Consider the following 117,015-nt stretch of genomic DNA (forward strand, 5'->3'; position numbering starts at 1 on the left):
ATTTCTTTCTTCGTTTATCTAGTGGTGGGTGTATCGGGATTGGTGAGAGATTCTGGGTTTGGTTAGATTATGGACATAGTCTGTTACTAAGGGAAATATTCTTTCCACTAGCTTAATTTTAGTTTAATCTGTATTCATATATGCATATTCTTCCAATTGTTTAGGTTATTTGCATGCTAATTATAAACTGCGTAACCTAGAACAGAAGAAAATTATCTGTTTGGAGATCAAGTGTCTGTCTTTAGCATGACTTTTTCTTATCCTTTGTAGTTAGAGGTTTGGGCCAAGGAACGAGAGGCTGCTGGATTACGGGCTAGCTTGAATACATTGATGTCGGAAGTACATCGCTTGGATAAAGAATGTGCTGAGAGGAAGGAAGCAGAAAATTCTTTAAGAAAGAAGTGGAAGAAGATTGAAGTGTTTGATGCTCGCCGATCTGAGTTGGAATCTGTCTACAATGCACTACTCAAGGCAAACATGGTAGGATCTCTATCTCTTTACCCCACACATAGCATGTGCACAGCAAGCACAAGAGTTCAGTCCCTACCCCTAGCTAAGCATAATAGGAGTGAATATACTATACCTTACTATGGCTACCTGAATTCAACCATTAAATTTTAAGGGGGTATTGGGACCTGAATATTACCATATATAATACAATTAGATGCAGAAATGCTCCTGAAAGTATAATATGCAAAACCAGGAACCTGTTTATATGCGGAAAAATGCATTTTTTATAAAATGTAATAAGAATTTGTCCTGAAAGAACAAGAGAGAAACATTTGAAGGGATGAGAAAAAAACTTATATCCAATAATTTCTTTTTTTAGAAATGATGGATCCAAGGTTTACAGCATGTTTTAATTAGTTTACATATGAAGTTAGAAGAAAAACAAACTCATATTCTTCTCCACACTGTATAACAATTTATTATTTGTTGGATGCTGCTTCTTTCTGGAGTCAGCTGCCATTAGCTGCGAGGGAGTATGCATCAAGCACTATAATTCCGGCATGTAATGTGGTGCTGGACTTATCGAATAATGCAAAAGATCTCATTGACAATGAAGTTTCAACCTTTTATAGCACTCCTGATAATAGCCTTTACATGCTTCCATCAACTCCTCAGGTTTGTGCCTGTACAACAGAAACATAATTCCTTCAGTATTGGTTTCCACTTATCCTAGGTGGTCTCTTGTAAACTTGAGATTCACCAGTTTACTGTTAGGGTGGAACTTGCTGATACCACACATTATTCTACTCAGACACCTCTTCCATTCTTCACAGACTTTAGTTTTTCTTTTCTATTGGTTTGAACTTTTAGTGCTTGCAATGTCTATTTTAACTGCAAACAGTGGCTTTGGTTTTTAGATCTTGTTGTTTCCCCTTTCTACTAGTTTAATCAGACGTGCAGGCCTGATAGCAAAATTTTCTTTTAAGTCAATTTTCAGCAAACAAAATGCAGAAATTGCAGAGCAAACTTTTTTCTGGTTATTATGATTTTTGTTCCTGTTTGAAGAATGGAATTAGGATGGATAAATTCAAGATATCATGCCTGGCGAACAAAGTTTGGTCCTATTTAAATTTCCATCAAAGGAGTGTGGACCTTCCAGCCAAAATTTCATACTATTTATGAATTCTTTTCTTCTATGTGTAACTTGTACTGTATATCAGGACATGCAATTGGGATTGGAATGCACGTCATGCCTGGGATTGGACATTTAGATATGTTACAGCTTGTCTTGTGTTAATTTTGTGAAATTAAATGTTTACCATACTGAGATCAAAGTTGTTGAGTTACGCTGTGTGGCATCTTTGTCATACCTGCGGTAAATACATGGTCAACATACTTTATCAATAACCCTAGACTTAGGTCTTGATTCCAAAATGGTTGGGACCTATACAAACAATCTTCCAAGGTTACGTTGTTTCCATTATATTCCGCCACGTGATCTGGGAAAATTATTCAAATTTATGCTTCTTTTATTCCTATGTTATTAAATTTATTTGTTAAGCTGATACTTATTGGTCCCATGATCCTTTTCACAACCGATATTCTTTGGCATAATAATACTCTTGGTCTTGGGAGCAGCATTCACTTTGACTCGGTTTACATACCTGTCTGAAGCCGAGAAGCTATTTCAAGTTAACCTCTTCTGGTTAAAAATATATTTATTGAAACCTAAAAGGACAACAAGAAACTACTGGGAATAGAGCTGGAATTTGATCATATACTGCTGGCTGTTTGCACTTTCCAGTTTCCTTATGTTCTCTCTGCGCTCTGTTCAGGGGCTCTTGGAGTCTATGGGCGCGAATGGTTCTACGGGACCTGAGGCAGTTGCTGCTGCTGAGAGGAATGCAGCAGTGCTAACAGCTAGAGCTGGTGCCAGGGATCCCTCTGCAGTTCCTTCTGTATGTCGCATTTCGACTGCCCTACAGTATCCTGCTGGTAAGCATTTATCAACCTTTCGAGATGTTTGCTTAGGATGGAATCCTTTCTTGAATACAAGACTAACTTTCACCAATATATGGACCTGACTTCATCATGACCCATTTAGGTTTGGATGGTTCTGATGCTGGTTTATCATCAGTGCTGGAGTCCATGGACTTCTGTTTAGAGCTCCGTGGTTCTGAGGCTTGTGTATTGGAAGACTTGGCAAAGGCAATTAACTTGGTTCATGTACGAAATGATCTTGTTGAGAGTGGTCATGCTTTGTTAAAGCACGCTCATCGTGCATTGCAAGAATATGATAGGTACAGCTAATTCTTCTTGTTGTCTTCTTTCTTAAACTTCCTGAGAACTTTGAGGTTTGGGATATCCTTTGCAAATCCTTTATATCAACTATTGATAAATACTCATGTTATGAACATCTATCTGAGATACAAATTAGGGTCTTATAAAGTTAAGCCTAATGGTTGGAGCCAAATTCTGTCCTTATTTGCTTCTAACATAAGTTTTCCCTTTCCATGCTAATTGCTTTTTCTCATTTACCAAGAAACACGTTGATTTATGTTTTCTTGTAAGATGCTCAAGAATGAAAAACAACAATCCTCTCATTTTGTCTTTCATTTTTGGAGAAAGGCGGGGTTATTGATTTCATACAATTTCTCTTGCAGGACGACAAATTATTGCTTAAATGTGGCAGCTGAACAAGAGAAAACTGTTGCCGAGAAGTGGTTACCTGAGTTGAGCAGTGCAGTTTTAAATGCCCATAAATGTCTAGAAGACTGCAAATATGTTAGAGGCTTGGTGAGTACTCTGCACTACTCCAAATATATTAATTGCTCCAGGTACCAGTATTTTATCACTTAAAGGTTTTACACTAGTGCTTTAAACTTCTGAATTTACTGCATTGCTGAAAGTATCATCCAGCACACCATTTTCAGATTTTGGGGTAAATTCAAGTGTGTGGAATCATGAGTAGATGCGTTATTACAATCCTGTACTCAATACTGAAGCAGGATTTTATGATATAATTCTTATTGTAACATATAAAATGATATCAAGGAAGTACTTACTAAGGATGTTCTGGAAATTGAGGATTGACATTAAGGGTAATAATCGAGCCAGGATGGTGTCATACCTTGAACATCTGACACTGTTTTGCTTGCCATTTTTCTGTAGCTTGATGAATGGTGGGAACAACCAGCATCAAATGTGGTTGATTGGGTTGCTGTGGATGGAGAAAATGTTGCTACGTGGCAAAATCACGTGAAACAGCTCCTGGCATTTTATGATAAGTAACTACCACTGAGATTGTCCCATTGGATATAAAAATAAGTTTCTGGAAGCCTTTTCTTTTGCCCTGATTGTTCTCCACTCTCATTTAGACCCAGCCAAACGGCTATCTTATTCTTGGGTGCAGCACTTCGTATTATTAGGCATTTCGATCTGAAATCTCAGTTTTGAGACTTTCTAATACTGAACACGGTCAATTGGATTGTGCTTGCAGCAGTGTTGATGGAAGTCTCGGCTGTGAAAGTCATTCAATACCTATTTTCTGTATTAGGCCTTCTTCCCTCTATATCGGGAAGGGCTCTCTCTGTATTTTACTTTTCAACTTCTTTATGGCTTGATTGCACAAACTACAAGTCAGTGTGTTCTGATTTTAGACTTATATTTAACTATCCTATTCTTTTGTGTAAATAGTTTGCTATTGTGATGCAACAGTGACAATTTTCTAACAACATTAACAAGAATTGATTGTGTTCTGTTTACATTATGTTCAGTTTGTAAGTTGATTTGATGACCGTCTCTCTTTACTTAAACCCTGCTTGTTTATGTAAGTAATCATGATTTTCATTACTAGTTCAGAATTATCAGAGTAATATATAAAGAAATGGAGATAATACTATTAACACTGCTCTAATTTTATCAAATGCGTACTCCAACTGAACAGTATAACATTATGGGTATTTCCCTTTTTTTTTTCCTTTTATTTATTTAAGAAAAAAACACAATCCCACGAAGATGCCAGATGAAATTAATTCTTTTTTCAAACCCGTGAAGCAAGAGAGACAAAACTATCAGTATCAACCATCTTCAACTCATGAAACTGACAAATTATTATAGGAGTAACACAATGACTATGTTGTAGCTAGACTTCACCGCATAAACCATGTGGTTGCTCAGAGTCCACAGGCGAGAATTTGATGGCAAAGGCATGCAAACAGCGCTTGCTCTAATTTGGTTACGGCAATGCGGTTTGGGACTCGGTCACAAACTCATGAATTATGTGGCAGCTATAAGAGTCTCGTGAACCAACTGGGACCCCAACTATCCCTCCAGCCAGCAAGAAAACTAACCAAGAAAATCAGATCAACTAAAACCAGCCAACCAAACGAGGATAAGTTTTCGTTTTCATTTTTTCCTTTTTGCCTGTAGGAAATAACTGTTGCTAGTTTGCAGCTTACTTGTTTCTGCATGAATGACATTAAGGGCCTTGTCTTCTTTTACAGTATAAAAAGTGTAGGCAGTCCAGAATACTCTACTAACATTCAATGACATAAATACAAGACTGTTAGAAAAATACAAACTGCATGCATGTGAATTACTTCTGTACAGTTCTATAAAAGGGCCAGTCCTTCTGCTTCATCTTCAACAGTTTTCAGTCATTAATTGCAGTTCCTTAGAATGTCTTGGTTTTTGACACTAATCTTCATCTGTTTCACATTTAGTAGTAACTACTTGTCAGAAGCCAAGCATCAGAAGAAACTTCCATCTGCAGTTGTTGTTGGCACTGTGTACTGTGACACATGCTTCCACCAGGATTTCCCCAAGGCCAGTCATTTCATTTCAGGTTCTTAACATTCATCTGAATTAATTTAACATTTCAACTTCATTAGTATGAATCAAATGTCATCCCAGATTTCTTGTCCCTCAGGTGCATCTGTTGCATTGGAATGCAATGACACAAGTTCAAGGCCGAGTTTTCGGCAGGAAGTGAAAACGAACAAGAATGGAGAATTCAGAATCCATCTCCCTTTCTCTGTGAGCAAACACGCCAGGAAGATTAGGGGCTGTTCTGTCAGGTTACTCAGCAGCAACGAGCCGTTTTGTGCTGTTGCTGCAACGGCAACTTCATCTTCGTTAAACCTCAAATCAAGAAAGAGAGGGACACACATTTTCTCAGCTGGTTTTTTCACATTTAAGCCCTTGAAGCAGCCTCTAATTTGTGATCAGAAACCAAGTACAGAAAATTTCAAGAAACTGAGTTCTCCTCAGAAACTATCTCCTATCGATAATCCTGATGATCCCGCATTTCCCCCACCGCTTCGAGATCCACCATCTGCTCCTCCAGCATTAGGCCTCCCCCTCCCACCACTGCCACAGCTTCCACTGCTGCCACCACTCCCTGGAATTCCATTGTTACCGCCAGTGCCTAAGAAGGAAAATGCTGCAAAAGCATCACAACTATTGGACAAGAAGGTAAATCAGCCAACGACATTCCTGTTGCCACCAAATCCATTCAATCCACCCAGTATATTTCCTCCCAACCCTTTACAGCCACCATCATCTTTACTTCCTCCACTCCCTTTTCTGCCACCGCCTTTCACTATTCCTCCTGTACTCCCTTCCCCACCTTCAGTTTTCCCTCCAGTTCTCCCTTCACCGCCGGCCTTCAACTTGCCGCCAGTTCCTGGTTTGGATCCATCTCCACCATCACCAGCTCCGCCGACTTCTCCTGTGCCTCTCCCTCCGTTTCCCATCGAGCCAACACCTGGCTTTCCAGGAGAGCCGCCTGCTGATGTTTCTGCTCAACCAAAAACAAGCTCCCCCTGATCTTTAGCTGCTTTCCATGTAAAATTACGCTAGTTTGCAATGAACTTATTTACTTTTACCTTTGGCTTTCACATCCTCTAATCAGTTTGCACAGTGTAATATTTGGTTCTGCTGAGTATCTCTTCTCTACCACGAATGAATCAGATCTTTTGCTTTTCCGATTAAATACACCTTGTACAAACTCAAAAAATACTGCCATATAACATAATACACTCTCTTGTTTGCATACAATTTCTCAACTACTTTTCACTGTATATATATATATAGATAAATAGAGAGAGAGAGAGAGAGAGATTTACTGCTTTTCGACCAACTTCTCTTGTGATTGATACAGAGATGATGTCTTCATGTTTCTTTTCTTCTTTCAAATATTTGACATGAAATGAAGGAATGAAGAGAGAGTATATGACTCATAGTTATAGGAACAAAGACTCTCTCCCAGTCATGAAAGTTGTCTTACATATTTGCCACTTACCATATACAAAAGAATGCATCAAATATCTAATTCAATTTTCTGTACCTCCCATTTTAAGTATTCATTTATCACTAAAAAATTTATCCAAATTAAGTAGGGTGGAATTAAATCAATCACATAACAAATGTTATCATGCCATTCGTCATTTTCTCTAAATTAGATACAAATCACATGACAAAGATATTAATACAGAATTTTCCCATTCTCAATGGGGAAAGAGCGCTGAATATCGTGATATTTTCCGAGAGAGTAAGAACTTTAACTTGATGATATCATGTCAAACATAATACAGTAAAACCTTTATAAATTAATACTTTATAAATTAATAAACTCTCTAAAATAATAAAATCTTCTGGTCCCAACTTGGGCCTTTGTAAAAAAATCATCAAATTCGATAAGATAATAAGATAATAATTTTTCAAAAAATTCCTTTATAAATATTAGGTCCCATTAAAACTCTAAATTAATAATTCATAAATATTATAATTATAAGTATTATGGTAATTTGCTCAATTATGAAGTCTGTAATGCTTTACGCATTGGATCATTCATGGATGATTTTGCGATGCCTTTTAGATGAGAAGACATGGTTGGGTGTTATAAATTATTTTATTTTCATATTGAGATTTATATAGTATATATTTTATTCATCATAACATGAATATATTTAATTGGCTATAATAGTTATTTAAGTGCAACGAATTAATGTAAACATGTATGTTTAATAATTCCAATAAATTGATACATGCGTCTATGAATATAATAGTTAATTGTATAAAATGAATTGATATTATATAAGAATATATTTAATTAGTTACAAAAAATTGATTAATGCATGAATATAATTAATGAAACATATATGAATTCATTTATTTTCAGTACATATGTACTAAATTTGCTGAATTTAAAAAGTCTCTCTTTTAATTAATAAAATATTTATTTATCGATAAATTAATATCTCTCTAAATTAATAAAATTTCATAGTCCCAAAATTATTAATTTATAGAGATTTTACTATACTGGTTCTTCGCTCTATCAAAACTCACTGGACCCTAACGTAGGATAGTTTTGCTGCATTCTGGTCCAACAAAGCTTGGGCCGGCAAGAGAAGCCCATTTGTCTTATTAATTACTAATTTGAACTCGGTAACTTGATGAAATTCAATAATTACCAATCATGATATTCACAAAAAAGAAACTATAACCAATCATGGAATTAATTAATGCCAAAAGTATAAAAGAATCCCCTTAATTTAGGGTTACCATCTATCAATATTAAATTCATGAGAAATCTGAATAAATATTTCAAATGACTTGATTTTTTAAAAAATAATTTATTAATATTCAATTAAATATAATTTAAAACTAAAATTAAAAATTTTAAAATTTTGTAAATTTAAAATTATTCAAATAAATTCAATATAATTATTGTTGAGAATTTAAAATCTATAACTTCAAATCATTCGATCAAAATACAATTAATGCTAAAATCCAAAAATTTTTACATATGTGTTTGGTAGAATTTCTCCAAGTCAAGTTATTTAATTATTTTCTAGGGATAATTGTACTCATTTCTTTTAAAATTTGGTGTAATTACATGTAAATTTCTTAAATTATTTATTAATCGGAGACAAACATCAGGAATGCTAAATGTAAATTCTCAAACCATAACAGGTTTATACGTGGTCACAAAAAACCTCAGAGAAGAAAGTATAATTATCTGTATATTCTAATCATAGAGTTAGTTTTAGATTATTTAAGTATTTTGGACAAATAAGAAACCAACTAGTTTGTGGCGTCTAAGGAAACAAGACAGAAGAAAAATGAAAAATATATAGATTTAAAAAAAAAAAGACAAAAGAAAAAAAAAATGGGAAGTCGGTTCCAATAATAAATAGGAACATTTCGAACAACTTGGAAATTCAAATTGGGTGGATCGGTGGTGGCCATTACTGTTACTACCAAAAGAGAGGAAAGAAGTAAAAACATAAATAGCTTGGAGATTAAGCTAATGGTAAATCTAAATCAATCACCTCCAACGTAAATTCCCCATCGTAGTATTGTTTGTATATTAATTATTTTGCCCACCCCACACTAAAACCCTTTCGACGGAAATTCCTCTTCTTTCTTTCACTCGTTACTTGTCCTTTCCGGAATTCTCAATCTCAATCGCGAGAGCTCTTTCTGCTCTCCGATCAATTATCTAATGAACTTTTGCTGATCCCGCATTTTTTTACGCTCACCGGAGTGTAATGGCGGAGGAGATCGCCGCTCTCGTATCGGCTCTGACGTCTGATGATTTCTCTCAAAAGCTCCGCTCCGATGCGTCGGCGGCTGTGCTCAGGCTAGGGTTTCAGAAGCTCTACTCAATCCTCAGACAATCCGTCAAACCGGTGGATTGTGATAATGGCGGTGATGATGGCAAAGCTGGGAGTAAGTTAGGGTTGGAGGTCTGGGACCAAGCTCGGGTTCATGCCTTGGCTTGTGTGTCGATTGCTGTTGTTAAAGCCATCCGATCCTTACCGAGTATGCTATTTGCTTCGGTTGTTTGTGGTAATGATTGTTTATTCTCTGAGTTCATGTCGATCCAATGACTTATATTGAGTGTACTGTGATGTGACAGTTGAGCAAGTTCAGCCTGTGGCTGTAGCAGTTGTCCAGCAGTCAGTTGAGTTTGCACTGTGTTATATGGAGAAATTTGTTGGGAAAAGTGACGATTCAAGTCTTCAGGTTTGTGATTACTTGCATGAGGAGACAGATTTCCTTTTAGCTTTTGCATGTTGTTTAACTCTTAGTTGAATGCATATTTCCGATTGTATTCTTCTTAGTTTAACACATATATGACTTATAATTATGTGAATCTTATATCTTGTTTACGCACTTTATTATGAGTGCTGTTTCCAGACAAAATTTGTTTTCTATTTCTTACTTAATTTAGTTTTGTTTATTTTTTAATCTTATTTTTGATTGCTTGGATTTGGTTATTTGATATACGTATTCAGCGTGTTTCACCAGCGTTGCTTGCTTTTTCAAAATTGACAGCTCAATTGCCAATTATAGGAGATGTTTTGTGTCTCAGTATTGAGCAACTAGTACTGGTAACAATAAATATATGCCATGCGTAAGTGTGCAGTGCTTGAAAATTGTATCTTAATCACAGATTAGATAAAATACTTGGGATTGAATGTGGGTTCATTTTAAGGTAATGTAGTGCAGCGTAAGAGTCTCAAGTTGAAGTTGCTGGTTTTGGAGTGGTACGATGCTCACATAATGAGATGCCAATTTCCAAGCATACAAGATGCAACTCCAAATAGACCCTCTAGGCGTTATGTGTGGTAGAATTCATGTATGCATATCCAAGTCATCATGTCCTCGGCTTGCCAAAAATTTGGGTCAGTGCTCTCCTTAACCAAATTGATTGGAGCAATCATCAACTCAACGGAGCAAGTCCCCTTACTTTACAAGCTATACTGTTTTTGTTTTGCAATTGATGGCTTGAATATTGATCCCAGGCTTGAATAGTTATTAGTATTTTAACATATGCAAATCCAAGTGTAGAGTTGTGGAAGAACTTGAGCTTGAGGACTTTCTTTATAATGATATTGACATTGCGGTGGATTGAAGGCGTTAGGGGTGGAAAACCTCATTTGGTGCATTGTTTTGTTTTTGTGGACAATTAAATCATTGGACCTTCACTGGTGAAGTATGCATTCTACTACTTTGAAGAGAGTAAACCTATGGTATCTCACTGAATGCACTTTGCCATCGCAGTATTCCTTCATTTATTTTGCCGGGTTGTTTTGCACAGATATTGAAATAACAACCTTATGTATCATTAGTATGTTTCCCAGTATGTGTGTGGAGTGTGGTGATACTTCTGTCCCTCTTACCTAATGCCTGTCGCCTTTCAGAACATGATGCTACAACTATTAGAGCTCTTGCTACTTGATGGTTTGGATAAGGAGTTAGATCTTTCGCAGTTCTGTCCTTCAAATGTTCCTGTGGATATGTTGCCTGGTGTTGCTGATAAAGATGATGCTGTTCAGTGGCAGGAGCATGTTAAGTGCATGCTTCAAGGTATTGCTCAACAGTTTTCTGCTAAATCCTCTTTTACCTGTCGTAATCGTGCAGCTTCCCTAGTTTACTGTTTTTTGGTTTCTCTTGGAAGGATCCATGTGCTCTCAGGAAAAGGAAGCAGATGATCACCTTTCGATGGCTTTAATTCGCGAATGTGTACAAGTTGATGTTGTGAATCCAGTTACTGTTGGAAAGTCACTTGCCTGCTATGTCAATAAGTTGAGTACTCTCTGTCGGCATTGGGCTATTGTTCACTTGAGATGCATCCCCCGTCATGTCTTACTCTGCAAAGAACTACTGGAACTCCCGGTGTCATTCGACGAGAAGCAAGGCTGTCTGAATCTGCGAAGAAGATTGTCAACTTGTCTGAGAATATTCAAATTGCTGGGGAGTATCACAAAAGATAATTCATATGTTGATTCTGACAATCTATTGTTGCAAGCTGCAGCTTCCTTCATTGATGTATTGCATAGCTTGTTTAGAACTGGGGTTGAGTTTGCAGTTAGCAATGCTGTTGTTGAGACTACTTACGAAAGTCTTGCTGTGCACTTGGTGGAAGAATTTCTTCAAGTAATGCAAGCAACTTTCTGTAATAATTATGTGTTTCAAAATATTCAAGCATGTGCAGCGGCTTCTGTCTTGCATAATTTGGATTCTGATGTCTGGAGATTTAATAAATCTGTTTTAAGCCATAAACCGCCTTTGGCTTACTTTCCTCGGGTGGTTATTTTTGTTCTGAAACTCATTTCAGATATCAAGAATCAGGCGCATCATGTTTTTGAGTTGAATGACCTGAATATGGGGAGTACCAACAGTCGTGTAGAGCTTGATTCTCCTTCATGTCATGTCTTTAATGAGAGAGTAATTCTCTTGAAAAAGCACAAGGTGGAGGAGCTATTTGGAATAATGTTCCCTTCAGGAGTTCAATGGCTAGACAATCTGATGCATCTTGTTTTCTTCCTTCATTTGGAGGGTATTAAATTGAGGCCAATACTGGAACGATCATGCTCCAGTGGGACGAAATCAACTGGTACCTCTGAAGTCGAAACAGTTGTTTGTCACGAGGATGAAGCTCTTTTTGGTGATCTTTTTTCTGAGGGTGGCCGCTCTGGTGTTTCTGTTGACGGATGTGAACAATCCAATGCTCCTGGTAGTTTTATTTCTGGCTTCAGCAATATGCCATTTCAGGCAGCCAGCGAATTACTCAGTTTTCTGAAAACATGCATCTTTTCTCCTCATTGGCACCCACAGATGTATCAAGATGCATGCAAAAAGATCAGTGGCAACCATATTGATATTTTGCTTTCTATACTTAGTTGTCAGGGTTGTTATCTCGAAGACAGAACTTCTGATAACAGCCTCCCACTGAATGAAGAGAGGAGGTTTGGACATGTACATCAATTTTGCTTTGAACTATTGCAGAAATTCGTGATGCTCCAGATTCTCTCTGATTCTCTTGAAGAGTCTGTTGTGGATAGAATACTGCTTGTTGAAAATGGTGCTTACACGTACAATGATCAGATGCTTGCTTTGCTTGGAAATATAATCGTCTGTCGAGTGGGTTCGGCCGGTTCCAGCTTGAGAACGAAAATTTACCAGATGTTTGTAAGATTTATCCATCAGAAGGCAAAAACAGTTTGCTCAAGGAGTCCTAGTCTTAAGGAGATCGTTGAGACTCTTCCTTCTTTGTTCCACATTGAGATTGTTTTAATAGCGTTTCATTCTTCATCTGATGAGGAGAAGGGTGTACTGGCAAATCAATTACTTTCATCAATTAAAACTATTGATATTCCCTCTGACAGCGAGCAGTTGTCATGCTGGGCTTTGCTGATCTCCAGATTGGTTTTAGTACTTCGTCACATGATATATCACCCACGTGCTTGTCCTCCACTGCTGCTTCTGGACTTCAGAACCAAATTGAGGGGGGCTGCTGAGCTACGCATTCGTAATTCTACCAATTATCTGTCATCGTGGCCAGTGATTATGCTAGAAGACATGATGAGATCAGATGACACACCAGCAAACATGATTTTGCTTAATCAGTTGATCGATATTACTCCAGTTCCTGCTTCCATGTGTAGAGAATATCCTGGAGGTGATTGCTTAGGTTTGAATTGGGAGGAGGTATGTGCCTCTTTTTCACAGGTTCTGGGACTCTGGAATGGGAGAAAAGCTGCCAACATGGATGACCTGATTCTTGAACGATACGTGTTTGTGCTTTGCTGGGATATTCCAATTGAGGGATTCTCTTCAGAACATTGGCAACTTCTCTTGAATGGCCTCAGAGTTCCTGATATCATGAATATGCAGAACTTTCTTTATGTTACTCATGCTATTTTAGGTCAACATGCCACAAGGGACAAGTATACTGGCATTCCGGATCTTGTGTTAAGCTTGCTTCAAGAATTGCATGGTTCCCTTATTCCCAAGGAAAAAGTTGGGGAACTCGGTTGGGATTTCCTTAGATGTGGTTCCTGGCTTTCTTTTGTACTCTCCTTACTGTGCACTGGCATTCAAGGTTGCAATGATAAAAATTCTCCCCCAATAGTGAGTTCCAACAAGCCAGATTGCACTGCTGGAGATGCTGAGTTCTTAGCATTGACTAAAAGTCTTGTTCACTCTCTCAGTTCTGATCAAGTTGCAATGCTAATGGAAGTATTGTCATCTTTGCTAAAGAGATACTTAAGCATCTATCAAAGAACTTTAGCTTCAATTTTTGAAGATGGGCATCACTCTGCTGACAAATTATCCCCTCTGTTGCTTCTTGAATATGCTGATTTGGACAACAGCACACGGGATGACTTCTACGCGAAGATGGGGGTCAAACCGTGCTTGCTGGGTTCTCTTTATGAGCTTCCATCGAAATTGGGTAAAATTCTTGAAAAATTTGCCCTGGGGGTACGATCTGAAATTTTTTGGGAAGTTGTATTGCATGGACTTCCCCTTCATCTTCAACTTACCGGTGAAATTTTATCTTCCTGCATCCTCAACATGAGAGGAATTGTTATTAGCATAGCTGGACTGCTTGAGATAAAATCCTCTAGGGGGATTAATTGGGAGGAAAAAACGGTGATCTCTGAGATTCTTGAATCGATCTTGATGATAAAGTGCGACAAGGTCTTTGATAGCCTTGAGGGTAAATGTGAAGTTATATGCCAAAAGCTGAAAATGGGCCCTGAAGGACTTGATTATAGCAGTTTATTCATTATGAAGCGCATGGAAGAATTTCTGAGGAGTATCGGTCAAGGAGAAAATGTTGGTAAAAGTATGCACGAATTTGTTGTGGTGAAAATGGTTGATATAGCAAAGAGCCTGAAGGATGATCCGTTGAAAACTGCTGTTTTCAAATTTTTTCTCTCTATGGAGGATGTTTCTGAAAAAATGAAAAGCTTTTACAGTTCTAAACGGGGTGATATAGTGGTTCTGATTGATGCTCTGGATTACTGCCATTCTGAATCTGCTAATGTGAGGGTTCTCAACTTCTTTACAGATCTTTTATCTGGTGACTACGCGGAAGTTAAACTGAAGTTGCAGATGAAATTTGTTTCTATGGATTTGGTTTCCCTATCAAGGTGGCTGGAGATCAGGTTATTGGGATCTGTAACAGAAACATCGAATGGTGACGGTGCTAAAGGGACTTCAGCCTCTTTGAGAGACTCGACCATGAACTTCATTACATGTCTTTTGACACCCACATCTGGATTCCAGTCTGAAGAACTACAATTCCATTTACATCAAGCTATGCTTCTTTCCCTAGAGAATGCATTTTCCCTATTTGATTTCAGTGCAGCTAAGTGTTACTTCAATTTCGTTGTCCAACTGTCAAAAGGGGAAATGTTTATTAAGCCTCTTGTACAGAGGATTGTCATTTTGATAGAGAAGCTGGCTGGTAATGAGCGCCTGCTTCAGGGATTGAAGTTCCTTTTTGGGTTCCTTACAGCAACGTTAAGTGAATGTGGGTCTTCTGCTTGCTCTATGGAAAAGTCTTCTGGGAAGCCTGTTCCTAGCTGTAGTTCTGGTTTAGGGCCGTTGTCTTCTAGAACTCTTGGTTCAAGGAAAAATGCTGATGATTTGGTTCCATCTGCTAATCGAGGTTCAGCATCTGTTGACTGTGATGCAACTTCTGTTGATGATGATGAAGATGATGGAACATCTGATGGTGAGTTAGGTAGCATAGATAAGGATGATGAGGAGGATAGCAACAGTGAGAGGGCCCTGGCATCTAAAGTTTGTACCTTTACGTCTAGTGGCAGCAATTTTATGGAACAGCACTGGTACTTCTGTTATACATGTGACTTGACGGTCTCCAAAGGCTGTTGCTCTGTTTGTGCAAAAGTTTGCCATCGTGGTCATCGTGTTGTGTACTCTCGCTCTAGTCGCTTCTTCTGTGACTGTGGTGCAGGAGGTGTTCGCGGCAGCAGTTGTCAGTGTCTGAAGCCTCGAAAATTCACTGGAAGTAATAGTGCGGCCACACGCAGTGCTGGTAACTTCCATTCTTTTCTGTCTCTTACGGAGAATGGCGATCAGCTGCCTGACAGTGATTCAGATGTTGATGAAGATGCATCTGCAGACTTGGATAATTCAGCCCGGTTATCTCTTCCAAAAGAGGTCCAAGATAGAATGCCAGTTCTGCTTGATGAGCTAGAGGTTGAAAGTCGTATACTAGGAGTATGCTCATCATTGTTGCCTTCTATTACTGGAAGAAGAGATTCCAACATGTTGAGAGATAGAAAAGTTACTTTGGTTGAAGGCAAAGTGCTCCACTATAGTAATGATCTTTTACAACTGAAGAAGGCATATAAAAGTGGATCACTAGATTTGAAGATAAAAGCGGATTATTCAAATGCAAAGGAACTCAAATCCCATTTAACAAGTGGATCTCTTGTCAAATCATTACTCAGTGTCAGTGCCCGAGGTCGACTGGCGGTTGGGGAAGGTGATAGAGTAGCCATATTTGATGTTGGGCAGCTGATTGGACAAGCCACTATTGCTCCTGTGACAGCAGATAAGGCTAATGTGAAGCCTCTGTCTAAGAATGTTGTTCGCTTTGAGATCGTGCATCTCCTTTTCAATTCACTTGTAGAGAATTATCTGGTTGTAGCAGGCTATGAAGATTGCCAGGTCCTTACTATTAACCATAGAGGTGAGGTGATTGACCGATTGGCTATTGAGCTTGCTCTGCAAGGTGCATATATCAGACGTGTAGAATGGGTTCCAGGTTCTCAGGTTCAGTTAATGGTGGTCACAAACAGATTTGTCAAAATATATGATCTGTCTCAAGACAATATTAGTCCTGTTCACTATATCACATTGCCTGATGATATGATTGTGGATGCAATTCTTTTGGTGGCTTCCCATGGTAGAATGTTTCTCATTGTCCTGTCAGACTCAGGTAGCTTGTACAGGTTGGAGTTGTCAATGAAAGCAAATGTTGGGAGCAGGCCCTTGAAGGAAGTCATTCAAGTAGAAGGCAAAACCAAGCCTGCAAAGGGCTCCTCGCTCTATTTCTCATCTACTCACAAATTGCTTTGTCTGTCCTATCAGGATGGAAGTACCTTGATTGGCCGGCTGAATGCAGATGTGACATCTATCGAGGAGATGTCTGCTGTGTATGAGAATGATCTGGATGGTAAGCTCCGGCCAGCTGGTTTGCATCGTTGGAAAGAATTACTTGGTGGCAGTGGGTTATTTGTTTGTTATTCTAGTCTAAAATCAAACGGGATACTTGCCATCTCCTTGGGAGAACATGAAATGCTTGCACAGAGTTTGCGGCACACTGGCGGTTCTACTTCTCCTCTTGTTGGGGTCACTGCTTATAGGCCTTTGTCAAAAGACAAAATCCACTGTCTTGTTTTGCATGAAGATGGAAGCCTCCAGATTTACTCGCACATCCCAGCTGGGGTTGACACCGGTGTAAATCTAATGGCAGATAAGGTTAAGAAATTGGGTCCTGGTATTTTGAAAAATAAAGCTTATGGAGGTGTAAAACCAGAATTTCCTCTTGACTTTTTTGAGAAAACTGTCTGTATTACACAAGATGTGAAATTTAGTGGTGATGCCATTAGGAACAATGATTCTGAGGGGGCTAAGCAGGCTCTGGCATCTGAAGATGGGTTTCTGGAGGGACCTAACCCTGCTGGATTCAAGGTATTTATAGTATACAGTTTACATGGGATTCTGTGTGTTATATATTCTTATCTTATTATATTTTGAAGTTTATAGGTATTGTCTGATTAGTGTGAAACTTTCCGGCCAAACCAAAATTGATAATGGTGTTGTTAATCAGACATAGATGATTACGAGTTCCTTGATTTCTTGATGAACTGCATACTTATAAATACCTAGAAAGCATTTTATCCGTGCTCAAACATTGTCATAATCCTACTTTAGCATGCTTTAATGAGGACAACTAGCTATAGTTAAATGACACGCTTAGGTTGCAGCTTTTGTATTTTCTAAAGTATAAAAGTTCTGATGATAATACATCTATGGATGAAGAGCTTTGCTAAACAGATGTGCATGTTCATATTACTGTTGTTTAGTTGTTATTTCCCTCCACAATATTGACATCTAATTTTATCTGTAATATGGGAATTTGTTGTATCATGTTGATTCTCAGTTCTTTATGTTACTACCACAAGGATCTCCAAGATCAATAATATATTTCTTGGTCTTTTTCCAGATAACGGTTTCCAATTCAAATCCTGATATTGTGATGGTTGGTTTCCGGTTGCATGTTGGTAACACATCAGCAAGTCATATTCCATCTGAAATAACTATTTTTCAAAGAGTGATAAAATTAGATGAAGGAATGCGATCTTGGTATGATATACCTTTCACTATCGCTGAATCACTCCTAGCTGATGAAGAATTCACAATTTCTATTGGCCGGACCTTCAGTGGATCTGCGTTGCCTAGAATAGACTCTTTAGAAGTATATGGCCGAGCCAAGGATGAATTTGGTTGGAAAGAGAAAATGGACGCAATTCTAGATATGGAGGCTAGAGTGCTTGGTTGTAATTCATGGTCAACAGGTTCAGGAAGAAAGTCTCGGGCAGCACAATCTGCTTCAGTGGAGGAGCAGGTGGTGGCTGATGGCCTCAAGCTCCTCTCCAGGATCTATCTGTTGTGTAGACCTCAGGGATCCTCAAAAATTGAAGTGGAGCCTAAAAACCTTAAGTGTGCACAAGTGCTGGAAACAATTTTTGAAAGTGATAGGGAGCCTTTGCTACAGGCTGCTGCCAGCCGTGTTCTGCAGGCTTTGTGCCCTAGAAAAGAGATCTATTACCAAGTAATTCACGTGGCCCTACCATAACTTTTTATTCACTCTCTCCAGTTGCTACTTTCTTAATTTCATGTTTGCCATACTTGCTCTTCAGTTGCACTTGTTGATTTAATATGATTTTTCTTGTATGATACACAATTCCGTATTCACTCTTGAAAATTTTGCTCAGGTGAAGGATGCCATGCGACTCAGTGGAGTGGTGAAATCCACAATTATACTCTCATCGAAACTGGGAATGGGGGAGCTCACTGCAGGGTGGATTATTGAGGAGTTCACAGCGCAGATGCGTGCTGTTTCTAAGATTGCACTTCATCGTCGCTCAAACTTGGCTAATTTCCTTGAGACCAATGGTAGTGTTTCCTTATCAATTGCTTGTTCTACTCTAATTAGTATATGCCTTGTGAGAATGAAGTTTAGATTCTTTGTGCTGTTGTTCGATTATCCATTCCCTGTGCTTTTTGGAAGTTACTCTAAAAACGACTTCAAGAGACCCGTATTCATTGTTGATTATACGTGGTTTGCTGTTTGGACATTCTATAGGTTATCCTCCTTTGCCTGCATTCTTGGAGATGATTGTAGTTGCTCCAAGTAGCATGATATATAGAGGGTATTTCTTTTTATGGATCCTCTAAGCGAGGCTACATTAGTCCTTATGTTCTTGCTGATTGTGAATGAAGAATGAACAGTCCTTGCTTAGTTAAATCATGTTCTGATGGATGGCTTGTCTACTTGTGGAATTTATTTTGGTTCTTATATTTTTTTATGCATTGCATGTATGTAACCTGATGCAGGTTCTGACGTAGTTGATGGACTTATGCAAGTGCTTTGGGGAATTTTGGATGTAGAGCAGCCAGACACACAAACTATGAACAATATTGTCATATCATCAGTGGAACTTATCTATTGTTATGCCGAGTGTCTGGCGTTGCATGGAAAAGATGCAGGCAGGCAATCTGTGGCGCCAGCTGTTACTTTATTGAAAAAGCTCCTTTTCTCCACCAATGAGGCTGTTCAAACTTCCAGCAGGTAAATACAATAAAGATTGCAAACTTGAACTTAAGCTTGGCTTAATGCTTCACGCACTTATGTTTGCTCTTCCCTTTCCAGCTTGGCTGTATCTTCTAGATTGCTCCAGGTTCCCTTTCCAAAGCAGACAATGTTAGGTACAGATGATGTTGTGGAGAGTGCAACATCTGTTCCCCTCCGTGCCGATTCTACAATTGCAGCTAGTGGAAACAATCCTATTATGGTAGAAGATGATTCCATTACTTCATCTGTACAATACTGTTGTGATGGTTGCTCAACCGTTCCAATACTGAGGCGGAGATGGCATTGTACTGTTTGCCCTGATTTTGATTTATGTGAAGCATGTTACGAAGTCTTAGATGCAGACAGACTTCCTCCACCACATTCTAGAGATCATCCAATGACCGCAATTCCCATTGAAGTAGAGACGTTCAGTGGAGATGGCCATGAAATTCACCTTTCCACTGATGATTTAAGTGAGTCAAGCTTGTTGCCAGTTGCAGCTGATATCAATATGCCAAATTCAGCTCCGTCAATCCATGAGTTGGAGCCCAATGAATCTGGGGAGTTTTCGAGTTCAGTGAATGACCCTGTTACTATTTCTGCATCTAAAAGGGCTGTAAATTCGTTGCTTCTTTCTGAGCTCCTTGAACAACTAAAAGGATGGATGGAGATTACGTCTGGGGTTCAGGCTATTCCAGTGATGCAGCTCTTCTATAGGTTGTCATCAGCTATTGGAGGTCCTTTTGTCGATAGCACAGAGGTTGGGAGCTTAAACTTGGAGAAGCTGATCAAATGGTTTATAGATGAGATGAAAGTTAATAAACCTTTTGTAGCCCGAACACGTTCAACATTTGGGGAAGTTATGATCCTTATCTTCATGTTTTTCACTCTTATGCTGCGTAACTGGAACCAACCAGGTACTGATGTTACTGTATCCAAATCTGGTGGGACAACGGATACACATGACAAGACAACCATCCAGATCTCATCTTCATTGTCGTTATCTGATTCATCTGCATTTGATGGCCGAGAGAAAAGTGACTTTGTGTCTTGTCTGTATCGAGCTTGTGGCTTTCTTAGGCAGCAGGTTTTCATTAATTATCTCATGGACATACTGCAGCAGCTTGTCCATGTCTTTAAGTCGCCTTCTGTCACTGCTGAAACTCAAGGATTGAACCCTGGTTCTGGCTGTGGTGCACTATTAACAGTCCGAAGAGAGCTTCCAGCTGGTAATTTTTCACCATTTTTCTCAGATTCATATGCCAAATCACACCGTTCGGATATATTTGCAGACTACCACAGACTATTACTGGAAAACACTTTCCGGTTAGTTTACTGTCTAATTCGGCCTGAAAAGCATGACAAGGGTGGGGAGAAAGAGAAGGTGTACAAGATTACTTCTGGTAAGGAATTGAAACTTGATGGGTATCAGGATGTCCTCTGCAGTTATATCAACAATCCACATACAACATTCGTGAGGAGGTACGCTAGGCGTCTATTTCTGCATGTTTGTGGCAGTAAGACACATTATTACAGTGTACGTGACAGTTGGCAGTTCTCTAGTGAAATTAAGAAGCTCTACAAAAACATTAACAAATCTGGTGGATTTCAAAGCTCCATCTTGTATGAAAGAAGTGTGAAGATAGTGAAGTGCCTCTCCACCATTGCTGAAGTATCGGCAGCAAGACCTAGAAACTGGCAGAAATATTGCTTGAAACATGGTGATGTCTTACCCTTTCTCATGAATGGGGTCTTTTCTTTTGGGGAAGAATGTGTTATTCAAGCTCTCAAACTTTTAAATTTAGCCTTTTATACTGGAAAGGATGCTAATCACTCTTCCCAGAAGGCTGAAGGTGCAGATGGAAGTATGAGTTCAAATAAGTTTGGTGCTCAAAATCTTGACTCTAAGAAAAAGAAGAAAGGTGAAGAAGGAAGTGAATCTCCTACAGAAAAATCTTACATGGATATGGAACAAGTGTTAAGTGTTTTTACTGACCGTGGTGATGATTGCCTGAGGCAATTTATTGATACATTTTTGTTGGAGTGGAATTCAAGCACCGTGCGTGGGGAAGCCAAATCTGTTCTTCTTGGTGCCTGGCACCATGGCAAGCAGTTATTCAAGGAGACCATGTTAAGTGTTCTCCTACAGAAGGTGAAACACTTACCGTTGTATGGTCAGAATGTTGTCGAGTATACGGAACTTATCACCTGCTTGCTTGGGAAATCACCAGACAGTGGCCTGAAACAACAAAATAATGAAATTGTAGACAAATGCTTGACTTCTGATGTGATTAAATGCATCTTTGAGACACTTCACTCACAAAATGAGCTTTTAGCAAACCATCCCAATTCACGCATTTATAACACTTTGAGTGGTTTGGTGGAATTTGATGGTTATTATCTTGAGAGTGAACCTTGTGTTGCCTGCAGCTCACCTGAGGTCCCTTATAGCCGGATGAAGCTAGAAAGCCTGAAGTCAGAAACAAAGTTCACTGACAATCGGATCATTGTGAAATGCACTGGTAGCTACACCATTCAGAGTGTCACTATGAATGTTCATGATGCTAGGAAGTCCAAATCAGTGAAAGTGCTGAATCTTTATTATAACAACAGGCCTGTGTCTGATCTGTCGGAGTTGAAAAACAATTGGTCCTTGTGGAAGCGGGCAAAAATATGCCATCTTGCTTTCAATCAGACAGAGCTTAAAGTGGATTTCCCCATTCCTATAACAGCATGTAACTTTATGATTGAGTTGGATTCTTTCTATGAAAACCTTCAAGCATTATCCCTTGAACCATTACAATGTCCACGTTGCAGTCGGCCTGTCACTGACAAACATGGAATTTGTAGCAACTGTCATGAGAATGCTTATCAATGCAGGCAATGTCGTAATATTAATTATGAAAATCTTGATTCTTTTCTATGCAATGAGTGTGGATATAGCAAATATGGTCGTTTTGAGTTCAATTTCATGGCCAAGCCAAGTTTTACTTTTGACAGCATGGAAAATGATGAAGATATGAAAAGGGGCCTAGCTGCAATAGAATCTGAATCTGAAAATGCTCACCGGCGGTACCAACAGCTTTTGGGTTTCAAGAAACCTTTACTGAAGATTGTATCAAGCATTGGTGAGAATGAAATGGACTCTCAGCAGAAGGACTCTCAGAAGGATTCTCAGCAGAAGGATTCTCTGCAGCAAATGATCGTATCTTTACCTGGACCTTCCTGCAAGATCAACCGTAAAATTGCTCTTCTTGGTGTACTTTATGGTGAGAAATGCAAAGCAGCTTTTGATTCAGTGAGTAAAAGTGTTCAGACTCTTCAAGGTCTCAGACGGGTATTGATGAATTACTTGCATCAGAAGCATTCTGATAACCTTGCTGCAGCCTCTAGATTTGTTGTGTTGAGGTCTCCCAATAGTTGTTACGGCTGTGCTAGTACATTTGTGACCCAGTGTCTAGAGATATTACAAGTGCTATCAAAACATCTGAGTTCTAAGAAGCAACTTGTTGCTTCTGGCATTCTGCGTGAGTTGTTTGAGAACAATATACATCAGGGCCCAAAAACAGCACGTGTCCAAGCTAGGGCGGCACTTTGTGCTTTCTCAGAGGGTGATGCGAACGCAGTGGCCGAATTGAATAGCTTACTGCAGAAGAAGGTGGTGTACTGTCTTGAACATCATCGCTCCATGGACATTGCTCTCGCAACACGTGAAGAATTAATGTTGCTTTCAGATGTCTGCTCGTTGGCAGATGAATTCTGGGAGTCAAGATTACGGATTGTCTTCCAGTTGCTATTTAAATCTATTAAATTGGGTGCTAAACATCCTGCTATATCTGAGCATGTCATTCTACCTTGTCTCAAGATCATTTCTCATGCATGTACTCCTCCCAAACCTGATGCAGTTGACAAAGAGCCAGCGGCTGGAAAGCCAACTCCAGTTTCACATCTAAAAGATGAAAACAGCTCATATGAATCTGGATCTAGTGGGCTTGTGAGTGCAAACAGGTCTATGCCAGAGTCATTAGAGAAGAACTGGGATGGCGCTTCAAAAACTCAAGATATCCAGTTACTCAGCTATTCTGAGTGGGAAAAGGGAGCATCATACCTTGATTTTGTGAGGCGGCAATATAAAGTTTCCCAGGCAGGTAGAGTTAGCCAGAAATCTCGGCCTCAGAGATATGACTATTTGGCCATGAAATATGCACTTAGATGGAAGCGTCGTTGTAAAGCCGCTCAGAGTGAGATAAAATTATTTGAACTTGGCTCATGGGTGACTGAACTTATATTGAGTGCTTGTTCACAATCTATAAGATCTGAGATGTGCATGCTAATTAATCTGCTTTGTGGCCAAAGTTCATCTAGACGGTTTCGGTTGCTAAATTTGCTAATGTCTCTGTTACCTGCTACTCTTTCTGCTGGTGAAAATGCAGCAGAATATTTTGAGTTGCTCTTTAGAATGATAGATGCAGAGGATGCTCGTATATTTTTGACTGTTCGAGGAAGCTTGACTACCATCTGTAAGCTAATCATGCAGGAAGTGAATAACATAGAATCTTTAGAGAGAAGCCTCCATATTGATATATCACAAGGTTTTATACTTCATAAGCTCATAGAACTACTTGGCAAATTTTTGGAGCTCCCCAATATCAGATCAAGGTTAGTGGTTGACTTGTTCTTTTGATGCAAACTTTTCTATGTATATTGAGTACCATTTCCTTTTCTGGTGGCAGATTCATGCGGGACCAGTTGTTATCTGATGTTCTTGAGGCCCTAATTGTGATCAGGGGTTTAATTGTACAGAAGACAAAATTGATAAGTGATTGTAATCGTCTTCTAAAAGATCTTCTCGACAGTCTTCTGCTAGAAAGTAATGAGAACAAATGCCAGTTCATTCAGTCATGCATTGGTGGCTTACAGATTCATGGAGAGGATAAAAAAGGGCGTACGTGTATGGTATGTCGTGGATTTATTTCTTCAACCTGTATTTTTGGTGTTTTAGTAAAACTTAAGGTGATTGTCACAACAGGGTTATTTCTTTGATCTTGTCCTCATTCTTAGCTAGGTTGATATTTTATCTTATTTTCCACTCTCTGTTTCTGGAAAAATTATCTCAATGAAAATGCACTCATTATGTCTTCAAGTGAGAACCCTTCTAATTTTATCTATGCTAACAATGAATTCGGACCTCGTGCAACTATTCGCTAAATCTAGTTTGAACGTTTATGTTGCGCAGTTTATCTTGGAGCAGCTGTGCAATTTGATCTGTCCATCGAAACCGGAGCCTGTATATCTGTTAATACTGAACAAGGCACATACCCAGGAGGAATTTATTAGGGGATCAATGACCAAAAATCCCTACTCCAGTGCTGAGATTGGTCCTCTGATGCGTGATGTGAAAAATAAAATCTGCCACCAGTTGGACCTCTTGGGTCTGCTTGAAGATGATTATGGAATGGAGTTGCTGGTTGCAGGGAATATTATCTCTCTTGATTTGAGTATTGCTCAAGTTTATGAGCAAGTTTGGAAGAAATCAAATAGTCAACCTTCAAACCCTGCCTCTGGAACAGCATTTTTGTCAGCTAATGCTGCCACATTTACCAGGGATTGTCCTCCGATGACAGTGACTTATCGACTTCAGGTTTCATTAACATTCCTTATTAATTTGCAGTTTAGCAGTTCGAATCTTAGTTTTATTGCCTGGTTATTCTTTTATGGATATCATAATGCTGCAGTTCAACTTACCGATGATCTTTCCTGTCACTTGAAAAGCATGCCCCCCTCCCCCTGCTATTTTGATGGGATGTGTCCTTAAATTGCAGGGTTTGGATGGTGAAGCTACAGAGCCCATGATCAAAGAGCTAGATGAGGATAGAGAGGAATCTCAAGATCCTGAGGTTGAGTTTGCAATAACTGGTGCTGTACGAGAATGTGGGGGTCTTGAAATTCTCTTAAGCATGGTTCAGGTGTGCAAGTTTTTACCTACCAGCTCTCTTCTTTCTTTGTTGTTTCTTTTTTTCTTTCTTCTCGTTCCTTCCCATCGTCCTCCTGTGAAGAGAGTGATTAATTGAATGAGGCTGAAGTTCTTTTTCCATCTCTTTCTGGTTCTATATTCCTATTCACATAAAGTTCCTGTCTCTGAAATGGATCTAACCATGAATTACTGAACAGCGTCTACGGGATGATCTAAAGTCGAACCAAGAACAGTTGGTTGCTGTGCTAAATCTGTTAATGCTTTGTTGCAAAACAAGGGAAAACAGAAGAGCATTATTAAGACTGGGAGCTTTAGGATTACTCCTTGAAACTGCAAGGCGTGCCTTTTCTGTGGATGCTATGGAGCCTGCTGAGGGCATTCTGTTAATTGTAGAGAGCCTTACATTGGAGGCAAATGAAAGTGACAACATAAGTGTAACACCAGGAGTTTTTACAGTTTCTAGTGAAGATGCTGGTAGCAGTGAACAGGCTAAGAAAATAGTGCTCATGTTCCTAGAACGATTATCTCATCCATCAGGACTTAAGAAGTCAAGTAAACAGCAGAGGAATACGGAAATGGTTGCGAGGATTTTGCCATACTTAACTTATGGAGAACCCGCAGCCATGGAAGTTCTCATCCAGCACTTTGACCCTTACTTGCAGGATTGGGGTGCATTTGACCGGTTACAAAAGCAATTTGAAGACAATCCTAAGGATGAAAAGATTGCTCAACAAGCAGCCAAACAGAAATTTGCTTTGGAGAATTTTGTGAGGGTCTCCGAATCACTAAAGACAAGCTCTTGTGGAGAGAGACTGAAAGATATAATATTGGAGAAAGGGATTACTGGAGTTGCTGTGAGGCACTTGAAGGTATGTTTTGCATGCACAGGGCAGCCTGGCTTTAAATCAACTGCTGACTGGGCATCTGGATTGAAATTGCCTTCTATTCCTCTTATACTCTCTATGCTGAAAGGGTTGTCAATGGGTCACTTGGCCACTCAAAGGTGTATCGATGAGGAAGGGATATTACCTTTGCTCCATGCTTTAGAGAGTGTTCCAGGTGAAAATGAGATTGGGGCGAAGGCTGAAAACTTGCTGGACACCCTTATTGATAAGGATGGTACAGATAATGGATTTTTAGCAGAAAAAGTTCAACAACTACGGCATGCAACGCGCGATGAAATGAGGCGTCTAGCTCTGAGGAAAAGAGAACAGTTGCTTCAGGTACATATTTTCATTTCTTCTTGGATTGATATACAATAATCAGTAATTGCAAGAATTTTATCTCATTTGCTGATTGATGTGTCTTGGGTTGTGATGTAAGTAATGTTGTAGCAGGAACCATTTGAGAACAAGATTGTTTAATGGCTTTTAAATTGTCGCTTGAGGTTTTCAACATGAACTGAGAAAATGTAGCTTTAAGTTTATCAATATTGTTCTCCTAAATAAGCCTTTCGTAATTATACAGCTAATATGATGGTATGTGGATTTTAGGAACTTTTCATGTAAGAGAGATGTTTTGAAGCAATTAAACAAGCATGACCTAAGTGAATTTTGATTCTCTAAATTGAAATTGGTAGGTTTTATTTTTGAAAGTGTCTGATCTATTACATTATGATTGAAGGGACTTGGTATGCGGCAAGAGCTAACTTCAGATGGTGGTGAGCGAATTATTGTTGCCAAGCCTGTCCTGGAAGGTTTTGAAGATGTTGAAGAGGAGGAGGATGGGCTAGCTTGCATGGTTTGCCGAGAGGGGTACCGCTTGAGACCTACTGATTTGTTGGGTGTTTACACTTACAGTAAGCGTGTGAACCTGGGTGTTGGAAGTTCAGGAAATGCCCGGGGAGACTGCGTTTATACAACTGTCAGCCATTTCAATATCATACATTTCCAGTGCCATCACGAGGCTAAAAGAGCTGATGCTGCCCTGAAAAATCCAAAGAAGGAATGGGATGGGGCTGCCCTTAGAAACAATGAGACCCTCTGCAATAATTTATTTCCCCTGAGAGGGCCCTCTGTTCCAATGGGACAATACATGCGTTATGTTGATCAGTACTGGGACTATCTTAATGCTCTGGGACGTGCTGATGGAAGCCGGCTGCGGCTATTGACATATGACATTGTTTTGGTATGTTTACTTGTATTTGTTTATGAAGTTAATTAATCTACATTTGTGTTAAATTTAGTCTGATATGCTTTGCTCACCATCATATATTGGTTGTCATGAGTGAATTTTTAAGTGTCTTGTCATCAACTTTTACATCTTTGTTCCTTAACTTTCCTGTTCGTCCAAGTTTTGAACATTAAATGAAACTTGTAGGAACAAATTTTCATTCCCATGCAAAAGATGCATTATACATGTAGGATTGGATCTTAAGAATGTTCCATTTTATTTTGCAGATGCTAGCTAGGTTTGCCACTGGTGCGTCATTCAGTGCAGATAGCAGAGGCGGTGGAAAAGAAAGCAACGCAAAATTTTTACCTTTCATGATACAGATGGCGCGGCACCTGTTGGATCATGACTCTTCTCAACAGAATAATCTAGCGAAGTCTATTGCATCTTATTTGTCTTCTCCTGCTTCTGATTCCAAATTTTCAACTTCTCCTGGGACACAGCATTCCGCTGGAACAGAAGAAACTGTGCAGTTCATGATGGTAAGCTCACTCCTCTCAGAATCGTACGAGTCTTGGTTGCAGCATCGCCGGGGCTTCTTGCAGCGTGGAATATATCATGCATACATGCAGCGACACGGCCGCTCAGTGCTGCGTGGCTCTCCAAGCCTTCCTTCAAGACAGGACTCTGGAAGCACTTCTGCGGGCCCTTCTGGAGAAACTGGTGGATCTGATGAATTGTTTTCAACCATACAACCTATGCTTGTCTACACCGGGTTGATTGAGCAGCTTCAATGTTACTTTAAGGTCAGAAAATCCTCTAGGGCTGACTCTGTTCAAACACGAAGTACCTCCAAGGAGATGGAACGGGAAGATGAAAGCAAGAAGTTGGAAGTTTGGGAGGTTGTGATGAAAGAAAGGTTGCTGAATGTGAAAGAAATGGTGGCTTTTTCCAAGGAATTGCTGTCATGGCTCGAGGACATGATTTCAGCCACTGATTTTCAGGAGTCTTTTGACATTCTCGGTGCTTTAACTGATGTTTTAGGTTCTGGATATACCAGATGTGAGGACTTTGTATATGCTTCTATCAATCTGGGGAAAAGCTAATCTTTAGCTGATTTGTTTTATCTCCTGTATATGGCCACGATGATTGAAGTATAATATATTTTAGTCCTATTCAAGGAGGTCTAATCCGCAGTTGCTAGCAGCAGGAAATGTAATGATGTTTCATGATAAAACAATAATTTTTGTCGACATTAAATTTTTCTCAGAGTTGAACTTCTCTGCTTCAAAGGTTTGAGAGTTTAGTTCTTTTCCAGAGCAAGATAAGATACTCAAAATGATGGTCCGGCGTATGATTGTTTTCTAGGCTTCCAACAGAGCAGAAATTTGACAAATGTCTTTTATTGACTTCGGAGGAATATTTTTTTACTCTGGAACTCGTGACAAGTTAAAATGGTTACCTTTCTAACACAAGATTATTACAAGAGTTGCTCAAAATCTGATATTGACTCTGGGATAGCGTGTACAAACGTAATCATGATTGTTTGATCCTCATAAATTCATGATCATGTATAAAAATGATAAGTGCCATCAAAAGCTTGCAGGAAACAGGGCCATAAAGCATAATCTTGCTGGTGGAACAAGGAGTAACATTAGTTCATTGCATCGTAGTCATCCAACTTCTCATTGTATTCCAAGACCTTTCTCCTTATTTTTGATGTATCTACCCATGTAATAAAGTCTTCCATATTCCTCGTCACAAGGAATGCTGGATCAGTAACAGTATCTGGCCCTACACGAATATGTCCCTGTTCAATGTACGTAACTGCCTCTTTCAAGTGTTCAGCAAACTTCAGCCGCACCAGGACAGTGGCAAGCCTACGTCTGAAACAAACAGCAATACGCCGGCAAAAAAACAGTCAGATGTATTACTTTTCTCAAGTTTTCTTCTTTGGGGAGAATCGGTTATCTTCTAGTAGATTAATTGTAATTTTAGAACTCACAACTCTTAGCTCTATTTAATCCTACATTCATATAATAATTTCTTTCTTGTGTAGCAGTTATAATGATTGAGTAATGTGCATCATTATAGCAGCAAGTTGCATTGCACCCTAGTATACCTGCAAAAGGATGATACTGACAATCGCTCACACAAAGCCAAACTCTTACGAGATGGTATCACACCCATGTTGTACCTAAAATGATGGATAATCATGATTAGCTAATTCACAAAAAAAAGGAAAGAAAGAAAGAAAGAGCGAACCAAATAACCAAATCGAACTTTTTTCACATACTAACTTATCTGAATAAACAAAACATGTTCCACAGGAAAACATGAATAACGTAGATCCTTCTAAATTCTAATGCTCAAAATGCCCTAAACCTGCTTGATGTTTGCAGAGATACCCCTACAATTTAATGCGGCTTTGCTTTCACTAAAAAAGCAGACTTCAATATGGACAAAACGACAGTTGGTATTCAAAAGCCCCAGGAGGTAGCTATATTATTGAACTGAGCAAATCAGCATGAAGTTAAGACTCCACAGTTAACCTTTATGCAGTCAAGCATCGAAAGAACTGGTATAAGCTAATGGCTTCTTATTGTTGGACACTGTCAACCAAGGAAGAGAAGAGACAACAGAAAGAAAATGTTGCTCATCTATCACAGCAGACAAATTTATCAGTAAGCAATAGGCTTCCAAACATGCCAAGTTTTTCGTTGTCTTTTTATAGAAAAGGAACGTCAAGCATTTTGTTGTATCTCTTACAACTCTGCAGAATTGCTACTAACTTGTTTATTAATTTCAGTTCTGGGAAACCACAAAATATACTCCCTCAACAACTTATTTCAAGCATCTCAAGTTTGAGGTGAAAAGGATGATAATGCATACAATATCACATGAAGTAGTTTGACAGCATTTATAGTCAACCGTTACCTAAATCAAGAGTAAAACTAGATGGGATTTCATCCAATTTTCTCCAAGCAAACAATAAATGGCAGAAAACACAAAGCGGATTCACACATTAGAACAGCAGAAAGAACATAGTAAACCGCTCGTTCTTCTGACTCCTATATCAGACTCGAATGGGAATCGTGAAACTCACAGCTTTTCAATAAGTGCATCAGTCATCTCAATACGGAAAGGGTCTCTTGAATCCATCTGTTTCAATATGTTCACTAGCTTCTGCACCATTCTACACAAACCCGAGTACCTGAAAACATAACAGCCATTCATGTGAAAAAACGGCACAAACAACCAATCATACCAAGCAAAATACAAAGCCAATGATATCCAAACACATACAAATGAAAATAATTATGAGAATTACTTTTTGTAGTCGTCTCTGCCAGTGACGTGATAGCGATGTATGACAAGGTTCTCTCTCTGGCCGCCTTCTCTCTTCCATTCTAAGAAATTAACCTTCTTCAATAGCTTCTTCTCATGGAATTTCAGCTTCCTCATCTTTCTATGAATAGATGCAAGAGGAGAGGAGTAGGAGGAAAACCCTGGGCTTAAACCCTAGTAATTAGGAAATTCGAAAGAGGAAAGACGAAAGTGTATGCTATGGGCTTAAAGAACGGGCCTATTATTGGGCTCATATCTTATTGGGCCAATCTAACCTAGTAAACAAGCCCTAAAGTAGTCATTTGATGGAAACAATCAGAAGTTGAAATTTGAATGATGGTCCCAACACTAAACAACATTCAAGTGCTAGTGACTGTAGTATGTAGTAAGGCAGGGCAAAAGAGGAAAGAGTTGGGAAAATATTTTCCTCCCACTTGGACCAGAAAGAGTGTAGTGGACAACATTAAAATTTTGATGGCATTGTTATGGTGAGGGTGCAGTGCAGTCTTCACCCACTTTCCACCTTATCATCTTTACACCAAATAACTTCATTCAACTCTGTTTATGCCAAAATTTCACTTTTCGTCCTGTAATTGTAGGTGTGTGTTGTATTTTTCGTCTTTTATTTTTTGAATAAATATATTTAATTCTGTAATTTCATGCTTTTGACATATTTAGTCCTGTAATTATTGATATAACAATTTTAGTCCTTTTTGTATTTTGCTAAAACACATTTAGTCATGTAATTTATAAAAATTGATACTTTTAGCCCTGTTTTGCCCGTGAGTAAGCTATGGTAAAAGAGAAAAAATGTGTGTTTTCATGCGTTAATTCCTAAACATTATGAGACCTTTTAATTCATGAGCAGATTCCTCGTTTCAACCCTAATTTTCCCAAACTCCAAATGATTACACAAACACCAACGTTAATTATAGAAATAAAATCATTGGCCAACCCTGTAATTTTCACATGAATGAAATCTTCTTCCTGAATTATTATTTGTCTAAGATGTCTTCAACCGAACAAGTCATCTCCAGTTGCAATCAGAAAATTCTCAAACATTTTGGTTACCGATTGCTCATTCGCCTCCTTTAATAGTGTCTGTTTTAATAAATTACAAGACTACAAATGTTTTAATAAAATACATATAGAATTGAAATTGTTCTATTAATAGTTACGGGACTAAATGTATCAAAAAAATCAAAATAATAAGACTAAATGTGTTTATTCAAAAGATAAAAGACGAAAAATACAACACTCCTATAATTACAGGATGAAAAGTGAGTTTTTGCCTTTGTTAACCTTCCAAAAGTTTCATTGTTTATAGAATTTATTGGGTGGGGGGAGTGGTATTTTAGCAATTGACAGCGGTTGATTTATAATACTTAATCTGATTAAATTAAACTTAATTCCTAATACATTGGTGGGATTGTTTCGATCAAATTACATCCAATTTATAATGTATGATCCAATCAGTAGAACTTGAATTTAGTTGTTAGTGTGTTAGAAAGTTATGGTGATCAAGTTAAGTAATACTTTGATGAGTTCTAGCAGAAGGAACATTTTTGTCGACAAGCTTTCGAGCTCGATTCAATTAATACAAAAATGATAAAATATACTAAAAAGAATCAGATTACTCAAATTCCAATCATGTTTGATCAGATTAAAATTCGTTTGAACTCTAAATTAATAATTAAATCGAATTCAAATTTAAACAATTGTATGTTCGGCCCAACTCAAATCATTTACTACTTTGAAAACTGAATTGGGAGAAGAAAACAAGTAATAGGGAGAAAAGGTGAATTTACATGTTTTTAGTGCCCACTTCTTTCAATAAATCAAAATCATTTTCCATTGAATAATTCAACCAATGGAAGACCAAATTAAGTGGTTTTGGGTCATAAACACTATTAAGTTGAAGGTTGAATAATTATGGTGGAAATAAATTGTATTTGTCACTCACTCACACTTACCATTTTGGAGGCTATTATTACCATTTCCTTTTTCGTGGCCATTAAATTCACTATATGACTCACTAAATGGCGCATTTATGTCCTGACCTGTCCCAATCTCATTTTCTCCATTTTGGACTATTTGTATCCCCCAAATGGATTCTTGCCAAGAAAATAATCCAAATACATTTTTACATATAAATTTTTATAAAAATAAATCATTTTATTCATGTAGGAGCAAGGTTCTATTGTCCGTGGCTTTTGATGTTAGCGATAAGCCTGAAATCAACACAAACTTTAGAGATGATAGTGGCACCCTTAGACCTAGCAAAAACATTCCAATCTTTAAATTAAAGATAAGGTCTAGATATCGTACAATCAGTCAAATACAGTAAAAATCCTATAATATACCTCAAAATTATTTACCGTACAATAGTGTTGGTCAATTTTACAGTATCCATTGAACTTTTTTTATCTTACCACGTCTGCAACCATCTAGAGCTATTACGTTGTGTCAATGGATAGGATGGGTCAAATCGACCCAATTCGATATAGAATGCAACCACTTAGAGCTATTAGGTCAGGTAAATGGACAGAACGGGGTCAAGTCCACCCAATTCAATACAGAAAGACACCACATATCATCTACCCTATTTCGATATTTGTAGGGGGATTGTAGTAAAATGATTTTTTTTTACGAACATCCAATTAAGATTTAAAATTTACAATTCAATCTTGATTCAAAAATTAATAGAATATATATACAAATATTTAGCTGCATTTTCCAAGGTACAAAAATATGATTATCCCACAAAAGGTACAAATATTGCATCAAAATACAGAATTTTTTGGAAGCTTGAAAAAATAATAATAATAATAAATAAAATGGTAGTCCTATGTGTCAACATAGATAAATATATTATAGTCTCAAACGGGTCAACTTGGATCCAGATCATGTTCCCTTTTTAATATTTCTATAATTAGAATATACATTTTAATAAGGCATATCTCCTTCCTCCAATATAATGTTAATTAATTGTCTTACATAAATAAATACTTTACCTAATTATAATTACATAATTCCATAGGAAAACCAATCACTTTGCAGTAAAAAAAAAAATGAATTGAATGCGTAATTAAGCGTATGTCAGAATTCCACGTGCACCTTTTTTTGGGGGGTTGGTCGTATATATCTAAACGTACAACATATTAATGCACACACAGTATTACATGTCTATGAATTTACAGCTGAAAACATTACCCTATCAACTGAAACAACGAATTCAATTGCAAGAACCGCAGCATCTCATTGTACCACTCTATGATCCAACTACTTATTTAAAAAACACGACTTTTGAAATATATTTCATCAAATATATGATAAACAACAAAATTCTCATGTATAATCTACCATGGATCGATCGATGTATTATAAAGTCTTATCAATTGAGTTGACGGGTTGATTTGATATTTGGTTTTAATTACATATATTTAATTATTTATTTATTTTAAGGCCTATCAAGATTTTTTTTTGTTTTTTTGAAATTGTGATGTATTTGTAAGAAAGCCAATAATGGTACGTAGTGGGAATTTAGAGGAAAAATATGAAGAGGGGGCATGTAAAATAGTACAATGTTGTCCCAAAAGTGACAACCACGTTCAAGCTATCACGGGCTTCTGTCACCATCCATACCTCCAAATTTGTACTCAATTCCCATCACAAGTCCAAAAAGAAAAAAAGAATTCTATGTATGAATTTGATCTCCAACTATTAATGAACATGTAAAAATAACATATATTTATGTTGTAAATTAAATCATATTTTTTATGGGAAGTATTTGTTTGTCTTGTTAGTGAAATGGGATGTTTGTTTTTTCATGATATTTGTTCACATCGGCAAGTTTTTGGTTTCTGGGATAATTACGTTGCCTTCTCTTAAAATTTGGTGTAATTTATATTATTTTTAATGTTTGTTCTCATTTAAAGAATAGATCTCTCCATCAGTAAAGATGAATTTATTTAGCCTGTAACAAATTAGTAATAAGTCGAAGTAAATATGAATTTTTTATTCAATTTTTTTTTTGCTAATATTGACAAACTTGTTGAACTCTGACTAACGAGTGAATCTATTTATTAAATGAAAATAAACTTCAAGATAGTATATAAAATTTATCAAATTATAGAGAAAATACGTGTAATTATACTAAATCTCGAAGGACAATGATAGAGTGTACTTATCCCTTTTGTTTTTGGTCTCAAAATTGGATTTTTGAACGATGATTAATTAATTTGAGCTGCAATATATATAAAAAAAGAAAGAAATAAATAAATTAGAAACAAGAGTTGTATGACATAACTACTTCTCGAGCTGAAGCAGACGCACAAGTCACATGTCACATTTTCGGTGTTTTTTCTTTTTTTAGAAATTCTTGACGTGTGGAATGGGTAGATGGTAAGTACCTTTGTCAAGGAATTCCCAAACCCAAAATTATTTGTTTTTAGTTATTGGATCCAATTTCGAACAATTTTATCTCTATATAATTTTTCAAAAGCAATTTTAGTTCATATATCAATTTATTTTGCATCCCGTCGCTGATATTTGCATAGAATGGTATAAGAGCTTAGATTTATTGAAAAAATATTTATTTATATTACATTTAGAGCATTAGGATAGTTATTAGTCTTTATCTCAAAAGGTAAAGTACAAAATCTACGTAAACTTAATAGATTAAGGATTAAATCTAATATTGTTAAAGATAAAAGACCAAAATGAATTCAGACCAAAGTAATAGGATGAAAATTTTCTTTCTCCCAATTCTGAAATCAACCGAGTGTCGTCTACGGGTGTGTGCAATGGTTTAAAATACGTGTTTTTTAACTTATAATAAAAATTATTTTGAAAATACTGAATTTGATTTAGGTATTGCTTAAAGTAAATTGATTTATATTAAAAGTTAAAAGTAAATTTTTAGTAATTTCGGCAACTTATTGATAAAATTATAAATATTAAATTATTTTTTTCAAATACTCTTTTTTTATTTTTTTCACTTTTTACTTATATTTTCAAAACGTCAATAACTTTTGCCACTGTTTATCTTACAAATTAAAATTCCAACCACAAAAGAAAAAAATCTCAATAATTACATATATACAATGGCAACCAATTTAATATTCATGAATTTTAATTTAATACCAAAATTCTAAAAAAAAAAATATTGAAATTGAGAGGAAGTGGAGTAGGGAGCATCACACTAACACACCAATCAAAACTAAGTGAGGATCAAAAGAGTTGGTAAAAACCCTTCTTTTTACTAAACCCATAATTAAAAATTTTAAATTATGATCAATTCTATGCAATTTTAGGAGGTGGGGACTCATTAACTCTAATTTCCTATCATCAATAATGGATTATATTTTCTCGAAAAAAAATTTAATTAATAATTCTAAATCAATCAATATATTATTATTAAAAAAAAATATCATACTACTATTAAAAGTAGACTAAATACCTATATTTGTGTGGCAGTATTATTGTGTGGCAGAGGAGAAAAAAGGTAAAATGAAGATTAATAGGATAAATGAGGAAAATTGCATTACATGATGAGATTGAAGTCATTCTTTCAACCTTAATTAGTTTTGAAATGTTTGGAGGGATAGTAGACTTTAAGATTTCTTGCAAATATATCGCAAACTCCAAATCATTTTAAAATCTTTTTTCCGAGATTTTATGGCAGATATATCTCAACTACCTACATTTATAGGACTCCAATTGGAAAGGTGGATGACGATGTAGGAATCTGTGTCAAATTTAAAGTTGATATTTATTTATCAAGTAATTCTAAATTTAAAATATTCTACCTCCCACATAAAAATTTCAACTACTCTACCCTATATGACTCTTGCCTATTTCTCCTTATTCTACGCCCGTGAACCAAAAAGAAAATTTATATATATATATATATATTCAAATATTCATTTTGAAGAAAATTTGGGAGAATTATTAAATTCTGTGTTATTTAAGCATTTAAGTATTGAGATTTAAACCAAAACATGTGTGATATCTTTGTTTGCTTTGGCAAATGATATATTCTCCTAATTTTGCTTCTTTTTCTTTATATATATTTCGTTTTGGATGGAAAAAAAAGACATCTTTTTATTTAGTTGAATCTGATCTTGAGAAAGAAAAACGCCATGAATTGATCTTCATGGAAAAAGGGGTTAAACCGAATCATAATCCCATAATGTACGGCTGATCTCTTCCGATGTAGAGAAGTGATTAGAACGAACCAAAATACTCAACTATACACCGACCGTAACTACTGCCACTTTCTGTTTCTTTTTTCTCTCTTTAAACCTCTCCATTCATTCACTCATCAACTGCTTCACCACCAATTCATTCATTGTTTCGCCGGAATCTTGAGGGACTCGCACTATAATCCGAGCTCTTGAAAAGGGTCTTTGGAATTTTTGAGCGTCATGGTTCATCCTCGTTTCCAAGAATTCTTGCTTCTGCTTCATATGCAGATATAAGTGTGCGTATCTGTTTAATCATTAGGTGCAAGTTTCGCATTGTTGGTGGATTTTAATCGGATGAAAATTTTGAGGGCTCTTGATTTCAAGATTAATAAGTTGTTGTTCTGATTGGCATTTTAATTTTTCGAGGTGGTGCATTTAATGGTGGTTAACAACTTAGATTCGCCTTGTTTTGCGCAGAAATAGCATCAAATTATTCAAAACCAGTCTCATCTCAAGGTTTTGTGTATAAAAAACTATATATATTCTGCTACCATTCTTGAGTTTTCAGCATCCTCAATAAACAAACTCTTCTTCCTAACCATTCATTTCTCCCTTGAATCCCACCTGAAAAATCGGCATTGGGCTGAAGGGTCTTGAAATGTCTTTGCTTTAGAAAGAAGTTTTCATGTTACCAAAATGTGAAAAGTGGCCTATGGCAATCAAGAGAGAGAAGAGAGAGCAGCATTGGGATGTGGGCATGAATCTTTTGGGTGAAGAGAAAGTGCAAGAGACCAAGCTTCTGAGGGTGTCTCATGCAAGAATCAAGCTCTGGGCTTTGAGGGCAATTACTACATTATTGTTGTGGACATGTATTGTTCAATTGGTGGCAATGGGAGAAGTTTGGGGGCCAAGTCTGTTGAAGAGTTGGCCTTCTTGTTCCAGCCCCCCAAGTATGCATACAGCAACTAACGTGTCTTCTATTCAGCCAAAAAGGCATTACCCACCAAAGAGTGAGTCAATGGCTTCTTGATCTTTTTTTCTTTCTTGTTCATATTGGAGAGTTGAGTTGCTGATTTTTGATTCTTATGCTTTTTCTTGTTTTGGGATTTGTTATGTCTCAGTTTTGCTTCTTTAGGTGAAGTTTCTTTGTTTTATCTGTCAACTGATTCCAATAATACCTACCTGAACACTTTGGACAAATTTTTGGCCTACTAACTACTCTCGTGATTAATTTTGTTACTCATTCTTGGGAATGCCGTTGGCGCCTTATTTGATGTGCTTGTTAGAATCTGTCAATATGTTTCTTGGCTTATTGTTTATAATGAGGGATTCCAATTATGACTATTCTCATTTCTTTGATGCTCAAGCTTCTATTTACATTGTTGGTCCTAATCACTCTTGAAGCCCGTCCCTTTCTCTTTCAGGGGTATACAAGAACAATGGTTATCTAATTGTTTCTTGCAACGGAGGACTCAACCAGATGCGAGCAGCAGTGAGTTGTTTCCTGAACTTTCTTGAATATCAGTATTGTCCGAATCACTTTTCTTGACATAAACTGTAGATTCCTTAGTTGCTTTACTTTCTGCTATGCAGATATGTGATATGGTCTCTATTGCCAGATATCTTAATATCACACTCATTGTCCCTGAATTGGATAAAGCGTCATTTTGGGCGGATCCCAGGTCAGTAGAAAGAACTGTTACACTGTAAAATTCACAACTCATTATATCTCTGTCACTAATTTCCTTCTATGTTGCAGTGATTTCCAGGACATATTCGATGTTGATCATTTTATTTTATCTTTGAGGGATGAGGTCCGGATATTAAAAGAGCTTCCAGCTAAGCTTCAACGGAGAATTGAAGTTGGAATGTTCTATGAGTTACCCCCAGTTAGTTGGTCAAATATTACTTACTACCGCCGGCAGGTTGGTAATTTAGTGCCTAACAGAGTGATCATTTCTGCTTTTTCTCTATTTCTTTTCTGCTTTTCACTTTTCTATGTAATGGGAACTTCTGTTGCAAAAAATGCAGATTCTTCCTCTTCTTAAAAAGCATAAAATTGTACATTTGAATAAAACCGACGCCCGGCTTGCTAATAATGGGCTACCACTGGAGATTCAGAAGCTGCGTTGTCGAGTAAATTTTAGTTCCCTGAGATTTACTGCCCAAATTGAGGAGTTGGGTAGAAAAGTGATCAGAATGCTGAGACAAAATGGTCCGTTCCTTGTACTCCATCTTAGATATGAAATGGATATGTTGTCCTTCTCTGGTTGTACTCAGGGCTGCAACACTGAGGAGGTGAATGCACTCACTGCAATGAGGTAACTTTATCTTCATGTTAAGACATAAAAGTCCTGAAAATCATGTTGTTTTACTGAGTGAAAATATAATATACTAGATATGCCAACCCTTGGTGGAAGGAGAAAGTCATTGATCCTGACCTCAAAAGGAAGGAAGGTCTGTGTCCTTTGACACCTGAAGAAACTGCTCTGGTACTCTCAGCTCTTGGTATTGACAGTCACATTCAAATATACATTGCTGCTGGAGAAATATACGGTGGTAAAAGGAGATTGAGAAGTTTGGCTAAGGCATTTCCAAATCTGGTCAGTAATATCCGTATTCAAGCATTTTAGTTAAAATATTTGGAGTATCCCTGTTGATCATTGCTCGAGTTTTTTGAAACAGGTCAAAAAGGAGACGTTGCTGGAACCCTCAGATTTGTTGTTCTTCCGAAACCACTCGTCCCAGATGGCAGCTTTAGATTATCTCGTCTCCTTGGAGAGCGATATATTTGTTCCCACATATGATGGAAATATGGCAAAAGTTGTTGAAGGACACCGCAGGTATGCAGCCATTATATTCCGGGGACGTAATTTTCTTCAATAACAAACTTTGACTGAGGAACTCTTTTCCTGTGTACTCGTAATTTCCCAGGTACTTAGGTTTCAAGAAGACAATTCTACTAGACAGACGAGTTTTGATTGATCTGATAGACCAGTACAACAGTGGATCATTGAGCTGGGACGAGTTCTCATACTCTGTGAAGGATGCCCATGCAGACCGAATGGGGAGCCCAAGGAAGCGCGTTATGATTCCAGACAGACCGAAGGAAGAAGACTACTTCTATTCCAATCCTCAAGAATGTCTTTGAGGCAGCTGATGATAGGGAGAGCCCATCAATCACACACAGAGTGTGTGTGTGAGAATTTTCAGACCATTAATTGGAAAGGGAAGAAGGATGGCTAGTTGGTTGGATGGATCAATTAGACATAGAATGATTCTTTTACAATTTTGGTTTATGAGCATGTATAGATTTTGAAGCCCTGTGGGTTGTACAAAACTTTTATGAGACAAATGAAAAGATGCCCCTCACAACATTAGATTACAACTTTTTCCACACATTTCATATTTTAATTACTGTCCTAATATTAATTATGTAATATTTATGTCAGTTTGTGTGTGATAAAGGCAGCTTGGTTTCATTAAATGGTAGCCTCTATCACTAAAGGACATACATTTGATATTTTCGATTTTGCACTCTTATCAAAAACAGAAAGGGGGTGCAGGAGATTACCCCAAAAATTTATTTTAATAGTATTGCATCTCATACAAAATTTAAAAAGTTTTTTAATATACACATAATATGGGTACATGAAATTAAAAGTGGTCAAAATTTGGTTTAATTATAATTAGATTTTAAAATGAAATTATATTTTTTCTTAAAAAAATTCAAATTATATTTGCACCCTTAGAAGAATTTTCCGTCTACAACTATATCCTTTTTGTTAAGATTTAGACGAAAAATACTGACGTCAATAAAAAATTACATAAACTTCCATCTCTATCCCTTATTTAGCATTTCATATAATATATTGATAAAGATACTCTAATAGTATTCTTTTACTTGGAATGAGGTATTATGTACATAAAATACAGATGGTCTAATTGTATCATTGCCGAATTATTGCCACTAGACAAAAAGTAGCTGTTGATAAATGAGAAAACTTGTCGTATTGTCGATAATTTATACAGAATATTAAATGAGATGTAAAATTAAAACTTGTGTATTTTTTCACAGAGGTAAGAATTTTCCATCCAAAACTTAACGGAAGAGCACAATTGTAAATAGAGGATTCTTGGACAAGTGCTATTTCAAAGTTTTTTGAGAGTACAGTTTTATATTTTTAAAGTGTAATTAACACTTTCCTTTTTTTTTTTTTTGTAATAAGAGTATTTAAAATAATTACTCGTTAGAAATCTCATCTTTTGGCACACATAAACACACAGAGTAGGTGCACTTTTTAGCTGAATTTATTGCTGTAGCAGCTAAGGACAGAAGGAATATAGGGGAAAGATGAAGATGATCAGGTGAAATATCCCCGACTGTACATTATCATCTGCATTCCGGTTCTCATCTGTATCAATCGAACAACGTCTCATAACTCTAACGATTCTGATGCTTCTGGAAAACGGTGGCTCCAAGAGCAAGAGAAATGGAAGAGCATTTATACTTCAAAATCTCAGTATTGATCCAAGCAAACTGCATTTTGATCTCCACCGGTACCACCATCCTGGTCGTAACCGGATTGCCTAAAACGATATCAAAACCGTGTATACAGACATTTTTGGTATAAGTGGAAAAGAATTAAGTTGGAGTCCAGTACAACAAATGTTACTCGTTTTGCCTTTCATCGATGCTGACCATTCTTCTGAGTTCGAGTTGCTGGCATTCTATCTGGCTCACGGCTCTTGACAAATCTTCTCTGACAAACGAGAAAGTATCTTCTTTAACTAGTCGTCTCTGTTTTATCTTTATAATAGCCTGGGAGACTTCTCCAATTGAAGGGCGCCTTCTAGGGGTTTTATGCAAGCATCTGTGAGCGATTTTGGCTAGGCTCCTCACTTCTTCCAAGTTGCATTTCCCCACTATTTTTGTGTCGATTATTTCATCCACACCATCTGAGCTCATAGCCGCCTTCGAAGAGATGGGAAATGCAATGTCAGAAAATGGAAAATAAGGGAAGCAGATTAGCAAAATTTGGGAAGAAGAAGCTGTAAGTCTTACCAGATTAACGTATTCCATTAAGTTCTGGTGCGGGTGGATGGCGGTGATGAGCTCAAAGAGAATAATGCCGAAGCTGTACACGTCGCTTTTTGTTGTGAAATTGTTTGTGGATATATACACAGGGTCTATATAACCATATGTACCTTTGAGGCCAGAGTTATGACCATCGAAGACCTCTTCCTTCGACAGCCCAAAATCAGCAACCTAGTTAATCAGGACACAATAATTGGCCAAGAGACGGAAAATAAATAGATTCTTTTAGGAAACCCTGTTGTTTAGTCCAAGTAACAGTTTCAATTGCCACTTGCGGAAAATGTTAAAATTGGCTTGAGAAACAAAAGTCGATATTTTATGCTTACCTTTGCTCTCATAGAATGATCCAGCAATATGTTAGCTGACTTCAAATCTCGATGTATCACAGGAGGCACTGCCTGTTCCAAGGAATGCAACAAGGTTTTAATGATAAGTTTCCTCAATAGTAACGTAGTTATATGTCATCATATTATTCAGCCTACCCCGTCGTGAAGATATTCAATGCCATGTGAAATGTCCAGTGCTATTTGAAGTCGATCTTCCCAACTCAAGACTTGTTCCTCATCATCTAAGCATATGTTAAAAATAAGTTGTTGCATACAGAACAATATAAGAAAAAAACGGTAATGAAATGAGGGCTTGCAGACCTTTGTTTAGAAGGGGTTTTAGAAACACACTTATGGACCAAGCAATAATTGGACAGTAATAGAAGACAAGACATTTAAACTTATAAACTTACTATATATAAGGTTTTCCAAGCTTCCATTTCTCATGTACTCATAAACTAACATGCGTTGCCCTTTATCAATACAGTATCCAACTAAATTCACCAAATTTCGATGATGCAGTCTAGCCAGCAAAGAAACCTGAAAAGAAGAAGGGAAAAATGTGGTAATGATTAAGAGCTGAAGTGCCATATCACTTTGAGAAAGAAAACAAAAGAGAACATTTGATGCGGTTCAACATAGACCTGCACCATGAAAAATTGGTTGAAAAATGAAGAAAAGCATACACTGTTGATTTAGTTTCACTCATTGTCCTGGATATCATAAGCTATTATCAATATTCAAAACGATTTCAACCACAGGAACAAGTTGAAAGTGTAAAATCCTAAGCTCAACTTTTGGTCCTTTCATATTGAATGACCAGCCCAAATTTTAGATTAAAACAGATGTTTTTTGTTGGATAAATAATTCAAGGGAACAAGTATTGATATACTAAAAGTCAACTGCAAAGATGCAGTTAGTCAATGGACAATGTTACATTCTTTATTTGCTTTACCTCTGTCTGAAACTCCTTTTCGCCTTGTTTTGAATTTGAAGCAAGAACTTTCACAGCAACCACTTCACCAGCAGGCATTTTAGCTTTATAAACCGGGCCAAATGAACCCTGCCCAAGGATAGTTGTGAAGTTCTCTGTCCCCTTCTGAATGTCTCTGTATACACGTGCAAATAAATCATGTTTCATATAGTGCTTCATGTATGAAGCAGACCAAAGACAATGAGTGTGTTAAAGATTTTTGATCCCAGAGAGAGTACAGAGCATAGTAATCAAAACTCAACCTCGCATTTCTGCACAAATCTTCCCGTCCCCTCAACCTTCTGCAAGTTGTCCCTCCCCCACCCCACCCAAAAAGAAAAAAAAAAGAATGCAGAAGAATAAAATTAAATAAAAAAGTTCAATAGCTGTGTTATTGTGATGCTACTATCAGTTAAGGCGTCCTTTGATATATCAACATGATACTCTCTAGTCACCATTCTCTCCAACCCTTGTTTAAAGCAGTAAGTTCAAATTCTGTTTGAGAAAATTCATACTAGTTTTCTTCAGAAATAGCTTGGGGATAATCATGCAGCATCCACCAACTACAAATTGTCATAACTTGCCATAAAACTTCATTGAAGAAGCTTCAACAAGAACAACACTTGAAAAAAGCAAAATCTGAAGAAAATTAATCCAATGGGATGACATACTTGTAAGAGTATCTCAAAATACCAGATACAGAAGCTAATCGATCTTTGCTATGATTGTTCCACCAAAAACGCTGAGGTTTTTGGGTGAGATTTCCCTTGATAGTCACAAAACTGGAAAGAGGTGCACTTGAGTCGATGCTTGTATTTAAGCCGTTAGTACGTATAGGAAGGGTAGCAGCAGAACGATCATTTGCACAGCGCCGAAGATGAGCACGTTTCTTGTACCAACAAATGCCAAAAAAAACAAGCGAGGCTATGAGTATGCCCACGGCCAAGCCAACAGAGATGCCAATAATAACCAAATCGGCTTTATGAACCATCCTTTGGTCCTTTGTCAGTATCAGGAAACAGGAACATCTTGCAGGCAATGTATTATGATCACTGAAATTGTCATGAAAGAACGTAAGACAACAACATACAGGATTAAGAGGATAACAATTACATGTGGATATCAATCTGAGTCCTGAGACACATGAAAACGATTTCTATTATTATAAGATTTACTCCATTTGCACTTAAGATGCTTCTGCATGTAAAATATATATAAGATCTGCATCTAATTAGCAGAATGACTAAAAAATCCCAAAGAGACTGAGAGAGAAAGAAAATCAGATTCCCTGTTCATAACCTTTAAATAAAACATACTCAGTCTCATGTGGTCTTGCTGTCTTCTCTCATTTTTTTCCTCCTCTTCCCTTTTTCTTTTTCCTTTCTTTTCTTTTGCCTTTTTCTTGGGGGGGTGTGTGTGTGTCCGAAGAGAGAACATCAGAAATAGATCTGAACTCTCTTTTTTCACATCAAGAAGATGAACTAATATGCAAAACCAATAAGAACAAAGAACGAAAACGTTCCATCATCCTTTGGCGGAACCACCCTGAACTCACTGGATTGGAATGAGGACAGGCAATTATACACAAATCACTAGAATTCCAGCTGCTAGACAGTTACAATACTAAAAGTGTGTAGTACTCAAATATTGCAATTAACAGCATAACATTGATAAAAGAAGGAAAACAACAGCAACAGAGAACAAGTTGATAAAAGCTAGACAACAGCAGAACCATCGGAAAACAACACACCACCAACAAAAACCACCCAAATGAAACACGGCTGAAAGAGAACCGAAACTCGCAAGGGTTTTCTATACCTCTACAAAGTCACAAAAAAAGCAAACAAGGAAAGAAATTAAAACAAAACAGAGAACAAAAAACATCATACAGCCATTCATGTTTTCATCAAATGGGCCTCCAAGAAACTTCTTGAAGAGTTTAAAACTTTAAAAATCAAGAAAAACCCATCGAAGTACTACGAACAAGAACCCAAAATCACTAAAAAAAACAGAAGAAAAAGCAAAAGCATCACTAAGTATCTGAATTACTGGCTGCACTTGAAATGGAGAAACTTTACCCATTTCAAAGAAAAACTCATCATGATTCTTGATCAGCAGCGCATGACCTGATCAGCTGAGAGACAACAAATTAGTACATCATGGGGGTGGTTTTAATTTGGTGAAACGCTTTTGGTTGGAATGGAAACATAAATTATTTAAATACCATTCGGGGTTTTGGTAAACAGACTTTTTCTTTTTATTTCTATTTCTCTTGATTACATATATTTAAAGTGAGATGATTACCATCAAGAGCCAAATTTGCCATATGTTTGGTTTATAAGATGGCTTAGACATGTCCGCCTTTATCTTCTTCGATAGTTTTCATATTTCTTGATTTTACTTTTGTTCGATTAGTCTTCTTTTCTGCCTTTCCTTTTCTTAACGAAAGAATATTACATTATGCTATTGCATTGTATTACAATAGTATCCAATCAAGGATTTATCAGATTTCTTTTGTAAACATGGTGTATTTTTAATTCTTAATCTATGTTTTAAAACTGTTTAATTAAATCAATTTTAATTGAAACTTATAAATTTTATCTTTTTTAATAAAAATTGTATAAATCAATATCTTTTTTTCCGACCCTTTATTATTATTATTTTTTTAAAGTAGAAGCGATAATTATATTATTAATTGGTTAATGATGAATGCCGTGGATTGGTGGGCTATGTAAAATTTTCCGCAATAGAATTATAGAAAGTATTTTTAATTGAGATAATACAATTTACATCATTTTAATTTATAATGCATATATATATAAATTTTTTAGTGGATCAGATCATATATGTATTAAATTATGCATCATTACCAAAACTACCATTAATAATTTGAACAGTGGAGTATGAATTTCAATTGAATAAAATTATGTGTTGCAATCACTCTAATTATTTCTTGCTAAATTAAATATCATATTATCTTTTATTTTTATTTTTAATTTCTTAGGTCATGAACATTGTGACAATTATGGAATTTTTGATTTGTACGTACTTTTAGTTTGTGAGAATTAAGAAAAAAAAGAAGGGTTTACATAAATTTGGATGGGTGGATTAGGAGGTCAACTGTTAAACTTGGAGTCAACGGTGTCGTTTTTAGGTTGTCTTGCATATGTACAGTACAGATACTCTTTGACGTATTCATGTGAGTTGGAGAAAAATAGGAGCAGACAAAAATTGATTCGTTTCTGGCCCCACTCACTTACCAAGTACCATTACCCCACACAACACTCCCCAAATACTGAGAGATGCATATCCATTTCTGTGATGGCGTGTGAGGTACTTCGATTTTTTTTTTTTAAATAGAGTGTGAAATACGTCGATTATTCTTGTTCTTATTTGATCAATATTTTTATTAATAATATCTTTAAATTTTTTATATATTAATATAATATTAATTTATTTATTTTTAAATATAAAATAAAGAGAATGATTGTTTAGTAAAATTACAAAAATTAATCTTTTCTTATTCATTTGTTTTCCTCCTACCAAATAAACAAAATTATTTGAGATTTACCTCCCTTTCAAATTTTAATTATATCAAACAACTTGAAAGGAAACTACTATTCTTTTATTCCCTTTCTCTTTTCTCTTTTTTTTTTTCTTTCACTTAAACCGAACGAACCCTAACAGGAAAATTAATTAAATTTCCATATGGCTAGCTTTGTATGACATGAAAGGTGACTCTAGCATCCACACATTACCTCACATGAATAAAGAGTCGAATTGGTGCACCCTCTATATTGGGCCAAGTGTATAATAGCTTTTTGAGTGAGATATTGTCACTACTTTAATTAGAAATGCAATTTCAAAAGATAGTCGTTTGATGGGAAGGATTAATCCGAGGTGTACGATTAAGGGCAAAATCAAAATTGAGGGCGAATTCAAAGTGAAAGAGGGGAACGATGACATTTTGGCTGAATTAGGGCAACCAGGACAGATTAGGGATTTGGGCGAAAGCGGTTGAAAATAGTTGAAGATCTGACAAGAGGACACGTCGAGGTTGCTGAACAAAGCGTAGTTGGTCTCAGCTCTAACCTCTGAAGTCCGAGCTTGCAAATATGAGGGAAGAAGCAGTGAAGGCTGAAGGAGCTTGTTTCTCTAATTTTAGTTGTTTTTTTGGGGAGATGTAATTTCTTTTTGAAAAAGTTATCAAAACATGGTTTAAAAGTGTAGAAGGGATGTTCAGTTGCTTTTTTTTAATCAATGAAAATTTCATAAAATTCCTGCATTTTTCTCTCCTTTTTCTTTCTCTGTTATTTCCCACCCCATTTCTCCCCTTTGGGCTATGCAATGCCCCAACCACATTCTAAGTCTTGATGAATGAAGTGTTTGAGCCCTTCCTTAGAAAGTTTGTGGTCGTATTTTGTTTTACAATATTCTGGTCTACAGTAAGGGATAGAGTGATCACTTGCTGCATTTGAGGAGGGTGTTGGAGCTCTTGATGACACATAAACTCTATGCAAAGAAAAACAAATGTTTCTTTGCACAACAACAAATTGAATACTTGGGCCATATCATTTCGGTAAAAGGGGTGGACACTCAAAAGGTGCAATGCATGAGAAATTGGCCAGTTCCTACTACAATTAAAGTATTGAAGGGATTTCTGGGGCTAACAGGTTACTACAGAAAGTATATAAAATATTATGGCCTTGTCAGCAAGTTTTTAACTAAATTGCTAAAGAAGGATGTATTCCTATGGAACAAAGAATCTGAGGATGAATTCAACCACTTGAAGGAGGTAATGTCTACTGCTCATGTGCTAGGATTACCTGATTTCACTAAACCCTTTGTAGTGGAAACAGATGCATGTGGAAAAGAGATTGGAGTTGTGCTAATGTAGGAGAGAAGGCCCATTGCATATCTGAGCAAGGCCTTGGCAACAAAGAATCTAGGGTTGTCCACCTATGAGAAGGAATTTTTAGCCCTACTACTTGTTGTCACTAAATGAAAACATTACCTACAAGGCCACCATTTCATCATTAGAACCAATTAGAACAGTCTAAAGTACATACTAGACCAAACGGTGGATTCAATTTTGCAACATAAATGGGTGACTAAGTTGTTGGGGACTGAGTTATGAGGTTCATTATAAAAAGGGTAATGAAAATAGGGCAGCTGATGCGTTTTCTAGAGTTGAACAACCCAGAAGATGGTCACAATGGATTACTTTTGCAGAATTTTAGTTCAATACCAATTTTCATTTGGGATTGAAGGTTGCTCCTTTCCAAGCCTTATACGGATATCCTCCTAACCAGTTATCAATTGGTCCATACCTGCAGAGTCATCATTCTGATGTTGAGGAGTTGATGCAGAATATTGTCAAAATGATTCAATTACTGAAGGAAAATCTTCAGCAAACACAACACCAAATGAACATGTATGCTGAAAAAGAAGAGAAATGAGAGGAAATTTGAGGTTGGAGATGAAGTATTCCTCAAATTACAACCACACAGAAAGATTACGGTGGCTCTTAGAAGGCAGCTAAAGTTATCTATAAGGTATTTTGGACCTTACCAAATAGTTGAGAAGATTGGTAAGGTGGCTTATAAGCTTGCCCTGCCACCAGGTTCAAAGATCCACCCAATTTTTTATGTTTATCTTTTAAGAAAGAAGATAGGATTTAAGTATTTCCCCTCATTTTGGCAAGAAGCTTCATACCCAAGAACAATGTAGGAGTGCCTCAGGTTCTCGTTCACTAGTCACATTCTTCTCTTGAATGAGCTATATGGGAAGATTATCACTATGTGGCACCAAGGTTCCAGACTTTGATCCTTGGGGACAAGGAGATAAAAAAAGGACGTAATGTCACGACTTTAACTGAAAATGCGACTTACAGAAACAGTCGTCCAATGGGAAGGATTCATTTGAGCCACATGATTAAAGGCAAAATCAATGGGGGCGAATTCAAAGAGAAAGAATGACATCTTGGCTGAATTAGGTCAACCAGAATGGATTAGGGATTTGGGCGAAAGCAACGTCGTTTCAAAGTGGCTGAAGATCTGACAAGAGAACTCGTCGAGGTTGCTATTATGAGATAGTCGTTGTATCAATTTTAAAAATATAGAATCTAATTCTTTCATCAATTTTTATTAATACAACTACTGTACACAACATTCGTTATTTATTAAAATTCCTCATACAAAGAAGGTCTATATTACTATATAAAAATATAAAAAAAAACAATTATAGACATAAAATAAGTAATCTTGACATATTAAAAGTTGGGAAAGGTATACTCTCAAGCTGTGCAACTTTATGTTCATCATCAAATAAAAAAGTAGTGCGACTTTAGAACAGAGTGTGTCCCTACTCAGTACTCACTGCACGACTTCTCTGCAACTTAATCAATACCAAAAATTGAACCCAAACCGAATGCTGTTTTACGGGCCGTGGGCCCATGGCCCAAAATTGCGAAAGCGTGCTAACAATAATAGCAACTTTAAAAGAGCAGCCTTTTTTGTACCCCTTTAATTTATCCATCTCCCACTTCAAATTACAATTTTAATTTTCCACCAATGGGTTATAAATTGTATTTGTTGAGGATTATTCAGAAAGGGACACATGGGGCCCGCCACTATTACCCCCATGCCTGGCTGCGGGCCTTTTTCAATTTCAAGTCACGTGATATATACCCAGAGTCACGTGACTTCTTGCCTTTAGAAATCACCTCACTTGAAACTGTTCCGATCCACGCGCCACTACTCCCCCTATCCATCCAACTTCCATTTGAGTATTCATATTTAATTTAAGGCGATATGAATTGTGTAATTGGGAATATGAAAGTTTTGTGTATTTTTCTATTTGAAATGTCGTAGAAAATGATGGTGGTAGGAAGTTAATAAGATCTCTACCTCTCGATTTTATTGAAGAAATAAATTCGATAGTCAAATAGTATTTCTTAAACATATTTAAAAATATTATGTACTTGATTTGGAAAAATAAAATAACATCAAGAAGAAAAATACAATTTGCTCAAACTATTTTATTAAAAATGGGATTAAGGAGTATTGACACAATTTTTCAATAACGTTGATCAGTATGTTTTAAAAAGTGTTATGAAATTCAATTTAACTCTCTTGGTTGTTTATATCAAAGTTGAATATTACAATAGTCATATCATTTCTTCATGAATCTGTATACTCGTATGTTTCAACTCATTGTGCTATTAATCTCAATAGTCTGTTACAATCATTAATGATATCATTCAAAGGGTGTTTCTCAAACTTTTTATTTTTTATTATCTTAATATAAATCTTATAATCGAATTCAATTTTAATTTTTTGACACCCTTCTTTTCCCATACATTTTTTAGCCCCTTCTTTGGACTTAATAATTGTGATTCAGTAATTAATTATGTAATTCAATTTATATTAATATTTGAGATACTCAATTTTTATGAATATATGATTCTTGACTTTTTTCACATTTAATATTCAAATGAAGTAAAGTGCCATCATTGCATCAAAGACTCGGAAAAAGAATTCCAAATAATTACAAATGATGAATTTTGGAACTTAATTAAAAAGTGGCCGTATTACCAATTCCATGGTCGAATTCAATCATCTTGCCTATCACTTCAGGTCCAACTGTGTGTAATCTAACGCGCCACCAGTGAGAGTGGGGTTTAAGCCTAGGAAACTGTGTACTCTTATAAAACGACAAACAAACCTGTGTCTGAAGGATTTTTCTTTTTCTGAGAGAAGTCTGAAGGATTTCTCTGTTCCTCTCACCCAACACAACACATTAGTACACCCCGTCTTCACATTGTCACCATCTCTTCCTGTACGCTTTTCTTTTAATTTTTATTTATTTTTTCTGTTGACTTCGATTCTCACCTTCTCCGCTCCGCATTTCACGCTCACTTGCGCCTAATAATTCCGGTATGAAGTGGGTTTTTCCCGGCAAAGTTGGTGGCGCTGGCGGTGGCGGGGAAGGGAAGGCGGTGGTTTTCAAGTCGAAGCTGAAGTGGGTCGGGTTGTTTGGCCTTGTGCTCTCTGCATTCTCACTCTTCACTCACTTTCTTCTTGCGAGATACACTGATGGGTTTGCTGTTTCGGAGTACAAATCTTCTGTCACCATCTTTTCTTGGAGGCCCATTTTCGAGAATGCGGATCTTTCCACTGCTGTAATGTGATAAAGATCCCATCTTTCTATATTTTCCTGTGTTTTCTGCTTCAGTATGATCTCTTTCCATGTGATGTGTTGGTATAGTTTGAATCTTGAGATGTTTGAGAATTTTGGTGCGGATAATTAGGAAAATTCAAGGTACTTTTGGGGAGGAGGACTGTGTTAGATGTAGCTGTATAATTGTATATTTGTAATGTGGTGTTTAGTGGGGTCAATCTGTTGGGTTATGGCTAATTATTGTTCTTTTTGGTTACTGTAATTGTAATTTTAGAGTCCCAATGCCAGCTTTTCTCTTTCTTTTGTGTTTCTGAATCATAGTGTTTGTTGAGGTGGATGTGATAGCCGTCTTTCTCGTTTCGGATGTTTTGATTTTCTTTGTTGAAATCCATGGCCGTCATTATTGGATTTTGCTTTTACTTGAAATATTCTAATCCTTCCACATTTTCATTTGAGGAGTGTTTTGAATTTCATAATTTCTCCATTGTGCAGACTGCATTGTATAGAAGACTCTGGGGCCCCGTGAGGCGTCTTGAATCTATACATCCCTATGCAAATCCCAGAGGAAACTATGCAGGTTAGATCTGCTTCTGTATGCTTATGTATCATTGTGAAGTGGGCTGTATTATATTATGCAAAAAGCTTAAGATCAAATTTGTTCCTCGGATCAAGTAATTTAACACGAACACAAGTTCTACGGATGAGTCATTTGCTGCTTGCCATTGTCTCGGTTTATGTCCTGAACCTCTGTTTGTCACACTTGAAGTTTGCAGCTTACTTGAGGGATTGGTAGTTGATGTTTGAGAACAGAAACCAGAAATATTCATTATAGTATTGTCTTCTTGATAGCTGTTTAAATGCGGTATCATTACCTTGCAGCTCCTGCTTCGCAGACTAACGGATTTGTTTTTGTAAGGATACGAGGAGGTTTCCACGAAATTAGGAACTCGGTGAGTAAGATAACTTCGAACATGGCCTAATGTGATTTCATTCATCAAGTCATTCATTCTTTCTCATTTACCTGAGGAAACTTGTAAAATATCTGCAGATTTGCGATGTTGTTGTGGTTGCTCGACTTCTAAATGCTACGTTAGTCATTCCCGAGATCCAATCCACAACAAGTAGTAAGGGGATCAGGTTGGTTCCCTTACTTACGTAATTACATATTTCTTTGGTGATGTGTGCATATGAAGTTTCATGTTGTTTAAACTGATTTTTTTACCTTTATAATTTCTAATAATGTGATGCAGCACGCAGTTCAAGAGTTTTGCCTACCTCTATAGCGAGGATCATTTCATGGCAGCTTTAGCAGAAGATATCAGAATTATTAAAACACTTCCAAAGGATCTCAAAGGAGCAAGGAGAAAGAAAGAAATTCCTTCCTTTAAAGTGCCGAACTCTGCCTCGCCGTATTTCTATCTTCATCATGTTCTGCCAGTGTTAAGTAGGCACTCAGTTGTTGAGCTTGTTGTGCCTGATGGAGGATGTTTGCAGGTATCCTAATATAACTTAGGTGTATAAGTAACAATTCTTTGTCGTTACTGATGTCATTTGGTTCATAGCCAGAGCCAGTCCATAACTGGGTCATTTTTAGATATACTCTGAATGTCAAGTTATGAGTTTGCTATCAATCAAATAAATTTTCAAATTGAAGAAAGTGAACTAAAACAGACAATTTATTTTGATGGGATAATGGTTCTCAATATGTTTTAACAATATTTCCTTGTCATACATTCAGGACCGTGTACTTCAGTTAATTAAAAGGACACTTCATTTAACTGGTGAAAACAGATATCTCTCAATTTAAACAAGTAACTGATAAGGAGGCCATCAGTTAAAACACTTAATCAAATGTAATGGTTTTTAGTTGTTTTAAACAATTTTAGGCGCTGTTAATATGCAGAATTTAATTAATTGGACTCATAATAAGGGCTGCATGCTATATGAAGACTTTTTTTGTGATTGATGATAAGAAGATATTAATTTTTAATAACACCATAACATAGTTTTTCAATTGTGGCATTTTCTTCTCACTGTATTTTAATTAACTTCAAATGTCTTTTGTCAATCTGATTGGTAATATTATGATTCAGGCCCTACTTCCTCCACATCTTGAAGAATATCAGAGGCTCAGATGCCGCGTTGCTTTCCATGCTCTAAAGTTCAGAGATGAGGTCCAAGAACTTTCCACGAAGATCCTATACAGATTAAGAGCTTCTGGGCGACCATTTATAGCCTATGATCCTGGGATGACAAGGGATGCTTTAGCATATTATGGTTGCGCTGAACTATTTCAGGTGTCATTCTAGCAGAACATTGTGGAGCGTTTGATCGACTAGTTAATGTTAGTAACTGTTACTTTAATTCCAAAGGTTTACCAATGTCTAATCAGTGTTGTTTGGACCAATTTCTTTCTAGGATGTGCATACTGAACTCATCCAACATAAGCGAGCGTGGATGATAAAACGTGGAATTGTGAAAGGGAACCTTTCTGTGGATTCGGCCGAGCAACGTCTTAAAGGTTTATGTCCGCTTATGCCAGAGGAAGTAAGCTGCATTTTTCTTATTAGATCTAATTTTTCGTGGAATATGCTCTCATCATGTTATGACCTCTTAAAATTATCTGTAGCATCTAACTTTCAAACTAATAATGATTGCATAAATCTTTTCTACAGATTGGTATTCTTCTTTGCGCATATGGATATTCATGGGATACAATTATCTATGTTTCGGGAGGAGAGGTCTTTGGCGGGCAGAAGAAACTGATTCCACTTCATGCTATGTTCGAGAATGTTGTGGACAGGACTTCCTTAAGCATGCCGTGGGAGTTGAACGTAATGTATGGCCGTGAAGCTAATCTTGTGGACAAATATCCAAAGACTTCACCTCCACCTAAAGAGGAGAAAAAACCTGATGCCTGGAAAATGTCCGGACCTCGTCCCCGTCCGCTCCCACCACCCCCCGCACGAGCGAAATATCCTTACAACATTGAAGGCTGGTGGGGTTGGGTAGCTGAGAGCGATAATGAACCAGAGAGCACTGTTATGGAGTTGAGAACCAATGCGCATAAATTACTTTGGGAAGCAATAGACTATATAATATGTGTTGAAGCAGATGTATTTATACCAGGATTCGATCGCGACGGTAAAGGATTCCCAAATTTCGCTAGCTTGGTTATGGGACACAGGCTCCATCAGCTTGCCAACTCCAAAACATTCCGAATAAACAGGTACTTTTCCTTTATTGCTGCACCAGAGATTTTTTGCTTCAATGTTCTTACTTTGCCTTTTGTGGATACAGGAAGGAGATAGCAAAACTCTTAGAAGAGGTCGGCGATAACTTTTATCAAGCCAACCATACTTGGATCACATCGGTACGTAGGCATCTGAGAAGAGACTTAGTCGATGGACTAGCAGACGAACTCAGCAGGTCAAAACCATTATCGTTTCTCTCCTTCCCCGTGCCCGAGTGCTCTTGCTTGAGGGGCGAGCCAAGTGAAGTATCAGTATCACTTAATGATTCAAGCTCTTCAGCTCATTCATTGTTACACAATGTTCTAGGAGCTATGCAGCATTGTCCATCCTGGATGGATGCTGATGTGGCTTCTTCGCCCAAGGACAAGGAAAGCGAACAGGATGATGTAGAAGAAGATGAACCTGATTTGCCAGGGTCTGCACTTCTTTTCCGGCAGAGTGCGGTGAACAACGAGAGCGGGGTAGAATTGAGCGGCAAAGAGGAAACCCAAATGGAGGATCAAGAAGAGCTTGAAGGAGGGGAAAGGTGACAAGATGCCCTCTGATCTGAATGTTCAAGCGCACTCATTTTTGGTGGTCATCATGCAGACGTCTTATGACTGGATGGATACACCTAAAAGACTACAGCTTGGAATTGTTCCCAGGACAACATGCGAAGCAAGATTGCCTGCTGCCGACGGAGTCTTTATGGTGTGAGGATCTTTGGTGGCATTCTCTCTTTGGATTCCAGGAGTTCTTGAGACATGCCTTTTCTTGACCTTATATTACAAACATCAGTTTTGAGTAACCAAGGTTGTTTGTTAGGACACAGGGAAAAGAGTCTAGCATATGTAGGATATTGGCCTTAGGACTGAAAAAAACAGTGGAGAGACTATGTGTCAACTAGTCAGAGAAATTTGCCCGGAAAGAATTAAGCTTATTACGGAGAAAAATCTGAGAAATGTTAATACTTTTCGCAATCCTTCCTAGAAGATTTTGAACCTGGAATATTCAAATTTACAGCTACTGTGTCTGTTCAGTGGATTGGGCATGAGCTAGAGAAAAGAAAGAACACAATACTTGGGAAATTAGAGAGACAGAAAGGAACTGCCAGCCCAATTTAAAATAACAAGTCATCATTTTCAATTATGTAATGGTATACATATCAACTTGTGAAAAAATAAAAATAAAAGTTGGGTTCAGTTCTTGGCCGGATCAGATCAGATAATATATCAATTCATTCAAGATCACAAAATCAAATGAGATTGATTGTGAAGAGGATTCACCCTTCCACCATCTACTCGATTTCTTTCAAATATTGCATTTTTTTTTGAAAAAGAACTAAAGATTATCCTGTCACTTAAAATATTGTTGACATGACTATGCTAAGTTCTCCATCAACTCAATATTATAATCTATACATAAATTTGCTTCTTAAAAGTCAAACAAAAGATATGATACAACGTATCGAATTTTCTATTATAAAGTCTATTTCATTTTTTATTCTATTCAACATATATATGTCATGTGTATATAATATTTTTTAAAATAAATACATAATGTCATTCTTATACATATTGCTTGTGCATGTTGAATAAAGTAAAAGACGGAATATGATTCACAACAAAAAATCCAATTCGACGATAGCACCCACAAGCCTGCTAGGAAAGTTTGAGCTTGTGCATTAAGAATTAAAGCGTGATTACGTGACGACAAGCACATAGCTTAAAACATACATTTAGTTCTACTATCTTGACAAGAATTGAATATGGTCACTAATTCAGAATGATTGATAGTTCATCAACAGAATTCACATTGTGCAGGATCTCATTGTTAGAACACTTTGATGCAGGCAAGTAAAATTTCACATGGCATGCATGTGGGAACAGTATTCCATCATCCAATAATAAGGACCCACGTACTCCACACTATCCATCTTCATTAATTTCCTGCAATCCTAAATCACTCCTAAGTTCAATTAAATGCCTTTCATCACTCACCACTATTATTAGCTCTTTATATTACCTCATTAATCGACGACCATAAATAGATCTGTACAAATCGAGCTGTCATTATTTAATCCCACTAGCTCTCACGATTCATTCCAATTTACCGACTTTGGAATAATTTTTAATTATTAATAATAACAAGCGTGATAGAGGACATGGATTGGGCAAGCCACAAGCCCTTGAAATAACAAGAAAATGTCGAGAGGTTGTGTGTTTGAACTTTAAATGTGTATGCGTATTGAGTGTATGTTTAAGAGTTTACATGTTTTTTAGAACTCCCCTGTTTGACTTAGTGACCTGTTTCAACAATCATTGATATGGTACTCATTCGACGACTATTCTACTAATACTTGGCACGTATGAATTTCAACACATACATCCCAATAAATACATAGAGGGCCCGTTCCATTGGTATACATTTATTGCTATGAGATCGCACTTTGTAGTGAGGTCGCATTATACGGCCCTTATTATCTCAAACTCTAAACTGACTTGAATTTCAGAAAACTTTAGTAGAGGGCCACATTAACTAGCCTAATTCCCTTGTGTATGCAGGCGAACTTTACTATTTCAACTCGAGATACTCGTTCAGACCTGAACTACAAGTCAACACTACGTCATGATCAGGTCATTGTAGATCAGCTTTAGATCACCGAGGACCTTAACCCAGATTACGTTTTCCATTCCAAATCGCTAGTTTAGCTTCAGGATGAGTGCAATTGCCGAGTGAAGAAGCATTGAACTTGAAAAAACGTGTGAACAGATAGAAATAAAAACGCAAAATACGTTCTCAAGATCTGAACTTTACATGGGTACGTGCCAGCAAATATTAAAGAGGAGCGTGAAAGACAAGAAAAGCGGTTACAACCTGGGATGGAAATATATATCCGATGGAGAATCTTAGTTATTACGAAAGGTGCACACAATCATGATCCTCATGTCCTCATTACAAATTTTGTTCACACCCCAAAACTAAGAAAAAAACAAACTAGCTTAATCTTCAACTCTATGTTGTCCCCATTGTGTATTTGGAATTTGGCTCATAAATCCACATCCAAATCAATAAATCATCCGACCATTCAACTTTATATGTCCATTGATATCAGCATTTCACTTTATACCATTCCATGTTCGTCCTTCAACTTATGTTCACCAACTTACCATCATATTCTTATGACATTTTATTTATAAATCTTAGATATCTACGTCGAAATATTTCATTTTCAACTATCATATTCTCGTCCTTAGAATTATATATGTTATATGTTGATGGTGGCATTTTCCACTTTATGAAATCATATTGTCGTCCCTGGAATTTATTTATATCCTGAATTAGAGGTGAACAGGGACGAAACGTTTTCTTTCATGCAAAAACTCTTTCTCCTAACAGCTTCTCTGCATGCTTTTTCCGTTTCTCTTCCACAAGAAACTCATCATCATGCCACTCAAAACATTCTTGATTATGATTTCTACCCTACATATGATTTCGGTCGGGAACTCCGAGAATTCTCCTGCTGCTCCAGCGTTGTATGTTTTTGGCGATTCTTTGTTCGATAGTGGTAATAATAATCTCTTACCAACTCTGGCAAAGGCGAATTTTCCACCCTACGGCATGAATTTCGAGAGGGGAGCCACTGGAAGATTCACGAATGGAAGAACTGTCGTGGATTTCATAGGTTGTCTTTTTAGTTCTTGTTTCTTGACCTTCATTCTGTCTGGTTGTGTTTGAATCTTTCTTCTTTGTTTTGGCAGCTGAGTTTCTTGGATTGCCACATTCTCCACCGTACTTGAGTTTGATACGAACTTTACTACGATCGGAGCCACTGACGGGCCTGAATTTTGCATCCTCGTCTTGTGGGATTCTTCCTCAGACTGGAAGCGCCTTGGTATGTGGCTAGCTATATTTGCCTTGAAAAAGCAGTATATGTATTCACATGTGTGACTGAATTGATGGTGACTTGACAGGGGAAATGTCTGAATTTAGCAGAGCAGATCGGCCTGTTTGAGAGAGCAGTGAAACAGGATATCAGCAGGCACTTCAAAACCGCCGGTGAGCTATCGAACTACCTGTCGAAATCCGTGTTTGTGATTTCCATCGGCAGCAATGACTACATCAACAACTATCTTGATACACAGCGATTCGACACGAGCAAACGTTACAGCCCTCTATCGTTCGCCAGACTTCTCATGAATAACTTCTCCCAACAACTTGAGGTGATCAGTGTTTTTAAGAACCTGGTTCAGAGAAATGGTGAATATTATGTGTGTTTGTGTCTAATGTGTATGCGTGCAGAGGTTGTACTATTTGGGAGCAAGAAAGGTGATCATATTTGAGATTGGGCCCATTGGGTGCATTCCGTCCAGCACAAGGCAAGTCAAACACAAAGGACAATGCGTTGACGAGATCAACCAGCTTGCAAGCATGTTCAACAACCATCTTGCTCCAATGCTTCAGAACTTGACTTTTAGTCTTCGTGGCTCAGCCTTCATTCTTGGTCATGCTCACTGGCTTGGCTATGATGCAGTAATCAATCCATCTAAATACGGTAACTAATTCTAGTCCATCTTCTGATCCTACATGTAATGATATGCATTGCACTGATCATTATATGCAGTAGAGCCTAACGTATTGAATTTTATACCCTTCTTGGTTAATCTGAACGTGTGTATTAGGTTTGACTGATTCGAGCAATGCTTGCTGCGTGACATGGATGAATGGGACCTCAGCCTGCATCCCTGAGCTAGGGGCACTGGCATGCCAGGAACCAAACAAACACTACTTCTGGGACGGCTATCATCTTACTGAAGCTGTGTATAAGACCATAGCCACGCATTGTTTCAACGGATCCTCTGTTTGCATACCCAAAAATATTAAAGAGCTGGTTTCAGAAGTTTGAAGACTGTAGAAAAGTTCTAGCTATGTTTATTTCTAGCATCTATATTCAAATGGAATGGATGACACTTTAGCCAGTTGCCGATTTTTCATTCTTTCTTCCGTTTCATGTGAAGTTATCTTAGCTAATAAAGGACCCCATACGCCTGAAAGTGTCGATGAATGATGAAAATGATCGAATAAAGCTCCAGCATGCAACATCTATATATATAGAAGTTTGTACTCAAAGAATATAGAATATAACAGTCTACAATTAACTAGTACGATACCATAAACTTAAGAAAGCAAGTGTATTGTATAATGTACAATACTAACAAGTTTCTACATACTTGACAGTGTTAAGATGGAGGAGACAAAGAAAGAAAAAGCTCCTATACTTCTAAGCACTATATTGCTCCTATATGCTAATTACCAAAGAAAAAACACAACATTGACTATTTTCTGACTGGTAGTATATATTAGGGGATGACTTCACTCGTGAGGACAAAATTGTGAAGCCTATTTGTTACTAGACTACATTATCAGTTCAATTGTACTCCTTAATTTTGTGGCTCGTGATTGTTGATTGGTGGCTTACGTCGAGGCCGGTCCGCCCCCTTGTAGTCCTTGCGCATCAGGGTTGCAACCTCGTCAGCTGCGTCAAGAAACGCCTCCGGTTCATCGTTTTTCTTGAACGTGCTGCGCCGATCGTGTTTAGCAGCCGTTTTTTCATTGCCAGAGCTCTTAGGTACCGCCTGGTGATTGAGGGAATTGATAGGCGTCGAATTTTGCAAATGTTGCTGGTGCTTATCGACCCCACTTGGAAATGTGGATCCTTCAGATTTCTGAGTTCCCTTTTGCTTCAACATTTCATCCTTGTCCTAAGAGTTGAAAAAACAAAGAGAAAAAATCTTGATTCTTAGTTTTTTCATCTGTTTCTAGGTTATGGAGACAACTATTCATGGGCCCTGTTATTCAGTACATAACAGAAAATTTACCTGAGCATCGATGCGATCACGTCCTGTTTCTGGTTCTGGTAAAGATTTCTCAAGACCAGCTGGCTTATTTTTAACTATACCAAAGTAAGAAAATTGTGTAAGTGGATAAGTTAACAATGTAGTGCTGAAGTTCTTCTCTTCCTTGACTGCTAAATAAATCAAGTAGTGCTTTAGGCCACACAGCTTGTACCTGAAGTATATATCAGTTTCTCATCCAGCAACAGCAACCTTTTTCTTCCCCCAAGAAATTTCCTTACATTAGCAGCAGCAACAGTACCATCAAAAGCATCCTGTATTCATTTTTACTTAGTAATTATTACCATAATTAAGATAAGACAATAGAAAATCAATAATGCAAAAGTATAACAGAGGACATACACTGTCAAGAGAGATATCTTTTCCTGCTTTACTGCTCCTCAGCCACTTTCTCTTGATTCCTATTGTTCCTGTTGAAAAAAACATTTACGGATAATGTATCTTGAATTCGTCGAAATCTGGTTGTTCTTACATGACTTGGACGAAAAAGCTCTATGTAAGAAGACTATACCTTCATAAACACTTGCACTAGAGTAATCTAGGACAAGCAAAATGATTACAAGACTCAGTAGTAATCCTGAACATGTAGTACTTCCAGATGCCATTTGTGAGATCGTCCTGAAAATGCTTTTAACTTTCCTTTCAGCTGAAGTAGCTCAGCAAAATTAATCAATGTGGGGTTTTATAGAGTTCAAACATGAGTCAAAGCTAGGGTTCCGACAACCGGTTTGTTCTTTTGAAATTTTTAAATACGGTTCTGGCTGCAAACACAGGACTTGGGAGAACTCAAAAATTAAAATAATCAAATAAGTAGAGAAAATAATTAGATATGTACTGTAGAAATCATGTTATAGCAAGATGCATGTTTCAAAATTTAATGTAATTTCATTGGCTAAATATACTGCAGATGTTGATCACGAGGCAGTCGCCTGTCGTTCTGATGATCAAGGGCTGGCCCTTGATGACTGTTACTAAATATCATATTGAGACGTGTACACATTCAAAGAGAAATACTGATAAAAGGAATTATACAATATAGTGTATACATGACTATAAAGATCGACGGATTTTCTGCTGAATTTTGTAATGAACTTAACCTTTCTTGGAGGTCAATATTTGTCATATTTTATCTACGGATAGCAGTAATTATTCCTCAAGTATGAGCTGTAACCTTTTTATATACCCAAATCTATGAACAAAAAGGAGAAAAACATGCTGGTAGATAGCATTTCCTAAGCAGACAAAACAGTCAAAATTAGAGAAAAACTCTGTCAGAGATTCGTTCATCAGGGTAATAATCTTTCATGGCTGGACTGTACTGGACTATCAGGTAAACACCCCCTTTGGATACCTACACTTGATCATTAAAGTTACCATAGTTTCTACATATAGACTGGAATCTTGTCATTTTTTACTATATATTTAGTGTAATTATGCAAGATTAATTGGTTCTTAATTCTTACACATAGCTTTTTCCTGAGACTTGACTTTTAGGCCAACTCAGCTTCTGCCCTGCAGCTGGAGGGAATGCAGCTTTACTTCTTACATTTGAATGCAGCCAAAACCACGTTAATTAAGGATGTTTGACCAAGAAGATATATAAACTTTAAACACTTAAAATTGTATATTTGCATGTGTTGAGGAGCTCAAACTTGTGAGATCAAATTGGAATCTTGTCCTCTCTCTCACCTTAGTTTGGAAAATAAGCAATAGCCCTCATGAATACTCACAAGTTTCATTAAATAGAATTATAGGTGTCCTATACACCGATTCGTTGTAACCAGATGGAGAAATTCTCTGTTGGTCTAAAAGTACATAAATATGGAAGTATCTTGGAAAAAATTGAAAATTAGACGTGGAGTTCATGCATGCAACATATATAGTACAGATTTCTTGACTAAAACCTATTTTTTTCTCTTAATATATGATTTTAGTTCTCTTGTTTTTTGCAAGGTGAAGAACACAGATGAAATGAAGTCCCAACGCAAACATGAGCATCAAGAACGTGGGCAACTGGGCTTCTGTTTTGCATAGAATTACTCACTTTTTTCGTTTTCAACAGTTAAATAAAAAATTACTGCTGGTTTTGGTGTAAGCAGGTAATTAGGACACGGGGAGCTGCGTTTTCCCACTCCCACTAGTTCCCTCTTGAGATCAGTGTGGGCTGTGAGTCTTAGTCGGTTCTATGTGCACCAGTTTTGTATTATACATTTCTTCTTTCTTTCACCGTCAGTGAAATCTGCAGAACAAAAAATTTTATAATTTCAAGAACCGGCCGTAAAATTTGTTCTTTGTTTGTTTTTTGATCTTCTCTTGTTCAAGGCTTGAAGAAATAATGATATGAAATAGTGTGAAGAGCTCATGACATGTGAAGCTCTCCAAAAGAGGGAGAGACACGTGGATAGAAAGTAATGCTCCGAGTACCAATGCTGTGTCCCCCTCGAACTTTTTTCTTTATTACCACAAAAGATTCAAGATTAAATAAGGTGGTCCTGTTGGAATAATTTCTCAATGCAATCAAAGGAGCACGACTATTTTTAGGATACCCGTATGGGGTTCACACATTTGTCCTCCAAATCTGTACGGAAAGCAGAGCTTTTGAGGAATGCAGATTCTACTTTCATCAAGCTTAGTGTGCTTAAAAGGGGTGGATTTGAAAGTGATAGTGAGAACCCAGCAGGAAATTTCCTATCTTGTTGATGATGATGTATCTCGCTTTTGTCCTTTTTGGATGTGTGTGTATTACTCTAAGGGCTGCTATATTAGGTGAGAATTTGCAAAATCAAGAATGTGATACTACTTCAAGGCCATTCATGTTGCTTGTATTCTTTTGTTGGACCGGACTAGAATTTTTGGTTGGATAATTATTATTCAAATTATGTTCGGTTGAACCAAATCAATCACAAAATATATATAATTCACTTGTCATGTTATTGATCTCTCCCTAAACTATATATCGATTACACAACAAGTGTATTACACTTGCCATATAATTAATTGAAGTCCAAATTTGACCTAGTCTGAACTTTCCAACTGGGGTTTTAGTATTGTAATAATCATGCGGATTCATGTCAGACTCTTGTTCTTGAATAAAAGGGAGTTTGAACTTGATAACATAAGTAAAAGGATTTGAAACGTTGGGCTTGATTCAGATCAACATATCAATTCATGGGTTTAGATGTTTAAATGTAACATATAAGTTGAAGGTTGTTCAAGAAGCGTAACAATATAACAGTTCAGAAGATCTGAAAAGATGTGGCTCTAGGAAAACAGTTGTTATGTCGAAGAGAACCATTAAGCTTTACTTTAACATCCAAAGAAAACCCAAAGAGACGGGGCTTGGCAAAATCCAAAGTACCTATTTTACGTGAAATGATCCAACCGACAAGTAAAATTCAAAACCCATAAAAGTTGGAAACTTATTAGAGCAACATTCAGCTCTAACTTGAGTATCATAAAGTAAGGCAACTTCACTATACTAAACATATGGCCGTTGAATTGATATTAGCAACAGCAGCATGTGGTCGTTGAATTAACATTAGCAACTAGCATGTAGTGACAGATGACTGTAAAGATGCCTCAACCGTGAGCAGTACAAAAACAGCATATCATTAAGAGTATTGCATGGTCATAAGAATGGTTTTTCATGGCAGTGTAAAGAGGATCATTTGTTTACAGTGGTGAAATGTCATGTTGACATGTACTTTTAGGATCTGTGGTTGGGTATATCCACTTTAATGTAAGGTTACTTTCTTTATGGCCATGATCAAAGGTAGCCTTAACCTTCCTACACCCACCGCGTCATAAGGTAATAGAACATACAGCATCAACCATCAGCATTCTCAAAACCTTAAAACCGCCAAGAATCACCAACTCCACAGAGGAGGTACTTTTACCTCTGGCTTAAATACCTTCAAGATTCTGATTCTGGATTAATGATGATAAAGAAGGTTAGACTGTTGGCAATTTGACAAAGGTAACAGATATCTGAGAAAGTGCAGTTGGATCAGTAGATCATAGCATCAAATCTTGGTTCATAGAAACAGAGCTGGCTGTTGTATGATTGTAGAGCGCATCCAGCAATCCAAGACCAAGCCTTCTTATCCACGTCATACAGAAGACCTTTTCCTTTGTTCCAAGATGTGAAACATATCAAATTATCCTGTCCAAAGCATTCAAATCTTTCAGCTGATAGCCTCAAAAGAGCTCGAAAATACCGTGGTGGCATCCTACTTACCTCAACCCAAATAAATTTAGTATGATCAAGCTCCCATATTCTCATACTTTGAAGAGTACTATAAAGCCCAATTCTTCCAACTAGAAACAGACGCTTTTGGGTTCCAGCTACAAGATATCCATCCAACAACGATCGGGGGAACTTTGCAGGTATATGTTCCCACTGCCCCGTATCCAATCGATACATCATTAAACCAAGTGGCGAAAGGGTTTCCAAGTATAATCTTGAGTCACAAAATGCCATCTTCGAGGAGCAAAGGTTGACGGCAGGCATAGATTGGTGAAGCAACCATTTGTTGAGCTTCGAGTCATATACTTCAGTAGGTGAAGACCTGTCACCATATATATCACTAGCAGCGATAATTTTAAAAGACCGATCCTTCCGATCAACTACCATAATCAACTGTCTTTGCTGATTATAATGCATACTTGGCAAAGTTCTCCAAGCTTGTGTTAGTGGATTGCAAATTAACGTCTTGAACGTCAAGCCATCCAGTCCTGAGAAGCATACAAGACCCCCTGAAGAACCTACCAACCAGAAAGCCCACTGTGGTAGAAACGTAAATGGGATCCTAAACCACTGCTTCAATGGCAAGCTAAATACTGAACATTGAGGAGTCTGGGAATTTTTCCAGTATGTCAGGAGACAAGGCCCGTGGGAGGGCACTTGTGAATGAAACTTCAGAAAACTATAGTCTTGCAAAATTGAATTCCATCTCTTACAAACAGAGCGGAGCCTAAATATCATGAATGGTGGAACCCTAGCTAAGATTTCATTTAACAGATCCTCTGGCAACATTGCCCATATATTATCTTCCATCTGGATATCCAGTTGTACAGTTTTACTAAACGTGGCCACTGTTTCCTCATCCAACCCCCTTGGTTTGGTTTTAATCACCTTCTGCCGAGAAGGACTTGTATTCCTTGAGCCCATCCGGCCAAGCGGGCTGGTATTCCTAGACCCAGAGCTTCCAAAACTTGCTTGCCGATGAAAAATTTCCTCCTCTCGGGAAGAACTAGTTCTCACCAATCCGGAACATGATGTTCTCAACCCAGATTCAGAAGCTTCCCCCATTTCAACGGTGATGTAAATACGCAAAACCCTCACCAACCGAATGCTAAATCTTGCTCCAGAATCTCTTAAGCTTTAGTTATGTTCCATGGCCTTTAAGATGAAAGCAATTTCAGGAACTTATTCCAGGCGGTAAAACAAAGGCACCATGTTTACTGTAAGAATCTGATAATCCAAACATAATTTTGCTGATCAGGCACCAAATTGCGAACCCCTATTCGCGCCCAACAAGCCAATTCATGAACAAGTAAGCAATTAGATGAAAACAAAACCCGAACACCTAACCCTGCAAAATCTAGCAACCAAGAGCAGACATAATTCACACGCACAAATTAAAAGATTCGAATTTCTAGTACTTGTACGCAAATAATCATTAAGAAGCGCAAAGTCATAGCATCTTTGATGCAAAATTAACAGGCAAAAACCCAATCAAGAAGAAAAACAGTTCAGCGAATCTGCGATGCGTTACCTCATGTAGGAACCGAGTAATCTGAATGCCAGAGCTGAGAACAGCAAAATTCTTGAGGTAAGAATGCAGCACAATCAAAAGTCCCCCTTTTTGTGGCGACAATCAAACCCTAAACAGTGTTTATCTCTTGTTCGACGTATAGTTTTTCACGCTTCCTGGAAATGGGCATCTGTTTTTCCCGCTTATCATTTTGCATTTGGAAATTTCCCCTTTTTTCCAGAAGTGTGTTGAAATAAAGAAGAGAAGGAAATGGTGTTGATAGAGGAAAACAAACCAAGATCCGGTAAGAGTTATGGGCCTGCCGCCTGCAACGTTTCCCATATCTTGCTGTGTGTTCTTGTCAATGGGTCGGTCAGATCTCCATTTGAGTAGATCCGACCCAATCAGAATCACTCATTTCCGGTTTCAACGAGTCAAATTTCTCAAACACATTTTCATTATGTTTGTTTTCGAGTGTTTTATTTTGTGTTTTAGAGATAGAGAGAAAAAAATAGAAAAAAAATAAGTGTGTGTTGAAGATAGAGTATATGTCTGGATTTATTTTTAGATATAATTTAAAATATTTTAAAATAAATTGTGTATATTTGTTGTTGGGATTTGAGAGACAAAAGTCACTTTTCATCGTCAAATCATATATTTTTTATATATAAATGTGTATATATATAGATATTGTATGTTTAATGTTGTATTTTTTGGAGACAAAAATTATTGTTAATTGTCAAATCATATTTCTTTTATATTATATTTATATATATAAAAGTGTATATATATATATATTATATATAGAAAGTTCAAAAATAATAAAACACACAAACAAGGTGTAAAAACAAAGAGGCAAATATTAGGTGTGTTTTGTCTTGTCTCGAAAATTGTTTGAAATGAAACCAAACATAGTGTTTAATTTTGATCACAGTAATATTTTTTTCTATTGAGTTGAACTAATTTGTGTGAAATGTGATCATACTCTCTATGGATCTTTTTCATTGAATTTAATGCAATTTATCTTGATATCGTAAATAAATAAACTATCCCATATAAAAAATAATAACTATTTATCTTCTATTTGAAAGATGATCATACAAGAAAATCATAAATTTTTGAAATATTTTTTTGGGTAAATTATAATAAGTTCTTTAAGGTTTGGTAGAATTACGATATTTCATCATTGTTTGAAAAATTAATACTCTTCTAATATTTGGTAAACTTATATATCTTTTGATTGATGCCTGAAATTATCAATTTTGTCATTCCTTTATTTTTTCTTTGTTTTAAAAAAATAAAATTATGGAAACAGATTGAATGAAGTGGAAGTGTTGGGTGGTGAGGTCCTATTTACTATTACAAGCCAGTGCGTATTGAACCCTCAAATTACAGATTAATTACAAATTTATAGATCAATACGTACACAAAGTATCAAAGCAATAAAATATCGAATAACCAAGGCTCACAGAGCCAAATCTGTCATTTAGGCTTTTGCTCACAATTACATAGATCAGCAGTCTTAAATACTCACGGTTCCTCAAAGTTTTGGCACTTAGCCCTTCGTCACAAAGACCTTAACAGAGATCACACAGATCCTCAGATTTTGGTTCACACTTTATTGTTACCCACAACCAATAACTGACCACACTATATAAAGTGGCCCTAGATTGCAAGTTAATGGAGGAAGGAGGCGGTGATAAAGTCCTAAAGCCATGAGAACCGAAGCATTCAAGGAGAAGGGGGAGAATTAGTTGAGACGAGCAAGACAGGGGAAGAGAGAGAGAGCAAATGAAGAGAGTGAGAGATTAGGGTTAGGCAAATAAGTAATGGGCATACAGGGTCATGGGCGGGTCGGATCTCAGGTTGTGGGTAATGGGTCGTGGGTTTGGGTTGGGAGAGTGGGCCATAAAACATTGAGCCATCCTAGTGAGAATTTGGCCTACCTAATTTTGGTCATGGGCCATTATTTACTAACAGGATGAAAAATTTAAAAATTTGTAAAAAGCATTGAGCCATATGTTTTTTAAAAATAAGTAAAATTATACTCGTTTTCTATAAGAACATTTTGGTCAATTGATCAAAAATTGGATGAAAACTTAATGAAAATCAATGGATTAAACTAGTTATTGAACGATCTTCAAAATCAGGAGATATTAGTAATCTTTAAAATAATAAAAAAAATATTTATAATTATGTTAAATATTATAGAATTGATTGTAATTTATTTTTTTTATTTTTTATTTCATGATTTGAAGTGAAAATAAAATGATATGTGCTTTCACATCAAGGAGCTTCGGACATTATAAGATGGAGTTGGAAAAGTTGATTGAGAAAAGCAGAAATTGTCCATTCATAAACTACAAATTCATGAGGAGCTGTTTGGGGACTTTCCAACTCTCCCTCAAACTTATATATGTGGGGACCACTACCCCCTATGAAGAAGCTCCAAAGAAAGTCCAACTTCCACCCCTCACCTCCCGCAACACCAAAACCCTGTGCACTCAGATCACCCCTCCCTCTCCCGCTGCCACGCGTCAGCAGTCCCTTAGAGTAATCTTAAAGTCGTGTTCTTGCTGCTTAAACCGCTAACATGAGAAACAGCGATTTTGGGTCGGAGAGGAGGATGCAGGGAGTTACCGTACACCCTCCGACCAATTTCGTGTCACACGTGCCAGCATCCATTTTAACGCCGGAAATCCCTCCTCTTTACACTCCTTTCTTTTAGTCTCGCGCACACACATATACAGACAGCTTTCCCTGTATCTATAGGTTTATGTTTTTCTACGATCAGCAGTAACTGAACCCAGATTCTTTAGATACGGTTTTGATAATCTATCCGTTTCTGACGCAAAAAAATCTAATCTTCCAAGTACGTAACAGTAGATATTATAAATAGAATTGAGGGAGGGAGGTTTCGTTTGATTTGAATTGGTATCTGTATTTGGGTTTTTAGTATTTATTGGCGTGAGATGGGGGCGGTAACGTCGTCGATGGCGGCGAAGTTTGCGTTTTTTCCCCCGAATCCGCCGTCGTATGGAGTGACGGTGGACGGAGCGACGGGCAAGCTGAGGATGACTGAAGTGGCGGAGAAGGAAAACGTCGACGTTTTGAAAGTGAAGACGAAGAGAGGGACGGAGATCGTGGCAGTGTATGTGAAGAATCCGGCGGCGAAGCTGACGCTTTTGTACTCGCACGGCAACGCCGCTGATCTAGGGCAGATGTATGATCTGTTCAGTGAACTCAGCAATCACCTCCAAGTGAACTTGATGGGGTACTTTTGAAATTACCAAAAATTTTAGTTTGTTTTATCTTTTTTAAGATTTTAGGTTGCTGTAGCTTTTGTAGTCTGGATAAAGGTGTTAAATTCATGTTTGAATTAGTTCCTATATGGTGGAGTGTTTATGCTTGGAAAGGGGAACTGAAATGTAGATCGTGAGGTGAGATGATTCGATGGACCAGTTCAAAAGGTCCGTTCATGCTTCAGTTTCTATTTGAGGAACGTGATGTGGATATCCTTACTCCCAGATAAGGACAGAAAGATGAAGTGGATACAATCTTTTAATTGAGTGATAGGTGTTTGCTCAAGGACTTAAGTGATGAATTTGACAATGGCAGATTGCTTATATGTGCCACTGTTGTGTCTGAGTAATGGATAAAATTTGTACCAGAATAGTTAATGTACTATTCAAACATATATATACATACATACAGAAAATTTGTTTGAAGATGCTGTTTTTGCCTCTTCTAATTGGAGGGTCCCAGAAGTTCTGTAGTTACCAAGGCATATGTCTGGTGCTCTCAAAAAAAGTTGCATTGTTTCTTTCAGAGTTCTCGTTTTCACGGGAAGGTTTCTACTCTAGAATTTGGATTATAAATTAATTGCAGTCTAGCCAAATGATGCAAATGAAGTCTGAATATTTTCAAACTTTGTATTCCACAGGTATGACTATTCGGGGTATGGACAATCCACTGGCAAGGTAAGTAACATGTAAGGAGTTCATTAAGTTTGTGGAAATTTGTAACAGAAAAATGCTTACTTGCGTCTGTTATTCTTTCTTTAGCCAAGTGAGCAGAACACTTATGCCGACATAGAAGCTGCTTATGAATGCCTTAAAGAGACTTATGGAGTGAAAGAAGAAGAAGTGATATTGTACGGACAGTCTGTTGGGAGTGGGCCCACTTTGGATTTGGGTTCCCGTTTGTCTAGATTAAGGGCTGTGGTTCTTCACAGCCCAATCCTGTCTGGACTTAGAGTTATGTATCCTGTTAAGCGCACATATTGGTTTGATATTTATAAGGTAACTATAATTCATGCAACTATTGCATGAGGCTCTTTTTTCTCAGTTTTCTTTTCACATTTTCATGGTATTACCTGGACTTTCAGCCATTTAATGACAATGACTGCTTTTGTTCGATACAGAATATTGACAAAATCCCATTGGTCCAATGCCCGGTCTTGGTTATTCATGTGAGTTTTTATTTCTTCAAGTAGGTCCTGGAAATACATCAGTGTTACATATCTTCTTGATCATGCTGGCATGCTTGCAGTCTAACAATGCATTTTGCATATGCTAGCAGATAATAGCTAGAGTACTTCCATGCTCATACATCACATCAATGTATATAATCACATTCTAAGCCTAGTTATATTTCAGCGAAAATGTATGTCCCTGAAAATCAACTAAACTTATTATGTATTCTTGTATTTGCACTCACTTAAATGACTTGAAGCTTCAGAGGGTACTATTTGCATTAGACTGCACATCAATTGCAAAGCACATTTGCTGGAGCAAACAGATTAGTCGACACCTGTCCCTATGACAATCCTTGAACTCATTGTCATTACTTCTTGCTGGGAGAGAGGTGCACCTCACCCCCCTACCCACTGATCAATCACGGTTACTTGAACTGATAAACCCCTATTTATTGGAATTAGGTGCCCGTTATTTTACTGTTGTCAATTTAGCTCTTCAATGTGCTACTCTATGTTAGAACAATGGTACTTTGATCTAAGTAGTCTTATTCTTTTTCCAATGCTAGAAGCATTCCTCCCCTTTTACATCCAAAAGTTTGGTGGTAGTGAAGTCATGTTTCTAGCTGTCTTCCTAGATTATTTCTTCTATTTTCTTATTAGAGCCATCAAAAATGTGTTAAGAAAAGAAGAAATATGATATCCTCATGTTTCAGGTGTTGCTAAACAAAATACCGTCAGTAAGTAGTTTGATCAATACGTTCTCATTTTTTTCTCTTTCTTTCTTTCTTTCTGTTCAAATCCTGACTAAATGGAATAATAACAGCTGTGCGATTTTTCATTTGTACTACTATATATCATGCCTTTGCTCGCTTATTAGTATCTTAATTTTATATTTCTAAACAACCTGTCGCTGAACCTTTGATCCGTTGAATATGTTTGGCCCCTGGTCAGTACCAACCTAGACAAGGGTTTAACAGGAGTAATTTAAAAGCTACATACACAGTTAACAATTAGAAGTATAGTTAGTGTTAGTTAGCAGTTCTAGTTACCATATTCATGACTCTTATTTTTGCCAAGGCCAGTGGTAATCTGCCTGGAAGTCCTTCATAGACTGTATAATACCCCAGGATGCATTTGGCTACCCTCATCCTCCCCCAAACCAGAAACCCTCACTATGAAATCCACTCTTTTCTTAATAAGAATGTTTACTAATACCTGGAATGCTACAGCAAGACTGAAGCATATCAGAGGAGCAGTAGCTCAAGGGGACCTTTTTCTGCTGCTTTATCCTCGGGGACTCTTCTAATCTCCCTACATCTATATCTTTTCGAAAAGGGTTAGGAGTTAAATTACTAGAAGCATAGTACTGGAACTATATTCACTGCTAATGCCTAAACTCCATGCTGCTAAATATCATCTTTTGACCTTTATATAAGTAGGAGATCTATCGAGCATTGCTTCATGCAGTTTCTTAATTTGACATTGACAGGGTACTGAAGATGATGTAGTAGATTGCTCCCATGGTAAGCAGCTCTGGGAGCTTTGTAAAGAGAAGTATGAGCCATTATGGGTTAAAGGTGGCAATCATTGTGACCTGGAGCTTTACCCAGAATACATTAAGCATTTAAAGAAGTTCATATTAGCTATTGGAAAATCAGGACATCTGAGAAATGGATCTGTACCATCTATGGATCAGAGGGACAATGCTCAAAACAGCACAGATTGCCGACCTAGACAAAGCACGGATCAGAGAGAAAAGTCAAGATCAAGTACGGATCAGAGAGAAAAGCCTAGAGTAAGCACAGAAAGAAGAGAGAAATCCAGGGTCAGCACCGACAAGAGAGAAAGATCACGAAGAAGTGTAGATTATGCTGAGAAGACAAATAATATTGTAGAACAGCCAGAGAGAGCAAGGAACAGCATAGATCGGTAGGCCTCAACTTACATTTCTTGAAAGTTTCTTCGTTCAGGCACAAACGCATTTACACCTCTTGTGTTTGTATATTTTGATGTTGTACCTTTATTTCACTTGTCAGTGTGTCTTATTTTCTGAACATTTAACAAGTTCCATTGACTGTTCGATCTGAATTGTGGCAGCTTTGGAGATATGATGAGATCAGCTGTTTTGTGCAATATTGACTGTTTCAAGCCTGTGGGAACTAAGGTCTGAGGATGGAGTGGAGGTCAGTAGAAATAGTTTAGATATTTTCAGTCACTTTTCTATTTTAGATTGTCATTGGCCTCCTGGGTAGTGGGTAATTTGTTTATTTTGTTATTCCTTGGGTTGATCATGCAGAGGTACATTAGAAAAAATTTCAATTAGGCGGCTGATGTATTTTAACTTTTTCAGAGTCCTCATAAAAAGGCATTATGTTTCTCATGAAATTATTGCATTTTGAAAAATCTCTGCCTCTTGACAAAGAAGCTGATGATCTTGGAAGACTTCCATTGTTATGGAATGGTGCTGGTGTAGTTTGCAGTTGATACTAATTGGAATAGGTGAAGTACTTGTTCAAGGACATAGAAAGCAATAGTTGATATCTTGAGCTTCTTTTTCCTTCTTTTTCTTTTGTGCTGCAGGGAAAGCATTTTATTTATATGTTTCATACAACACGATTATATACTTCGTCCTCCCCTTATCCATTTGGAGGATAGGAGGCCTGCGGGAACTTTGAGCCAGCATTGGTACTATCAGCAGTTCGCCCTCATGAGCAGAATTTATCAAGTTTCTTGTTCTGCTTGTTCAGAAGTATTCAAAATTATTGTTGACATGTTCAATAATGTGTTGATGCTGACATTAAGTTTGCTGTGATATGAACATCAGAACATGGTGAAAATCGGTTAACTTTGTAGAGGGATACCAATGGTCTTGGTTGTGACTGGTGAATGAGAACTTTTGTGATTTTTCCTTCCTGTGATTCCATTTTCAGATTGGCACCGACTCTTCATTAAAGTTTCTGACCGCAGGGTCTGGTGCTGGTTTCTTATGGCTTTTCAGGGATAATGTAACCAAGAAGAAAGTTGCTACTGTGCAGAAAATAAGTTTCTATTATTGGTTCAGTAATTTGTTACATAAACTTACTGTTTCTTGATTGATTTAGCTGAGAGCAAATAGCTTGTACGTTGTCAAACTCACAACTGTCGTCCCTCTTGGGTTCGAATATGGGTGATGAAATAGGAAAACGCGTGCTATCATTCTGTGGTATAAGCCTTCTGTGTTTAAAGATGAGGAATCTCCTCATTAATCTTCAATTTGACTGACAGCTAAGTTTGTCCTCGAGCAAAACTTAATGTCGAGTACGACTTTGCAATATGATGAGCAATATGACAACTTAAAATCCATTGGCATTGGCCGTTACTCATGATTGATAACTTAGTCAATTTCAACCATGCCTAACGGATCTGTACATCAGTTTCACCTGGCGAAGGCGAACCTATGACCTAAATCGGGATTTCACAGTTAGAGTTACAGGAAATGAGCTTATTGCTCAATCTTCACGGAAAATCTCCCACAAAGCATCCTAATCATTTAATGCAGGGCTGGGCTAGTGACAGCTAAAACATCATAAGAATAAACATATAGTCAGCCTTAGCCAAATGCTGCTCCTGTATAGGCATTTCAAGTGCCACTTAAGATGATTAAACCCCGCATTTACATCAGTAACCAAAACGATCATTCAGTGTGGTGCGTCCATCACCTGATTGACCTGGGAGAAGGACCACATCACAAAAAATTAAAAATGAGGTCTCAATTTAGTAATTCCTGTTGATGAAGTTGACTAGCGAATAATTTACCTTCAGGGGGCACCCAAGAACTGTAATCTGGTTCACTGAGAAATGATGATCTCTCAGGACCCAACACCCTTTTAGGCCTTTTTCCATCCTTCCTTCCTTCATTCTCGAGTAGCACTTCTTCACTGACAGGTCTATCTTCCTCGTCTGAAGCATGGTATCCTCTTGAATGTTTCAACAACAAGGCTATAGCATCTTCTGCCTTAAACTCAGATCCAACTGTCTGTTTAGATTCTTTGACTTCGCTGACCTCGGACTTCTCAACTTCCTTCCGCTTCCTTATTATTAGACCAGGGGCTGCAGCTTCTATTCCCTGATCACCAAGTGAAGAATCTGTTTTGTTCAGAATTTTTCCCCTATCTTTGTAGTCAACGAACTGCTCCTGTTCCTGCTCTGCTGGCAGTTCTTGTGTGATTTCTTGCTTCTTCGTGTCACCCACAGCACCGAGCCATTGAGGCTTGGGAACAGTGAACACAGTAGCTGTACTCTCATCAGCTACTGACTCTGGTTCTTCTCTGTTCACATCAGATTCTGATTTTGCCTCAACTGACGCTTTTTCTTCACTGGATTTAACTTCTCGTCCAAAAATTTCACCATTCTCTGACGATGGGCCAACTGTGTGCTTTTCTCGTTTCCGGGGACCACCTGCATCTGAAACAGGATTTTCCTTGCCAATTGCTTTAGGCTTTTGTTCTTTGGATACTCTTTTTTTAGCTGCTTCTCCTGTTGGATCGGCTATTCTCAGCAAGTAAAGAATCCTATCCAACTCCGATTGAAGTGTAGACAGCTCTTTACGAAGCTTTTCCTTATTATCCAAAACTGCCGCCAAATAAGAAAATGAAAAAATGGTTAAGATAATGAACTTCTGCAGATCATCCACCAAAACAAATTCTACCATTTCATGGAACAGAGTCTCATTGGACAAAAAGAAGAATAGAACAATCACACAATGAGCTCTACACAAAAACTTCGAAGGAAAACCATTGTTTGCTTTTTAGTAGATTCAACTGGGTGCAGATAAGGAAAGACCAGCCACTTGAAATGCTCAAATTCCAGACTGGTAAGAGAAATACTGGTACACAAGTGTGACAATTCAAATTGAGAACTCAAGGATAAATTACTTTCAGGTTCATAATGCACACAAATTTTCACTATGATTTTTCGGAATGCATCAGAGGTCGAAACTATTGATTTACTTTCAGCTGATACAATCAAGCACAACACTCAAAGGACTTTTATTCATGAGATGGGCATAACGACAGGAGAGGATTAGCTTACCTAGCTGAGATGAAACTGTGGACATGTATGCATCAAGTGCATCTCCAGTTTCAGTAACCGCATTTGTCTCAGTTGGTCTATCCTCATTCAGAAGTAATTTTTCCTTGTCCTCTATCTGTTTAACAAGGGTGTCCTTCTTATCAAGAAGTGAATCTGCTGTTTCTATTGATTGGTTCTCACCACTCTTGTGTTTTGATGGCTTCTGTGTACGATCATAGAACTCATCCTCATCACTGCTGATTAAAAACATAGTAAGTGCACCATTTCCACAGAACAATATCGTGGCATCAATATTTGCAGTTATCAGCATAAGATGCATACGCACATATCAGTGGATGAAGAACAAAATGGTGCTCAAAGAATATATTTTACAAATATCTAACAGAAAGCTGAAATCGAAGCAAAAATAATATTGAATTGAATCCAAGTTAAATATTCCACTTAATCTGAAAGAATATTTCTCCATGATACCTCAAATAATCTTCTTCTTCGTCTTCCACATTGCCTTTCTTCTTACCACGAGACGACTTTCCAGCTCGTGCACCTATACTTTCCCGAATACTTTCATTCAGAGTCTCTTCCAAATTCTCAAGCTCTTCCATTATCTAAAAAGATTCGGAGTATTAGACTTGCCAGAAAGTGATCAGTTCCAGAAGATTCTATTCACAATCATTCCAGCCTCAGAAGTGAATTTCACTTCAAGATGCTGTCCATTATCGCATGGAATCAGTAGAAACAGCCAAAACGAGGGAAAAGGAAAAGAAGCATGCTTCATCATTTACAAGGACGGACTGATTTATTTTTCACGTCTAATATGTCTCCAGCACTAATAAGTATGCTGAACATGCAACATTTTATGGCCTGGGTGGTGTTCGCTGAAAGACCATACGGTTCAAAAACCTTAGTCGTGACAATTGTCCCTAGCCCTACTATACATCAAATTTCGGAAGAGTTGAATCATAAATAAGGAAGCACACTTACTCTTTTTTTTCCTTCTCCCCCAGGTATGAACTTATATCATGCTAAGATCACCACCACCCAGACGAAAAAGGTGCGAACAAATGCCCTTCTCAAACAAATACCTGCTCCCCTGATCCAATTCAGTTCTGTATGGTTTTGTTGGGGACATCTTTTTCAGGAAGATGCATATCTTTTCAAAAATTGGTTAACTAAATAAAAATCCCAATTCTCAAATTTGTTGACTGAATAACTGTGAACTCTTAAATCTACTGGACAGAATAACACTGCATTCTCAACTCTCCCTCACGAAAAAAAGCCTCTGCATATACACAGAGCATGTGGAAGGGAAGCAAGGGGCAACCATCATCTCTACCCAATACACCAATTATCAAGTACCTGTGATATCCTTTGCTCATTTCGAGCAATCTGAGTTTGTTGTCCTTGTGTCAATCCACCTTGAGCAATATCCTTCGCCCGAATTGCATCAATCTCTTTCTTCATGTGAGCAATCTACAGAAGAAAAAACCATTAACAACATGGATTTACTATTTGTAGATCCTTTTTAGCTCATCCCCTGATAAGTTAAGCAAAGCAACTTTAAATGCATCAGGGAAGCAACAAAATTAACCAACCTTTTCGAGTCTCTTGATAACTTTATCTCGAGTTTTTTCCTGCTTCTCTGTAAGCTGCCCCTTGTAAGTTTGCCAAGTTATTTCATCAACTTCATCCTACATTTAAGAATATCTTTGTCAGGGGAAAAGCAGGGAACAGATAGAAGCTAGATAACCTCAAAATTGATGAAGCAAGTGATAGTTAACGAATGCATAAACTATTGCCTAACCAAGAAAACTGTAGTATTCATAAACAAGGACTAGCTGCAATGAAAGCCAAGGAAGTGTATTGCGAGGCAAGGAAAGTTTTCCATAACTTAAAAAGTGAACAACAGAAGACTAGAGCTCCTCACAAATAAATATCAGGAAACTAGAATGAGGGGACCTGTTATTTCATCAAACTAAAGTATTAAGTGTACACTGTTCAAGTTTACATCCTAATCCACTAGAAACTACTCGTAAGACATAATCCCATATTCTCACACCCAAATGCACCAAAACACTGAACTCCCACTCTGAATATGGGATCTCTAATTTCAAGCCCTAACTATAGGCCCAAACTGATAATTTCAGTACTTTCATAAGTTCTTACTTATTTCTCTACATCCAAAATACATTGATGCGGACAGGGAGTTCAAGCCCTAACATCTATGTGGAGAAACAATGATTCAGGGTCTTTCTTATCTGCTTTCTTAAATCTTCTCAATCTACATCGACTATGAGGTCAAACTAGAAACAAAGCTCACGAATGGTTGCAACTAAGAGTATACAGAGTGTAAACCCTTTTGCATGCAATAAAATCCAGAAAAGGACTTGGTACCAAGTCCTGGAGTGATTTTTTCCTATATAAAGAAAAACATGTGCTACAAACCTCAGTGTCCTCAACAGCATCTTCGCGCATGCCCCAGGAAATCCCATCCGCACGTGATGCTTCTAGTTTTGCTCGCAGAAGTGACGCTTCCATGTCTTGCATCTCTTGTCTGATTTTTGCTTTTCTTAAACTCTTCAAATCAGCTTCCTTCACAACGAAACCACACAAAAAGTCCTCATAATAAAATCGAACATTGTAAGACAAATACCATCTAGACATAGAGAAGACTAGAGATTTCTAAAACAAAAATAACTTACTGGTGGCATCAAGTCAGATGGTCCCTGAAATATGTACAACCTGGTCGAGCTGTGGAAAGACCAAGAGAAAAACAAAAAGACACAAAAGCATGAGCAGAGGGGCATGAGTATCAGAATTTCCATTTGCTAAAGAAAATTTACTCTATTACATTATTAATTGTCAGTATGACCGCAAGAGGCCAATGATATTCAAGAAAAATCAGTAGACGCTACAGACTTAATTGAATTCAGCCTTGATATGGAAACATACTGAGTGAGAACTTTCAAATTCAGAGAAATCCGGATTTAATAAAAATGGGCAATCCTGTTTATCAAAACAAAGGGTTCAGAAAATTTTTAAAAAAAAAAAGATAGGTGTCTAACAAATGGAGTTAACTGCGCAGGTAGAGGAATCTTTCCAGTTTTCATTGGATCTTCAGAAAGGATGGCGGATAAACATATCTATTGAATACTATATCAAATGATTAATGATGGCTTGAATCTGTATCTATATTCATGAGAAGAAAAGTAGCCTCAATACCAAGAATTCCTGTATGAGAAATACATTTAACAGCAATAACATACCAGAAACCAATATCAAGTAAAAACAAAAAAACTAATGAAACTACTTACTGGCCAAACCGGATGACATCGCCCACATGCAAATCCACATAAACCCTCTTATTTACCTGATGCAATAGGCATTTATGTATCAGGAAAGAGAACTTCTGACAAGTTTATGATTTAGTACAGACAGAAAGATAGACCACCAAAAACTTCTGTTCGGTCCATCAAGTAATATTTGGCAGGAAGAAGTGCCACACTAGTAAGAAGCCTAGATACATCTATAAAACTGTCATTCATGCTTCATGCAAATCATTTACTGGCGTCTTGGACAACTGGCAAAATCTCAATATTTTTAGTGTAATTGCCAGCTACAAACATGAAATGCAACTTTATCCTGATCTAGGATCACTATATCCACAATATCCAGCGAGACAGATCTGTTGCCTACAAGTTTCTAGAACATACTCCTGACCAGAAAATCTTATTAGACGTTTGAGGAGTGCATGGGAGATTCGGAATGAAAATTTTGTACCTGATTCTTGTTTATAAATGTCCCATGTGTACTGCCAAGATCATAGAGATATGCACCTCCATTGCTCTTAAACTGAAGAACTGGCACCATGAAAGACAATTCTTCAACAGAAAATAAAGTAACTCCAAGGTAACAACTAATAGTCTAATATAAAGAAGCTCATCACCAAAGAAAGGAGATTTCTACCAAAAAAGCATAAATTCAAAATGCTTCAAATTGTGGATTTGGAGGCATATACAAAAGCGATAAAAAAGAAACAGAAGGTGATAACAATTTAGAAAAGCTAAGAAACAGCACCAGCATGAAACCGGGAAATGGTAGGATGCTCGAGCACAAAATCACAAAGATCCACGCGGCCAAACATGTAAGCTCCCTTCTTATTCCTGGAATAGGTTACCAACAGAAATGTATTACATTCAGAAGAAATCCTCATGACAATCTAATATGCATTTACCTAATGCAAGCAATTAAAGAAACAAATAAACAAAAACTAATTTGAATACGTTTTCCTCTATATCAAGTATCAACCTTTTCTCTAGAGTAGCTAACGTCTTACGAAACATAAAAGAAACAAAATACAGATGCGAAACTACAACCATAATTATGTTCACCAACGCCGAACAAGGGAAAATGTGTCCTTAATTCATTTCCTCGTCTCTAAAACGGAATACATTAGCGCGAATGAATATTTTGAAAAACCAATAAAACAATAGCATCGTAGAATAAAAATAACTCAATTGCAATTTGCTACTGAAAGGGAAGAACAACTAACACATCAAATTGATCAATGATGGCCCCATCTTTGAGGACTTCGAGGACGAACTGATGGCCAGGGGGAGCGCTCCACGCAGGAATCGTGTAAGGCACCGCCGCATTATTATTCCGCTGCTCCTGTTTCTTTTCAGCATCAGCTGAGGTACCGTTGGTGGAGTTGTTGGTGGAATCGGGAAGCCGGTTCAAATTCTCAGAAGTATGAGTACGGGGAGGGTTTAAATCGGGTTCGTTCGGCAGGTTCTCGGATGACTCAGGTTCGTGTCCGGACTCTGAAGATTTGAGGTTTCTAGGAGGAGGGGGGGCCATCGCGGTAGATTTTGTTGCTTCGCACGTCGATGGCTCAGCGGTGGAATCTTTCGGAGGCGGCGGCGGACCCATGGTTGTAGTCATAGCGTGTGGGTTTTGATGTATGTGCGCGTCTGAAAGAGGCGTGAAGTTGGGGGAGGAGGTATGGCGGTGAATTGGTGGCGAAGAGCTGCGACTGCGAGGGGCAACCGCGTTATTGCAAAGGGAATCGCAATTATAATAAAAGCGGAATGACCTGTTTAACCCTCAATCTCTTTTGGTCCTTCTACTCTTGAACTCCAACATCCAGTTGATATGAACTTAAAAAAAAATATGGATAAATTATATTTATATCTGTTGATTTATACAAATCAAACTGAAAAAGTTGGCAAGCTGTAATACTTGATCAGCCTCATTGCACGAGGTGGGAAATCTGATGCCGATGCCTTTGATGTGGACAAGACCATTGTTTTTTTGCGTACGAAAATCATCAGTTGAGCTGTTTGTTCGGACCCTGGCTCCTCACAGCACAAGTCTTCAAGAATTTCACATTACCAGCTTCAATCCTGATGATTTTCCTGTACTTTATCCGGCCGGGCTGGAGGGAGGAAAACCCGGAGTTCCATCTCCACGTTCGACTTGTTCACAAAAACACAACACTTGGCTCCCATGATTTTTGTCATGAGTAAAGTTGGAGTGAATAATGAATCCTGGAGAGGAGAGACCACATCAAAATGCAAGTTGCACTACATAAGAAAAAGGTTAGTTTTGAGTCTCCAATAAAGGAACACACATGAAAATGACATTGATTCAAGATTATATTACTTTCAAGATTGAGTTTTTCTCCTCTGCATCATCTGAGGAAACTGAGAACAAAGTCACAAACACAATGAAAGCCCCTTTGTCTTTGTATTATTCTTCGCCGTTCTTAGAACTGGTAGATTCTTTTAGACTCATTTCCTAGGCATTGTCCCGTTGCAAGTAGCAAGTAAAGAGTAAAGTTGACATTTTTGGACTAACTATAAGCTTTATTACATTGGGTTTCCCTTATAGTTGATGTACTTATAAAAAATTCCAAAACAACTTATAAACAGGCAAGGCCGAGTGGATCAAAAAGTCTTTTCGGACACAATCTTTGTATATTGTTCGGAAGAGAACAAGTAGTAGGTTAAGTGAGCGAAGGAGAAGTATATCTAAGGCAGAAGAGATGTTTTGGCAAGCAATTTCACCTAATTTGGTTGGAAAAGCTAAAATCAGTTGTGCCAATTGCTCTTATCAAAAGCTTTATACTCAAACTGATAAATAAGTCATGAGAAATCCATTTCCCGGGAATTGTCGGGTGGTTTTTTTCCCCTTCCGACAAAATGCTGCATAGACTGTAGAAGCTCAATATCACATTAGATACCACTACAAAGTTCTGTTCAATGGCTGAAGTTGCGTTTATCTGTAAACGAATGGTGAGCAGCACTAAACCAGTGCAACCAAGACAATACATCGATTCTTGATCAAGAAATGGAACGTAATCATCTTCGTGTAGTGTTCTATTACGGTCTTCAAACAAGGAGAAAGGCTGGAGAACTGACTAAGAAGCTTAGAGAATCAATTCTGATATGCTATCTGCTTTTCCAGTAGTTACAGGACGGCTGTTGAGGACGTCAGAAGGAGACCATTGACGAGTGGCTGAAGAACGTGGATAGAGAAAAGGAGCTCAAACTAGTTAATTGGGAAGGAAATGTTTCACAGACCATACTTCTGGTCTACCTTTTATGTTCAGGTATAGAATACTAGCCTTAATGAAATGTCTTTTCATGATGATCAAAGCATGGGCGACATAACGCTGCATGGTGAGATAATAGCTCCACCTTTGTTCCACCCCTTGCCACCTCCAAGAACAGGAAAAAAGAAAAGCAACTTTCGCTCGATCAACCACTATAAATCAGCTAAAGAAAATCCAGATCCATTGTCCAACACAAAACAAACTAATATTATGCTAAAATTCAACCAAGAAATAGTAAAAGGTTGCATTGCCATGGCTAGAGCTACAAATGCACACAACTGTCAACCGAGCCTAACACCTTTTGAAGCCCTGGCTGCACTATTCTGGACACATATCAGCAAGGTAAAGGGAATGAAGAGTGCCTTAGTCGACATGTTTTTATGTTTGGACGTGTATAAAGTGCTAAGAGAGGGGCTTCTTTGGAAACTGCATGGTTTATAACAGGGTGCAGGGAGATGGAATACAAGAAAATGAACTATCTATAGCTGCCGGTGTTATCAAAGAAGGGTTTCAAAGGTGGATAGAGATGAGGTTATGGACTTGATTGAACGGTTAGAACAAGAAAACTGGGAAAAGAATCCTTCATGCATGAATGGTTCTTCTTTGATTTGTGCCAATGTAGAAAATGTGGACTCATATTCTGCCATCTTTGAGGAGAATTTGAAGCCCACGTGGCATGTGTACTACGTTGAGCAGCGGTTGGAGCTGGGTGGATAATTATCCTTCCATCACCAGGAGCAACGGGCCGTGCGGTAGAGTGGTCTCAGTCACACTTTTAGAAGTTGAAGCTGAAAAGCTTCTTGACGATGGATTGATTAAGCAATTTGGTCCAACCATTTGGATGGGGTTGAACAGAAACCTCACTTAGATGGAATGCTCATAAGGACCGAAGAGGTTGAAATTCAGTATGAAGTAAATTTGCAATGAAATGAACTTTATTTTGATGTGTATCAAATTGGTATAATTAATGTCCATAAACTGTGAAGACAGACAAGAACTAGTAGTAGAGACTGAGATGCTTGATTGAGTTCCTGTTGTAGCTTCATGAGCAGAGAGATAAACAAATAAGCTCCCATACAGTAATAGTCTTAAAATCATTGGTTATGTCATTCTTTTCTCATGTGGTGTATATAAAAAAATCTGGGAAAAATGTTCAAAACTTCAGATTCAGAAAACAACAAATGAAATGCGTTTGCCGGGAGTCGAACCCGGGTCTATTGCTTGGAAGGCAATTATCCTAACCGTTGGACTACAAACGCTTGCTTGCCTAAATCCAAAATTTAATGGATATTATTGTTTGTTTATACTTCTAGAGGGGATTGGTTGGAGACGACATTTATAAACTTATGTAATTTGAATTTCATCGTATAATTCGTCTCAAGGTAGTATGATACAATTTCATACCAAATTATATATATTACCAGATGTGGTAGAAAGTGAATTCTTGGGAAAAACCCAATGTTAAAATTTCTCGACATATTATTTTTCACCAGATATTATTTACAGGAACATGGAAGTTTCCATTCCTTTGCATATAGAAATTTGAGAAGAGGCATGTGAGGAGAGCAACGTGTCTGTGTATTGGAGGATATATCAATAGGTTTTCTCCATAAACAAATTATAGGGTACAAATTCCAGGTATAAAACTGTGTATTTCTCATAAGTAAAATTTAGGGAAATTTTATTGAAAAGAGAATAAGAGAGGAAGATATTTTCTTCACAAGGTGGAAAGTAATACTTAGGTAATGACACATTCATCAGAAATACCAGCTCAATATGGATCAAATCATCCACAATTACACAGAGTAAATCTATAGCATCCCTTTGGTAAAACCAATAGAAAGGGAACTAGAATACAATTCATATCCATACACATTTATGAATTTTTACATTATTAGTCCTTTTGCAGCAACAAATAGAACACTTAGCGTAATGCAACGCAACAACATACAACAACACGATGGGAATCAGGTTGCAGAAACAGCTTTGTACATTTCTAGGAAGTCTACTCAACATCTAAGTTGAGTGGCTTGACAGAGCAATTGAAACCAGCCCACGGACGAATAGATACAATATCGCTTGGGTACCTTCACGGTTCACAAGGCTGACAACCCAAGTCTCAAGCTGGCAACGAACAACTAAGGGGATTATGCACTACGAGATGGACCGTTTTTGAACAATGCATAGGCATCGCTGTATATTGCTATCACATTTGAGAAGACAGCAAGGACGATCATGAAAATAGATACGATCCTGTCAAGCTTTGTGGCTATGCCGTATCGGTCCCTGCACCAACAAGAACATTCAACCAATGATTATAATTAGGTTGATGGACCAACAAAGTCAAGAATTAATTCAGCAGAAATTGCCCAATTTTTTCTTGGTGAGCAAAAACGATATTTTTTTCAATTTTTGCCAAGTCATGAATGCAATGGTTGCAAAGTCTACAAGGATTCTCCAAGTTAGTATTAGTGAACATCTTCACATGCTTTTAGGCCCCCTATACTCCAATATAATTCCCCTTCCAATGTTTTCTTTCATCAAGTTGCAATATGCTTCACAAGTGTTATAAATTATATTAAACCCATCAAAGGGAGAGGCAAGCGGCTTTTGATGGAAGTAATTAATTTTCTTTTGAACTTGTTCAGCAGTAACAGAGTTCGAAAATGATACGAGATTAGGGGAATTAATTATTTAGTTTACAATGTATCACTGTGTTTTGTATCATCTTTCTTAGCAGCAAAAGAAAGAACCATCCAGGAGCTATATGAATATTCTGGTGTCCAGGATCCCAATTTTCTTAACCTACTTTAGGTTTGAACAAAATGTAATTGCTGAGGGTTCACCAAGCACTGACTGAATTTGACAATATACTGTGGTCAGTCTACTCTTAAGTTTGTCTTCAGACCTAGATTTACTACCCACCACTGGCCCAACTTTGCCAAAATTAGTATATTTTGATATATTCAAATGGTCTAAATCATAGACTTACCGGAGAGTAATGGCGGCAGGAAAGATGAAACCGATGAGAACAGCTGCCGTTGCTCCAGTGAACTGGAAAGCATCCCAAATGCTGGGTATGAAATTTGCACCGAGAAAGACGATGCCGAGAAGCCCAATGCTGATTGATGCAAACCTCAAGTTGTCTAACGCCAAAGGCCTTGCGGATGGAAATAGAAGGCCATCTAAGTTTAATCGCAGTGGATAAAATACAACAGGGAACACAAGCATCAAATGAGCTGCATAGCTAACGCGAACCACGTCATTAAGCAAGGATCCAAATGGAATTCCAAGGTCCGTAGAGAAGTTGGCAAGTACATCATCAAGAGTTGCATCACCAAATAAGAGGAACCCAAAGAGGCTCGTCATTATATACACACTCGAGCAAAGGACCATGGAAGTTCTCACGACAGCCTTCATCTGTGTGTCATCCTCAAGCTCATTGTCTATTGAGTGAACTGCAAAACAAGCATGTTGTTAGAATTGCCACCACCATCTAAGAAATAACAGTTTGTATAGCAGGAACATTATAGTGAAAGAATCCAAATAGCTTTCTTCATTAGGGCCTCAACCCAAGTCCCTCAAATTCATGCAACAAATCACATTATGGGCCAATGCTGATGCTACACATTTTTTGCAGGTCCAAAATGAAGAAAACAAGCTCTCCAGTATATGAAAGCACAATGATGAAGCCAATGGGCATTGCTATAATTACAAGAAACTCTTATTGAAAATTTAATGCAAAAATAAGAGGGCATAGTAAAGGGGTCTGTGAAAGCATATTTGAATGAAACAATAAGGCCACGACTCGTATCTCATTATACAATGGCCTAATACCTTCCCAATGAAAGCGGTACTGGAACGCAGGCTAGTCAGCCACATTCATTACTTACCATTGTAGTGGCAGATGTACGCAGTGACGAGAACAGGAACCACAGTAAAGAGGTTGAGGAGCGACGGTAGGTCAGTGACAACTGGTAACAATCTAGGCATCACAACAGTTCCGTTGATCAACTTGAAGAGTGTAATCCCCACAGTAACAACAAGGAATACAACAGCCAGAGCAACTGACAAGGCAGATGTGTATCTTAATGAATCTGCAAACACAAATCAAAGAAAGATTTAGCTAGAAAGTACTTAAAAGCCTGCAAATAAATGGTGGTGAATTAAAGTTTACAAGAATTTTTAGAACATTGTCCAAAGTCACGAGGTTACCCTTGTTGATGCAGTTCTAAGTTGCATATTGATGGGAAAATAAGTTTGAGATACTCTACTGAGTATATTGGAAAAAATTGAGCAAAAAATTCTTAAATAAAAGCTGAAAGACAAAACCACAAGTGTCCTTAAAAGCATATTTTCAAAAGCAATCAATAGATGTATGGAACACTGAAACTAGCTTCTCAAGCATTCATTAAACACCAAAATCATTTTATAGTTTCATCAACTAACCAAAACTGCAGTAAGTACCGACTAATTGATAGCTGAAGTAAAAGGAAAAGGACTCACCAATTCGCTTTAAGCTGGCCAATGGTGCAAATATGGCAAGGGTGGTAACAAGGAGAACAAAAAATCGTCCATTCCACCATTGTTCTCCAAACCAACTTTCGAGGACACCAGCATGATGAATTCCACCAGAGGATGTTCCAGAAAGCACATCACCTTTAACCAAAAACCTCCATACGCTCAATATGAATCAATTTGAACAAAATAACAATTACTTTACAGATGTATATCACACACATACACACAGAACTCGGTTCAATCAAGAGATTACCTATGATAATCATGTACACTATAAGCACACCGACGTTGTTGACTATCACACATAGTTGAATCAACATCCTGCCATATTTCCCAAATGCATCCCCCATAAGACTTCCATAAGAACCCGATTTCGATGCCCTACTAAACCTGAGCAAAAAATCGATTGAGGCCTCTGTTAAGAATGCCATAAAGATGATTACAGCAAACCCCAGTATAAGTCCCAACACTTTCATAGTTGCAGGCAAAGCCATGATTCCAGCACCAACAATTGTTGTTGACAGATTAAACACTGCCCCACTGAAAGAAGCTCCATTGAACTCATCAAACCCACCCTCATCCTCATGCTTGGTGGGCAACAATGGGGATTTCTCATCAACAATTGGTTGCTTGCTCTTTCTTGACTTCCTTTCTTTGGTAGACTTAAGACTCCCAATAGTCATTTTTCAAATTGTTTCTGAAAATATCTGTGCAAATCGAACTTTGGAATGTAACAACGACAGATCAAACTCCTGGATTCCTCAAGCCAAAGGATCTGCAAAAAAAGCATACAAGTCAAGCTCTAAACCTTTTATCTAATTGGGTCTGAACTATTTAAATGAATCGTGTTCAGACTAAAAGATCCGAGTCTTTACCGGTTTATGAGTTTCTTTAAAGCTACAGAGGCACTTAATTATTAGGTTTATATAAGAACAACTCGGCTACCTTAGCTTGATTTTTGAGAGAACCCTTCAAAGAAGCCGATTTCTATCAACGATTTCAATGACAATCAGTCTCTTCACACTCAACCAAGCAAAATTGAGGCGAGTCCAATCCCAAAAAAATTGAAGGAAAACCAAAAAACAAAATGAAAACCAAACAAGAAATAATAAGCAAGTGATAAGAAATTGAAAAATAGAACTCAGAAAATAAAAGCCAAAATATCAACAACCAAAACTTTAAAGCTCGCAAGGCAACTGGGAGACAGGGGGCATACAATGTTGAATATATAAAGAAAGGAGGAATAATTCTTCACGCAACGAGTTTCATGGATAAGTATAAAATACATAAAAATACTATAGCACGGATACATAATTCGTCTGCCTTGACAAAGACATGCTCGTCCAAACCCTATAAATAATTAAAATAAAAAATAAAAAATCCAACCTTGGGGTATTCTGCGAACCGTAAAGTAGAGTAAATTGAAGAATTCTTCTTTTTGTTTGTGGAGTGGAGGGCAGATATTTGTGGCGATGAAACGATGACCACTGCAGTCCCTATCAACAGCTGCTTTTGGAGGGCCTTTCAAAGCAGTGTGAGAGAAAGGAAACCCTCCAAAAGGCTAGAGATGGTGAATCAATGCTCTATTTTCGGTGTATCGTTGTTTTTAAACAGACGAAAGGGGGAACAAAACCACGCACAAGAATTCATTAGAACGACCAGAAAAGTACACATAAACAGATTAATTGACATTTTACATGAATTTTTTTGACCATCCAACAAAATCTTGGAATTTTGGTTCTCTCGTATGAAATTGTTAAAATATTTGGAAAAAAAATTGAAATTACCGCTTTTATTATTTACAGAATTTAAATTATAATTTTTTCGTTATTTTTTTATCCCGTCTCATCAAGGTACAACAATAATATATTTAAATATTTCAAATACACTTCACTCTTTCAAGAAAAAATATATCTCAACAATTATAATATATTATTTGTTTTTCTTATTTAACACATTTCATATCAATTGTTATGATTATATTTTTATTTCATTTTGACTTTTTTTTTAGTGAAGGTAAATTTTGTAGATGAGAAGAATAGTACATAAATTTCATAATTTTGTTCTTATTAGTTGTTGATAAGTATTAGTATTTGTAAATTGAAGAAATTAGAGGAATTCATTATGCGTTCCTCCAACCTCATACATCAAATTATCAAGCGGGTCCCTTATTTTTTTTTTAAATATTTTTATAGATATAATCGACGTAAAAATTATTATATTAAATATTAATTATTACATTTACTAATTTATAACTAAATAAGATATAAAAATTAAAACAAAATATTACTATTAAACTAGTAATACGTTTATATTTAAATTTTACACTTTTAATGTTATCAATTGATTTTATATATGCTATACACGATACAAAAATGATTGATACATCGATTTTTATTTTATTTTTGAATTGAAAGTGATTGACTATTTTTAAATGAATTATAATAATTTATGTTGAATATAACAAAAATAATTATAATTAATAATATTAAATAAATTAAATTTAAATAATACCTATTATACAATACAATATTTCTCACTCTCACGCATATAGTGAAAATGAAATTATTCTCTAAAATTATGGGATATCGTGTGGGTATCATTTTTTCGTACATTTTGTACACAACTTTCATTGACAGCTAACATCCCACTTGGACTGTTTGCATTTTTAATCAACGCCCACTTGATCGTTAAAATATTAGGAATCTTCCCTTATTTTAGCGTACGAGGTAATTAGGTTTACCAATATTAAAATTATAATTATTAATAAAAATCAAGAATCAATATTAATATATATATATATATAGAATATAATTAGGACTTTTTTTCTTCATAAATATATTTTTATAACCAAAGATATATAAATTATTCTTATTTAATTTAAATAATGCGTTAAATATGTCATAATAAATTCTTCAACTAGACCAACATTCAAGATGGTAAATTACAAAGATGTATCATTATCAATATCAACAAACAACAGTAGATCTAAGGCCAAAGACAGAACCTGTCACAAATCACATTCAGATTCCACCCTTCATCAATAATTAGCATATATACAATTCATAATTTCAGCCTCACCATTCCACCACTCAAATTTCGCATCATCACTTTTTAATCGAGTGAATCAATTACAAAAATGAAAAATGTAAATTTTAATTATTAATAATTAATATACTTAAATTATCAATATTAATTATTATTAAAATAAATTAATACACATACACCGATGAAACTCAAATTCCTGACTTTCTGATTACAGTGTATCAATTTTGTCGATTAAATTAGACCTCACAACATATGTACTGTGGATTTAATGATGGGGATGACTCAAGTTGGTGTTCTATAACATAATTTGAAGAAAAAGTGAAACACGGCATATGCATTATTTTAACATAAGTTTGTGGACATTATTGCGACACGTGTATGGCAAATGTCGCGTAACCAACAAAGTATCGAAAGAGTAAAATTCATTGGTGAATCTAATTTGGAATCACCACGCATCTTCCACTCTGATTAATTTCATTATGATTCCTTAGAGACTTATTAATTATTATTATTTAATAGGGAATTAGTGGTAAGGTACAAAAATTTCAAATCAGGCGCCCACCTTGGGGACGAGGCTGCTGCTTAATTAATATTAATAGTAAAGTATATGTATGATGACAAGAATTTAGGTTGGAAATTTGAGGTGGGAGTGTTGTTTTGGTTGGGGGTGGGGCCGCGGGCGTTCATGAAATGAATGGGCGTGGGTCCGCTGTCACAGTAGGACTGACCAAGGCCGGCGTGCGCCTCTACGACACCCGAAAGGCTCTTTATTATTATTACTATACTAACTATGGTTCTCTCGTTTATGTCTTTCTAGAACCCCAAATATGACGTTCATAATATATCCATAATTGTCTATTGGATTTTGGTCTTTCTGGAAATTCATAATAAAAATTATGACATTTGAACTTTGACGAGGCTACACATGGAAATATCGAATATAATCATCCAATAGTCTAAAGCATTTTCATCTCAATAAAGCATCTTTTCGTAGACAAAATAATGGGATTTTCAATCAAAATGAACAAAATATTGCTTTATGAAATGTCGTTTATATCATACTCCACATTATTTTTTAAATGAATATATGACCTCACCCCCATATGAATTTATCATATATAACATATAATTACTATTGCTGGGAATATATCCCAGCAGTGATGGTCCCAAACAAACTCTGATAAACTGTTACAGAGATGATGATGAGTTTGAAAACCCTTATACAAATATAATTACAAAATTAATGAATAAATAAAGAATAAAGAATAAATAGACAGTTATGATTATACAAGAGCGAAAACAGTAAAAGAATTTGGCTCAAGAGCCAGATCCGGCAAAGAGGAGGCCCAAACACCACCACCAACCGACAACCCCTCACGATTGCAAAAGCACACATCCACTAAGGCTAGATTACAAAGACCCACTAAGAACCACTTAGGCTTCTCACTTAGAATCACAAAAAATCACTTAAAAAACATTGTTATATTTCTCAAAACACTCGGGAAATGATATTCCACAAAGTATTTTGTTCACAAAGAAGGGGGAAGACAATTTTTTTTATTTTTGTCTATTCTTCTTCTTTTGTAAGAGAAAACTGACTGCCTTAAATAAAAGAGAAGGCATTTAAGAAGAAGACGGCGGAACAAGAAACCGAGAAGACGGAAGAGGGAAGAAGACGAGGAGACAGAAGAAGAAAGAAAGAAAATAACACAGGCGGAAGAAATTAGGATTAGCACAACAAATAAGTAGAAGTGGTAGGTTCGGGTCAGATAATGGGTGTGGATCGATAAACTGAATTAGATTAGTGAGTTGAGAAATGGAGATGGATCGAGGCAGCACATTTGGGCTGCGCTCAAAGTGAGGGGTGTATCAGGTGGGCATGGGCGAAATATTTCCAACAACTATAAGTTACATTGAATCAATTAACTAGTAATAGGTACTTGAAACTCTCGTTAGAAAGACATTTCTTGGGTGCCTAGAGGCGCTTTTGCCTTTCACGTGTGATTTCCTCATTTTGATGAATATGAATTAATATTTTTATAAAATTAATGGAGAAAATTAATTGAAAGATAAAATAGACATTTTGATGGGTGTATGTATAATCCCCCCGCAAAAAGACTGAAAAGCCCTTCATTAAGGGTAGCATGGTCATTTCCGCGACCGGATCCGCGTACTTCACAACGGGCGGGTCGCAGAGGACCCGACCCGGATCGTAGGAGCTGACAGAAGACCCGGACAATGACGGCCGTTCGATTAGAATGGGATCAACCAGATGAGGCCACGTGGCCCAGTACTTGCCGTACAACTGTGTACTATAAATAGACCCCGATACGCCATAAATGAGGTAACTGCTATACATTTATTGAGATCGAACTTTGAGATAGAATACATTTCTCTCGATCAACCTAACTTGAGCGTCGGAGGGTCATTGTCGGGGACATACCCGACGAGCTCACGGTTCTTGTTTTATTCTCAGGGGATCCAAAACCTGTTCCGGAAGAGTTAGTCGAACAGCGGTGAGACCGTCTCAGGAGATCGAATAATTCGACCCGGATCAGTTGGCGCCGTCTGTGGGAACTCTGAGAATTCTATCGTTATGGAGGGTTCATCGAGGAGAAATGCCGCCGAGGAAGAAACACCCAGGAGAGGAGCAGGTGCAACCATCCAAATCACTCAGGATGAGTTGCAAAGAATGATAGACGAGGCAAGCCGAAAGGCTATAGTAGAATATGAAAGGAGAACAGCGACCCCCTTGGTCAAAGAAACTGCTAGAAGGCAGTTATTCGAAAACGTGGAGCCAATAAGAGAGTCAAGAGTTCAGGGAGAACATGACCATCGCAGTAAGCGACCGGCATCATCCGATGCAGGTTCCAGCAGCCAGGGACGCGCGAAAAGAAGAGAACCGGTCATATCCAGGGCCGAAGTGGAGAGCGTGGGCAAACAGATACATAGCTTGAACAAACAGATCGACGAGTTGAAGAAACGGGGGGAGATTGTCGCGCAGAACAAGAACTCCCCTTTCTGTAACGAAATCCTCGTTCAGACCGTTGAACCCGGGTTCAGAGTACCCGATCTGAGGAGATATGATGGGATGAGAGACCCCCAGGAGCATGTGGCCGCCTTTGAGATGGTGATGAATCTTTACGGACAATCAGCCCCGATAATGGCTAAATTGTTCGCGACCACACTGACGGGAAAGGCTCAGGAATGGTTCACGAACCTGCCCCGTGGAAGCATCGAGTCCTACGAGCAGCTGGTGCAAAAGTTCAATTTCCACTTCGCGAGCAAGAAGAAACAAAAGAGGTCGGCTACCCATCTTTTCAACATCCGGCAAAGGGAAGATGAGACGCTGAAAAATTTCATGGGTCGATTCAACAATGAGACCCTGGAGGTGCAAGAGTTGAGGATTGACATGCTTGTGAGTATCCTCATACACGGACTCAGGAAGGGCTCTTTCGCCTCCGCCCTCGCGCGCGATCCGCCCTACGATGTTGAGCAACTGATGGCGATAGCACAGAAATATATTGACGAAGAGGAGATGAACGCGATGAAAGACTCGGAACGAAGGGAGCGGGAGTACATTCCCAGGCGACCTCATGAGGGAAGAGGGGGAAACGACAAACCGAAAGCGGAGAAACGGAGGGAGCCCAAGTATGTGCCGAAATACCACAATTACACCCCCTTGGCCATGTCTCGGGAGAAGGCTCTGATGATGGTAGAGAACGCCGACGTGCTGAAATGGCCTAGACATACGAGATACACCCCTACCAAGAAAACGTCTAACAAGTACTGCCGTTTCCATCGGGAGAGAGGACACAGCACAGAAGAATGCTACCAGCTGAAAGACGAGATCGAAAGGCTCGTTCGGCAAGGGCACTTCCGAGATCGCGTGCCCCCAAACTGTAAGATCGGAGGGGGAGGAAGGAGAAGCAGATCGAGAAGCCCGGACCGAGACAGAAATCCGGGCCCATCAAGGACAGACAAACCCCCGATGGGAGGGAACAACGCACCCACTAAAGGCGTCATATACACCATTGCGGGAGGATCGGCTGCGGGAGATTCGAGTCGAACACGGAAGAGATGTGCCCGGACAGCCGGATCGGCGAGACAGAAGGAACTCGTGCTGAAGGTGGAGGGCGAAGAAGCCATCTCATTTAACAGCTCGGACAGATTGGAGGACGGTGGAGAGAACGACCCCATGGTCGTCAAGCTCGATATCGCGAACTTCACCGTCCACAAAGTGTTGATAGACAGCGGGAGCTCAGCGGACATAATTTTTAAAAGTGTTGTAGACCGGATGGGGCTAGAAAATGCGAGACTTGAACCCGTAAAAACTCCGCTGGTCGGATTCGGAGGAAGTGAAGTGGCCTCGCTAGGGACGATAGAGCTGCCAGTGTCCATGGGCGAAGAGCCGAAGAGAAAGACGCTGATGGTTAAATTCCTGGTGGTTGATACCCCGTTCACGTACAATATCATACTGGGTCGGCCGGGGTTGAATTCGTTCAGGGCGGTTATCTCCACATACCATATGAAGATGAAATTCCCCACTGAATATGGGATCGGAGAGGTATCGTGCGACCAGAAGGAGGCTCGCAAATGCTACAATTTGTCGATAAAGGGGGAACCGAGGTCGAAGAAACAGAAGGTCAGAGAGGACGCGGAGCCCCGACCATATGAAGCTGAACACCTGAAACCCAGCGAAGAATACAAGGCTGTTCAGCTCGCTACAGAGGACCTCAGCAAAACGACCAGGATAGGTTCCGGTCTCAACGAAGGGGAGATGGCCATGATCGACTTTCTAAGAAAGAACGCGGATATGTTTGCATGGAGTCCGTCGGATTTCACCGGGATCGACCCAGAGGTCATCGTACATCGGTTGAATGTAGACCCCACTGCTCGACCTGTGCAGCAGAGAAAGAGAAATTTCAGCAGGGAAAAGAACGACGCTATCAGGCAAGAGGTCGAGAAGCTGCAGAAAGCTGGGTATATATCGGAAATCCAATACACGAACTGGCTTTCCAATGTAGTGCTCGTCCCAAAATCTTCGGGAAAATGGCGGATGTGTGTGGATTTCACGGATCTGAACAAGGCGTGCCCTAAAGACCCATACCCGCTGCCGCGGATCGATACCATGGTGGATTCGACCGCAGGGTTCGAACTCTTTTCAATGATGGATGCATACCAAGGATATCACCAGATCCAACTGGCAGAAGAGGATAGAGACAAAACCTCCTTCGTTACGGATAAAGGGATTTATTGCTACAACATGATGCAATTTGGGTTGAAGAATGCGGGGGCAACCTACCAGCGATTGGTTAATAAGATGTTTGGTGACCTGCTCGGGAGAACCATGGAAGTATATGTTGATGACATGCTGGTCAAGAGTAAGAGATCGCAGGATCACATCAAAGACCTCTCTCAGGCGTTCAGCATCATGAGGTCGCATGGAATGAAACTCAACCCGGACAAATGTATATTTGGAGTGACAGGTGGGAAGTTTTTGGGGTATATGATCAGTGAAAGAGGAATAGAAGCGAACCCAGAAAAGATACAAGCCATTATGGGCCTGAGATCGCCAAGTTCGATCAAAGATATGCAGAAGCTTACCGGAAAAATTGCATCTTTGGGCAGGTTTATATCGCGATCAGCAGATAGAAGCCTACCATTTTTCAAAGCCTTGAGGAAACCCAAGAGTTTCGCATGGACTCAAGAATGCGAACAGGCTTTACAAGAACTGAAGGAGTATCTCACCAAACCCCCGTTGCTCGCAAATCCTAAAGAAGGGGAGACGCTATTCTTATATCTCGGAGTGTCCGAGAACGCGGTCAGCTCCGTGTTGATAAGGGAAGAGGCTAACAATCAGAATCCAGTCTACTATGTCAGTAAAATGCTCCAAGGGGCGGAATTGCGGTATTCAGAGATGGAGAAGCTCGCTCTGGCATTAGTAGTGACTGCCCGGAAATTGCGGCCATATTTCCAGTCGCATAAAATAGTAGTGCTGACGAACCACCCCCTCAAGCATGTGATGTCTCGACCAGAGGCCTCCGGAAGATTAATCAAATGGGCGGTCGAATTGGGGCAACATGATATCGAATACCAGCCCAGGACGGCCCAGAAGGCACAGGTGCTCGCGGACTTCATCACAGAGTTGTCCAGCGATCCGAAAGAACCTGAGGCTCCCGACCATACCTGTTCGAAATGGATGCTGCATGTAGATGGGTCTTCGAATGCGAATAACGGAGGAGCGGGCATATTGATCCAAGGACCCGAGGGCATCGAGATAGAAGTGGCTGCTCGACTATCATTCCCGGTAACGAACAATGAGGCGGAATACGAGGCATTGGTATTAGGGCTGGAGCTAGCGTATGAGGCAGGCGCTCGCGATCTGGAGGTTTTTACCGACTCTCAGCTGATCGCTATGCAAATTGAAGGAGCATACGAGACAAGAGAGAGAACCATGACACAGTACAAAGAGATCGCGCAGCGATTGATGAGAAAATTTTGTGGATGCTCGCTTTCACAAGTTCCCCGAGCGGAAAACGACAAAGCAGATGCTCTGTCAAAATTTGGGGCAGCAATGGATGGAATCCAAGATCGCAAAATCACTGCAGTAGTGCGCGACCGGTCGGCGCTCACGAGCGGAACAGAAATTCAGGTCGTTTCAGAGGCCGAATCGTGGATGAGCGAGATCATACGGTATCTTGGAGAAGGCATCCTGCCCATCGACCCACAAGCAGCAAAAAGAGTGAAATTTCGCGCTACCCGATTCACGTTGTTGGATGGTCAACTCTACAAACGAACAGTGGATGGCCCCCTCCTGAAATGCTTGGATGGAGAGAGAGCCCTGTACGTGATGCGGGAAATACACGAAGGAAGCTGCGGTAATCATTCGGGAGCGAGGTCGCTGGCTCAGAAGGTGATGCGGCAAGGTTATTTCTGGCCCACGTTGGTCGAAGATTCCAAGAACCTGGTGAGGAAATGCGAGAGCTGCCAGAAGTACGCTTCTTTGATACATCAACCGGCAACACCGATGGAACCGATCAAGATAGCGTGCCCGTTTGACCAGTGGGGAATTGACATCGTAGGACCTTTTCCTCCCGCACAAGCCCAAAAGAAATTCATCATTGTAGTGGTCGAATATTTCTCCAAGTGGGTCGAAGCAGAAGCGGTAGCCAAAATCTCGGAGAGGGAAGTCATCAACTTCATTTGGAAGAATATTATATGCAGATTTGGAATACCTCGAATATTAATATCTGATAACGGCACGCAGTTCCAGGGCCGGAAAATTACAGAATGGTGCAAGGAGTTGAAGATCGCGCAACACTTCACAGCAGTTGCAAATCCTCAAGCGAACGGGCAGACCGAAGTGACGAACCGAACGATCTTGCAGCATTTGAAGACTCGCCTCGAGAGCAAGGGGTCGTGGGTCGACGAACTGCCCGGGGTCTTGTGGGCTTACCGAACAACGCCACGAACCGCCACGGGTGAAACCCCTTTCTGCATGGTATATGGAACCGAGGCCATCATTCCTGCGGAAATAGGGGAGGAATCGCAAAGAGTTATGCAGTACGAGCCCGAGGCGAATCAAGCCGAACGAAGCTTCGACCTCACCATCATCGAAGAAAAAAGAGAGGCTGCATATGCCCGAATCCTGCATCACAAGGGCCTAATGATGAAGAGCCATGATCGTAGAATTCGACCGCGCCAGCTGCAGGTAGGAGATCTTGTGCTGAAGAAGGTGGAGGCATCAAAACATGTGGGAAAGCTAGAACCACCCTGGGAAGGCCCTTACAAAGTGACCGAGATCAGAAAGAAGGGTACATACAGGTTGCAAGACATGCAAGGTCGCGATCTACCACGCCCTTGGAACATACAAAACCTGAAGAAGTTCTACGCCTGAAGCTAGGAGCCTGTGAAAGGCCGTCAACTCGAACAAGGAGCCTGTGAAAGGCCATCAACTGAAGAATCGAGCAAGGAGCCTGTGAAAGGCCATCAACTGAAGGATCGAGCAAGGAGCCTGTGAAAGGCCATCAACTGAAGGATCGAACAAGGAGCCTGTGAAAGGCCATCAAGGGATCGAACAAGGAGCCTGTGAAAGGCCGTCAACAGATCGAGCAAGGAGCCTGTGAAAGGTCATCAACCAAAGGGTCGAACAAGGTGACTGATCGAACAAAACTACACGGGGAGAGTTCTAGCAGATTGTTAATTCTCAAAGGTTAGGAAGATCGCATCCATTTTAAACATTGTATTATTGGGTATTCACAACCCTTGTAATTTACACAACGAGATTTATCAAAGTTTCTGTGCTTACATTTGTTTTGTGCTTATGTTCGTGCGTACATTACTGTCATCACTTGCACTCGATCAAAACGCGAACTGAAAAAGACGCGTCCAATGTGCAATCTGAAAAAGACGCACGCAATCAAAACGCGAACTGAAAAAGACGCGTCCAATATGCGATCTGAAAAAGACGCACGCAATCAAAACGCGAACTGAAAAAGACGCGTCCAATATGCGATCTGAAAAAGACGCACGCAATCAAAACGCGAACTGAAAAAGACGCGTCCAATATGCGATCTGAAAAAGACGCACGCAATCAAAACGCGAACTGAAAAAGACGCGTCCAATATGCGATCCGAAAAAGACGATCACAAGCAAAAAGCGAACTGTAAGAAAATGTGAAAATATAGCAAAGGAAGCGAGCTGACAAAAGTTCATTTTTCATTCAACAAAACGTCATATACAGGGGTTACCAAAATTTCTACCCCATCCTCCTGTGTACAAAAAATGATGTCCTAACAATTTCTAGGATTTACATTTGGATCAATCAGCTCAGAATCCTACCACAAAATAGAAGAATCGGGACTAATCAGGCGTCAGCTTCGGCCTCCAGTTCGTCCCTCAGGACCATAAATTCATCGTCTTTTAGCTCAGGATCCGGAGGAAGAGGTTGAAGGTCGCCATCAAGCGAGATGTCAAGCGTGCTGCGGTCAAAAGACTCATGAAAGCCACTGAGCTTTTCGACTTGAGACAGGCAGGTCTCATAGCCCTTGGCAAACGAGTCCGCAGACTTGATCTCAAGAGCGGTCGTGAAGGTGTCAGTCTTCAAAAAATCACGAACCGCAGACATCCGGGAATCGGCCAAAGCTCGCTGATGCTCTTCAACCAGAATGCGACCAGCTTGGCCTTCCTCCAACCCACGCTTGTGGCCTTCAATGAGGCCGACCTCACGTCCGGCTTCGAACGCCTCTTTCTTGGCCTCTGCCAGGGCCACCTCTTGCTCAGAACGAAGAATCTCCTTCTCCTTCTTGGCAACATCGAGCTCGGCTCGCAACTTCTGCACCTCGTCCCCCAAGGCCAGCAGGTTATCCTCCTGCTTGCGTTCTGTCTCGTCTCGTTCGGCCAGTTGAGACCTCAGATCTTGCACCTTCTGATCAGTCTGAATGTAACTCTTCCGGTAATGGGTGCATTTGAGGCTCAAACTTCGAAGAAAGGTCATAGCCTGCAAAACCAAAAGCAATGAATAGCACAAAAGAGGGGAGATCGAAGGAAACCAACCGATGAAATACCTGGACCAGGGAGTGGGCTGCGAACTCCTCGAGCCGAATAGGGTTATTCGGTACAAGTGCTCCCTGATCGCGAACGGAGACGAATGAATTGTAGACTGCAAAAGTATCCCCTCCGGCCTCGCCATACAGCGATGAGCTCGACATATCCTGCCATTCGGGAGGCGGCACATTACCTCGAAGAGATGCCCGGCTATCCTCCCAACATGTGGCGAGCTGCGCCACCCTCAAAAATTTGTCCCGATCTTCATCAACGCTGGTTTTATCTGCGGCTTCCTTAGCCATCCTGCTCAGCACGCTCGGGCCATGCGATTTTGGAGGAGGGTGAGAGGCCTCAGCGGGCTCCTTCATTTTGCCCTTATCGCCAGGCCCTAACTTGGACTTGGGCCCTTGTCCTTTCTTCGGGGGGGATCGCCTCCTCTTCTTAGATCGCTCCTCAGGCAGACCTGGGCTTCCCTGATCGATCCCGTGGCCCCCGCTCGCTTCGTCCAAACCCAGGTCTAACTCCGAGGAGTTATAACCGAGATGATCATCGGGGCCGGAAGGTGTACCCTCGCTATCGACTGCAATGGGTTGTTGCCCGTCAGGAGTGGCAATGGCGAGCGTTTTGGAGGAAGGTGGGATCGAAGATAAATCTTTAGCACTTGCAACCGCCTTGCCCTTCCCTTTCGGATCCGAGGAACTGGCGATCTCACCCCCCTTCTTGGATTTGTTTTGGGCCGTGATCCGCCGCATAGCCGTGCGCGTGCTCATGATGATACTATCTGCGAGCAGAGAAAAGTTAGCATACGCGAACACTACAGCGATGAAAGCAAGTGAGACCGAAGAAGAAAATCACCTAAGGACTCTTCGATGTGAAGGGACGCTGGAGAGAGCCCAGACAATTGCAAAACTTTCTCATTGAGAAGCTTCTTGGGATCATACTTATAAAGTGTCAGACTCCTTATTTGGTCACCCTCCAGCCCCCCACCACAGGTTTTCGGAAGGGGTTTATACTTAGTCCACTCGTTCTTGAAAGGCCAGACACCACTAGGAGGTCGAATGAAAATGTAGCGATCTAACCAAGCTCCTACATTCGACTTCAGGGCGCTCAGATACCCGCAATCTGGTTTGGCCGAAAGATAGAAAAAACCTCGACTACCAGATCGCTTCGAGGTGGTGAAAGAATATAAACTCAAAAAATTATCAAAACTGGGGTCTAAATCTAGATATCGCATCATCACCACAAAAAGATTTATATGGGTAATGGAATTCGGGGAAAGCTGCATAGGGCATAACCCCAATTTATTCAAGATCGCGGCCACCGGGGGAGCCAGAGGAAATCTCAACCCGGCATCGAGGTGTTTGATAGAAAAAGCGGTGAACCCCTCGGGAGGGCGATGCATACGGTCGAAGGCAGCAGGGATCAGGATGTCAAAATCGGAGGGGATGTGGTACTTTTCTCTAATCTTATTTACAGGAACCCTAACCGTACTGACCACGGCCTCCCAAGGGTTTTTAGCGAGCCGATCCTGGAACTTAGCAAGGACCGAAGGTCCAGCCTGTTTATCCGTAAGTTTGGTGGCCGAAAACTTCTTATTCCTCTTGGGAGAGGTAGAATACGACCCATGCGAAGACCTAGAGACAGACCTAGACCCGGACCCTGAGGACGAACCAGAACCAGACTCGGAAGAGGACCCAGAAGCAGATTCAGAACGAGATGATGACCCTGATCTAGATCGTGGCTTAGGGCCAGATCGCGACTCAGAATTCGAGCTAGAGCTGGAAGGCATCGTACCTGAAAGCAGGATGACTCTGGAAGCCGCAGATCGAATACGAACTCGTGGTTGTGAGCCTTGGTCGCTGGAAGTCTTTGCGTGAGGTGGGCCGAGAAGTCAAATGAGGCGGTATTTATAGGAGATCCACTATGGAACAACGCGCCCGGACGAACTGAGGAGATCTTGCCACGTGTACGCGATCAACGGACGCGACGGTTCGACTTCCTCAAAGGCAACGAACTTGCACTTTGAAAAAGTGGGGGAGTAATGATGGGTGTATGTATAATCCCCCCGCAAAAAGACTGAAAAGCCCTTCATTAAGGGTAGCATGGTCATTTCCGCGATCGGATCCGCGTACTTCACAACGGGCGGGTCGCAGAGGACCCGACCCGGGTCGTAGGAGCTGACAGAAGACCCGGACAATGACGGCCGTTCGATTAGAATGGGATCAACCAGATGAGGCCACGTGGCCCAGTACTTGCCGTACAACTGTGTACTATAAATAGACCCCGATACGCCATAAATGAGGTAACTGCTATACATTTATTGAGATCGAACTTTGAGATAGAATACATTTCTCTCGATCAACCTAACTTGAGCGTCGGAGGGTCATTGTCGGGGACATACCCGACGAGCTCACGGTTCTTGTTTTATTCTCAGGGGATCCAAAACCTGTTCCGGAAGAGTTAGTCGAACAGCGGTGAGACCGTCTCAGGAGATCGAATAATTCGACCCGAATCACATTTCAAGAAAAAAAAAGAAAGAAAGAAAAGATTATCAAATGCTTGTATAGTTGTATATATTTATTAAATTGGGCATACGAAAAATATGGTGTGCACAAGCAATGAATTAAATTTGATTTTGTTGCACCCCTATAAATGCATTGTGTAGTATAAAGAGGGGTTGAAAGCATAATAAGAGGAATATTTGGGGCAGAAGAAATTGTAGTTGGGGAGTTGGGCATATGTATGTATTTTAAGTGACTTGACGTCAATAATAATGTAAGTATAGGTCGTATAAGAGAGTGCTGAAAATAATCTGAAAACTCATGTAGTGTTATGCTGCCCGCACGTGATCACGTGCAAGCGTCAGTGGGCTAGAGTAGTGTGACCAGGTCGGTTACTCTTACCAAAAATAAAAATAAAACTTCAAAATAGAAAAGAATATGAATCAGCTAACAACGACACAACAATTAAACTAAAATTTTACTTCCACTCTCACTGTCAACCAACCCAAATTTTCTAAACGGTAAGCTCTCAAATTTTTATATGTATAATTTTTGGTACTTTATGTTTTTCGATCATATCGTATTTATGCGTGTGCTGTTTTTATCACCGTTTTCTTTTTTTTTTTTCAAATTTATGAAGCGAAGAGGTTTTTTGTGTATTTATTTTTTTAATCCTATGCGATACTTTGATTCCTGCTGCTGTATCTGTGTGTGCGGAGATTGCTCTAGAATTCGTGTAAAGCGAGCTGCAGTTGTTGTTGTTTTTTTTTCTTTAAGCTTGCTATGTTAGAGTTCACTGAGGGGCTTGTAGATGCAAATATTAGGTATGATTTTGGGGGAGGAGATTCATTGAAGGATTTGAGGGATGGGGGTAGGATGAATGAATAAAGCAAAATGAGAACCATGGTAGGGCATTGTTTTCATTGAGTCACTGCTCCCATGATTATAGTTCTCAACTCATGAATTATGTGATGAAGGGATTGCTGGCGGTTCATGTGTCTGTCAGCATCAGTTCCGTTGGGTAAAGTTTCTATCTTCTTTTTTCCTAATGTGGTGAGCTTATTAGTTTATTCTGAAAGAAGCAATTTAATGCACAAGCAAAATCCTTAGAGTTCTACTTGCAAAATAAAAATATGTCTAGTTTAGTTCTTTTCTTGTTCCTTATTTTCCGTTTCTAGTCTTTTCTTCCTCACTTAAATAAAGAAATAACTATGTAGAGAAAGATAAACGTCTCTTAGCACAAGACATTGTATGTCGTTCAGCATTTATAATAAGTGCGTAAAATTAATATTGATGGGTTTAAACATTTCTTTGATATAAATGTTTTAGCTTGGTTAACAACTAATGTCAAAACATCTCTATCTCAACACAAATGTTGTGGTGAACAAGTCCCATGACTTCGTCTAGACTTGGTTTGTTGTAAGTTACTTTTAAATACTTTTGTAGAATAATTTTCATGCTGTTAGTCATTTTCTCCCTTTTGAGTCATCTTTTGCGGGAGAGTGTGACCTTCAATTGACATCCATAATATTGTAATACAGAATCATTCCTTTTTCAGGATCTAAAGTGAGCCGATTGGAACAGTTGAAATGATTTCCGACAGTATTCAAGACAGACCTGCTTCTATTGAAAATGTCAGTTCTAATGAAGTGGAGGCTGAGTCAAATAACATTGATTCACTTGAAGCTGTCTCATCCGGTGGAGATGCTACTCGTGAGCTAGAAAGTGCAGCAGAAGTTTTAACTAGGGTTGAACTAGATTTAGCATGTTCATCTGAAAAGTTGGTTAACTTGGAAATACTTGTTATGCATGTGGCTTCAAGGGAAAATGATTTTGAGGCTTTTGCATCGGAGGAAGAGCATAATTCTGAAGGTCCTGTTGAGAAAGCATTAGAATTTGACCTTTTATATGGTTTTTTGGACTCTGAAGTCAGGGAACTGGAGAGTTTTCTGTCTGCTCTTCAGACTGAGATTGCTGGTTTCCAGGCTTCATTCGAGCAGCTGGGTGATTCTTTTAAGGAAATGGAAGAAAAGTTGCAGGATTGTGGGGATTCCCTGAAGCGTTCATTTGAACAGGTTGCAGGCTTAAAGGTGCAGTCTGCCAATTTCCGCAGGATCTTGTTAGCTTCTTCAGGAGAGGAAAAATGTAATGTGCTTCCCTTTCTTATTAATCTCTAGTTTGATATAAATTATCAAACCTCCCTCATGGGTGCAGCTGGTTGGGGTTGGGATTGGACATCCTTGATTCAATTTGATCTTATCATTATGTTGAGTCCATGTTTCTTGGAGTTACCTGGATGATTTTTAATGTTCTTTTGCATTTCGAACAATATTAGTTTTATTAATTTTTGCAAATTTAATTGGATTTCAGTCCCAAACAGCCATCAGGCAGAGAAACTTCTCGGCATTTTCTTATTTATGTTACTGTTGCATCCGCTAACATATTTTCATATCTGTGTTTAGCCTGAATCACCACTCTCTAAAACTGTAAATCTTAGGAAATGATTTTCTTTTGTCTAATGATTTACTGGATGTTGGCAGGGAAAGATGACAAGAGTTTGGAAAATGATAACTTTGAAGATTCAAATGCAAAGATTAGAATGCATACTGCAGAGCAGCAGAGAAATATCTTGAAAATGCTGGAGAAGTCTCTGGCCCGGGAAATGGATCTTGAGAAGAAGCTAACTGAGTCTAGACAAACTGAAGAAGATCTAAAACTTCAGCTACAACAAGAAGTCTTCTGTATGGAACAAGAAGCTGAAGATATATGGGAAAGACTGTTCGAGGCAGAAAATAATGCAGAAATCCTCTTGGGGATCTCGAAAGAACTATTCGGGAGAATCCAGATGGCACAATTTAGTATAAATGGGTCAGTTCAGAGAGAAGGGGAGTTGAGATCCAAACTTCAAGATCTTACTGAGGAGTTGAAAGACAAAGACTGTGCTTTGCGGGGCTCTGAGTTTTCCAGGACTGAACTTGTGGAAAAGGTTAACGCAATAGAGCAGAAACTGAGGGAATCTGAGTCTCAACTACACCATGTGAAGGAAGAGCAAAACAAAGAACTGGCAGGAAAAGCTATTGAAGCTGAAAAGAGAGCTGAGATTATTGAAGCTGAATGTAAATTGCTTAGAGAGTCTAAGATGGAGCTTGATAAAGAGATGAGCCGCATGAAGAGTAGCACTGCTGATTCAACTAAGAGGGTGGACCAATTGGAGAAGCAGTTGAAGGACTCTGAAATTCAGCGACTGCATGCAGTGGCATCTTCTGAAGCTAGTCAAGAGAAGCTAAGCATGTTAGATTGCACAATCAAGGATATGGATAACTTAATAAAAGATCTAAAGTTAAAGGTTTCGAGGGCTGAAAGTGAGATTGAGAGTACTGAAGAGAAATGTATAATATTGTCTGAGTCCAATGCAGAACTCATTGAAGAAGTAACTTTTCTAAGGCGTAGAGTTGAACACTTGGAGACGTCTTTGCATCAGGCTGATGAAGCAAAAAAAGAAAGTGCGAAAGATATTAGGGTGCGGACTAAATTAATTGCAGATTTAGTTGTGCAGCTAGCTCTTGAAAGAGAACGGCTTCATAAGCAGGTACGTATTATCTATTCATACTTAAGTCCTGAAGTTGGTTACTAATAAACAGGCATTTTTCTTCATATGTTAGGTTTAAATCTTTGTGCGTCTTTTCTGATTTTTCCTCCCTTTCTACTCCAGAGCAAGTTCTTAATTTTTCTGGACAAAGAAGCAAACAGAAAATCTTTTCGCCAAAGAATGGGGAATTTTAACTCACTTTATTGTAAACAGAATTTAAATGGAATTGTTAGTTAATGGCATATGATTTGTCATGGATAGATGAGACAGCATGTTGCCTGATAAAGTTCCATGCAGAATGTCATACAACCTTGAACACTCCTTTAAGCGAGTTTTAAAGTTCAAGAATATATGGAGAAGAATGGGATAAAGCTATGCGACTTGAACTTCGTACGTCTAAAAACGTTTGGTAATTTATTCTATCTTCATTGTTGTAGAAACAAGTTTTTTGAATTATCTTTTATTTTATTTTTTTCATGAGCCACTCAACAGATACCTAGGCATGTACATGCCTGCTGGGGAAAAAGTTAGAAAGAAAATAGAAGCCCCTGGAAAAGAACTTTAATGATTGGTGCTGTAACTAGAGTTTTTGGAACTTCTGACGGAATTTATGGTAGTTTTCATTTGTTATTTGATACTGTCTGCTTTTAGTCCTACAATTTTTTCTGTTATTCTTTCTCCCAGATATCATCATTAACAAAGGAGAAGAAAGTTGCAGTGATGTACTTGCAGCAAATAAAGAGGGACCATTCAGTTACTGCAATTGGAAGTCATGATGCCAAAGCAAATGAACCTGTACTATCTGAGGATGATAGTGAGAATGAAATTTCTAGAAAAGGAAGTAGTGAGGAAATATTGGGGTCTTTAGCTACCATTCACGAGGTTGGTGCTTCTCTCATTTCACTCCCTGTTTGTTTGTAGTAACTATTACATAAGTATGGTTTACTTGCAGGTATCTTAGTTGATTCAAAAATGTCCTAAACAGTCTGTATGGATATTGAGACATGCGAGCTTTTGACTTATAATCACTGCACTCGCATATTGTAGATGTGCCATGACAGTATAATAATCAAATAGTTTGTATTGAAAGTGTGCAACAAGTCTTGAGTAACATTGGCAATAAAAATGACCATTTACCACAAATTACTATCTTTCTTCTACTTTCATTTCCTTGCAGCTCTTGTAATTAGTAGAACCAAATTTTGAGACTGATCCGCAGGACCCACCTTCAAATTAGTTTTGCTTTCTCCATTCAGTAATCAGCCAAATAAAGATGATTCACTTAGAGCAACATTGTAGGAGCATCTGTTTTTGATTATTGCAATTTGACATATGTGGTGCACGAATTGATATTATGCTACTTCCAGATGCTTGCTTTGTATCAACTATCACACTATATTTTAAGTCAGAGCCTGGAAATTTCTCTTTCTGATATCCATAGTTTTAGAAGCCTTCGCAGTTTCGTCGTTTTAGGCTTGTTTCAGTGCTTGACTTGTTTAAAACATCTGATTCATTGAAATATTTTCTTTCCATGATGACTTTGATATCCCCACCCATGACTTTCTCACATATTTTTTATTTTTGGGATAAAATTGCTGATTATCTCTTCATTATTATTTGAAATTTGGATTTCAATTGCTAATACATCAACTAATATTTGCTTTCAGACTGGCAATGCTCCTGGAGACTTCGCAACAACTGAAGTTGAGATGGAACACACTGATTCGGCTTCTAATCTTAACACTGTGAGAAATATAGATGTGAGGCAGATCAAGTTCATGTATGTGTGCATGGTAGTTCTTTTATTGGCAATTTCAGGATTTATTCCTCTCCTGTTCCCAGAGTGAGGGGTTCGCTCAATCGTATTGGAGCCGGTGCTTATCCTTGGACCAAATGGTTTAGATGCTATACCTTTGGGAAAACTTCAGCTTTTTTGAAGGATTTTGATGGGTTAATTGGTTGCCTCACTTGAGCTGATTTTCAACGCAATAAACTTGGTCAGAATAGAAAGGCTGAGAGATTATAGACTGTTTCTGTTGTAACATAAAGCTAGGTCCGTACAACAAGGTTTTTGATGTCTTGCGCACAGGAAGTGTTCCTTGTCAGTAAATGTTTTGACAGTTATGTAACTAAGGCAACTCACATGGTATTTCACTACAGAAACTCCAAAAGATTCTTGTGCAGTCGTGCACTTTCTGTACTTTAGTCTGCCGCATTGCATTAGCATGCAGCTCTTGAGATTGTGATTAAATTTCTGCACTTATAAATGTATCATGAGAAGACAGAACACTCGTTATATATTGATTCATGAACAGTCAAATACAGAAGAAGGCTTGGTGGAACCTCAGAAGGACTATGTTTTTCAGATCCTATAAATCCGTTGAAACTCTTCTCCTATTAGTTATTGGCTGTGGTTGGAAATACTTCTCTTCTGTTAGCTGAACAATGTGCAATGACCACCTACTTGCTGTTAGTCCAATATGCTTGTCCTCTAATTAAATACAACCTAAACCTCCGAATTGATTAGTGTTGAGCATTTCATCTGCATCCAATGTGGATCCAGTTTTAAGTTCTTCAACTGGATCTTAGGTGCCCTCCTGTTGTACTGGTTGGACCTTAGATTTTATCAGAATAGCTTAGAAAGAGGAGACTGCACATAGTTCTTGTTCGTCATCTACCATTTCTCTATCACTTGTCGTGATCTCACCATATGCTATATAGCCATCCCATTTCATCTCCGCAATTAGCATATCCAGGTTCTCATATATTTCTTCACATCTTGGATGAGCTTTATCCCCGACAAGAAACATGTGTACCTCAGACTGGATCTCAATCCAGCTACAGCCGGGTTCTTTTTTCAGCCTACCATGCCTCATCATTTTCCTCATCTTTGACACCTCGCTCCACATTTCTGCTTCAGCATAGATATTTGATAGAAGAACATAAGCAGAAGAGTCTTGAGGGTCCAATTGCAAAAGAGCACTTGCTGCTTTTTGTGCCACCTCAACATTACCATGTATCTTACATATACTAAGAAGAGTTCTCCAAATCACATCATCAGCCTGGAAGGGCATTTCTTGAATAAGCTTCAGAGCATCGACAAGTCGTCCTGACCTTCCTAACACATCCACCATAGATGAGTAATGTTCCAACTGTGGTTCTAGCCCATAGTCATTTTGCATTAAGTTGAAGTAGTGAAGTGCTTCATCTACAAGTCCGATATGTGCACAAGCACGGAGGACTGCCACAAAAGTAGCATGATTTGGTATTATCTTCTCAAGCTGCATTTTTCCAAAAATCTGTAAAGCCTCGTTTCCATGACCATGGTGGGCATAGGCACAAATCATGGCATTCCATGTCACAAAATCACGCTTGGACGATTTTTCAAACATCAAAGCAGAATCCTGCATGTTTCCACACTTTGAGTACATGTCTACTAGTGTACTGATAATGTACGCATCTGACTGCAAATCTTGCTTGATTATTTGAGCATGGATTTGCTTCCCGAGGCCAACATTAGCTACATTTGAACAAGTATCAAGAACTGTAGCATAAGTAAAGTTATCAGGTTTAATTCCATTTTCTAGCATTCTAGAGAAGAACTTCTGAGCCCCCTCACTCTGTTCATTTGATGAAAACCCAGAAATGACTGCATTCCATGATACTAAAGTCTGTTCTTCCATCCTGTCATGAAGCTTCTCCGCCTCTTCCATCATCCCACACTTGCAGTACATGTCCACGAGGACGCTTCCAACAAACGAGTCCAACCCCATCCCAGACTTAATGACTTGGCCATGGATTTCCCTCCCACAGTGCAGAGCTTGCCAACCTGCACAAGCTTTCAAAACACTCCCATAGGTGAACTCATCAGGTACCATCCCTGACTGAAGCATAGAGACAAATAGTAATAGGGCCTCTTCATTTTCATTCTGTTCACAAGCTGCGATTACCGCATTCCAGGAGACAGCATCCCTTCTATCCATTTCGTCAAATATTTGACGAGCTTCCCACAATGCTCCGCATTTACCATACATATCTAAAATGGCATTCACCACGCAAATATTGTACTGAAAGGGACCCTTAATTGCTAATCCATGTACTTGCATTCCTTCCAAATGTCCTTTGATAACTGCACACGCACTAAATGCCCCAGAAAGACTTATTTCATCAAATCCAAGATCAGACTTCAATAATAACAGAAAAAGCTGCAAACCTTCAAATCCAAGATCACTTCTAGCATATCCAGTGATTAATGCATTATAAGATTGCAAATTATGGTTTGGCAACAAGTTGAACACCTTCCTAGCATTAAGCAAATTGTCACATTTAGCATACATATCCAACATGGCGGTGCCAACGATGGTATCAGCTCCAAAATCACTCTTTAGTGCGTGGCCATGCAATTGACAACCCAATCTTAAATCACATAAACCAGCAGAAGACCTAAATATACTGGCATATATAGACTGGCTGGCCCCAATTCCCACTCTTTGCATTTCTTTGAATAGCTTTAGTCCACCAACAAGCTCATCATTTTGAACACTACCTGCAATTACCGCACTCCACGACACCCAATTTTTAATTGGCATCTGATAAAAAAAGCAAAGTGATTCAGCTAAGCTCTTGCATTTTGCATACATATCCAACATTGCACTCCCAGTCACTACGTCAGCCTGAAACCCCAACTTGACTACAACTCCATGTACCTGTCGCCCTGAATCGTAATCTTCTAAAGCTGCACATGCTTTCAAAATAACAGCGAAAGTGGTCTCATCATAACCCACGCCATCTCTCCCCATCGCCATATATATCTCAATCGACTTCAAGCAATTTCCATTCTGCAAGTACCCTGAAATCAAAGAGTTCCAAGAAATCACATCTCTTTCAGGCATCAAATCAAAAAATGATTGCGCCAACCCTATTTTCCCACTTATCGAATACCCAAAAATCATCGCATTCCACGAAACCCTGTCACGGTCAGACATTCTGTCAAACACTTTACTAGCACACCCCAAGCGGGAGCATTTTATGTACATTTGGAGCAAACAGTTGGCAACAAAAATTGTGGGTTTGAAGCCGGACACTATCATCAGAGCATGTGCTTGTCGGCCCGGTCCCAGGGCTCTCCCATTGGAGCATTCTTGGAATATATGCGAAAATGTCTTCTTGTAAAACGGGCTCGACTGATTCCTCTGTGCAAATGTAGAGATTGAACAGAAACATACTGGAAGGTTGGGGAGGAAATTCGGAAATCGAGGGTGTAGCTGCAAATCGAAGAGTCTGGTCAAGAAATAAGCAGCCATCAGGTTTTGAATTCATGCTTGGCGGATTTCTCCTCCGTCGGACAGAAGAGCATGAACAAGCTCAATAGGTACTGTTCCTTTGTTCAGAAGCACGCATTTCATCTATTCTTTTGTATTTGTTGAATCTAAATTCTGAACTCAGATCTTTCTAAGCTTCAAAATTATGCAATTCAAATGCTTTACAAACAGTACCTCAAAAACAACTCCACTTGCATTTTTGAAGAGGATATAATACACTATTACTAAGTCCACAACTATTCTTTTGTAAACACATTGGTGGGAATTCAAGAAACATCATCATCTCCCATTCTACTCCGTTTTTCAACAACACTCAATTCTTTTAAAAGGAGTATGAATCCCAAATTTCGTAAGAAACATAGATTAAGTGAAGGATCATTTGCAGTCTTGCTCTCAATTCCAATATAATAAGTATAATAAATATTCCAAACAATGAACTGTCGGGATATTTATTAGACGAGTATCTATTTTGATAAGTATTTATAATTTTTTAAATTATAAATAAATATTTATAATTATGGTAAAATTTTAAAATACTCATTGTAATTTACCCTGTCTTATAATTCAACGTTTTTTTTTTGACAAAAGTATGTTTGATTTTGGTGATTTGACAAGGTTACAATCCTTTGAGTAAGTGTTTGACATCTTCAACAAAGGGGCCAAGCAATTGTTTCTTGCAAGTATTACTAAACCAAATATTGGACACAAAAAGAATAAATTTATAATTATAAAAGACTATTTAGATAATATTGAGTTAGTCTTTTAAATTTATTTTTTATCTATCTTCGAAACGTTTGTTCTTAATTTATTTATATTTGTATTTTCTTTTCTCTCCTCCCATTTCCTCTCTTCCTTTTCTACTTTATTATTACAGTTTTTATTATGTTTTTATATAATAAATTTAATAAATATTTGAGTAGTTTAAATAAAAAGAATATTTTATGATTTTATATTTGAAATACATGAGATGGGGGGGGGGGGGGGGTTGAAGAACACGTTTAAAAAAGACCATAAAGAGGTCTTTTTTTTATCGAGAAGAAAACAAATTAAAATCACATCAGAAAACGCAATCACTTCCTATACTACAAATTTCTCCAATGGCGGAGGTTTCCAATCTCCACCGCCACCACCACCCCCACCCACCGCAATCGGCCCGAAGCCCCGTTGCCCCTGTAGAAGAAACTGAGCCACAGGAAGATGAATTCTATCATCATTCGAACCCTTTTGTTTTCGATTTCGATTCCTTCTCCCCTCCCAGTATTTCGTCGAACCCTTCTTTCTTTGATGATTACGCCACGACGTTCGATTTCGGGTTTGATTTGAACGCTGAAATCGAGAATTCTGGGTGCGAGTTCGAGGACCCTAGTTGCTTTTTTTTTGGGGGTGAAGAAGATGATGAGCAGATGAATTTCGTTACAGATCTGTTCGAACCACGTCAGCCCGCCGTGGAGGAAGACCCAATTTGGGAGCTCGATTCTGGTCGAGCGGAGGAATCGGCACTCGAATTTGGATTTGGGCCGGGTCTCGGGTCAAGCCTGGGCCTTCGGGTGGTGGACATGGATTCTGAATCTGATTCTGAGGAATTCGAGGTGAATTCAGGATTTATTAATAACGGTGATGATAATCATGATAGCTTTGTACTTGGTAACAACAACTATCATACTAGCGAGCATGAGAGGGAGGAGTTTGAATGGGAGGAGGTGAGTGAGAGAATTCATTTTGATGAGAGGGAGAATTTGAACTCAGTGATCAATCGAATTGAGGAAATATCTGTTTCATCTGATATTTCGTCTTCAGAAGGTCAGAACTCGAGTTTAGGTGATGATGAAAGAGTGGAGGAAGAGCGGAATGTAGAATGGGAAGTTCTGTTGGCGGTGAATAATTTAGAGAGGACTTTCGAGTTTGAGAATTCGGAAGAAAATAATAGTGATGGGGGTGAAGTTCCACGCATTAATCTTCCGGAAGATTATATTTTGACTATGCAATATGATGTCCTTTTTGGGCAGTTGGTGGAGAATGAGAATGCTTTAAAGGGCAGCCCACCGGCTGCAAAGTCTGTGGTGGAGAATTTGCCTTCCGTGGTGTTGACGAAGGAGGAAATCGAGGAGAACAATAATGTGGTTGTTTGTGCAGTTTGTAAGGATGAGTTTGCTGTTGGGGATAAGGTGACTAGGATGCCTTGTTGCCATCTATACCATGGGGAGTGCATTTTGCCATGGCTCAGTATTAGGAATACGTGTCCGGTCTGTAGGTATCAGTTGCCTACAGATGATGCAGATTATGAGAAGAGGAGGAGCGAGAGAGTAGGTGGTGGAATTAATTCTCACTTGGTTGATGATTTTGAGGTTAGGTACAATTTTGAAGTTTTGCCTTGAAAAGGCCTTGCAAATCTTAGAGTATGGTTTTAGAGACAATATATGTTTCCTTTTTCGTTATGTAAAAAATTGGTTGTGTCCAAAGTGGTGAGATTGCAAACTTTTATGTGGATATTACATTGGATATATATGGATCCATGATTGAATATATCTACGTATCCTATAATCTGCGATGTTAGAAGATAGCAATCATTCCTTCAGAATCATTGTAGAGATGAGTTGCCATATCAATGTTGTCAGATCTTGGTATTTCAGTTACTCCTGTGATTGTATTCATCTCAAGCATATGAATGATTTCTCAATGTGTTGTCAGCAATCAGAAGACAAGAATTAGTTGGATTGCTTGGCAATTGCTTCCAGAATTGCCTACCTTTCGGTGGTTTTGCAGTCTGGAAAAAAATTATGACCGTCTGTGTAGTTTCTTGTTACTACTGGATGAGCAGATATGTTTAGAGAGTTTCATTGAGTTTCTCAATTGTTCTTGGAACCAAACTATTAAGTTTGTGAACATATCTTACTTACCTTGTGTTTCCATTTTTACTCCTCTTTTTTTGGTGCTGTCTGTTGTCCATATGCCACAGTATTGTTGTTAACAAACTTTCCTACTGTTCATTTATTTTTTTGAAAATCCTCTTCTAAGTAACGGTCATTCGGGTGTCACTTTTCCTTCTCTGCTTGTTTCTAGACAGTCTTTAACATTTTCTATCATTTAGAGACCTTTGGCTTCAATGAAGTCATGGTGATCTTTCCGTATACATAGTTCATTATGCGAGAGGTTCTCTTCTACCATACCTCTTAGTGGTAGCCTGAAGCTTATATAGTGCGTCATTCTTTAGTTTGCTTACATTTTGTTAAAATTTTCTTTCAAGAATTACTTGAAGATTTTACAAAACTGACAGTCATATCAATAAGAAGGGAAGTGAATATGAGGCTCTTGATATGAGGGTAATGACGTAAAGTGGACCTAAAGATCATACGCATTCAGCTGGAATGCCAGTTGTTCCACTAATAACATAGGTTGAGTTATATCTTTCTGAATAATGTAAAACAAGTAAGAAAATTAAGTAGGCTCCCGGCTGTAAATTGGCACATGAAAGTCTGTCCTGTATCAGTGACCATTTCTGTTCATGATCCACAATTTGAGTTTCGATATAATGCTATTTCATTTCAAGAGCTTGTTTTGATCTTCATATCATTTGCCGCAGTGTTTAAATACACTGCATGCATCAGTTACTCTTAACATCATTGTGGTACGCTCCACCACCATTATGTAATTCAATATTTTGTACACCCTATATAAATCAGAACTGTTTGTTTCATTCCTTAACTCTGAAACTTCTCAAGCCTCCTCTTGTACTCTAAAAAGCATTGTTTCTTGCATATCTAATCAGCATTTGCTTTTATTAATTTTTTTCAGTTCAGAATTACTTAATGAAAGATGCATTTACTTTGTTGAAGTTCAAACAGCAGGAATTATCTCTTTTTTGCTTTGTAGGAATCGCATTTATCTGTATATAATTTTTGGGTGCCACCTTTTATTATAGTCATTGCTCTTGGCATCAGAAAAATGGAGATGAAGAGGGCTACCAGTACCCTGGGGTCAAGAAAGGACACAATTTTTGTTGGAAATATTTGACGGATTATTAATCATTTTAAAAATAATCAATCTTCTTCGAGCCAGTTTTTGTATATTATCTGCAGGTTTTGCCATTTGTTTTTCTGACTGTAATATGGATGATTGTTGGAGTTTGCTTCAGTTGGTTTATCTGGGGTACATTGGATTGCGGGGCCTACATTCCAAATATTGGGCTGATATTCTCTATATATCTAAACTTGTGGCTTTGTTCATGGTTTTCGGTTTTAGGATCCAGCAGACTCCTGTATTTATCAATTGTTCCCGTGTTCCACTGTGCTGCATTGGCATATCTGTTCTTCTGTATTGCCTCTCAGTTTCCTTGTGTTGGGAAGAAATTTCCCGAGAGGAAGAGCCGATCTTTCAAATACTAAAATGGTATGCTAAGATTTTGAGGATTTCTTCCTCAAGCAACAAGCCGTTTTGATATCAGTGGTCGATTGAATGTGCACAAAGCCAGCATTGTTTTTCTTCATATTGCAAAGACGAATGGTTGTTCAATATTCTCCACAAACTCCCAGATCGTATTCTCAACTTTACTATCAGGATTTCACTGTTGAGATTCCGTCGTCTTTGAGAGTTTGTTTCTGAAGCATGAAAGCGAAGGTTTCCGACCAGCTCCCTCATTATGTAAATTACCTAATATGATAAAAATAATAGTAATTTATTTTCCTGTATTTTTTAAAATAAATTAATTTAACATTTCGCTCGCTATTATTTTTTTTATAGAGAAATAATTTAATTATTTATAATATCATAAGTAGATAAATTGCATTAACTTGGGGGTGCATTTTCAAAGTTTGTGTTTCATTAGATGGGCCATTTCGAATTGTGTTTTGAATTGCATTTGTAGCGATATCCAGATTGTGGGAGGAGTCTTCTAAAGAAGATTGAAGAATTCGACGTAGCCCTCAGGCCCAATTTTTTACTTTCAAATTTTTTGAATTAAATTAAATTGATTTTAAATTAAGAATTGTAAGTGATTTTCTATCAATTTTTATAAATTATTTATAAAATTTTAAAAATTATATTTTGTTTTTTTTCAAATACTTGAATGTCCATAATTTTCCATATTGTTAGTACTAACTTCTTATAAGTTCAAAAAAGAGAAAGAAAAAGAGTTAGAAAAGAATAGGTTTGTAGATACACACGTGTGAGAAAATGATAAATTAAAAAAGAAAAAAAAAGTGAGTGGGCAATGAGAAAAAGCACTTTAGTCCCTCTAGAAAGGCCTTATTATGGTCTGACCCCCTGCGAGTGGCTGCGTTTCAGCCATAACTTTTCCTACCATTCGTCGCTTACGATATTTTTAAAGGCGTGTGTTTGTGGGGACTTGAGATTATTGCCTCAATCATTCCTGTTTTTGAATATCTCAATATTATTTTATTTTGACTTCTTCTCATCACTCTCAATCTATTAAACAAACACCACAAATACACAATCCAACCTTATTCAATTATTAATACACCACTATATAATTTATTTATGGATTCGTACCAATATTGACTTTCACCCTCTTATAAAGAAAAAGCAAATCTAATCGACTTATTACCAACATAATACGTACTAAAATTAAAATTTTGAAATCGAAATCCCATTAAAACTCTTACATTGTAAAGATATTTGGGATGGATAGAGGTTAGAGTAAAATGATTTATATTCTTATCATGTCAAGAAAATAGATACTGAAATTGAAATTGAATGTGATGATTGCAGTGGGGAGTGTGGATGAAACAAGAAATTGCAAATAAACAGACAAGGCACCACAATATTAACCATGTCGAGGGAAAAGGGTGCATATCGCCTTTGCCTCGCCACCCCCTAATCCTATTCTATGATCTATTCTACACATTTCAATTTTCATTTTTGGATCAACATCTTCCTTATATATTCTTCGGATACGACAATCCCAAAATGCTCGCCACAACTTTACCTACTAATCAACCAAACATCCACTCCCTGCTCCATCACCTACATCATTTCAAATTTCATTTTCTTTAAATTTTTTTTATTATTTCTAAATATACATTATTGATAGAAAAATTTAGAAAGATGGTAACCTTTTTTTCA

The 117,015-nt window shown here is 38.3% G+C and overlaps 16 protein-coding genes, 1 non-coding gene and 1 pseudogene across 34 annotated transcripts in view; 10 read left to right on the forward strand and 8 right to left on the reverse strand.

The window, feature by feature from the left end:
* LOC105177550 (AUGMIN subunit 5) overlaps nt 1-4,219 on the forward strand; it is a 7,724-nt gene extending 3,505 nt beyond the window's left edge. The window contains exons 5-10 of one of the 2 annotated variants that reach the window (XM_011100744.3): nt 271-480; nt 964-1,125; nt 2,286-2,445; nt 2,555-2,750; nt 3,114-3,246; nt 3,622-4,219. In XM_011100744.3, coding sequence (XP_011099046.1) covers nt 271-480; nt 964-1,125; nt 2,286-2,445; nt 2,555-2,750; nt 3,114-3,246; nt 3,622-3,741 — 981 coding nt within the window. In that variant the 3' untranslated portion in view covers nt 3,742-4,219. The remainder of the gene's footprint in view (nt 1-270; nt 481-963; nt 1,126-2,285; nt 2,446-2,554; nt 2,751-3,113; nt 3,247-3,621) is intronic. The other variant, XM_011100745.3, reaches the window with a different exon arrangement.
* Nucleotides 4,220-4,972: 753 nt separating this feature from the next.
* Nucleotides 4,973-6,445, forward strand: LOC105177551 (uncharacterized). The gene is made up of 2 exons (XM_011100746.3): nt 4,973-5,296; nt 5,381-6,445. Exons 1-2 carry the CDS (start codon nt 5,131-5,133, stop codon nt 6,277-6,279), a joined length of 1,065 nt encoding a protein of 354 aa, XP_011099048.1. The 5' UTR covers nt 4,973-5,130; the 3' UTR covers nt 6,280-6,445.
* Nucleotides 6,446-8,693: 2,248 nt separating this feature from the next.
* Nucleotides 8,694-28,522, forward strand: BIG (auxin transport protein (BIG)). Its single transcript, XM_011100747.3, has 14 exons — nt 8,694-9,279; nt 9,377-9,483; nt 10,665-10,830; nt 10,922-16,977; nt 17,513-18,121; nt 18,285-18,465; nt 18,907-19,141; nt 19,223-23,803; nt 23,878-24,100; nt 24,381-24,785; nt 24,967-25,110; nt 25,316-26,341; nt 26,742-27,245; nt 27,518-28,522. Exons 1-14 carry the CDS (start codon nt 9,006-9,008, stop codon nt 28,334-28,336), a joined length of 15,330 nt encoding a protein of 5,109 aa, XP_011099049.2. The 5' UTR covers nt 8,694-9,005; the 3' UTR covers nt 28,337-28,522.
* Nucleotides 28,523-28,669: 147 nt separating this feature from the next.
* Nucleotides 28,670-30,766, reverse strand: LOC105177553 (uncharacterized). Its single transcript, XM_088884824.1, has 4 exons — nt 30,562-30,766; nt 30,337-30,444; nt 29,353-29,427; nt 28,670-29,116 (listed from the first exon to the last, which is right to left on the reverse strand). The coding sequence occupies exons 1-4, from the start codon at nt 30,693-30,695 to the stop codon at nt 28,885-28,887; spliced, it is 549 nt and encodes a 182-aa protein (XP_088740950.1). The 5' UTR covers nt 30,696-30,766; the 3' UTR covers nt 28,670-28,884.
* Nucleotides 30,767-36,606: 5,840 nt separating this feature from the next.
* LOC105177554 (rhamnogalacturonan I rhamnosyltransferase 1) lies at nt 36,607-40,154 on the forward strand. The gene is made up of 8 exons (XM_011100748.3): nt 36,607-37,776; nt 38,191-38,258; nt 38,360-38,448; nt 38,526-38,691; nt 38,798-39,087; nt 39,165-39,369; nt 39,452-39,609; nt 39,701-40,154. Exons 1-8 carry the CDS (start codon nt 37,452-37,454, stop codon nt 39,915-39,917), a joined length of 1,518 nt encoding a protein of 505 aa, XP_011099050.1. The 5' UTR covers nt 36,607-37,451; the 3' UTR covers nt 39,918-40,154.
* Nucleotides 40,155-41,252: 1,098 nt separating this feature from the next.
* CRLK2 (Protein kinase superfamily protein) lies at nt 41,253-45,486 on the reverse strand. Of its 6 annotated transcripts, none has more exons than XM_088884964.1 (8): nt 45,468-45,486; nt 45,242-45,297; nt 43,835-44,215; nt 43,146-43,299; nt 42,604-42,730; nt 42,347-42,432; nt 42,191-42,262; nt 41,253-42,035 (listed from the first exon to the last, which is right to left on the reverse strand). In XM_088884964.1, the coding sequence occupies exons 3-8, from the start codon at nt 44,152-44,154 to the stop codon at nt 41,439-41,441; spliced, it is 1,356 nt and encodes a 451-aa protein (XP_088741090.1). In that variant the 5' UTR covers nt 44,155-44,215; nt 45,242-45,297; nt 45,468-45,486; the 3' UTR covers nt 41,253-41,438. The 6 variants fall into 6 exon arrangements, with proteins under 6 accessions (XP_088741090.1, XP_088741089.1, XP_020554920.1 ...); XM_088884963.1 differs by lacking the exon at nt 45,468-45,486 and adding an exon at nt 45,388-45,406; XM_020699261.2 differs by lacking the exon at nt 45,468-45,486 and having other exon boundaries at nt 41,253-41,741; nt 41,832-42,011; nt 45,242-45,381.
* A 5,417-nt stretch (nt 45,487-50,903) lies between these two features.
* LOC105177557 (O-fucosyltransferase family protein) lies at nt 50,904-55,603 on the forward strand. Its single transcript, XM_011100751.3, has 9 exons — nt 50,904-51,345; nt 51,837-51,921; nt 52,224-52,294; nt 52,393-52,481; nt 52,595-52,838; nt 53,438-53,641; nt 53,763-53,891; nt 54,020-54,573; nt 54,645-55,603. The coding sequence occupies exons 1-9, from the start codon at nt 51,103-51,105 to the stop codon at nt 55,126-55,128; spliced, it is 2,103 nt and encodes a 700-aa protein (XP_011099053.1). The 5' UTR covers nt 50,904-51,102; the 3' UTR covers nt 55,129-55,603.
* A 1,966-nt stretch (nt 55,604-57,569) lies between these two features.
* On the forward strand, nt 57,570-59,661 carry LOC105177558 (GDSL esterase/lipase 7). The gene is made up of 5 exons (XM_011100753.3): nt 57,570-58,262; nt 58,339-58,472; nt 58,552-58,800; nt 58,880-59,132; nt 59,260-59,661. The coding sequence occupies exons 1-5, from the start codon at nt 57,986-57,988 to the stop codon at nt 59,481-59,483; spliced, it is 1,137 nt and encodes a 378-aa protein (XP_011099055.1). The 5' UTR covers nt 57,570-57,985; the 3' UTR covers nt 59,484-59,661.
* A 56-nt stretch (nt 59,662-59,717) lies between these two features.
* On the reverse strand, nt 59,718-61,174 carry LOC105177647 (uncharacterized). Its single transcript, XM_011100870.3, has 5 exons — nt 61,004-61,174; nt 60,835-60,902; nt 60,647-60,746; nt 60,457-60,530; nt 59,718-60,339 (listed from the first exon to the last, which is right to left on the reverse strand). Exons 1-5 carry the CDS (start codon nt 61,095-61,097, stop codon nt 60,019-60,021), a joined length of 657 nt encoding a protein of 218 aa, XP_011099172.1. The 5' UTR covers nt 61,098-61,174; the 3' UTR covers nt 59,718-60,018.
* Nucleotides 61,175-64,078: 2,904 nt separating this feature from the next.
* LOC105177559 (F-box/kelch-repeat protein At5g15710) lies at nt 64,079-66,663 on the reverse strand. 5 transcript variants are annotated; one of them, XM_011100759.3, is made up of 2 exons: nt 66,270-66,663; nt 64,079-65,893 (listed from the first exon to the last, which is right to left on the reverse strand). In XM_011100759.3, the coding sequence occupies exon 2, from the start codon at nt 65,801-65,803 to the stop codon at nt 64,499-64,501; it is 1,305 nt and encodes a 434-aa protein (XP_011099061.1). In that variant the 5' UTR covers nt 65,804-65,893; nt 66,270-66,663; the 3' UTR covers nt 64,079-64,498. The 5 variants fall into 5 exon arrangements, with proteins under 5 accessions (XP_011099061.1, XP_011099059.1, XP_011099058.1 ...); XM_011100757.3 differs by having other exon boundaries at nt 64,079-65,965; XM_011100756.3 differs by having other exon boundaries at nt 64,079-66,014.
* Nucleotides 66,664-68,676: 2,013 nt separating this feature from the next.
* LOC105177561 (alpha/beta-Hydrolases superfamily protein) lies at nt 68,677-73,785 on the forward strand. The gene is made up of 7 exons (XM_011100762.3): nt 68,677-69,522; nt 70,192-70,228; nt 70,313-70,549; nt 70,672-70,719; nt 72,215-72,654; nt 72,823-72,908; nt 73,306-73,785. The coding sequence occupies exons 1-6, from the start codon at nt 69,221-69,223 to the stop codon at nt 72,893-72,895; spliced, it is 1,137 nt and encodes a 378-aa protein (XP_011099064.1). The 5' UTR covers nt 68,677-69,220; the 3' UTR covers nt 72,896-72,908; nt 73,306-73,785.
* A 265-nt stretch (nt 73,786-74,050) lies between these two features.
* LOC105177560 (SMAD/FHA domain-containing protein) lies at nt 74,051-81,235 on the reverse strand. Of its 3 annotated transcripts, none has more exons than XM_020698942.2 (13): nt 81,034-81,235; nt 80,345-80,951; nt 79,870-79,955; nt 79,573-79,652; nt 79,107-79,162; nt 78,495-78,543; nt 78,238-78,384; nt 77,388-77,483; nt 77,152-77,265; nt 76,267-76,400; nt 75,796-76,031; nt 74,521-75,336; nt 74,051-74,432 (listed from the first exon to the last, which is right to left on the reverse strand). In XM_020698942.2, exons 2-13 carry the CDS (start codon nt 80,734-80,736, stop codon nt 74,383-74,385), a joined length of 2,256 nt encoding a protein of 751 aa, XP_020554601.1. In that variant the 5' UTR covers nt 80,737-80,951; nt 81,034-81,235; the 3' UTR covers nt 74,051-74,382. The 3 variants fall into 3 exon arrangements, with proteins under 3 accessions (XP_020554601.1, XP_020554603.1, XP_020554602.1); XM_020698944.2 differs by having other exon boundaries at nt 75,796-76,028; nt 81,034-81,217; XM_020698943.2 differs by lacking the exon at nt 81,034-81,235 and having other exon boundaries at nt 80,345-80,963.
* Nucleotides 81,236-82,055: 820 nt separating this feature from the next.
* Nucleotides 82,056-83,276, forward strand: LOC148787010 (uncharacterized; annotated as a pseudogene).
* A 319-nt stretch (nt 83,277-83,595) lies between these two features.
* TRNAG-UCC (transfer RNA glycine (anticodon UCC)) lies at nt 83,596-83,667 on the reverse strand. Its single transcript has one exon. It is a non-coding gene; the product is annotated as a tRNA-Gly (tRNA).
* Nucleotides 83,668-84,165: 498 nt separating this feature from the next.
* LOC105177563 (amino acid transporter AVT6A) lies at nt 84,166-88,557 on the reverse strand. 3 transcript variants are annotated; one of them, XM_011100763.3, is made up of 6 exons: nt 88,316-88,557; nt 87,183-87,704; nt 86,915-87,067; nt 86,302-86,505; nt 85,401-85,866; nt 84,166-84,694 (listed from the first exon to the last, which is right to left on the reverse strand). In XM_011100763.3, the coding sequence occupies exons 2-6, from the start codon at nt 87,610-87,612 to the stop codon at nt 84,556-84,558; spliced, it is 1,392 nt and encodes a 463-aa protein (XP_011099065.1). In that variant the 5' UTR covers nt 87,613-87,704; nt 88,316-88,557; the 3' UTR covers nt 84,166-84,555. The 3 variants fall into 3 exon arrangements, with proteins under 3 accessions (XP_011099065.1, XP_011099067.1, XP_011099066.1); XM_011100765.3 differs by lacking the exon at nt 88,316-88,557 and adding an exon at nt 87,805-88,179; XM_011100764.3 differs by lacking the exon at nt 88,316-88,557 and adding an exon at nt 87,875-88,178.
* Nucleotides 88,558-102,395: 13,838 nt separating this feature from the next.
* On the forward strand, nt 102,396-107,816 carry LOC105177565 (WPP domain-interacting tail-anchored protein 1). 4 transcript variants are annotated; one of them, XM_011100768.3, is made up of 5 exons: nt 102,396-102,548; nt 103,586-104,172; nt 104,568-105,616; nt 106,301-106,498; nt 107,284-107,816. In XM_011100768.3, the coding sequence occupies exons 2-5, from the start codon at nt 103,617-103,619 to the stop codon at nt 107,461-107,463; spliced, it is 1,983 nt and encodes a 660-aa protein (XP_011099070.1). In that variant the 5' UTR covers nt 102,396-102,548; nt 103,586-103,616; the 3' UTR covers nt 107,464-107,816. The 4 variants fall into 4 exon arrangements, with proteins under 4 accessions (XP_011099070.1, XP_088740814.1, XP_020554745.1 ...); XM_088884688.1 differs by having other exon boundaries at nt 102,464-102,548; nt 103,569-104,172; XM_020699086.2 differs by lacking the exon at nt 102,396-102,548 and adding an exon at nt 102,603-103,048.
* A 69-nt stretch (nt 107,817-107,885) lies between these two features.
* LOC105177564 (Pentatricopeptide repeat (PPR) superfamily protein) lies at nt 107,886-111,326 on the reverse strand. The gene has a single exon (XM_011100766.3). The coding sequence runs from the start codon at nt 110,917-110,919 to the stop codon at nt 108,253-108,255; it is 2,667 nt and encodes an 888-aa protein (XP_011099068.1). The 5' UTR covers nt 110,920-111,326; the 3' UTR covers nt 107,886-108,252.
* Nucleotides 111,327-111,954: 628 nt separating this feature from the next.
* LOC105177649 (uncharacterized) lies at nt 111,955-113,460 on the forward strand. The gene has a single exon (XM_088884689.1). The coding sequence runs from the start codon at nt 112,035-112,037 to the stop codon at nt 113,310-113,312; it is 1,278 nt and encodes a 425-aa protein (XP_088740815.1). The 5' UTR covers nt 111,955-112,034; the 3' UTR covers nt 113,313-113,460.
* Nucleotides 113,461-117,015: the final 3,555 nt, after the last annotated feature.

This window comes from Sesamum indicum, linkage group LG9 (genome assembly GCF_026168435.1).
Source record: "Sesamum indicum cultivar Baizhima isolate 11 linkage group LG9, ASM2616843v1, whole genome shotgun sequence".
Classification (NCBI taxonomy): Eukaryota; Viridiplantae; Streptophyta; class Magnoliopsida; order Lamiales; family Pedaliaceae; genus Sesamum; species Sesamum indicum.

Coding starts and splice junctions, on each gene's coding strand:
- LOC105177561 (XM_011100762.3), top strand. CDS start 69,221: ATGGGGGCGGTAACGTCGTCGATGGCGGCGAAGTTTGCGTTTTTTCCC. Junction 70,550..70,671: donor ATTGGTTTGATATTTATAAG/GTAACTATAATT, acceptor TGTTCGATACAG/AATATTGACAAAATCCCATT. Junction 72,655..72,822: donor GCAAGGAACAGCATAGATCG/GTAGGCCTCAAC, acceptor GAATTGTGGCAG/CTTTGGAGATATGATGAGAT.
- LOC105177649 (XM_088884689.1), top strand. CDS start 112,035: ATGGCGGAGGTTTCCAATCTCCACCGCCACCACCACCCCCACCCACCG.
- LOC105177557 (XM_011100751.3), top strand. CDS start 51,103: ATGAAGTGGGTTTTTCCCGGCAAAGTTGGTGGCGCTGGCGGTGGCGGG. Junction 51,346..51,836: donor ATGCGGATCTTTCCACTGCT/GTAATGTGATAA, acceptor TCCATTGTGCAG/ACTGCATTGTATAGAAGACT. Junction 53,892..54,019: donor GTCCGCTTATGCCAGAGGAA/GTAAGCTGCATT, acceptor TCTTTTCTACAG/ATTGGTATTCTTCTTTGCGC.
- LOC105177560 (XM_020698942.2), bottom strand. CDS start 80,736: ATGACTACAACCATGGGTCCGCCGCCGCCTCCGAAAGATTCCACCGCT. Junction 79,653..79,869: donor CATTTCCCGGTTTCATGCTG/GTGCTGTTTCTT, acceptor TCATGGTGCCAG/TTCTTCAGTTTAAGAGCAAT. Junction 74,433..74,520: donor TTCTTGGGTGCCCCCTGAAG/GTAAATTATTCG, acceptor TCCTTCTCCCAG/GTCAATCAGGTGATGGACGC.
- BIG (XM_011100747.3), top strand. CDS start 9,006: ATGGCGGAGGAGATCGCCGCTCTCGTATCGGCTCTGACGTCTGATGAT. Junction 18,466..18,906: donor TAATTTCCTTGAGACCAATG/GTAGTGTTTCCT, acceptor AACCTGATGCAG/GTTCTGACGTAGTTGATGGA. Junction 24,786..24,966: donor CAGTGACTTATCGACTTCAG/GTTTCATTAACA, acceptor CTTAAATTGCAG/GGTTTGGATGGTGAAGCTAC.
- LOC105177564 (XM_011100766.3), bottom strand. CDS start 110,919: ATGGCTGCTTATTTCTTGACCAGACTCTTCGATTTGCAGCTACACCCT.
- LOC105177558 (XM_011100753.3), top strand. CDS start 57,986: ATGCTTTTTCCGTTTCTCTTCCACAAGAAACTCATCATCATGCCACTC. Junction 58,473..58,551: donor CTCAGACTGGAAGCGCCTTG/GTATGTGGCTAG, acceptor GTGACTTGACAG/GGGAAATGTCTGAATTTAGC. Junction 59,133..59,259: donor AATCAATCCATCTAAATACG/GTAACTAATTCT, acceptor CGTGTGTATTAG/GTTTGACTGATTCGAGCAAT.
- LOC105177551 (XM_011100746.3), top strand. CDS start 5,131: ATGTCTTGGTTTTTGACACTAATCTTCATCTGTTTCACATTTAGTAGT. Junction 5,297..5,380: donor GGCCAGTCATTTCATTTCAG/GTTCTTAACATT, acceptor CTTGTCCCTCAG/GTGCATCTGTTGCATTGGAA.
- LOC105177647 (XM_011100870.3), bottom strand. CDS start 61,097: ATGGCATCTGGAAGTACTACATGTTCAGGATTACTACTGAGTCTTGTA. Junction 60,747..60,834: donor AAGATATCTCTCTTGACAGT/GTATGTCCTCTG, acceptor AAATGAATACAG/GATGCTTTTGATGGTACTGT. Junction 60,531..60,646: donor GAAACTGATATATACTTCAG/GTACAAGCTGTG, acceptor ACTTTGGTATAG/TTAAAAATAAGCCAGCTGGT.
- CRLK2 (XM_088884964.1), bottom strand. CDS start 44,154: ATGGTTCATAAAGCCGATTTGGTTATTATTGGCATCTCTGTTGGCTTG. Junction 42,263..42,346: donor TTGAATATCTTCACGACGGG/GTAGGCTGAATA, acceptor TCCTTGGAACAG/GCAGTGCCTCCTGTGATACA. Junction 42,036..42,190: donor ATCATTCTATGAGAGCAAAG/GTAAGCATAAAA, acceptor CTGATTAACTAG/GTTGCTGATTTTGGGCTGTC.
- LOC105177559 (XM_011100759.3), bottom strand. CDS start 65,803: ATGGGGGAAGCTTCTGAATCTGGGTTGAGAACATCATGTTCCGGATTG.
- LOC105177554 (XM_011100748.3), top strand. CDS start 37,452: ATGTTACCAAAATGTGAAAAGTGGCCTATGGCAATCAAGAGAGAGAAG. Junction 38,692..38,797: donor TTACTTACTACCGCCGGCAG/GTTGGTAATTTA, acceptor CAAAAAATGCAG/ATTCTTCCTCTTCTTAAAAA. Junction 39,088..39,164: donor AATGCACTCACTGCAATGAG/GTAACTTTATCT, acceptor ATAATATACTAG/ATATGCCAACCCTTGGTGGA.
- LOC105177565 (XM_011100768.3), top strand. CDS start 103,617: ATGATTTCCGACAGTATTCAAGACAGACCTGCTTCTATTGAAAATGTC. Junction 104,173..104,567: donor TTCTTCAGGAGAGGAAAAAT/GTAATGTGCTTC, acceptor GGATGTTGGCAG/GGAAAGATGACAAGAGTTTG. Junction 106,499..107,283: donor CTTTAGCTACCATTCACGAG/GTTGGTGCTTCT, acceptor ATTTGCTTTCAG/ACTGGCAATGCTCCTGGAGA.
- LOC105177553 (XM_088884824.1), bottom strand. CDS start 30,695: ATGAGGAAGCTGAAATTCCATGAGAAGAAGCTATTGAAGAAGGTTAAT. Junction 30,445..30,561: donor GGCAGAGACGACTACAAAAA/GTAATTCTCATA, acceptor TTATGTTTTCAG/GTACTCGGGTTTGTGTAGAA. Junction 29,428..30,336: donor GATGCACTTATTGAAAAGCT/GTGAGTTTCACG, acceptor CCATCATTTTAG/GTACAACATGGGTGTGATAC.
- LOC105177563 (XM_011100763.3), bottom strand. CDS start 87,612: ATGACTATTGGGAGTCTTAAGTCTACCAAAGAAAGGAAGTCAAGAAAG. Junction 85,867..86,301: donor GTACATCTGCCACTACAATG/GTAAGTAATGAA, acceptor CTTGTTTTGCAG/TTCACTCAATAGACAATGAG. Junction 84,695..85,400: donor CCTGCCGCCATTACTCTCCG/GTAAGTCTATGA, acceptor TTGTTGGTGCAG/GGACCGATACGGCATAGCCA.